This window comes from Phalacrocorax aristotelis, chromosome 5 (genome assembly GCF_949628215.1).
Source record: "Phalacrocorax aristotelis chromosome 5, bGulAri2.1, whole genome shotgun sequence".
NCBI classification, from domain to species: domain Eukaryota; kingdom Metazoa; phylum Chordata; class Aves; order Suliformes; family Phalacrocoracidae; genus Phalacrocorax; species Phalacrocorax aristotelis.
The window spans coordinates 31,214,819-31,324,185 of NC_134280.1; the positions used below are offsets into that span (position 1 = coordinate 31,214,819).

General features: G+C 38.6%; 4 protein-coding genes across 9 annotated transcripts; 2 read left to right on the plus strand and 2 right to left on the minus strand.

Moving 5' to 3' along the window:
- Positions 1-2,408: 2,408 nt before the first annotated feature.
- On the minus strand, positions 2,409-21,298 carry CFLAR (CASP8 and FADD like apoptosis regulator). 2 transcript variants are annotated; one of them, XM_075093808.1, is made up of 11 exons: positions 21,150-21,233; positions 18,161-18,306; positions 14,776-15,199; positions 13,831-13,936; positions 12,759-12,894; positions 12,503-12,600; positions 11,359-11,410; positions 10,558-10,607; positions 9,229-9,307; positions 5,502-6,015; positions 2,409-4,579 (listed from the first exon to the last, which is right to left on the minus strand). In XM_075093808.1, the coding sequence occupies exons 3-11, from the start codon at positions 15,069-15,071 to the stop codon at positions 4,441-4,443; spliced, it is 1,470 nt and encodes a 489-aa protein (XP_074949909.1). In that variant the 5' UTR covers positions 15,072-15,199; positions 18,161-18,306; positions 21,150-21,233; the 3' UTR covers positions 2,409-4,440. The 2 variants fall into 2 exon arrangements, with proteins under 2 accessions (XP_074949909.1, XP_074949908.1); XM_075093807.1 differs by lacking the exon at positions 18,161-18,306 and having other exon boundaries at positions 21,150-21,298.
- A 4,645-nt stretch (positions 21,299-25,943) lies between these two features.
- Positions 25,944-31,020, minus strand: NDUFB3 (NADH:ubiquinone oxidoreductase subunit B3). 2 transcript variants are annotated; one of them, XM_075093810.1, is made up of 3 exons: positions 30,935-31,020; positions 28,937-29,078; positions 25,944-26,210 (listed from the first exon to the last, which is right to left on the minus strand). In XM_075093810.1, exons 2-3 carry the CDS (start codon positions 29,074-29,076, stop codon positions 26,054-26,056), a joined length of 297 nt encoding a protein of 98 aa, XP_074949911.1. In that variant the 5' UTR covers positions 29,077-29,078; positions 30,935-31,020; the 3' UTR covers positions 25,944-26,053. The 2 variants fall into 2 exon arrangements, with proteins under 2 accessions (XP_074949911.1, XP_074949910.1); XM_075093809.1 differs by lacking the exon at positions 30,935-31,020 and adding an exon at positions 30,478-30,614.
- On the plus strand, positions 30,573-82,724 carry HYCC2 (hyccin PI4KA lipid kinase complex subunit 2). 4 transcript variants are annotated; one of them, XM_075093801.1, is made up of 15 exons: positions 30,870-30,926; positions 31,399-31,442; positions 45,952-46,058; positions 53,679-53,781; positions 56,008-56,086; positions 57,339-57,440; positions 63,266-63,445; positions 65,166-65,246; positions 65,895-66,010; positions 66,782-66,877; positions 68,642-68,758; positions 69,453-69,540; positions 75,130-75,289; positions 76,489-76,656; positions 81,517-82,724. In XM_075093801.1, the coding sequence occupies exons 5-15, from the start codon at positions 56,036-56,038 to the stop codon at positions 82,119-82,121; spliced, it is 1,764 nt and encodes a 587-aa protein (XP_074949902.1). In that variant the 5' UTR covers positions 30,870-30,926; positions 31,399-31,442; positions 45,952-46,058; positions 53,679-53,781; positions 56,008-56,035; the 3' UTR covers positions 82,122-82,724. The 4 variants fall into 4 exon arrangements, with proteins under 4 accessions (XP_074949901.1, XP_074949900.1, XP_074949903.1 ...); XM_075093800.1 differs by lacking the exons at positions 30,870-30,926; positions 45,952-46,058 and adding an exon at positions 30,573-30,689; XM_075093799.1 differs by lacking the exon at positions 45,952-46,058 and having other exon boundaries at positions 30,842-30,926.
- Positions 82,725-89,990: 7,266 nt separating this feature from the next.
- Positions 89,991-107,217, plus strand: ORC2 (origin recognition complex subunit 2). The gene is made up of 16 exons (XM_075093803.1): positions 89,991-90,274; positions 91,824-91,964; positions 92,254-92,340; positions 93,734-93,814; positions 94,568-94,599; positions 95,872-95,929; positions 96,819-97,003; positions 97,638-97,736; positions 99,319-99,428; positions 100,924-101,056; positions 101,469-101,565; positions 103,247-103,393; positions 103,990-104,161; positions 104,483-104,544; positions 105,306-105,424; positions 106,076-107,217. The coding sequence occupies exons 1-16, from the start codon at positions 90,184-90,186 to the stop codon at positions 106,160-106,162; spliced, it is 1,701 nt and encodes a 566-aa protein (XP_074949904.1). The 5' UTR covers positions 89,991-90,183; the 3' UTR covers positions 106,163-107,217.
- Positions 107,218-109,367: the final 2,150 nt, after the last annotated feature.

The following is a 109,367-nucleotide window of genomic DNA, read 5'->3' on the forward strand; positions in this document are numbered from 1 at the left end:
GGCTTTACAGTTCAGTCACGTCAATGTAGGTGGCTGAGAAAAATCATGCAACTTAAATCTGGTGCAAAACGCCACAGAGTCTCCTGCCTCATGGGTATACCTTCTGAGCCACTGAAAGGCATTATTTATATTCTGCCAATTCTCTTTTCCCTCTTCCATATATACAGCACATACAACAAGTGTCTATTTTAGTTATCAGAAAGCGGAACTGAAATTCAGTGCCACAGAGCAGTGACAGCCTCGTTCCAAGCACTGACGATGCAGGAGCAGAGGAGGAGTGGCTTGTTTTATCTTGTTTTACAGCAGGTTCTGAAAACTAGATATTTTGGCAGTCCCTGACCATGGAATTTCAGCAGCATGTCACTTTCTATGTTACTGTGCTAACACCCTAACCTCATGATGGATCCAGAATTAATTATTTTCCCCCTTTTCTTCTGGCTACTGAATGGAAGTTTGGTGTCATTCAACCACTCTATCTGCAATACATGTACAACTTGATGCAACCCAGGCCCTGCATTCAGACACTTTCCAGTCTCAAACTTCAGATGCATAGTACAGCAAGAATGGACAGTCCCTATCACGTGTACAGAGGGACACATAAAGCTATGGGAGAAGTGACAGATGACCTCTGGCATCACCAAATTCCTGCATGTTAATAAATGCTGACTTCAGTGCTACTTTTCACTATGCAGTGAGTGCAGGGAATCAACCTACCCACACACCGCTCTTGAAGTAGGTGTCAAAGCAATAAATACTGCTTAGATGAATGATTAAAGAATTAGTACTGCTACGGTTTAACAATCTACTGAGGGTCAAGACATCAGTGTAAAAAATCAGTATCTGACATCCATGAATGCGGCACAATACGTGACATGTCCCTGAAACTCTTTGGTCATTGGAGGGCTGTGATCACTTCCAACGCAAGGAGCCAGACACAAAGAGACTTCCTTCCTTTTTCAGTGTGAGGGCTATTTACAGGAGCCTCTACAGTTTTCAAAAGAATGTTTCTTTTTCATTTCTTAAGGAAGGGGACATGGACTTTACCTCCTGTGTCGTGCACTAAGGTAAAGAACATGTACACTTCATGACCCCCAAACGAAACCTATCAGAAACAGAATATATCCTATTGCCAATATTTAAGTAAATGGTTGTATTTAGCATCACTCAAAAAACCCCAAAACAACCAGCCAACAAAACCTCACCACATCATTAGATCCTGTAAGGATAGCCACTGTTGTTCTTACTTCCTTTCTCCCTTTTCTCTTGTTTTCTTCTTTCTCCTTTCAATACTGATGCAGTATTTCTCCTCCAAATCTTCTTTTCCCTACTTGTTCTTCTCTTGGTTCTCCCTACCATTCCCCTTCTTGAAACATCTGTATTTCTTTCCCTCAACTCTCTGCCTTCTCTTGGTTGCATTCTCCCTGCTTTTGGTTGTCTAAAAGGCAGAAGTGCTCATCACATTCAAAAGCTAGTAAGGGAAATGGGAAAAGTAAAGTTAATTTGTGAAAGAAATCACATTTATTAACATCACATACATTTATAAAACTAGGAATCACACCTTATTTCTACAGCCGCAGAAAACATATTTGTTTCACACCATTTGCTTCATTTACCAGCCACCACAGGAAGTAACTTCTAAGATTCCAAATCTGTCATTTTGTAATCTTTCCCTTACTCCATGAAACGTGAGCAAGGTAGATTTTCAAAATTACACCTGTGCTTTATTTTACTATAAGATAGTTATTAAATATTCAGTGTTAGAAATGAATGCTATTTTTATTACCTATCATATATAACATAGACCCTTCTGTTGATGCAGTGTGGTCAGTTCTCTACTTGAGTGAGTGGAATTCCTAAGAATGTAATTTTAAGACACAAAGTATTTTTAAAGCCAGAAGCAATATGACACTAGTTGAAGAAAAGGACCAGTTCAATAGGCCTTTTCTTAGAAAACAGCAAACTGAAAGGAAGACCTGCCCCCTCTCCCTGCCCCATGATGATGCATTTAATTCCACATCTATAACATCAGGAAACTGGATTTAGTATTTTTACTTTAATGCTCATAGAGAACAAGCTTTTAGAGAATGTCTGCACTTTACAAAAATACTATTTTCTATTTTTCCTCTTATCCTGTGCCTACATAAAATTAGAGTAACACAAATAACACATATATCCATAGTTTAACATGAAATTTTGGGTTGCATTTCCCAATTCAAAGCTATTAAAAAGTCTCCATACACTTTTATTAAAGAGGACACTATAGCTTATGAATTGGAAAGAGAAAAGTATGGAATGCATAAGCTTGCAATATAGGTGAACTATTTTCCTAAATTGTGCAAAATTTTCTTCTCATCACAAACATGTATGTAACTTCTAGAGTTATCATGCAAATAAAACATGATACAAAATTTTAAAAAAAGATGAGTGACAATTTAATCACAACGATACAAAATGTACTTTATATAGTATACAAAATGATACATTAATATAAATAAATATATATGTCAATCTTAACATTTTATATGGATATGGTAAAATTTGTTCAGTGGGTTCGTCCTCTTGGTATACTGTTAACAATCCTCATCAAGCAGCAGTTTAGGAACCTCTTAAGCCAGGAAGAGACTGGGTGTACATCACATAACAAGGAAGGACTCCTGAGCACCTTTTAGACTTTGATATCTGCTCTTTGCCAAATAAAAGTTATTTTTACTTTCAATTATAGAAGCTACTTGAAAACTCATTTGTTTTTTTCTGACTGAAATGTAAGAAGCCTGATTTAAAAAAAAAAAAAAGGTAGTAAAAATGATGTCAATCCAATACCTAAGAAGTAGAACATAATATCAAGGAATAAAAAAAAGTCACTGCTACCAGAGTAAGTTTACTGGCGAAGCCCTCCTAATTATTATCAATATACTAATGTATACTGATACTATCCAATGTATAGTATCAATAGGCTAGCTGCCTGTTAGACTTGGTCTACAATTAAAAGCATTGTTGGTGAAGTTACATATGTAAGCACACCTGCTTTTTGCTCAGATCAAATGCAGCTACGCTAATAAAATACCTTTTTGCAGTATATTTGCTCAAGGAACTAGCATACCCTGTTTTAGCAAAACCCCGTTTCCTTTCTGCTTACATGAAACACATGCCAGAAGGATGTATGGTGGTAACTACACCAGAAACCAAGCAAGGCATGCCAAGGCCTTGCATTTTTTTCCTGGATAGGAGACTGTATTAGGAGTATAAGAAGTTTGCAAGTGGCCTACTTTAGGAGGGAAGAGATTGCCATAAATTCAGTGTCAATAAATTTCAATACAACTCGTCCAGGTTATACTGGTACATAACAAGCAGGTTAACTGAACTCTTCCTGTTAGGCATCTGCTCCACTGGAGAAAAATTTCTGTATTTATGCCAATTTTTACTCATGTCTTTTTCAGAAGAGCAAGGGCAACTTGACAAAAAAAAATAATCAATTAATAAAGACATATCATTTTTCATAAACAAAAGTAGTGAGGGTGGGGTTTTTAATTTAATCCAGTCTTAAAAGCCAGTGGCTGCTACATGACATTTAGATTCAATATGATAAAGTGTACTTTTACAACTATGCCTGGTGCAACAAGCGTGAATCATGCTTCAGCTTCTGCAAAACATCTGCCAAAATCCCACATTTTTTTAACTGGGTGGTAGATTGCTGTAAAGTCTACTTGTAGATTCATTTTGCATCAGCGGAAAACAGTTAGCCCAAAACATGGCAGACTGTCTCATTTCTTAACATATAACCCTTGTGTGCTGTGGACAGTACTGACAACACAGGGCTCTGGGTGAATCACAGCCTCTGATGCAGCAGGCAGATGGAATCCAAATTATTTAAAATACCATCTCTCTCCTCCCTCTGTTTTGCTAGTCTGTGGAGGCACGCAAGCCAGAACTTGTTAATGAAGAACTGCCATTGCTGGGTAGGCATTCTTTCCTGACACATTTTCCATTATTAGGTGCTGGGTAAAGTACCCAGTGAATTTCAGTGTTTTGCACTGGCTCGTATTTGTTTTACAATCAACAGAAGAATCTAGATCAGTGGCTAATAGGTGTGCTAAAAACAACCAATTAAACAATAAAAACACAAAACCTTGGAAAACCCAACAGCTGTACAGTTTAGAGCTTTCCACCCTGTTTACCTGTTGTACTTGGTTGTAAGATCTGTTGCAGTGCTATACGACAGCTGCCATTCTCATCCAAGCTTTCAGAGCCTTCTATATTAAAATATAAAATCTAGTGCCTTAACACGCCAAATTCGTTCTAAATTCCTGGGTTTGGAAGCAATAGGCACCTTAGATATACATGCAATAACAATACATAAAGCAACACAGTATGTGTGAAACTCTGTAGATCATACTAAGTGTTTTTCATTAGTCACTTCAGCCATGTCCTTTCCAACAGGAGTTAAGTGGGGGAAAGAAAGAGTTTCTTCCTCAGTGTGTGCTGGAGCAGAAGTGAGTATTGTTGGCTTGGGTCAGTGGTCTTATTCCATTCATAGACTTTTCTGTTCAGTTCTGTATGGATATCTAATATAGAGAGTTTCCTGTAGCAACAAAAGTAAATGCTTTCCATTAGAGAATGAAGTAAGACACCATTTAAGAATCCACAAGACAGCAGACAACTTTAGACTCACCAAAGACAGGGTTTCAAATTTCAGTCTTTATTGCAGAGGTTACACCTCTAAAACCCATGGCTGACTACACATTTTGAAGACAAGCTGTTATAACCTAAATCACTGTTGTGGTATGGGTTATGCTGACATGACGATCTGTGATTTCATTACAAGGTTGTAGGGTTTATAAAAAGGTACTAAATGTTAAAACTGCAACTACCTTGAAAAACAGTTGCTAGCTTCCTGGTATATCAATTGTACAAAGAAAACCTTTCTTGGTAAGTTATATATCCAGACATATCTGATTTTTACTCAGATTCCTTTTAATAATCTCTTTGAAAGACTAAAGTTTTCTGATAGTTTAAATTCAAGATTCCAAATTGGCAGAGGGTTAATTAGATTTAAAGACCAAATCTTTCCCTCTCAACTGCCTTTTCCCCAAACTTAGGCACTGACTTTTTATATTTGCAAGCAGAGCCCTTCTCAAGGATAAAAGGCAATCCTCAATTTGACAGAAGCCTGGTGTGTGACTTGTTATCTTGGAGGGAGATGATTTCCAATCCTCTCTAAAGCACTGACATACATTACTCAGGACAGGTTCTCCCCTCTCACTCTGCAAGACCCAGTGCCACTACATATTTTAATTTTACTCTCCAGAATCAGAAATTTCACTCCTACTTTAGACTACTTTCCTGTGCCATTGTTCCAGGATCAGGTATACTTGTCTTTTAACCTATGACACAGCAGGAAGACACTTCAGGACCAGATGGGATGAAACTTAAGGTTTCTCTTTCTACAGGAAAGCATGCTGACATAGGAAAAGCATTGGTTTTTTAACCTTTTTTTTATTTACCTTTTATGAGGATTGCGGAGTAGCTCAGCCAGACAACGCAGATAATATGAGGATGAACTGGGAGATTTTTCTAGTGTAGACACATCCACCTTGCACTGACTCCAAAAGATGTCTGCTACTTGCGGGATAGTGACTTTCCAAGGGATTTTTGCATTAGTAATGATATTCTCATCATTCCCATCTACTTCCAACAGACTAGTACATGCTTGCTCATTTTCTGGCACAATGTAGCTCTGAATAAAAAAAAGCTTCGGTTTTCCTAGGAGTTCAGGACATGAGTCTGCTGTAAAGTATTTCCTTATTTGTTCCAAAGGGAATCCAGAAAAGGTATGGTCTGTACAGAAGATGCTCTGAGGACTTCCACGGCTGACCACTATGCAAATGAAGCTGTCACAATTTCTGTGCTTCTGCAGCCTTGCAACTTCAAGCAAAGTTTGATTCATTGTGTTCATATTTAAATATCTGTGACAATGAACGTCATAGCCTAAGCCTCTGAAGGTCTCTTCCAACACATCTGAAAAAAGCAAGATGTTATAAAAACACAGCACATCAAGGCCCAATCTCCTCTATCTTGAATTACAGTGTTTACAGTATTTTGCCTTCGGAAATAAGACATTTATTTCATCACAAAAATTAAAGAATCAGGAGTATTTGATGTTGATCACAGTACATTACATACTTATAGTGCTACATGCATGTTGTCTTTAATATGAGTTATGTACTTTATGACAGCAAAGACACTATTATTCAGCATGTGATCAGTTCCAAATTCCACAGACATTTACATGCTTTCATTTAGAGCCAGTATCCCAAGTTTCTAGGACTTAAAATATCAGGCAAGAGAAAAATATTAGAAAATGCTTTACACAGAACATTCTTGAAAAGGTAAGGAGTGATCTGGGTAGCATGGGAAGTCTCATTCACCTTTTAACTTGCCAAAATTACTCTGAATGGTTATTACAGATATACAGAACTGCATAGGAAACACAGAGACTCCCTTTTATCAGTTAAAAAGGAATGTACTGCAGTCATTTATGCTTCCTATTATACAAAAAGGACTTTAAGTGATGAGCTCCAGGTGGAGAACAAACACTGGATTCTCAACTGTGACAGAATGGCACTTTCAGGGTTAAAAAATGATGAAGAATGAACCTGTCAAAAGTGTTAGAAATTAAAACTGCAGATAGTAAAAAATCAAGATTTAACTGTATTGTATTTGTGTTAACCTGTGCTGCAGGAAAATGTGCTATGCTCTAAATAACTACTTTGGATGTTTATTAACATGGGACTGAAACCAGATACACAGTGGTTAAAACCACAGGTATTTTTTAAGTGTTCAGAGAACCACAAGCTACTACAACTCATACCTGTAAGCATTGTATCTTTAGTATAAACCGCATATACATTGTCCATGCACAGTTTCTGATGACAGGAAATATCAAGTGCCATGTTGATGTAAAATGCCTTACAGACACAGGAAGCTAGACAGTTCCTTGACTTCAGAAGTTTAACAATCCCTAATTAGCAGATGCTATTTCAGGGGTAACTGGCAGCAAAGTGGGACTTGTTGTCTGTTCTCCTCAAAAAGCCCATAGTGAAAACACAGAACAGAACTTGTAACTTTCCTCAGCAAAATACAGGGTAGATACAAACTCTATGCTATAGTGAGGTGATAAACAGGAACTACAGTTTCATTCCAGTTCTGTTGGCTTGATTAAATTTTGTAAAATAATTAAAAAACTTTCCAGACATTTGAAAATTGGGAAATAGAAAGGAAAAGCCCCTCTATTTTAAGCAATAAAACATGCTCTCAAAATTCAGTTAACAGATTCAGTAGTCATACACCTGATGAAGCACTTCACCCATAAGAGGGCAGTAGTACATACGCAAAACAAGTTACAGCAACATGGATGCTTTTCCTATAATTATCTCACTAGCATGTACACATATATACAAAGATACAAAACTTGGCATCACCTTAGACTATACACACATTCTTAAGTTCACAATTAAAAATAATTAAACCAAAGAAACTTAGAGCTGATACCTTAGTTTAACAATTAATCATAAATTATACGTGGTAAGCTTTGGATACAGCAATTTTACTTTAAGGCAAGACAAAACGCAGCATTAATTCTGCAACCTGAGATCAGAAAACATCCATTTCTTCAACAGTAATCATCTCCCAGCACACCTCCACTGACTTCTGAGCATTTCCAGTCTACATAAAAAAAATTACACTTTTCTCCCCTTGATTGTTTACAGCATAAGGGTAAAAATAGCTTCTAAAAGGAAAAGTCAAAAGCAGCTATTTACAGGACAGCAAGGTGCATTTCAGTTTGAATTTTATCAGCATCTGATGAATTCATACTGTTTACACTGGGCATTTTCAAGTGTTGTAATCCTTGATCCTACAGTATCTATTTTTGGTTCAGCTTCCGCAGATTAAATCTTGGGATAGCTACAGACTCTAATGTATGCCACAGATACAATTCCTAACATGCTCCCTGCCATCATCTTTATTTGTTAGTTTCAGTCTTCAGAAGTAGTGTGGCACAACAACTCTATAGAGCAGTGAAAGCCTTTCTAATGAACTCCTTTAAGCAACGCCATATGTCCTGCCTCTCCTGAATCCCACTAGCACAGTAATGTATTTCAGTGAAAGTCTTGCTTCCTATCACATTAAAATGCTGATGATGCACTGGTGACGTTAAACATCTGAGACATACACATGATTTAATTGCTTCTGCATCCAATGCAGACATGCATGGAGACTGAGGCACACCAAGACTTGCTTTGGACGGTTTTGGCACAACAGCAGCAGAGCCATGATTTGCACGTGTATCTGACATGCCAGATGCTAAACATGTAGCCCATTTTTGTCCTTTCCAGTCAGCAGACTTCATCTATCACATTTACACTTTCTGTTCTTGTACAAGTACTGAAATAACCGTATGAGCTCATGAAGAGCACATGCATTGATTTTTTTTTTAATTTTGTGCACATCTTTGTATTTAGTAGCAATTACTATGACAAAGGGGTTTGCACACTATATTGCTTATGCAAGAATCCAATTTTTGGATTCTACAAAGGCAATCAGGAAAAACCCACATTTTAACCATGGCACTGTCTACCTGAATTTTACATGCAAATTGGTTTTTGTTTTGTTTTTGTTTTTAACTAAACCAAAAGGGAAGGAAGAAAAATTCCTTTCCTTACAAAGCTATGGTGACAGTTTCAGTTAAATCGTGCAAGATGTAACAGAAGCCTAGGTACATTATTAATAAAGGACCACTTGCCTTTAGCTATTCCAAATCTGTGGTGTCCGATATGATTACGCTTCAAATCCGCAACAGCTTTGGTTTTGGTTTTGTTAACTGGTGGAAAACACTATCTTTACCATCTCTGCCAATAACCTGCTGTATGACTGTAGATTAACTACCCTTTTTCTCCCTCCCAAAATTCAGTCCATCCCCTTGTAAGTTTTTTTATTCAGAGATTCTATGCCAAAAACCAAACAAACATTGTTTGCAATAGTTAAGACAGTTGGCTTTAACCTCAGGTTGGGCCTTCCAACTCTCTGCTTTAGAAAACTTAGTAAAATTAATAGACTAGCTGACTAGGACAACATTACCCTAGTGTGGCTGGTAAATGCACATCATATCCTTTATACTAAATTTTTCTTATTATCCAAGATTAACAAGAACTTCAAATTCCAGAGACTTACCTGTGTCATTGCCAATACAGTCTATTATCAGGCATATTCCTAAAGGTTGACTTTGCATTCTGTACTGATCATCAAACACCTGAGGAATGTGAAGGACAAATACTAAGTTAATGTCACTCCCTCAACTTACAGACTTGATCCTTTTCTCAAATTTAACCCCCTCAGATCTATTCAGCTACATTCTGTTGTTTTTCCATAGAGTAGATAGCAGAAGTCTATCTACTGGGATGTAATATCTTATCTATAAAGCAAGAACAAAAAAAATCATGAGACATGGACTAATGATTTTTTCCCCCTTTTTCTAGTACACGCTTAATTTTTGCGTCCTTCCATTATGCCATCTTACTACCATAATGATCCTTAAACAAAAACTAAAACTGTACCAGAAATGAAAGAAGCAAGTGTTAAAATTTCAGACTGAACCTTAACTCCTGGACTGGTCTTCAAACGTACCTCCCCTCCCTGCAACAACAACAATACAACCTTCCCCACCAAAAAACCTCAACACCCCACCTCCCCAAACCTGTATGGGATGGAGGGGCTTTTTAAAGATCTGGACTACGACAGCAGTAATCCTTCTATTGTACTTCCAAATTAATTTCCTAAAGTGTAACTGCTATTGAGATGTTAGGAGCTATAAGCTTCATAATGCCAACACAATAAATGTAGAGGACTTTTGTGTTCTTCAGGTATGGAAGCAGGCACTGCTCATCAGAATAACATTTATTTCCTTATTTAGTGGAACAATCTCCTTGTTTCTAAATAATTTGTAATGACTCTATCACAATTCCTCTCCCTTTTAAAAAGATTACAGTCGATTTGCTATAGGTAACTCCTTGGTTCCTGGGCTACTAGGAAGCTTCTTAGGAGAAGCTCTTCACTAGGAGAGCTAGCAAAAATAGCAGTAGTCCATTCTTATCATTAATACCTAAAGCATGTCTGTCTTCTAGCTGGAGAGCAAGTGGCAGGGAGAGAATAAAGAACAAAATTTACTGCATGCAAAGAAGCCCTGCCATTTCTAATGCAGATGGCAAGAGGTCTGACTTCCAACAGGTTTTGACTTAGCCTCCACTAATCAATACACAAGTTCTGTGTGCACATCATGTGTACATGCATTTTGCACATTGCTGCTTCCATTTTATATTAAGAATATATTCTGGAAAAGGAATTCATAGAACCTGTATATGGCTGAGGAAGATGTGGATGTACACAACCTTCTGTTTACATGCAGTTAAAGGAAATATCCAAATGAAACACAAATTAAGCTAAGGTAAATATCGGCAGAGGTTTTTATTATATTTAGATGCATACATATGCACAAGCACATACCTTAGGTGACACTGGTCCTGACTCCTGAATGGACATGTGGACTGTTTCTGCTGCAGTTAAAACATACAGAAGTAATCCCAGTATGTAGGTATCAGTAACATTTTGACACCAAATCAGTTAAAGAGGAACATATCTAGTTCAGCCAACTTTTCACTCATTTGGACCTCTCAGTTTCTATGTATGCTACTGGAGTTAGAAAAAAACCCAAAAATTTTCACCTCTAAAATGTTATTTGGATTGCATTCTACATTGCTTGTGACTAGAATAAACAAACAAACAATCTCTCTTATACTGAGAGAATTCTGCCAACTACTCTTTTAAAAAACCACCATATTTGAGAGATATTTTGGGTTTCCAGAAAGAACGCAACACAGTGGTAAGAACCTGCTACTCACTGACAACTTCCTGGCTGGCCTGGTGCAGAGTCCACCACTGAGCAGAGACATAAATCTTCCTACTGAAGACTTAATGGACACAGCTGCACTACATGGGCCTCCAGAGCTAGCTAGTCAACCTTTTCCATTATTTTATTAATAAGCTACTTATTCTGTTACAAAGTTGTGTTAGTGGAAGTCCAAAACAATTCAATAAAGTTTTAAGATCTGGCAGCACAAGCAAAGGAAATACAAAGAGAAACAATATGGCAAGGCTCAGTTTTCAGAGGTACCAAATACTCTCTGCTCCTGGTGATATCAGCTGGATTAGCCATAAACACAACTATCAAACAACAGTCCTTCCGGTACAATGAAAGTTATCATTTGGCTCTTCTAGATTATCGAAACTCAGATAAAATACTCTTACCCAGAATAAGACTTTGACCATTTTGTGGTTTTTCTTTGTTCACATTCTGGATCTAAAACAAAGAAAAAGGTATATTTTCCCTCTCTCCTTCAAGAATTAATAATCATGTGTTCCAAAATATAACAGAATAGTATTTTTCTTCCTCAATAAAAGGATTACATATTTTAGATTCACATCTATCAGCTAATTAGAATTACAAAATAACAAGTAAAAAACCCTGTACCAAAACCACAGACAAACAAACAAAACAAAACCCTTCCTCCTCTGAAAATATTAGCAGTTTGCCATGAACAGCAAAGTAAAGCTTAATGCCTAAAATAGTAAAGCAAGCGAAAAAGCTCTGAAGATTTTAATTTTGTTTCCTATAGAGCAGCAGGGAGGAAATGTCATTGAATTAGAAAGCAAATTATAACAATATTATCACAGTGTGAAAAGTCAATGCAAACTCTTTCCCACCAGTAGGCTGGAAAACAAAGCTGCTGTGGCTTTGTTACTAAAGACAAACTGCATCACTGGTGTCTTGTATGGAAGCTATATATACATATTTACTGAATACATGACAGAAATAATCTCATAAAATTAATTTAGCAAGGCTAAAGACTTTAGTTAAGGTCATACTATTACAATATCAGACCTAACCCAAATATAAAGAATACTGCATGCAACAGGATTTGACAACTTGACATACTGAGATATCTTTGTTAAAATGGGACTAAAAAAAACCATACACACATGCAATATCTTAAAAGCTCTCCTTAAAAAGCTATAACCTTCAGCTTCCAAAGTTGAAAAGCTACTTTCACTGCAAAGTCCAGAAGTACAAGGAGAATAATACGTTTTGCAAAGAACAGTCAAAGCAAAACTTTTCACTCTCCAGAGTAGCAGAAAAACTTTCAAGATACAGATTCTATTTGCCCAACTAATAGGAAATAATTCACAGAAGCTATTTAAAGTGGATCTTTCTCAGTCAGAAGATTTACATCAGACCCTAAACCCAGCAAACAACATGAATAAGAGAAATAAGCCAAGTAATATTTTACTTAGTAGCAATCTCTCATTCCTTAGGCTCTGCAAAGATGAATCCCCTTTCAATGTCTGGCAATACTTAGAAATAAAGGATCTGTCTGATTTATTGTGTACTTACCCCTGAATTATAAGGGGGATCAATCAGAGTGAGATTAGGGAGAGATGCCTGAAGTGCATTTACATATAGTGGCCGAGAATGAACGGAGGATATTAAAGCTGAAAATTGAACAGAATCACACCATCATATTATCAACTGTTTTAAAAGCCTAAATCTGTGAAGCATGCAAATACTCTGGCTTGGAACTCATAATTTTATCTTCAGTAAGAGTGCATCTGATCCTTGCTATCACAAGTAACCAGTGCAAAAATCTTACCTTCGTGTTTGTACTTCTGAATCTTCCTAACCAGGTCTATCCTGTGAATATTTCGAAAACAATTTTCTATCAAATCCAGTTGATTAGGAGACACCAAGTTTAGTTTCTCCAGGTCAATCACAATAGCTAGAAAACTCTAGAATAGCAACAGAAAACCAAACTGTCATATCAGTAATTTATTCTCTATCAGCAAGTAACAAAACAACCTAGAAAACAACGTGGGGACCTCATAAAGGTTGTGTATTCAAGAACTAGGGACCTTACCTTCTGACACACTAAGAAAATTGTCTGGAAGATATAAGAATTCTAGATTCTATGATTATTCATAGGAGTAATGAAAACTATGAAGCGATATTCTTAAAAACAAATCAAAGTTTTGAGGAAACAGCTTTGCATTTACTTGTTGCTACAAAACCAGCCACTCGGAACGTCACCTCACATGCCACAAAGCAAGAGGTAAGAAGAGCTTTGGGGAATTTGCAGGGCCCCTCTCCTTCTTTGGTTGAAGAGAGAAAAAGAAAAAAAGCTCAAAGGAAGAAGACAGAAATCTTCAGTCTTCTATGCACAGTGTTCAAGTTTTCTGAACTCTTTCTACTGAATCTCTGCTTTCGCAGAGCATTTAAAACAAATACACTGAATACAAATTTACAGAGAAAGACATAGTTAAAATCTGTTCTTTTGTAAGTGAAGTAGAGCACAGACATAAAAAATGACCTTGTAATTCAAGATACATTTCATATGATTATTGGTTTGAGATCCTTCATATATGAACTTTCAGATCAGTAACACTGAAGAAAGATTTTTTTTCTTTTTATGCCTTCTGCCTGTGAGAGGTTCATGCTAATACCATTCACTACAGCAAGTCTTCACTGGTCCCTCTTACTGTTTCTCATGCTTCTTTCCTTGAATTACAGACCAAAAATAAAATAGAAGCCACTACTTGTTCTCCACTTCCTGACTTCAGTCTACTCCTGCCTCAGCAGTACTGTCTCCCCTCCATTTGCTGCCTAGCTACTTCCCTTTTTACTTTAATCTCTCATTGCTCCAGAGAAGACCAGCAGAAAGACATTACCTTATCTTTTGCCATTTTCATACGAGGTATGTAATCTCTGAGTAGAAAAACAAGAGAACTCAATTCTTCTTTTTCCAGATTCTCATTAATCTCCACCATTAGTACCCTGAAATAAAGTTGAGACATTTCTAAAGGATTAGCTTTCAGCAAGATCCCACCTTTCCCAACAACCCAACTTCTCCCATGTTCCAGTCTTAATGTACCATTCCCAATTAAACAACAGGAAAAAAGCCTACCCTGCTCCAAGATCCAATTACAGAAAACCTACTCTTGCTCATCAGCACCAGCATTACTCAGGCTGACTGTGTAATAGCCACTGCTAGGAAAACAGAAGTCTCCTTAACACCTCAATGGAGATGAAGTGAGAGAATGAGACAACAGAACACATCTTTAACTTTTTTACCTAGTAATTAGAGGGTATTTATTTCAGTGAGAAATTAACACATGTATGAGCACATGTATTTCTTTCGGAAGTCTCTCAAAGAAAATAATGGCAGATTCTTAATTTAAGTGTCTGAAGACTACAGAGTAAAAAGTAGTAGAGGCCGGTCCCCTGAGAAAAGCTATACCAGAAGGCTATGTTCCCAAAGCCAAATAGAAAATAAAGTATCTCCAACTAATGCTGTTCCTCTAAAGCATCATTTCTATTTGCTAATCTAGAACTGTACAAAGATCACTGGTTTTATTGATCAACATATACAAACTCCTTAAAGATAGATGCTTCTAATTCCTTGACACCTAAGAAGTAACTAAAGCTTATTTTAGGGACTAAAGTTGACATATTCTTTTCACTATAGATATGATGCCCTTTTCTTCTTTTCTTTTACCTTTAAGACAGATTTAAAAAAGAAACAAAAAACAAACTCACAAAAAACCCCTCAAAACCAACCCACACACATTTTGAACAAAACAGAATAGCCTTGAAATCTGAAATAGATATATTACCTGTAATCAGGGACAATTCTGAGATCCTTTGCAAGGTTAGCTTCCACTGTTCCTTTCTCAGTCTTCAAGATCCTCCTCAGCAAGTCAAACCTCTTAACTCTGTACAACAGCTCAGACAAGCCAAGAAAAGACAATTTCTCCCTCTCATTCAAAGCCACCAAGAGCTCTCTAAGGTTGGCAGTGGCCAAGTCAGGAGCAAGATCTCGGCATAGGAAAATCAACATCTCTTCTTCTTCTTTATCCAATTCTTGTTCAATCTGGTGAATAAGGACAGCTGGTACTTGGCACCTGGTCATCACTTTGTCGCTGTCCCTTTAAAATTACTGTTTTTTAAACAGGAAGCCACCATAACATGAAGCCCATGTCTACCACAGCACTTCTCTGGTGTTCTGTCTTAACTAGATGCATTTTTACATATGCAGTTCTGTGGGAGAGAATTAGAAGGTACTAAATCAGTGATCTGCTGCACAAGTTCACAGTTAACTCTCCTATCTGATGTACTTCCCTTACAACTAAAACACCAACTTAGTCTACACAGACCTCCTGTTCTCAAGGGGTTCTCCCAGCTGTTCATTACAGAACAAAAAAGTACTTGGTAGGTCATATTAATCAGAAAAAAATGGAAGTTCTTTAAAAAGTAAAAATACCTTAATACAAGTCTGTAAATTCCATAGGAAGTGAAACAGAAGTCATCAGCTTGCTAATGAGTGGTATTTCAAGTATTTTGGGAAATAAGGGTTAAGTTCCACAGCAATTTAAGGCTAAAGCTCTGATCTCTTCCCAGCAACCATCCAGCCCCCTGCTCACCACCACCTTTTCTCCCCTAAAAGTCTCATGGCATTTTTCATGAAGAGTTTTGGGAGCTAAGAGGTAGTGTAACCACACATTGTAGACACAAATAATGAAAACACCCCCCACATAAAAAACCACTGCTATCAGGCATGCACTTTGCCTTAAATGAAGTCAAAATAACAGAAATAGTCACAATTTAATATATAATAGTTTAAAACATTCATTATCTATAAATTTAGGAATGTGTGGATTTTCTGGCTTATTACTATAATTTAAAGCAATTCCAACCTGAACAAGTTACTGGGGCTTTAAGGATTCCCCACACACTCCCTCCACGCTCAAAAAGATAGAAGAACCACACAAAGAAAAGATTCTAACCTTAACTACGCAAACTGGTTAACTCTGAACGTACAGATAAGCCACAGACAGCCTATTTCTTCATGTGACATTCATGTTTCACCATACTGAAACCTGAAATAAAAATTCAAACCTAGAAAAAACCCCCACCCTTGTGATTAACAAAATGAGTAGGGTGCTATGCTCAATTTCCACTGCCACCAACTCTGGAAATTCTATCTAACCTTCTCTGATCCCCATTACCTACATGGAGAAAGGTGAAATTGGCAATCTGAAGACAAATCTTAGCCCTTACAAGGAGTTCAGTTCACTATACTGCATAGTTTTGTTTAAACCATTCTGAAAAGCAAAAGCCAATTCGACTTCAACGCCTAATACACTCAAATATTTTAGCACCTGGATAACTATTTCCCGCTTTTTGTTACACATTCTGGAAGTCACAATCAACAATGTCACATAAAGTGCCCATGCATTAAGAAGATGAGATGAACTCATCTACAAGCTTTTTTTTTTTTTTTTACTGCATTGCTGTTTAAATGAAAAATAGCTCTGTACATCCATCTGACTTTCCTCAGAAAAGGAGTAGGAGTTGGATTCGATCAAACCCATGGATTGGGTTCCACTGCCCACTAAAAGAGCATATAAAATTCAAGTTCCTAGGGCAAAGTCTCCCTTATCTACATCTATCCCAGTGAGCCGTATTTTCCATGGAGTCAAAGACTGAAGTGGCTTTCTCCTCCGACACTGTTGCTGACAGTCACAACAGCAAGTCATCAGTATTTTAAAAAAAAAACAACCAAAACAAACCCCACTGTTAATCTTGCTGACCGCATGTCTGAACCACTAGGGGAATATAACACAAGTAGCTGCTGTGACTACAACATCCCACCTTCAGAAGCAAAACAGAGGGAGGAGGTAAAGGGCAGCACAGGCAAGCTGTAAAATATCATAAACCCACCACATTGGAAGACCCAACTATTACTCAGCTTAAGTATTACTGCACTTCCATACCATAGTGTAAATGATATCTAATGTATATGCAAGAGTCCTCAAATGGCACTGAAGCCACTTTGGCTCATATTCAGAAGCACAGAGCACCCAGCTGCAGCTGACAGTTAAAAAGGCTGCAGATACCCTGTTTAGCCCATCACAGCCTCCTATGTGTGTTCTACACAGACTGTGCTAAATACCAAGAGAAAATGCACAATTATCATATTCCTGCTACAGCACACAACCAGAAAACTACAACACCTATCCGCTATGATACAGTTTTGTTCTTCAGAACCCAAAAGGGCCAGGCACAAACACAGTGTTTTCCCTCATCACATCACACCATTTAGGAACTTGGGAGAATTAAATGCACTGTTTGCTCTAAGAGCAACAACATTTAACCCTAATGTAAACAGTGCAAACAGCTAAAAACCTCACAAATAGAAATGAAATATCAGCAGAAGCTGCCCCTTTCAAATACCCAGGACCACAGTATTTTAAATATAGCAAGCTGAAAAGTTTTGTTTCCAACAAAACCAAACTGGGTAGACAAAATATTTGTACTTTTGAAACCTGTTCTATTTCACACATGGACCTGCAATGCTATCACTTGTACAGCTGGGATGGAAGGGCAGGGTGGGAAAATTTTCACACCTCTCATAAGCAGAGGAATCCCTCATGCACTGGAATGAGTTTTGCACAGTTTTCTATCAGAGGAAAAGCATATCTATTCCTAACTTCTTATTTTCAATCTAGCATCAAACATTTGTAAGAATTCCACAGAAAGACAAAGACTGTTTTCATTACATAATGCAGTCAAGAAGGGGGAGGCACAAAACACTCATATGAAAGTATATCCCAGGTTCATATAGCTGGGACTTTCAAAAGAGCTTGAGGAAGTCATAGTTATGACTCACTCTAAAGGGAGATGGGAATTTAACAACTTTGGCCATTTTCAGAAATCTCAAATAAACTTTTTATTGTTTAAAAAAATAGCCGATTTTTATCTTACCTGTTAAAACATTAAAAAAAAGAGGTGCATGTGTGTGTGGTGGGGAGGAACTTCCCACATAGTTAAAATTTAAGGCATGCAAAATTACTATTTATATGTTATCTTAAAAATAATCTACCTTTAAAAAATATGAATTATTTATTTTAGTGAACTTCCTTTATATAAGAGAAATTGCATGCTCATTATAAAAAAAACAAATGCTGACAGATACTTCCAGTGCCAAAACTCTCCTACCTGTATGCAAGCCTGTCCACAAGAACATTGGAAGACTGACATTTGACCATTGCCAAATCACTGATCCAGATCCAGCACACATTTGTTTCCATCCAGTATTTTCCAATGATGGCCCACAGACAAAGTTGATTACATCAGCTTGTTTTCTATTGGACAAATATCAATGCCACAAATTACTGTGGGGGACTACTTCCCAATTTTAGTGGGGAGAAAAACAAGGGAAAATGACCTAGGATCATGCATTCTTCTGCATGATTCCACTGGTACAGTGAACCAGGAATGATGCTTGAAATAGAAGGAAAAACAACTGTGTGCATATAGTGATTTATCAATAACATTCATTGCTCCAGGATTCTGAGCAGGGATTGAATAAGAGCAACATCAAGCGTTTAATATAAACTAAAACAGTTTGTTACTTTGCGTCCAAAAACCATGTCACCATATTCTGATAGCAGGAATGTCACGCTGCTGGAGCAAGTCCGATACATTCCATCTGGATACATCTGAGCCAGATCCACTTTGCCAGATCCATGAGAGGTGAAGGGCATTATGCTTCACCCTTCCATGTGATATGACCACTTTTGCAAACATCACAGCTACAGTTATTATAGCTGTGACAATTAAAGAAAAAGAGAAAAGTAATGACAATGTAGAACCCAGCAGGACTGGCTTTCCATTTAGACTAACTGGGCCCTGCAACGAGAAGAGTTATTGAATGCAAATTCTTTACAAAGAGGAGGGGAAAGCCAGCTTATCTTCTCAAGAGGAAAGAAAAAATTTCATAGTCATCAGAGATAAAGCTGCACTAATAGTTTGTGTGTTCATGTGCATGTGTAATTTGCCAATATTGCTGCAAGAAGACACTCAAGATTTTCCTCTTCAGTTCAATGTTTCAGGTATTGAGTAAAGATTTCAATGCAAACCTTATGGAGCAGGAGAATGGTTAAAAAAAGAAACCTAAAGTTTTACACATTCTCATTTACATTCCCAATTTGTAAGAAATCCAGAATCATTGCAGAGAGCTGAAGTCTAACACGACCACCACCACTGACAGATAAAAGGACACTGCAAGATCACATTAGTAACAGTGAGTGCAAGGGGCATGCCTACACACAGAGAAACAACAAAATCTCATTTCCTCCTGTATTCAAAGAACCAGAAAACCCCCTGGCACACTGAGGGAGAATGGGAGAGTTTTCTTTAAGTCTGGCTATTTCAGTTCACTATCACCCCGAATTTTCACAGAGGAAGGACTCTTCTGGGAAATGGTCTTGTGTCTCTGGAAAGAAAATCACTGTTTCTAGGGTGACTCATCTGTCCTCTTGTCCCCAGAAGAGATCTGGCAGAAAGCACACCTCAAGGAAATAGTACCATGGTGCAGTTAAATACAAGATTCTAGGTTTAGTTAACTTTCAAACTTTCCTGAACAAAGTGCGGCATTTTAAAGGTGATGAACTTCTCACATACTACACAGGAAACCGCCTCTGTCACAGGCGTATTTGTCTAAGACTGCACTGACTTGGACTCTGGGTACACTGTAAACAAGGCTCACAAGAAGAAATTTTTTATGGTAAACACCTGAGAATATTAGCAAGCATATCTACTCCTCAGACTACAAATCATTTCTATTCCACACTAAAAGAGACAGAAAAGCAGATGTATGCTCACTAGCTTCTATTAATCTAATGAAGTTAATGATACTCCTATTTTTTAACTATTCCACACTGCCCCCAGTCCATATATAATACGACCAAAATCAGAGACAGATTTTTTTTCCTTTTTTTCTTCCCCAAGGAGCAGGAAATAACAACATACTAAAAATTCACAAAGTTCTAGCAACTCCCTGCTGACGTTAACAAGTGGAGGCTGGTATGCATGTCAGGGGTCACACAATTTCACTCTGCTGTTTAATACCATGTATGAAATCCATTCCCATGATTGCAATGCAAATGCTGCACAATATACAAATACCAATGTGATCATCAAGACAAAGGTAAGTATCCTGCATTGACGATCAGAAGTCAATATATCAGGCCTCATGTTAAGAAGGAATGTCTTTCAATAGAAACAAGGAAACATTTCACACTGTAAACATGGTCTTCAATTAGAGCCTGTAATTTCTGACAGCATTTTGCTTCACAACCATCTCTACAGGAGCAAAAACAGGATATAACATCAGTGGGCGTAGTTCTGATTTGGAAAATGGTCTTTGATTCAGATGAGCTTATACGGAAGGCCCTACGCTAGAGGGGGAGAGTAGGAGGTTACTTTGCTACAGGAGGCACTAACTGCATTTTGTGCTTCCTCCACTCTGCTTTGTTTGAAGAGGTAGAGGTGGTAAAAACACACAAAGGTAACTGCATTTTGAGTCTGTATCATCTGGCATTTTTCAAAGTGTTGAATTCTTTGGAGCATGCTCCACAACTTTCACATTTCCTATTAAAAAAAAAAGAGGATTTGATACGAGATACTTAGGGAAAACAGGGAAATCCCGCACAAACGTTCTTATTTCTCATTACTGTATCAGGCTTAAATAGTTTGTTCTCGGTGTAAATTAGTAGTGGCCACGCTAATTTCCATTTAGAGATGCACTAGTTTAACGCTCCAGTCTTCCTAATCAAAACGCCAAACTAAAACTGGTTTTACCGTAGGGAGTTTATGCAGATTTCATGCAACTTTCTAACTACGTCATTTTAAATCACACTTCGAAATTGAAGCGAGCAGAAACTCCGCTCTGCAAAGTACAAAGTTGGAGGCGTATGGGCAGCGTCGCTTTCGTTTCTCCTCACAAGCAAGGCCGGGCTCAGGCCCCGCTTGCTCCCAGCGCTCCGGCCCTCCGCACCCGGCTCCGCCCGCCCCTCCTTAAGGACCCAGCCTAGACAGGGAGGAGGACCCGATCCCGAAGCACGGTGTGTTGGGGCGCCTATACTGAAGGCGCAGAGTGGGAAGAGAGATGTGAGGGAAAGGAAGAGGGAAAGGTATAACGCACCCAAACGCGCCAGGGAGGTCTCATCTACAGCGGCGGGGCCAGGTCCGGCACTAGGAGCACGGAGGAGGAGGGGGGAGCGGGCGGTACCGGCCTCACAACTGGCTCCCAGGCACCGGGCGTGGTTTCCAGTATCGCTTCTCTTTTCCACTAGCGAGGCACGCAGAGCGCTTGTCGTTTGTACGTCTTATGGCTATTGGAGAGACCTGAGCCGCCTCTGCACATAGCAACGCTGTTGAAGGCAGAGATCGACCCTCGCTGAGGGAACTGGCTTTAGCCGCCTTACCATCATTATACATCTATTGAGCCGCCTTCACTAACCCTTGAGATTTTATTGTGAGTCCGGCCGTTAAGTATTTTGGGGCGAGGCAAAGGTTATGCTTTTCGTTTTGCTTTATAGTCTACCTCAGGAGATGAAACTCGGAGCTGCGCAAACATACCCCCCCCGGTCTTTCAAGATGGCGGTGGAGTTGTGGCGGAAGGGATGCCTCGCCCCGCGCACATCTTCCCACCGGCGCCCTTGGGTGGCGGTTATGCACAAAATGGCTTCCGACGAGGTGGGGCGAGGGGGTGTTAGTAGCAGGATGGTCCCGAGTTCAGTACGTGTATAGCCATTTGTGGGCCTGTGCTTTTTGTACTGCTGTTGGTATCGGGACAGACAAAACAGCGTTGTATTGGCCCCAGTAGCCATTCAGGGGTAACAGACCGTTTTTCAGTGGGCAGCTACAGACGTGGGGTAAAGTGTGGGAATGTGTTGTGGTGGGAGTTAATACAGAAGCAAGCCCTTGGTTTATGGCTTGCTCTACCACTCTGAGTTCCTTTATAGGGAAGATAATGTTGTACAAGTGTGTGAGGGTCTTATGCTTCCCATTGTGGTATAATTTTCAGTAAATTCTAAGAAATGCCTTGTCCCTGTAAACTGGGTATTGTGATTCCCTGGGTATAAGCCAGCAACTTCCATGAAGCACCTTACTCTGAGGTGCTAGTATTGTAGCTGGAGCTGTTCTCTTAAAGGTCTAAAACATAAAATTCTAGACTATTTAATCAGCTGAACTAGGCAAAAGCCACCTCCATATGTGATGGAATTAGACACATTATGTATAACTTCCAGCTCAATGGATTTCAAAGCATTTACAAAACAGTAATTTTTTGTGCTGCTAAAAACATCGCAGTGGAAGCACGGTACTGTGGCATAGCACGCTGTTGTGCAGTCACACTGTCTTCGGAACTGCAAGGATAACAGGCAGAAAGTAATCACCCACAGTAGCATTTGTTCAGGTGCCAAGCAACTGCTCGGTGTTCTGAAAAAGTATGTGGATTCTTACTGAAATTTTATGGTCAAGCTCTCACTTTAATATCAGTCATTCAAGGGTATCACTGTATGCCTGCTACTAAGACGTAGCATTGGATGGGTGCTGATTCAGAAGGAAACCAGCTACCTGCTGTAAGTCAATACACACACTTTCTCCTTGGATCGATTCCATACAAACATGTGAAGATGTCTATAGGCTAATAGAAGAGGTTTAAGGAGATGGTATTGCTGTAAGCTTATGAAAGGAGATTGGTTTTTTGTTTGGTTTTCTTTTGTTTTTGGTCAAAAATGGTTGAGTGAATGATTTACCAATTTAACACAGCTATTACTTAAGCAACCAATGTACTCTTAATTACTCCACTTTTTCCTAAATTTACCTAATTTTTATATGCTTATTAAAGTTTTCACATTTTTATAGACAGCATTTATGAGTTGTATGCAAGGTTTTTTTTCATTCTGTCCCCATTTCTAAGTTGAAATACTACATTTTCTTAATTGATAAGTTCTCATGTAAACTGGAACTGTAAATAAGTATAAATGTAGAGCGTAGAGCGTACCAGTAGGATGAGATGTGATTGAGAAGAGATGGTCCTATATGTTTCAATTTAGAGGGCTTTGGATATAAATCTCTGGCTTGGACATACTTCTGTTGATTTGCTTTCATAATAGGTTTGATCTACTTCATTTTGTAGATTCTCCTAGTTATGCAAAACAAAAAAAATCTTTAAGAATTTGTGTGTCCTAAAATACTATGAACTTGCCTTTTATGCTATTTAAAAATCAGATTTGGTATGATCAGGGCAAGTGTATTACATTTGTCTATATAAATGGTGTCACTAGTTTCATTTGTTATGTGTTGGTGTTGCTTTTATTATCATTAAAGAAGGCTAAGTCACGAAGGGAAGAGATTATTTTCAGGGGTTTTTCTTCCCATTGGAACAATGGTAAAAGGATTATCTGACTTTCAGATTTCTATTATATGGCCTACAACTGAGGATAGAGAATGTATAGAGCATCTGTAAAATCAGTTCCCTGTCATACATGTGAACCAGTATGGATGAATCCCTGAATGTTTTGATACCCATGGTGAAATCAGTAAATTTAATTGGACGACAAGCATGGGTCCTGAGTATGTTCCTTGTAAAACCCCTTCAAGACACACTTTTAACTTAATTTAGCTGTATGTAGAAAATACACTTGCATTGATGTAAAAAGTCTATCTAATAAATGCTGATCTGGCAAAGATTTAGTTGCAGGATAGAAGCCCGTAGTTTAGAGAGCTCAACAAAGATTTTTCATAGGAAGGTCTTCAGGAGAGACTTTAAGGCAGGCTAACAACAGAAACACACAGCTGTAGTCTGCTATTTAAACTGCAACTGCCTTACATCATGGGAACAGTTATTCTGTTATGCTCTGAAATAGGAATTTCAGAGACATCAGATTTATACTACAATGTAGTCGATTCTCTGTAACGTACAGATTTGGAAGATTATGCTGAATGATGTAAATATCATAGGTAGCATTAGCAAAACCAATAGATAAATTGCAGATATATTTCCAGGTGAGTAAAAATAGCTCTTTGACTACTGATGGAGATGGGATTTCCACCTGCGTTTCAGAAAAGGGAGCATCATCAGTTCTATTTTGCAGAACTTAAGGTACAGAAAGAGCTTCCTCACTGTGGTATTACAATCATGTATGTTCCTCATCTGTAGGTGCTGCTGCTGTTTGTGACCCTGTTCTTTGCACTGTAAAATATCTGTGCTGGTAGAAAGGCTGTTTTAATATTAGGACAGCCGTTGCTGTGGTTACAGTGAAGACACGTTTGGTACTGTTATTTTAATACACAGGAAATACTTCATCCCCAGGCAGGATTAGTATTGTAACACAGATGAAAGAAAAATTTTGAGCATTTTATGTATAATAATGATGAGACATTTTAATATTCAACAATGTTGGCAAAATACGTTCATCATAATTTAAGGCAGTGGTTCAGGGCACTGGTTGCCATCTGGCTATTAAACCACTGAAAGATACCATCTAAGTGCAAGATTCATCAATACTGCATGTAATGCTAGCTGTGTTAATTGTTTTTCTGAACAGCCATCGAAAATTCAGTTATCCTAAAAAGTTTACGCTTAGACCGAGATTAAAAAAAAAACAAGTGAATACCAGCCTTTGAAAATGTGCATTCTGGGTGGGACACTCTAAGGGACAACGAGGAAATATTTTGTGCAATGGACCTTACACAGTAGATTCTTGATTTCTTTTTCAGTGAATGATGCAACTGGCTGGGGATGCTTGAGAAAGAATTAGGCAAGAAAAGTTTAGTAAAACAAATGTTTGCCCTATGAACAGTGCCTTGAGCAATGTCATAGATGACAAACTCCACTGAATGGAAGAGCTGTACTCCCACAATAACAGATGTTTACTGGCTTTAAAAATAAAGCTCTGTTATAATCTCATTCAGGTTGTGTGTGAATATATATATTTAAAAAAATATATTTTAGCCATGTTTTGGTAGGACCTTCAAGTTTTTTGTAAGCCTGCAACTTGTGACGTGATTAAACTTTCCAGTTTCTTCACCACGGAGATACACTATGTAATTGCCTAGTGGCATTTAAAGTTTCTCACTTGTTTGTCTAATTTTGCTTTTCTGTTTAGTAACACAGATATTCTCCTGTTTAGTTTGAAAAATTAGATGGTATACCCTCCCTAGCTTATGTTACTAATGGCATAACAAAATTTACAGTAGGATATTCAGCTGATTCTAATTCCGAGCACTGCAGAGGACGTATATAAATTTACAACTTAATATACCAGGACAAAGAAAAAAAAGCAATTGTTATTTCTCTTTTCTCAGATTACACTCAAGTACATTAGAAGTCATATTGAGATAAGGTACAGTTATTTCTGAGTGAAACATTCTACTTCACTTAGTAAATGTGGTGGCAATATAACTTTTAATTTCTGGATATTACACAGCAGATTATTCTGGTGCATAGTGTCTGCCAAATTAATTAACTCTTCAATAGGATTAAGCATAAGCTTTGGTATTTTCATATACTTTAAGGCAGTTTTGAGGTACTTTTCAAGCTTTAAGGTAATAGCTCCTTTTATTTAGAGACATAAGTGTGTCTACTCTTTGTTAAGAGTAACAAATTATGCATTTAGTAAATGAGAAGTCATTCATTACCACTTACCAGCAAATAACTGTTATTCAATCCGTACTTTATTAAGTACAATTTTTCTCTTAAAAGCAACATACTTCTTCAATTTCATTAATAGAATGTTGGCAGAGCTTGGAAGAGCTGGGCTGATAGTTTCCTCTGTTCTTAAAAGAATGGTGCAGCAAACTCAAGAGCATCTTTATGTCTTGGGCTTCCCCCCCCCCCCCCCCCCCAAGAGTGAAGTCAGGTAAATCGCTCTACCTATGTTTTTTTTTGATCATTCCACTAAAGTATAATAAATTCAAAGAATCATGGTTTTGCCTGTGATAGACTTTACTATGCATATTATAAGTACAGAGTGAGCAGCAGGCTTACGTACGTTTCAGCTTAGTAATGAATAAGTATTAAGTTGTCATATTTGATCTTCAATGGTGGCCTCCATTCTTCTTTGGAGGAAACAGTGTATATTCAATGCCAAGAGCTATGACAAAAGCTGCAAATCCCCACTTGAATCCCTTAGTAAAGACTTCTGTTAAGGTGACAGGTTTTGCAAAGCCACCCATATATCTCCAGGCTTCATTACTAGAAGAAAAACCAAAAGAATAAAACAAGATTAATGGAGCCACTGTGATAAACATTAACAGGAAGATCTTTGTTCAGAGAAAAAGATGAAGGCATTTTAACTGGAGACATACATTGAGACTGTAACATTTTTATCATTTAAGTATCATTTACCTGGATAGTTATTTACTAACTACTTAACAGGAGCTGCCACAAGTAAAGTTAATGACTTCAACTCTAACCCTTTATGCATATAATTTGAGATACAAGTAACACCAGCAAACAACATAATTCTAGTAACAGAATCACTTCTCCAAACTCGTTAAGTAATTGTTGGAATAATATGGAATGGTTTTACTCTGGAACAAAATCAGAACCCACTAGCACAGGCACAGTATGGAGTAACTACAAAGGCTAGTCGCTTTGTTAGACTGTATCTTAGCATAGTTAAATCTTGAAAGGGAAAGTGTTTCCAGCCATAGAAAACTAATCCCAGTGTGGAGACAGTTTCTGTTTTACAATACGTTTCACTATATTAGGGTCAGAAAAGCCTACTAACACTGATTAAAAATAAAAAGCTGAAAAGGTTGTGTTCAGCTAAAAAGCTACACAATATTTAAAAACCTTATGCATGCTGTCTTGCCTTACTGTTTCCAGCTGACAGTGCTACTGAGACAGTGCTACTGAGACAGTGCTACTGAGACAGTGCTACTGAGACAGTGCTACTGAGACAGTGCTACTGAGACAGTGCTACTGAGACAGTGCTACTGAGACAGCTATAGCTAACTGCAAGTATCTATGTGCAGCACAGCCAGTCTAATCTATAGAAGAGACAAACTGTGTCCATCTCTAAGGTCTCAAAAGTCTTTAAAAAATTTTGCACAGAAAGTAGCAATAAAATCACAACTGTTGCTTCAGGAGAAGATACAGGGTGTTTAAACAAGGGGGTTAAATATTTATATTCATAGATAATCCCTTTGTACAGGTTTTTTCTGTGACTTGGTATGAAGGCATATTGACATGGAGGGGTATCTTCTAGATGACAGTATAGGATACTAATTGATAAAGAGGTTTCCAAATATGACATCTTTCACACAGCTTATTCTGTACTGAATACTTAGATTAATGTGCATTTGCTATGAAGGTGGAAAGCTAATTCCCCTTTAAAAGGAACTTAATATACAACAGAATGGAGCCCTAGATAAGGTTACTTTTTCAAGACTTCTAGTGCAAGATATTAATAATGCAATGTTCTTCCAGATTATTGAAGCATATAACTTGATACTTTCATTTCTCCTTTGTTAAGGAAGATTGGCATGATACTTGTACTTGTCCTATGGAACTGAAATATTACCTTACATAAAATTTGAAAATTTCAGGAGGAATCATCTCATGCTTTAAGAGTTTGACCTTGTTCCTTATTTCAACTCCTCACATAATTGGCTCAATCCCCTTTTACCATAGAAACATTTTATTTTTTTAATCTAGGAGGGGCAAGAAATATTACACAAGCTCTTTTCCAGTTTGCTGTTTTGCAGCACTTCCTGAACAGCGTACTTGGAAGTGTATGCACTAGAAGTTAGGTTAATTTACACTAAGTTTATGATATTAAACTGTGTCTTTTTTTTTTTTTTTTTATGGGAATGAGCCTATTGCTTGCTAAAACCAATTTTGTCTGAAGCAAAGTAAAAAAAGAAAAAGCTAACGCTGCTTGCACTCCAGAGAAAGAAGCAACATAAACGTGACGCTGCCTGGAAAGTTCATAGATAGCCAGTAATCCTAACGACGTGTAGCTCAAATGATTTTTTCCATCATCAAAACTGTGTTTTACTCTATGCTTACAGCCTTAAACTGTTTCAAAGGCTGGAAAAAAGTCCTGTCAGTCCCAAACCCCTTCAGAGGTTATAGCACGTAACAACTTTTTAACATATTACCTGTTTGCTCTTACATTTTTCTTTTAGGGATTTAAATTAAAGGCTTTTCTGTGAAGGCTCCTGGAATAGTTTGGTCATGCAGCTTTTCCCTTACGGAAGAACCAGACTACACAGCACAAGACATTTAGCTTTTTATTCCCCAAGATTAAAGAGTACTTAAGGAAAGTACTACATAATTCATGTTGTGGGAGAAATATGTTAAGCTCTGTTTTAACAACTGCCTAAATGATCCAGAATTGCTCTAGCTAAAAAAGAGGAGGTATTCATTGTAGAGTGGGACAGCTTAAGAGGTAAAAATCTGATCTTCCATGGTGTCATTCACTGCTTAGCAAAATGAAATGCACAGCTGAATCACATTCCATACTGTACACTAGTATATTTCTTCTTTTCAAATAAATGCCTCCTGTTGTATATGAGGAATGCTATTCCTCCTCCGAATGTCCATGTAAGTTCCATCAGCTTCAGCAAGATCTTAGCGCACAGTCTCTTGTGAAAAGGGATAGGTCTACTCACATGTGCAAGACCTGATATTACTTAAGTGTTTTGGTGGATAAGGTATTGGTCATTGTGCCTGATCTGTATCATCATGAAACATCACAAAACACAAGGGCGCCTTGCAAAATGTGGAGACTAGTCAAGGTGATGCAAGGTGTAACCTCCATGCAAAAAAAGTAAATAAAGACTTAATTGAAATTCTGACTTGTATATTCTAGATGCATTTTCACTATTGTTACTAAAGAAGAATCTGCAATGGCAAGGTCCAGTTGATGCTACAAGATGACATATGATTATTTTTGAGGCTCTTGCACTTACCGAGCCCACGGATCCCTAAGACCCCGTTTCGCTAGCCTTTCCTGGACCTTCTCTAGTGGAGTACCCTCTATCTTCCATTGCCTGTAGTCGGGGAGTTCCATTTTGCTATGGCCATGGCCATGTTCGTTTCCATGCCCCATACCTACAAGAAAAGATATGAGCTTTTTGTTTCTCAGTATCATCTTATTTTCACACATTTGCAAAGAACAAAAGAACAATACCCTGTACAGGAAAAACAGGGAGGTTTCAAGAAGTATTCTAAAGCATGTAACATTGCACATGAAGCATCTTCTGCATTGTACACAGTGCACCATAGAACAAAGAGCTAAAAGACTTAATGCTACACTTCAGAAGTTGGCGATTAATTACAATAAGGCAAACTCTGCAGAGTTAAATGTTATTGCATTGTTTAGTCACCACCACCACTGCATTCATGAAGCAGCTATGTAAATTTTCTGTGCCAGAAAACTGTGTCAGAAAACCAATGGTTTCCAATGTCTGTAAGTGCACTTCAGTGACACCAGGGCCCGCCAACTTGCAGGCTTTCTGAGGTACATCAAAAAGCTCAGACTTCCATTTGGAAATTTCTAATTTAGGTACAGCAGAGCTATTATCATCAAGCTCTGGAGAAAAACATGACTTGGCTCCTCAGCTCCTTTTCAGTTGCCTCCAATTCAGTCAAACATAACAGGTACAGGAGAGATGAATGGACTAGGCAATGCACCTTACTAGTCATCTCACAAGGCTGGGAAATATATGCTTTATTTAGATACAACTTTGAGAGGACTACAAAAATAGTAAGGTTCTCATTAAAAACAGCGATCAAGGCAGATGGGAGAGTGAACATTTCCAGTGAAATCATGAAGGACTGAAAGAAAATAACAGTGGCTTTGAAGTCTCTATTTTCACAAAGCAGCCGAGACCTATTTGAGCCAGGATTTCCCACTTTAACACGTATCTGGTAGCAAAGAACAGATGTAATGTCCTCAATTTTTAGGAGAACTGACCAGAATGCAGTGGTGCCAAGAACACAGCTCCGAAGGCTGTAAATCCTGCAGACCCCAAGCCACAGAGGCAAGCAAACAAGCCTCTCTTGCAGAAGGAAATCTGAAGGGTTCTAATGCTGTCATTACCCAAAAAGCTCCTCTAAAATTAAACCCCAGTCTACACCCTTGCCATAGAAACCCAAGACCTCTCTTCTTCTACCAGTATTCACCTTTTTACTAGGAGAAGTTTAAGCGCACAGGCACACCAGCAACCCCCCGCCGCGGCCAGCGGGCTGCGGCGCAGCACCAGCCAGCAAAAGCAGGGCCGAGGGGCGTCCGGAGACGGGGATGGGACGGCGCTCCGGGGAAGGCCACGGCGGCTGCGCGAGGCCGCTCCGCCTCGGGGGCACGACCCGCAACGGCAGGCGTCTGAGGCAGGTGCCTCCGCCACCCCATCCCCTCCCAAGCCCACGCGCAGGTACTCCCCGAGAAAACAAGCGACGCGGCCAGGTCCCAGAGGCTCCCCCTCCGCTCCCGCCGCCAGTCCCTCGGTACCTGCCCGCTCCGCCACTCTCCTTCAGGACACAGCCGCCACCCGGAAGCGGAAGCTGGGAACAGGACCGGCCGCTACAGGAAGCGCAGCCCGCCCAGGGGTTCCGGGCAGCTTCCGTTCCGGTTCCTCCTACTGTCTTGGCCAAAGCGCGAAGGCAGCAAAACCACCGCCCAACCCTCTGCTGCTTGCAGCGCTCCCGTCGCGGTTTAATGAGGCAGGTCCTGCACACGGAGCAGCGGCGCCGCCGACTCTGGCGGAGGAGCGGGGGGGGAGGGGTGCGCGGGGTGGGAGACACGAGAGAGAAAGCGGCCAATCAGTGCGGCGCTTGTTGGGGGTGGGAGCAGCCCAATGGGTGGGTGCGTTGTTGAGCTGCGGGGTCGGTAGTGGCTGGAGGTGGTAGCGGAGGAGAGGAGACGAGGGGGCGGCGGCGGCGGCGGCGGCGGCAATAGCGGTTGGTACCGGGGCTGTCAAGTAGCGGCGGGTGGGACGCAAGGCTCTCTTTCCCTCCGCCGGTTGGCGGTTGCCCGCCGGTCGTTGCTGGGTGCGCGAGCCGTTGTTCCCCCCCCCTCCCCGCCCCTCCTGCTCCCGCCGTCGCCGGCACTGTGTGGGGCGCGGGGCGCTGCGCTCAGTCCCTTTGCCCCCCCCGCCCTCCCCCCCCAGGCGGCACCTCCCCCAGACGGCAGGGAGCATCCGCGCACCCGGCGGTTGTGTAAGCCCCGGGCCCGCCTGGCCCTGGCCGTGGAGAGCGGCGGCGGCGGGGCCCGGGGCCGTGCCCTCCCACGGCCCGCCCTCGGGGTTCGCCTCCTGAGGGGAAGGGTCTGTGGGGGAAACTGGAGGTGCTCAAAGCCCGCCGGGCGCCGGGAGCAGACTTGTAGTTTTCAATGGCTATATCTTAAAAGAGCATCGCTGTTTTGTTTCCGTAGGAGAAGTGGGGAGACCTCCTGAAATCCTGGAACTGTGCTGAAAGGTAAGCAAAAGTTAAGAATTCTCTTGACAGCTGCTTCTTGAGTGAGGTGATTGCTTGGTTCCATTGAGTACCTGTCTCTGGGGAGCTCAGAGTTTTGCATGTTGTGGCTATGTAATTGTGAAGTGTTGATTGCGTTAGTATCTGGATAGCTAAATTATTTTTTATATTCCTCAAGGCTAAGTGCGTAGTCCCCTTCATCCAAAAAGAAAATGGTAAAAGTTAACTGCTCAGTCAGTGATTTACAAAGGCTTAAATCATTCCTTAATTGTAGATGATAAAATAATGCTGTTTCTTTATAGCAGAATATGAACTCTGTTATATTAATTTCTGATGCTTTTATAAGAGTGAGAATAAATACTGGCTTACAGTGTCATGCTGGCAGAATTTTAGGACAGACTGTAGTGCTTTTTTTCTTTTAATATCCTGATGTAAGGCTGCTTCTGGGTTCCAAGGTATTTTTTAATACAGGTATTGGGAGTGCATGAGAAGAGTTACAGAAGGAATGTCATTATCATGTTATTAACAGTGAAACTGTTCTAAATAGAGTGCCATCTGTTTAATCCAGACTGCCTCTGTCTGGTTTGAGCATTGAGTGTTTTTCACTGTGAGGTAAAGTGTGCAAGATTCAGAGCAGTCTTTTCTGCTCTGCAGATGCAGTGTCAGAGTGAAAGGAGACATTTGTTTTTCTGTAGTGTATGTGGGGTGGAATTGCAGAAGGGCCCTGTATTTGGTTGGTACCTATATCTCTGCCTTATACAGGTATCTGATGGAACTTCCTTCTCTAAAGGATTTCTTGTTTCTTATTGTGGCTGAAAGTTAATGGGTATGTGTTTGAAGTCTGGCATGGCTGAGGAATGTCGATGTTTTCCTCAGAAAAAACTTTTCAGTGACCCATAGCATGTTAGATACCAGACACCTTGCTTTTACTTTTTGAAGAAAAAATACAAAGACCCGTTTTTATTTATGGGGTTTTCTTGTTTATTTTGTTTTGTTTTCTTCATGGTGCTTGGAAGCATGACTTGATTATTTATACATGAAGCCATACTTGTATTGCTGAGTCTGCCAACATGATTATTCAGTTCTGATTACAGAATATGGACTTTGTGTGACCTATTGTAGTCAAACAGAACTGTAACAGAGTGCACTTGGCAAGATTTGTCTTCAAATACACTATTGCTTTCAAGGTTTAACAAGGTTTTGGGTAGCTGTTTCCCCCCACCCAAGTACATAAAAACTTATGATAGGAAAAATTGGCTGCAGCTGACAGATTTGCCCTACCATGAGGTTGCTTAATGTTTTCCTTCCTAAATTTCCTTTTCTTTCAGCATCGACCATACTCTTTCTTTTAAAAATAAGACTGCAAATATGAGGGATATGATGCTTTGGGAATAAAGGAAGCTTTTTGAAGCTGTGTCTTCACCACAAAAGTGAGTCTTCAAGGGGGCTTACGGTCTTGCTACAACCTGTTTTTGAGAAGGAAACTTCACCATAATTACAGTGTCAGTCTGAAAAAATGAATAGTATGCAGAAGGAACTAACATGAAGAAAAGAAATGTTCATCTTGTACAAAAAATGCTGGATGCCCTTTAGGAAGGGAAGGTCATTGGGCCTCCATGTACAAATAAGGAGTACTTCTTGTGGTTTATTCAGTTGATTTTTTTTTTTTTAAGTACTATTCATGGTGGTGATAATTACTGAAAAGATTAAGCGTTCTAGGATACGGTTATGACAGCATGTGTCCAACCATGCTGGTTATGATTTGCTGGGATTCCTGCATATGTTGCTGGGTTAGAGGAAGGTGGTAGGGTTTTCTTGCATAGCTTTCAAAAGCCTGTGTTTCCAGAAATTTGTGTTGATATGTGTTCTGGATTAACAGATTGTGAGATATGTTTTGACTACTGGTCTCCTCTGCTTGTGCATAAAATATTCTCTCTAGCACTGAACTGTGTTTAGTGGTATGCTCTTCATGATTGTTTTTTGGAGTAGAGTGCTGCGTGACTGACAGTGACTTAAAGTATTCTCAGTTTTGAGATGAGCAAAAAGGGTTGTGGGGTTGTTTTGGGGATTTTTTTTCTCAATATTTTAATACCTATTTGAACTACTGAAAACTAAATACTGCATCTTTTTTTTCGTGAAATTACATGTTACTTTCTCTGTCTTTGTATTACTAGTCATTTATAAGTCATTGGAAGCCTTTTGTCATTTGAGTAAAATCATCAATCCTGCTTTAGTTACAGTAATGATAGAAAAGATTTTTCTTTAGTCCACCTTGGTTTCTTTGGATGTTTTTTAAAAAAAGCTATGAAATGTGGCGAAGCAAATTATCTTCTCAGGCAGCATTAGAGAGCTAAATATTTTATAGATAGTATTACAGTCTCAAACCACTGTTTCGCTGTTTTTCTTCTGGAGAAGTGATGTGCTGGAGCAAAAGTCTTAGTTTCTTTCTGGGTTTTGGTTTCTATTTTTTGGCAACCTAAAGACCATTCTTCACCGCAACATCTATACTGGGCTAATCTGTTAGTCCCTCTTGAAGCCCGAAGCTCTGGGATCCTGGTATGTGACAGGACCATTGTTTCAAGTCCTGCTTGTTTCCCACAGCTAAGCTGTATTTGACAGCAGGTGCTTTATTCTTACACTCTTCTAGGCAAGCATATAGGGTTATTCCTTAGGTCAGCTCTCCCAGTCTCTCAGTGGGGATGATGTTTTGTATGGGTTTTTATTCCAAGGATATACTGAGTTTTTAAAAACTTTTGAGCCCATGTATGGTTTTTCCATCTACCATGTCTTCTGGCAATAAGCACCATTATTCACGTGTTGTGTGAATAAGTCATTCCCCTGTTCTGTTTTGAACCTGTTATCTGAGAACTTCATGTGATACCCTGTTCTCTGTACAAGGAGGGGCAGAACTGTTTGACTCTTTCCCAAGCAGGTTGATATGAGTTTAGAATCTTGAAAGATCAGGGAAATATGTTCACTCAAACACTTGTATGGGCAGGAAAATAATTCTGGATTCCATTAATTTTCTTCATGGTTGTTCCCTTAGATTAAGGTATGAACTAGTATGAGGTAGTGAAGCTGGCGGCTTCCCCAGCTGATTCCTGGTGAAGGACAGTCTCTGTCATAGGAATGATCATTTAAGAAGCCCTGTGACTCTTCTCTAGAGAAACTGTTCTGAGCAGTGACAGTTATAAGTAGTTCTGTTTGATTTGGTACTTTGGTCAGTTATTTTAATTTCCAAACAGAATAGTTATGAGAAGTAATTAATTCTTGACTTAATGCTGTTTTCCACAGTGTTTCCTTTGCTTGTAGTAGATAAAATTTCATGCAGAGTTGTGTTCAAAGAAACATTAGCTACTGAGTTGTGTAAATTGTTCAGACATTTCATGTAGGTTATAAAGGTAACTACAAAATAGAGATGATGACTTTAAGAAAGATTGGCAGTTGTCAGCTATTATCTGAATGTTCTGTTGGTTTTTCTCCTGAACCTTTCTTGTGTCGTTGTCTTTGGCAGACGTAGAGATTCTCAAAAAATGGAATTGCAGGGTGTTTGAGGTTGAAAGGGACCTCTGGTGATCATGTAGTTCAACCCCTTTGCTCAAAGCAGGGGCAACTACGGCAGGTTCCTCAGGACATTGTCCAGTTGGATTTTGAGTATCTCCAAAGGCGAAGACTCCACAACCTTTCTGGGTAACTTGTTCCAGTGTTTAAACACCATCATGCTAAAGAAGTTTGTTCTTATGTTTAAGTGGAATTTCTTATATTTTAAGATGTGTCCAGATAGGTGCAAAGTTTTTTTGAGGGTAAGATAGTATTCCGCGTTTGTGCTGCTATCGCTAACTGTGGATAAAATAGCAAGTTGGTTGAATTTTTATCTCTGTACCTTTACTTGGATAATTCATGCTTCTGATAACAAGACAAATAATTTAAAATGTCTTTTTTTTACTTTAGTCATAGAACAGATTTATGAGTGTGACTTGGTCTCCTTTTTCATATAGAATTCTGACTTCAGTTTCTAATCTCGAAATATAAGGTCAAGAGGTAGAGGGGCACTTCTGATGAAATAAAATATAGTTATGTAGTAAAACCCTACTGTAAAACAAAATCCTCTATTGCCAGCACTGCCAAAGAGAAAAAAACGTGTAAACCTTGATCAGGGGCTGGGTCAAATAATATACAGTTTGCAAACTGTTCCAACACATGCTGCAGGTTATCAATGATAGTAAAAGTTCTGTTTTGCAAGGAAAATTGCTGGGTGGCCATTAGTCATTCTTCTGGTAGTGTTTAATTTTTCTTTCAAATATAATGAATTTGGGTGGAGGGGTTTTTATATTCTGTTTTCATCAGAGCCAAAGAAGGTTGAAATGGTGTGCTACAGATGTTTACTGTGTGACATTTATGTTCATATTAATAATTTATGTAGTGTTTTATGTGGTCGTGGAACATATTTGTCTAACAAACCATGTAGCTGCTTTTAAACTAATCTGCATCTTTTAATTTAATGCTGCTATAGAGTAAATTTGGATCTCATGTACCCTGATGAAGGATTAGGCTGAATGCCGCAGCCATGGTACTCTATCACCATGAGATACCCTTTTCTTCTGAAATCCTGTTTTTCTCATAGTATGGATTCTATTTGAAAATGTTCATGGGAATAAAAAACACTTATCGCTATCTACTTCAGTAGATATTCTATTAGTAATCACAAGTCAGGCAATTTGTAAAAGACAAGCTATCATTGGCAAGTCACCTTTTCGGTCTTTCCTTGATGGCGTTCTGTTCTGCAGGCAGTCCAGCTTACCACCGCTGCGCACTGCCTATGTCAGATCTGCCACCTTGACCTCCTGGTGTGATTCTGTAGAGCAATATGGATTTTATGGTTCAAATTTTTTAACTTCCTTTTGCATGCCAGAGACATTTGGAAGGAGATCCCGCTAGGGTAGTGAAAGAAAAATCTCAGGTACATAACTATTGCAAAGTGGTAAACTATTTATTTGTTTAGTTATTTATTTTTCTCTCAGTACTGAATATCATCACTTGGAAAATGCCAAGTTCCCTGGCTCGATAATACTGTTCAGCACAGGACCTGATGGAGGTGTTTGGAGCAGTTTAAACCTGTTAAAACACTCTTCCAGGAATTCACTCTTTCTGCATATTCTGTTGTGGGGTTTTTTTTTGTTTGTTTGTTTGTTTTTCTTATGGGATAGAGTATTTAACAACACCTAATTTTATTTTGTATAAGTTATACATGTGTTTGACTAACAGTGAATTTTGCAGTCCAGAAATGCTAAGTCTATGTCCTTGTGTGTAATCTCCATAACTCAGCTAATCTTACTATGTTTTTATTTTACTTACTGTGATTCTTCAGAAAACTGAACTGGTTAGGTCTTCTGTATTGGCGTCTGCATTATGTATGGTTCACGAGTTCTTTAAATAGTTCTATATTACTGTTCCTCTGAATTATATTGAAGTGAAATGGGTGACACGGACATTTGTGCTGGCTTGCATGACTGTAGTTTGCTGATTCATACAGGACAATGTTGATACTTCCGGGATTTTTATTCTATTTCCATTCCTTATGTTTAGTAGTTTATGAACTTTAAAATGTAATTATATTTAGGGTCTTCCTCCCTTCTTCTGCCCTGCCTTGACCCATATTTGTCCTGGGGGAATTATTCTACATCTGCCTGGAAAGACATTAAGAAGGTTTAAAAGAATGGTCTTATTTTTCATGGCCATTCATCTGGGAAGATACTGGGTTGAAAGATAATGAGGTGAAATATGTGTAAAATTTGCTTGGTGGTTGGGTTTTTTGTTTGTTTTTGTTTTGTGCTGGCTTAATTTATTTCCTTTTTATTCAGATAGGTTGGTTATTTCCGAGAGTTCTGGTGTCTGTTTCTTCTTCCCATCTCCTCGTCTTATTTTCTGCTTTGTCCATTCTGTCTCCTTTAGGTTTGAGAATACCTTGAATTTAGGAGAGGCTGGAGAGCAGCCCCTCTGCATGCCTGCGCCTCTGGTCTTATTTGAAATAGGGCTACAAGGCAGAAAACTTGGTTTAGAAAGAAATCTGAAGAAGCTTATAGTAGTAATTCAAGCAACTTTCCTAAATATCCTATGCACAAGATTTTGGAGACACGTGGGCATGAGTGTAGCAGATTGTGTTAGAAATAGCTTAAGTTAACTTGTGTCTGTAAATTCAGATCTGATATTTCCTGCATGTGAAAACAAGTTAGCTAGAAATTATGATTTTTTAAATTTATTTTTGTTTTAAAACATGAACTTTGTGAAGATCTGACATCTTATGACCAGTGTGCCCCACTACCAGTGTAGGCTACGCTGGTAATTCTGCCATCTGCTTTAGACAATGTGATAGCAACATCATGGTGGCTGAACATAGGAGGGTCAATAACCTTCTAGCTGAGATGTTTCAGAAAGTAGAAGGCTTTTATGTAAACTTAAGTTATGGAGGGGCTGGAGTGAGCAATTTATCAAGCATCCTAGTGCATGCCATCAGAGTAGGGCAGAGAAGAAAAATCTAAATGCTCAACTTTGAGTTTTGATATGTCTATTACTGCAGGTTAGGGGTATACTTTTTAAAAAGTATTTTATGTTTCTGCATATGACTGCTGTCTCTCATGCTTTATGATTGGAAATGCACATGCTGTTGAAAATAGTATTTAAAAAAAGCTCTCTGCTTACAATGGTGGTTGTACTTGTCTTTAGTATCTGCACATAACTTAATGAATGATGTCAGATCACTTGGTAGGTGCGGATGCCTGCTCTCCAGGTTTTGCAGGTGAAAACTCTTCATGCTTCTGGCACAGTTGAAGTCAATGCTAAGATTTATATTCTGCAAAATTAAAGTTAGAGTGTGAATTTCCAGGCTTCTATTGAACTTCAGTAAACAAAGCTAGCACATGTTTATAGTTAGAAGTTAGTCTTGATAGTACAAGTCTTTCTTGGTACAACTGTGATAGTATAAGAGTAAGCGGGGGTGTTAATATCTTTCCAAACTCTTAATGTTTTAATAACAGCAGTGGGATAGACAGATGATTGGTTGAAGTCCATTTACTGTAGTGAAATTGCACAAGAAGTGACTGAGGAGTTTGTTAAGTAATAATAATGTGTCCTTTTACATAGAAATGTAAGGCATGCTGATGAACCATTTATCCTAGCAAAAGCTCATATTTCTCTGTGTGTAACGGTGGAGAACTTTCCATTGCGCTTTTTTTTTTTCCAAAGATGTTCAGTTGAGCTGGAACAGCATAGAGCCATGAGCTAAATATGGACACAGAGGAGAGCGAAGGGGGTTTAGATGTGGAACGGAAAAATGACTAGTACCTTATGTGCATGGATTTTTTTTTAAGCTGCTTGTTTCTTGTTCTTAGCATAGAACAGGCCTCAGACAAAATTCCTGAGCTTCCAAAGCTGCTTCTAGAATAATTGTTTGTCTGTTCTATTTGATGATTATGTAAATGACAAACCATTATACCTGATGATCTGTCTTCAGTGTTGCGTCTGTGCAGTAGTTTCAAATAGTAACATCCTTAAGTTTCTGGAAGTTATTAAACCATATTTGTGGTAATTTCCTGGGAAGATTGCAGAATGAGGTGATGTTTTTGTCAGACTTCATGTGAGCCATTCCAATAGCTTAATTCATGTTAATGAACTGCAGCAGATTGCAGCGCAAATCTTGCCATGTCAGAGTAGTGAGGGCTTCATGAAAATCTCTTAAACAGTTAAGTGTTACCTATGGAAATACAAAAAGAGATGGGAATCCTGGGCTGGAGGCTAAGTTGAATGAAAGTAGAAAAGATACCTAAAACATGGAACTAATTTAAGGATTCATAAGCTGTATTTCTGTGCTGTTTATTTTCCTAGACGTTCTGTGATAGCAGCCCTTCATTTAAATCATAACTGTCGTGTGCATTTAATGATTCTCCAGTGAACAGGATGGCTAGTAGCAGGACTACCTTTTCTGTTTATTTAGGTCTGTGTGCCTGCCAAGGCTTGTTTCATGTGCTGTGACTCTTCAACTTTGTCTTCACCCTGGTTACTGTAAACACCAGGTGAGTTTGAGAAGCCTCTGTTTATCTGTTGAATAAGAGAACTTCCTAGCTTTCTTTTTGTGTGTTTGGGGGAGAAGGAGAGAACAAGATTTTCTTTCTCCTCACTGTAATCAGTGTTATAACTTGAGACACCAAAATAAAATTTCAAAATAATTTGCCCTGGATATTTGCCTATTCTGTCCAGCTGATTGCTGGAATGTCAACAGTTTAGGCATGGCTTGTTGTCAGTGAGTTTCCAAAGAACCAATTGCAAAAATGACTGAGATGCCCTTTTGCTTGTGCAGATGTTGAATGGATTTGGAATATGCATTGTAGTCCTTTAAGATGCATAGTGAGAATCAGTGGTGAAAATATGTATGCGGTAATTCTTTGTATATACAGAAATGAAACTTTGTTGGATTGTTACAAGCACTTCAGTCACAAAAAAGAGAAAACGTTTTTGAGGCATCTGGGTGTTTAAATTACTCAAATGGCAGTCGTGTTACACACACACCTCTCATGTTCCAGGAATCACTGTACTAAACTCTTTGAGAGGGTGCATGCTTTGCTTTTTTGCTCTCTTTATAGGTTAAATGCTTTCAGTTAGCTACAGGTATACTGTGGTTTTAGCAGTTAATTTTTACAGTTTACATGACAAAACTAAAACTACTGCACTTATTTTACTTCTTAACTGAAATGAAAATGTTAGCATTTTATGTCTAGTTGTTACCTTTCCAAGTTATCTCAAACTTAAACTCTGGAATTTTTAGGAAAATAGTTGGAGATGCTTTAATAAACTCCATAATAATGCTTATACATTAACTTTGTAATCTCCCCCCCCCCCCCTTTTTTTTCCCTAGCTACTTGAATAATTAAATTGAGTAAAACTCATGATACTAAGGCAGAAAAATAAATGTGCAACTCCGGGATTTCGCATTTGTTGTGCGCAAAGTCCTAATCAGGTTAAGGATTCCAGACTGAGTTGGGGTCAGTGCCCTATACTAATTGGCATTGATGCTGCCAATGGCGATGTATAGTTAACCAAATGTTCAAAGGTGGTTTATTTCATCTGTGCCCTTTTTCTCAGACTTACAGATATTGGTCTGTGCTAAAGACAGAACACTAGGCTTAATGTAAGAAAAGTAGAAGGAAGTTCAAAAAAACTTAAGTAAAGAGGAGGGTGCCTCTAGATGTTAATTTCCTCTAATAAATTAAGATTTTATGTATGCTGCAGAAAGCTTTAAAATGATCTGTTGGTCAGTTGGGAAACAGAGGTGCTATGCCTTCCTTCCCCGCTGCCCAGGAAGGACCTTCTTCAGCATGGCTGCTTGTCATTTTACGGAAACGTTTTGTAGGAACTTGACCATATTTGGCTGGTGGAGATGTGTGTGGGTGTGACAGTCAACGGCTCTTCTCTACTGATGAAACTCCTGTGATAGTAACCTACCAGAGACTGTATTTGATAGCTTATTTTGATAAAGAATTTTTGGTCTTGTGAGAGACAAGAGAATATAGATCTTAAATGGGCATTATTGTGTTAATTAGGAAATCTTAATCACCTTTTAAAGAGTTTTCAGCTTTATGAAGTTGGAGGTATTTAAAATTCATATTCCAATGGGTAGATTTTTATAGACAGGATTTTTTCTGCATGTGCTGCCTTTATGCAAAAATCCAGTAATTGTTATTTTATTGCTATTTCTATGAATTGTCAGGACATTCTGCTTTCATAGTGTGTGTTGACTTTCAATAGATTATGATGATTATCTTTTTATCTCTGAATGCAGACCTTATAGCAACATTATGCATTTCAGAAAGCTATAACGAAATTCTGCATATTTATACATATGCTCACATCTATGGAAAATAAATAAGGTTTTTATTAGTATTTACTTTTATTGCAGGGGAATGTTTGAGGTTGCAATCTTATTTCTTTGTTTTAATTATTCAGATGCAACAGAACCAATTAGGAAACAAAATTGTTAAAATACCATTACAAAAAAAGCTTTTCAATGTGCTAATTGGATAGCTGGCAGATAAGGCAAAAAGCATTAGGATTCCCACCCCCCCGCCCAAGTATGAAGCTTCTGCTGCTCATTGATAAGAAATAATTATTGCATAGTCATCTTAATCTGCATGTAATTGCAAGTACTAGGGTGTTAGGTCTGCATTTGTATTTTGTTCAGAACAGCTTTCTCGTGTACTGAAAGTCATGTGTGGACTGAGTAGTCTTGTTTTGTTTTTTTGTTGTTGTGGTCGTTTTGGGTTGTTTGTTTGTTTGTTTTGGTTTTATACCTGATCAACCCTCTTTTTTGAGATGTTACTCAACACTTGATGCAGGTCCTCTGTATGCCATTAACCTCAGTATTCCTAAAGCTTCTGAGATGCTCTTGAAAGACTGCATGTGTTTTGTGAAGCATGCTGTATGAAGGGTGTTAGATGAGTATATTCCTTACACCAAATATGTATAATTTAACAATTTCAGGTACGTGGTCCTAGAACTTTGGTAAATGTTGCTAATTTCTATCAGGACAATTGCACAGGGAAATGGAAGAGTGACACTTTTAACAGGCTGTTTAATTAAAAAGTTGGGCTTTGATTAAAATTTTTTGATGATGTGTTTGATGAGAATAAACTGAATTTGCTGTATTGCCAATGTAATTAATAAAAAAGGTGTAAGATCATAAACATTACCTACATGGGCATTGTGACTTACCTGTAAAAGAATAAGGAAACTATTTATGTTTAGTGTAGTTCATGTGGATGTATTTCTATTTCAAGTAGATGTAATATATAGAATATGCTGAAGAAGATAATGTTGCAAAAAGCAGTAGTATACCTCTTTAACATGCTTGCATGTAAGTCCATCTCTGGTCTTTTTCCAAAGGTAAATTTACTTGGGAGGCTTGAGGGAAGGAAAAACACTGTTCTACCAACTGCTGTTGAAGTTTGTTTTTAGCAGAAAAGCTATTTAGTATTACAAACAAAACCCCAGAGTTTCTCTGTATATAAACTCACCCATGCAAAAATGGCTGAAGTTTAGAATATTGAGTCCTCTGTGAGAATTTCTGCTGGTCTTCTGAGTGCAAGAAAATATATTTGAAAATCTAGAACACTGTAAATTGGATCGTGTATAAATAAATTCCATTCCTCCTTCCACACCAAACAAACTTGAGGAGGGTACTCATGAAGTTAGCTCAATGGATTTTCAAGGCTGCCTGTTAAATCTATAATTTTTAAAAAAATACTTATTTATAGCTTAGATAAATGAATAAATGAAAACCATTGTGGAAAGTCTAGCCTAACAGGATGCATAAAAGATCTGGCTGATTTAAGTTATTCGTGCTGGGTTTGCATTACATTCCTAAAGAGACTGTATGCAAAGTTTTACTGCAGAAAAAGAGACTTTAATTTTCAGGTAGGAAAAAAACCCCAAAAAGCAAAAAAGAACCAAATACCCACCCCCCCACCCACCCCCCAAAACACCCTGACATGTGTTAGTAGTAACTTTGTGCACCTTACTATTTAAAAAAAAAACATAACAAATTAACCACTTCACACTATTTTATTAACTAGTCTGTCCTTATGACTGGTTGGTCTCTGTTCTGTTCTAATATTAGTTTAACAGTAGAAGAATAACGACTGTGTAAACAATATTCATTGTGTTTAACTATTCAACAGTGAAAATTAATTATTAAACTCATGCCAAGACAAAAGGGGAAACTGGTGTAGTTGTTGCACTAGTCTTACATTTACTGATGTTTTAATTCTCATACAGTTATTTCACAGAGTAGTAGTATATTCTTCCGTGTGATAGGCCACAGAATGCCAATTACAGTAAGCTGAGTTTCATAATTTCATGAGAGCTTCTAATAAGGTGATTAAAAAGCGTTGTGCTTTCTTTAGAGGCAATGTTTCTTTGCCTGCTTTCTGTGAAGGAGAGAGTCCAACAAAGGCAGTGTAGTTTCTTGCTCTGGAATTAGTAGGGTTGGTCATGTCTGACTTGTTTGTCTGCTGTCTAATATCAATATAAAGTAACTGGGTTTTGTCTCATTTTGTGAGATAGTTCTTTGCAGTTCTTAAAACCCCCTCTCTAACTTTCAGAAAAGAAGTTTGAAAATGATTGATGATGAAATAATGCTGTGATACATGACATGGAAGAAGACAATTTGTTTCCTGTAATGTAACAATTGAAGATAGTGAAGGCAGCTACGGTCTGAGCAGTGTTGACTCTGAAAGTTGAAGCAGATTTTATGTTTCTGGATTCTTGATGCTGCTCTGCTTTACCTGTGAATAGCAAGCAGCCTCTGTGTGTGCCTTAAGTCCTGTTTATGGTTTCTGTGCAGAGTTTGACTGCCTCATATATTCTGTTAGGTCAATAGAAGTTATGTTGTCTTGATGAGTAGTGGTGAGATCAGTGATGTTTCACATAACTACATTCAGTGTTCAGTTTGCTTTTTTAAAGCCTGGGAGCTTGTATTGGAAAAGCAAGACCAGAATATCAATCAGAATTAATTTTATCCTTGAAAACCATACATCTTAAATGTGAATGATGCATCTGAGTCACATGTACAAAATTTATGGCATCCTGCAATGAAGAAATGTATCCTAATGCTCATGGATCTTTAACTCTGGCATTTTGAAAGTTTATGTTGGAACTTTGTGTTCTTATTTTATTGTTTAAAAAATTGGTAATACGACATATTTTTAGCTATAATTGAAGTAAATGAGTGGAATCTTCACATTTATTTGAATTTAAGACTTTGTGTATGTGTAAGTGTATGGATGGAGGAGGGGGAATCTGTCACCTCAGCTTCATTTACTTACATTGTACTTCTGGGAGCTGAAGGCTTTACCATCTGGAAGCTGGAAAGATTAGAATGAGGGATTTCATTACTTTCAGCAGAGGATCCTTTAGGCTAGGTCTCTTTGGGAATACTTAGGGTAGAAGAAAGGAGGTTATGTAAATTAATTAATGAATATGTAACCTAAATTCCAGTTCGTTTGAATTACAGTTGGTAGCAGATACTGCAGCGAGAAATACATATTGATATTTTATTGGTCTGGAACTGATAGAGGACTTAATTTTTATGGCTATTTTCATAATAAAACACACATTTCTATCAGTCGAGGATGTTACAGCTCAAAAATGGGAAGCTGCTTAGAATCTACAGTTCCTGTTTCTAGGATTGTTTCTGCATGCATTTCTTTCCTTGCAGGCAAGATAGCGATCTTTCTCAGCATAATGTTTGCAGTCCTATTCCAAAGTGTGTGTTGAGGGTTTTTTGGTGGTGTGGGTTTTTTGTTGGTTTTTTTTTGTTTGTTTGTTTGGTTTGGTTTTTGTTCCCACAGAAATTCTGTTTCAAGATTTCTCCTAACGCATGCCTGTTCATTTTAAGTACTTAGCACCGAGTGTCCCTTAACTGTGGTTTTGCAAGTGCTAGTTTGCTGTTAGATTTTTTTTTTAAAGTCTCCATTTTTACTCTGCATTTACTATCTTTAGTTAATTCTTTCTAGATTTAATTTACTTCATGAACCAAAATTGTGAACCAAGAAGGTGTTTGGGAGAGGTAGGGTTACATGGAAAGTAATTTGCATGGAAATGTTTTCATAAGTAAAGAAATCAATGAGTTGCAGACAAAGTAGCATAGGAAGAATTATTGAATATGAACTGATGCAAAGTATTGTTTAGCGTAGGATGGGTTATTACACAGGTTCCTGACAAGAGAATGTTTTAGGTTTAGTGTAGGATGACTACATGAAGTTGTTTCTAAGGAAACTGGTGCTGAGAGAATAAGGTAACATTTCTGTGGCTAACCTACGTGCGTGCATGTGTGTGTATATATATATTTTTAGGTGCGTCAAGTCTTTATAATAGAATAATTAACATATGTTTTGCTATATTTAAGGCTGCAGGATAATATCTTTATATTATTGTTTCCCAAATCCTGTAAGTAAAGTAGTGAAGTACTTTCATAATATACAGAAGATAAATGTCGCCTTCCACTTTCTTGGTCATCTTACTTCTTTTCTGCTTCATTCATTGCACGAAATCCTAAGAGGGGGCTTTAGCTACAAGTGTACAGTTGTTTTATTCAGGTTGTTAGACTCTGTGAGGCAAACGGGACTTAAATTTTTCTCTAGTCACCTGACTTCTGTAGCTTTCTACAACTTCTCTGTGCAATACAATAAAAACATCAGCTTTAAAATAATTTTTTAAACTCTGTTATAAAGTGTCTGTTTGCAGTGTTGTATTTTCATTCACGCTGCCCTAATTGTTTGTCTTCAGCACTTTTGTATCTGTAAAGCACAGTTTCACTGTAGTAATTGTAGAAAGATAGAAATCTTGGCAGCTGAGCTTTCTTGTGCTTGAAAAAGCACAGAAGATAATTTAGGGCTTAAAATTACTTAGAGGATGCTTTTTGGAACAGATGGGCTATGTCTTTTCTTTACCCCTTTTTTGGCAGTAGCTGAAATTGATGTGACCTTTTTGATAAGAAATGGAGCTCACTGTTCAAGTATGGTACCATGAAAATTTACAGGAGCATTGTCAATCATCTTTGACTTCACTGTGGTAAGGCTTTCTCCCATCATTTTTACATAACTGTCTTTGTTGCTGGTATCCAAAAAGGAAGTTTTTTAGCCTGGTTATTACTCGTGAGTCAGAGTGGGCAGGGAAGAAATGTCTTATCCAAGTTGTTTTGCATGACTAAGGCTTGTCTAATAAGGCTGGCAACCTAAATCCTACATATAGAATATGTCAGGATTTATATTTTAAAGTTGGAATGCATGCCTGTCTGCTTAAGCTTGCAGCTAAATTACCTAAAAACTGGAGTTGGAAGAGGGCATTCTATTAAACAGAATGCTTGAGCTCATGATTTAAATTAATAACTGTCCAGAGCATGTTTTGTTTCTTTCTGCCTTTGTCAGTTTTGTACCTTGTAGAAGTTTCTGTTTCTCTGTGCAGGTGAATGGCCAAGAGAGTTCTGGCAGAATGCTTTTACCTGTTTCTAATACCAAGTTATGGTTTTAGTCCTGATTTGTTTGGGATGGCAGTTTTTAAAATTATTTTTTATGTCCTTACCAAAATGGCAGCTTATATAAGTATTTGTTTCTTATGGTTGTGATAGAATAATATATTTATGTAGATCGATAGGAGGGAATCACAATGGTATTTGTGATATATTTATTATAAGAAACATGTATTATATAACATGTACTTTTAAATAAGGACTAGAAGTAATCTACCAAAATTGAATATTCCAAGGCTGGTCTTATTTTCTCTTGGGGTCAGATTAGCCGAAGAGTCAATCCGTTTTCCAGTGTGGAAATCAGTCCATACCATGGCTGTTGAATATAGTCTACTATGTACCTTGACAGTAGCTGGACAAAGCTGTATACGCCTGTATACTGAGCAATTAAGAAAGGAGGTGCTCCTAGAAGTTTTTTTGTAAAGCATATCAATTAAGTTTTCTCCTTTATTTTTCTTGTTCTACAAAAAATTATGTAAAGCAGGTGTTATAATATTTATCTAACATCTCTTCTTATTGCCCTCATGATGTTATGATAATGATCCTGCTCTTAGAGTATGAGAAACAGTATATTGTTAGCAGTCTAACATTTCTACCTTGTTACATTTTAATGTTTTATTTTGTATTACTGTGTTACAAAAAAAGCCCTTCTACCTTCCCTACTGCTTAATTCAATGTTTCTAAGACACTAAATTATTTTTTTAATTTTTAAAATTATTCCAATATCTAGGTTAGAAATTATTTTTCACAATCCTTGTCATTAACTGCCTCTTAACCACTTTTCTGCCTTATACATACTTCTTTGAAGGTTGCTTGAATGAAATGTAGGACAGTATCTCAAATAAGAGCATATTACCGATTTTTGTATCCTCTACTTACATGTTTTCAGATTTCCTTTGTACCATTTCTGTGTGGTCAAACATCTTGATTTATTTTCCTGAGCAGATGTTTTCATTAAGTTGTTGAATATATTACCTGGTCTTTTTTCATTTGGTCTTTTAAACCTCTGCATTCAGGAATAAGTCATGGTGAGAAGTTCAAATTCTTTTTTTGTTACCTGCGTTTGTCAGCATGTTGCCTGGTTTCCTTTCACCAGAGCTCACCAGTGTTGTTAAAGAGCGTGCATGGTGGGAAAGCTTGTTTCCTGTGTAGTTCTGACCACCTTATCTCATGTTGTCTTTTATGTATTCTGCTTCCCAGAGTGTTAATTGTATTAAACGAAGGTGCTTTTGTTATGGAGCTATGAACATTCTGGATCAGAGGAATTGAACGTAGATTTAGTTCAGAGTAAGGATGCATTCTTGATGCTTTCTGTTCTACTTTTTTACAGAAGTAGCATGGAAAAATCTATCTTTAAATACACTTCTTTCCATGTTCAGTAATGAATTACAGATGTGAGAGGAGTGTATATGTAGCTTGGAAGAACAAGCTATATTGATAATTGAGTTTTCTGTTCTTTTAGACCTACTGTCAGCCAGTAATGTTCTCTTGGATGAGTGGCACTGGAAAGAGATCATGCAGCTTGAAGCTTTGTTCTTTTTGTTGAGACATTCCAGGTTTTAATTGCAAAATATTCTTGCCATAGTCTTTGAGGTAAAAATATATATTATTCATCATTAGCTAGGACTTGATTACATTATATACATTGTGATACCTAGTATATAATGGCAAAAAAAAAAAAAAGGACTCATTCTTGAAGTGGATGTCCCGTTTATGTAACCTTCCCCAGGTATTTTGAAGCCAGTATAAAATCCTGGCTTCTTAAAACCAAACAAACAAAAACTGTAAATAAATTACAAACACCAACAAAAAAAAACACTCTGCATACTTGAATAGTGATATCTTCTTAAATGCCAACATTTACTAATATCTAATTGATAGCACTTTCTTTTTAATCCTCTGTATATCTGTATAGTGAGTGCTGTCGGCTCTGATTATTTGGGTAATCATTTTGCTGATGCAAATTGCTCTTGCTTAGTGGTTTAGGTGCAGACTGGTAAATAATAATGTATTTAGTATGTTTTTACCCTAAATGTAAGTGAAAAATGTGCTCTCTGAGAGATGTTGATTAATCCCTTTTTTCATGTCTATTACTGTAGAAGACAAGAGTTCTTGGGCAGTTATCCAGGTTTTACATTTTAGAGTTTCAATAGTATATTACTGTAATAAGTTTTATTTCAGACTTCAATATTTTCAGAGACTATAATATAGACAATGGTGAATTATAGGAAAAGTATCTTTAAAATGGGAGTCTAATTCTAAGTAAGCAGATAAAGGATTGTAATTTAAACATAACCTCATGGTATTTCAGTCTGTTGGTAACTTAATTTTCATTGTCTCTTGGTTTATACATATTTTATAACTAGTCTAATCCTCCCCAAACTGTCATCATAAGTGTATCTGGAAAGTGAAAGCTGTGGAGTGGTATCTCATATATCCCAATGAAAATTAAGTTCTTAAATGTCTAGGCAGCTCACATGTTAACATCAGGAGCTAACCCATGGTTTTGTACTTGTGTGCATAGCATGAGCTAGGAGAGTGCCTTTGCTTGGTAAAATTCTGTTTAGATCTCAACTGTAATTGGCAGATGTACAAGACACTGACTTTGAGAACAGAATATTGCAGCTTTAATATTAAGCATAAAGATTCCAGATCTAATGATTTAACAGCCTTATGTCTCATATTCTGCCACTTTATGCCGAATGAATAAGTTTAGGAGAAAACTCTTTAATTATTATTTTAAGTGCTTTTTTGGGGGAAGCTTTTCAGTAGATTTTTATATTCTATTTGAACACAGAGTAACTGTGTTCCCAAGTGTAATTTTTCTGTTCCATGCTTTAGTGTGAATTTAAATTTGCTTGGTTGCTTGGTATTTAAGGAATCGTAACAGTCAGTCCACATGTAAAAATATTTTAGTATGTTTAATTATTACTCTTACTAGTAACTAAATTTTTGCATAGTTATCCTTGCTGCATATTATAAGAACCTTTGAGCCATAACAGGGAAAAAAAATCTAGTCTTTTTAAAATAAACATGAGAAATCTTTTAAATTCGCTGTATTTTGTTTGCTTTGTGAGAGACATGAACACTCTGGAAATGAAATTCAATACTATTCATTCAGGCTACTTCAACTTTGAATAAATATGCACAGGATTTAATGCAGTTGAGCCAGTTTTATTTTAGAGACACACCCACATGGTACTTGATATATTCTTCCTCCCCACCCCGCCCGCAAGGTACAGCAAATCAGGGAGTGAATGTAAGCATGAGGTGTGCTTTGCAGATGCTCATGTGAAAATCCCAGATTATTGTCTTTTTGTCAGGTTGAGACAGTCACACAGCTGTTGTGCTGTGTTCCTGTCTAGGAAAAGTGGCAAAGTCCATCAGGTGCAGCCTGGCTGGTGCAGTGCAGAATGGGGCAGCACTCTCTGCTGTGACAGGGTGGCTTGAAGTGTGGGCACAGTGGGGATGCACAGCCACTGGGAACTGAGCTAAGATGCTCACTGTGCTTTTGTTAAGTTTTATTGTATGGAGTCAGTGCAGAGTTAGTGTACTGTAAATCCATGACCTGACTACCTTGCCTGTTTGTACTAGTCCTTAAAAATGTTTTTATTATCCAGGCAGATAATTTGAAAGGGAGAGATGATTTGTCCTAAAACCGAACTAGTAGAGTAATTCTAACTGGAATAGGTGTGGGCTACTTCTGTATTGTTACAGCAGAGCTATATGTCTGCATCCTTTTTTAGCCACATGGGCAAACCAAGCTTTAACATCTGAAAAAGTCTTCCATGAAGGATGCAAATGTAGCATTGGAGAAATTACTAGTTTGTGTTTATATTTTTCTATAAATGGGGTGCAACACTTACAAATAGATAAGGTACTTTTCCTCCTGGGATATAGTTCACATTATTGATCTTTAATGTACACCCTGTCAAAGTTCTGAACGCATCAGAACAATGAGCTGTATTTATATAAGCAACCACACAAAGCTGCCTGTGGAACTTGCACTGAGTGAAAATGGTTAGATTGTACAGAAGAGGTGGCCCAAAAAGATCTATTGTGTAAAGCTCTCTTTTCCCCATCCTCCTAACAAATACACAAAAAGCACTATACAGTGTCCTTTTCTTCAGGGATGAATAAGCACAAGATTCCTGTGGTAGATGCCCCATATTCTAATCCTTTGCATGCTTTGGAGATTATGACAAAAAAAGCCTAACAAATTCTTCTGCTTTTTCAAAGTAGAACTCTTAAAATCTTACTGTACCACATGTAAGAAAACACTATGCACTGGATTTTGTTTCTGTCACTGTTCTTAAAGGGCACAGCATAAGCTCTGTGCTTCAGCAGTTGTTCTCAAGATGGATGTGTTCCTTGCAGGCATGGCTTTTGTTCTGAAGCTGACTTACACTGGAAGAAGTCCTTAAACAGGGTTTGCTTGAAGGTCAATGCACAGCACAAACACTGGAACAGAAATATGTGGGATACTGGAGGGGAAGGTCAAATTTTCCTCTTTCACTAGATGGGTTTATCTAAAATATCAAACTGCACCTAAATTTTGACATGAGCATAGGTTCAGTGTTTAACTTCATGTGAGTTAACTTGTTTGACAAAAAGCTATATGTGAACTTCCTGTAAGACTCCACAGACTTCTGTAAGAGGACTTAATTTCTTAGCTAGGTTAGGTGTTAGACGTCATTATGATACTTGACATTTACTGCAGTAGGAACATGGGGACCTCTATAGCATTCATAGTTAAGGCATTTGAATGATTCTTGCAGCTCTTGGTGGTTTTGTAATTTCTTTATATATGCCAGGCTGAATCCTGACTTGGGAGAATTGCTTATTCTTAATTCACTGAGTTTGTTTATTGGTTGTATTCTTCCCTTACTCCAACTACGTTTTTACTGGCCTGATGCATGTGTTTCTTGATAGCCTTGTGTGTTTACTTATTTCTGCAACAGATAGATTGCTTAGTGCTCCTCAGTCTTGCTCTGAACTGTAGTGCTATAGGGCAAAGAATGCTTGTTGCTACTTAAAAAATACACCATAGTATTTAGTGATCAGTGTAGCTTTATTGCATACAAGTTTTGCTTTCCTATTGGAGCTGTGCTGTAGTTTCATGGATATTGCTGTTCACTGGAGTGTAGAGAAGGGGGATTTGTGTTTTGGCACAGGGTTCTTATTGTTTTTTGTTTGTTTCATTAGTTTATTTTTAAGCATAATCTTAATTCCCCCTTGCAAGGTTTCTTCAAGGAAATAGTCAACTTTGTGCAGAGTTGATGTAATCTCTTGGAGTTGAGACAGTGCTGGAGGAGAGCAGCTACTTGCCTCCAGGTTTTAACAGGATCTTCCAAGCTGAAGTAATCATTCTGGGGGAAGGGCAATTTTTGCCCATGAGTTACAGATGATGTTTGCCTCTGATTTAAGGACAGTTAGGTACCGTTTTGTGTGTGTAAAAGTTTGAACCCCCAGACCCCATTTGTGATGCTATGTAAATTTTTTTTTTGTCTTCTACTTAAACTTAATTCTAGAAAACCTGCAGATTTGGTTTGTAAGCAAACAAAAAATTTTGAACTGTTACAGCCTGATTCTCCAGCCAGGTCTGTGCACATCTGCTTGTCCTTAGTCCTTCTGTGGGGAGAACTGTACAGAAATAGAAGTTCCCATGTCTGATTTGCTGGTATATAACTGTGGTTCTTGCTTTGGGGGTAAAGCAACTTAAGTTCCTAACCAGGAAAAAAAATATGTCTGACTTAATGCTGCTCTGGAAAGGCCCACTTGGTGACCTTCCAGGATCAGTGTCTTTGGGTTTGACACTAGGGATAGCAGGTTAGGTACAATCGAACCTCTAGGTAGCAAGTGTAATAACTTAGAGCTAGTTGGGACCCCATGACAGTTGTAGAGAGTAGTGTGTATCAGATATCATGTCTGAATGTAAAGCTTGATTCTAGGATGTTTTAAAACTTAGGAAGCTTCTAGAAGTCCAAGTCAATGGTCACAGACCTGATATTCTGTCTTGAAGATGTGTACCTGATAATTAAAAGAAGCAATTGATAAGTTAAATACATGAATATATTTGTCTTTCAGGTCTCCTGTGCATGTTTGAAAATCTGTATGTAATCAGCTACAGTGTGTCTGTACAGTGCTTTTGAAAAAAATTTTTTATTTTTTTCAAAAGCCTTATAAATATTGTCAGGGAAAGAAAAGGATTTGAATTTCATTAATTCAGAAGAGTATTATTATTTATGATTTCTGCAAGGAATTGTATTTTAAAAACGAGTTTATTTTAGAAAATTCATAGAGAACATTGGTTTTTGTATACCATCTTGCGCTAAAAGCTTTCACTTGCGGCGTAGCATGAAAACGATGGTATCTCCTGCTAGCCTGTTTCTAATTAGCATGGAGGAGGAAGAAAAAAAAAGGGCTTGTTAGTAATTCAATAATTTGGCATAGTAATTGAATAAGCAGTATGGAATGGAATACACCTGTTGTTCGTATACTTCAGTTTCCTATTAGAGGTCTCCAGATACTGAAATCCCCTAATTTACTTAGAGTGGGCTCATTTGTGTGTTGTTACCTCATGCTCAGCATGAAGGGATCATGCAGTGAAAGGTGAATTTTAGTGTAATACATGACTTTTGCAATGTCATTGAAATTTTGGCTCTGTAAGGAATATGTATTAAGAACAATAATAGTAAGGAAGAGTCTTTAATGCATTCCATTTAAGAGGTGTATGTTCTACAAAGTTAGGGTATTGAGTCAGTTTACATTTTATGAAAGAATTACTCTTTTCTTTCATCTTGCATCTTCCTTGAACTGTGCTTCATAAGAAATAGTGCTTCAGTTTTCCTTTCTAACGTGCTTGTAGTACTGTGCACCATTAATACATAAGGGTTTTCCACATAGGTGAGAGAGCCTTTTCTGTGGATGAAGGGAATCCCTCCCTTCTTCCCCCTGCTAAACTGCTGAGCCTTTATTTATTTATTTATTTATTTATTTAAATATTATGTCAAATTGCTTTGTTATAGTAGGACCTAGATATACTTTAGTGGATTTGATAAACTTCAATTTGTGAGGTCAAAAAATATATACGTTGCTGTTTGCTTTACTTCACTATATTTCTCCTTACTTTGTGATCATCAGAGTTTCTTTTCACCATTCAGAAAACGGGACAGTACTTGAAGGCTTGACAAATGCATCCCAGGTTGAAAAACTGCTGCATTCCTCCTCCTCTTCCTCCTTTAGAAAATTGACTTCTTCAAAGAGGTAAAGTTGAATATTGCACTTTCTGTAGATATTTCCATTATTTTCCCCTTCCTCCCCCCACCCCAACAAAATGAACTAAATCTCAACTTCTTCTGTAGCGTGTCCTGTGGTGGTTTAAATTAACTTACATCCATGTTTCATTCTGATGACTGATATCTGTTCCCCTATCTATTGAAAAGGATGTTTTTGGAAACCTTTGTTTGCAGAGATCTATTTAGTTGTGTTTTATTTTATAGAATTATTTGTCAGTGCTTCTGCTGAAGTAAGTCACCCGAGTGTTACTTGCATTTAAATTAATCTAATGTTATCTCTGAATCTGATATTTAAACATATATCAGAAATCTGAGGCAGTTCCTTACCCACAGGAGTTTGTATTCTCTGAATGACTTCCTGCCGAGGGCCATTCTAAATGCTATACGTAGCCCTGTTCTTAAAAGTTGCTAACATTCAACTTGCAGCTTCCCAACACAATTTTTATATCTTACTTCACTTCATCTTCTGTTTAACAAATACAAATCTTCTTTCAGAAATCAAAACAATATGTTCTGAGACCAGAATAGGTGATTCCAGTCATCTAGTCTGGCTGTTTAAAGGCCATTTATTATAGGACTTCTGTGATGTAACTTGTATATCAAACCCATAACTTTTGGTTGACTCTAAATAATTTTCAAAACACATCTGAAAGAAAATGGTAAGTAAATAATTCACTTCATGTTTACCTGCTTTTTTCTTACAGATTTTACAATAAGTTCTGCAAAGAACAGCACTTAATATTTTCTTGACATTACTGGTATGAAGTTGATCAGTATAAGTGGTTTTGGGATTAAAGATGATTGTAGCAGTCTTCATCTCATTATCGTCTGGTTGTGGAAGTGTTTCTCTCTTCCCTTCCCCCATTCCAAGCTAAAAGTGCTTCAGAAAAAGTTGACTGTATAGAAGGAAAAAATATTAATTAAAGAAAAAAGGGCTTTGAAGCTGATGTGTATTTGTAGCTTTTAGGAAAAATGTGGTAAAGATATATGACAGTCTGTGACAGCTTTGTTGCATGTAATTGTTATATAGCAATACCAACTTCTTTAACAACAACAACAAAAACCAAACAAAAAAAACCCAAACAAAACAAAACCCACAACAACCAAAAAGGCCCCCCAAACAAAAACCAAACAAGTGACCAAAATATCTCTTAAAATAGTGTCCCCTGACAGATTTTCTGTTTCTTTTTTCTGTTCAGGCACCTGTTAATCTGCAGGTCCTGTCAAAAATACACTTTTGATGAAACTTCAACTAAGCACCGCTGTCTTCATCTGCTTCAAACAGCTCTTGTATTTTACTGTCTCTTCAGTTTACCCCTTTTCAAGACATTATTCTTAGGCTTTCATTTCTAGTCTTAGGCTACAGCTTCGTTACACTTCATCAGATTAAAATTTGCTGGGAGCTTAATGACTTCCAGGTATTGCCAACCTGTACTGAGATCACACAGAAAGACAAAATGACCCTTGTTGCTTAGACCTATTTAAACATCAAACAAAGGTGTCTAATGATGCCTTGTGTTTTAAACATTCTTGCTATTGCTTGGAGAATTAAATGTATGAAAAATAAAAAGACGTTAGAATATGTCTGTTGTACATAAAATGAAAATTAGTAACAATAGCTGTCCTTGAAAGTTTTCTTTTTTATTCATTTCTGAGAATTCCAACATACTTTTAGAAGAGCTAAATCTTCCCATTTGATAGAAAAGCCTCAAAATTCTTTAAGAATACCCCTTAAAGCTCAAAGTTCTGCTATTAGGATTTCTAATAACTGGTTTTATGAAACTGCTTTACTTTGAGCTGTTTCTCTAACTGTCATTACAATGTATCTCATGATTTGTTCCATGGTGCTCTTTACTTTGCTCCACTTGTCTTTTCTTTGTACTATATTTGGTAAGGGAGCAAGAATGGGATGATGTGTTTGTCTTAAACGTACATTTTGGCCCGAAGCACTGAATCCTTCTTTTTCTTCCTCCCCATTAATGTGCAGTACTTTTACTCAAAAGTCTGAAGAGAGCAGTTTAGTCATTGTTAGAAAATGGGACCAGTTGTCCAAAACGCAACTTCTCCTATTGCTTGATATTACGTAATTTTATTGGAAATATGTTAACAGCTTTTTCATTGGGGTAGGATTTTACAAAACTACGTTCTGCCAGAACTCTTATTTTAATTCCTCTTTTTCCCTTACCCACTAAAGGTGAGAGAGAAGCAAAAGTAGTAAGAAAATGCTGGGATCAGAACGAGGTGTCGTGGAAGAATGGCTGTCAGAATTCAAGGTAAGCTGAGATGATGAATGATAGCTATGCCATTTGGCTTTATGCCACGGAAGACTGATTTTCTTTTTTAAATAACCAATAATTAACATTTTACATATCTGTTACTTGATCTTTCAACTTCTTATAATGCATAAAGCATGCAAAGGTCTATGTAAATGAGTCAGTGCATAATATGCAATGCATAGCTCTAATAGTTTATTTTTATTGTTTATTATTGTAGACCAGAACACTGCTATAGCAATATGTTTTTTTTAAAACATATATTTCTCTGTAGATCAAGCTGATAGAATTTAACAGCTGGATGATGCTGCCCAAATTTCTAATTGAGCAACTTTTCTGCTAATCTTTTAAAAACAAAAATTTTTGGAGTTTAAAAAAATATTACAGAAAAATATTTGGCTGTTTTTTCCTATGGTCTGCATAAAATGAACTGTTTTGTCATGAAAAATCTGAAGTATTTTCAAGCTATTTTGCATGTTGATAATTATACTGAGTGAAATACAATATTCTTGTTTATACATTATCATCGCAGAATCATAGAATCGTTAAGGTTGGGAAAGACCTCTAGGATCATCAAGTCCAACTGTCAACCCAACACCACCATGTCTCCTAAACCATGCCCTGAGGTGCCACATCTACATGTCTTTTCAATACCTCCAGGGATAGTGACTCTACCACCTCTCTGGGCAGCCTGTTCCAATCCAATGGATTTCATGACTGATATGAAATTACTCTCTTAGTTAAATTAAGAATTAGCAATTCCTCACATCATTGATGATACACAATAAGTCATTATGTGCTGTTTTTGGAAATCTGTTGAGGAGCCAAGGATGCAAAATCCACAGGTGTGGTTGCTTGGTGGGACTCAACGCTGTCTATGCTCATTCTAGATTATCCACACGTCTTAAATAATTCAAGTTTGGTTTGATAAAGACTTTGAAAAGTGCTTGTTAAATACAGAACATCAAGAAAGACAGCCCTTATATCAGGCTGGAGCAAATGATTTTATGAAAGATAAATCTGAAACTGCTTTTGGATTTAACCCAAAAGTTGGTATATGCCCCCAAATGCTATTCATATGGAGAACTGATACTGAATGAACTAGTTTAAAAGTCTGAAAATTTACTCAACTTTAGGAATGTTTCTTAATGTTGGGATGACACTGAATCGTTTGGTGGAGAACTTTAATACTTTGTAGCATTGATATATCAGGACAACACTTTTTAAAATCTTCTCCTCCCCCCCTCTTTAGGCATTACCTGAAACACAGATTTCCAGCTATGCAGCTACATTGCACCGAAAAAAACCACTGGTACCAGCTCTTTATAAGGTCATTCAAGATCCAAATAATGAGGTAGGAGATTAAAAAAAAAAATGTTTGTTCACATTCTTGATATCTTCCACCTCTACAACTAAAACTAGAGTAACTGAGAAGTAGAGATGGAGAGGAAGATTCTTCAATTCTCCTTTCTAATGTAGTCTAACATGGGTATCATCCCTCTTTTTACTCTCTTGTTTTTTGACAGTTACTTTAATGCCTTTCTGGTAAGACACAACCTCATCTGCTCCCGAAAATACAGTTTATGCTCTTTGCTAGATTTTACTTGCCACAGCTGACTGTTACACTTGATTTGGCATGAGGTCCTCCCCCACCTCAAAACCACCTTTCAGTCATAACAGCAACAAAGTAGGTCTTACAGTCAAGCTTAGTAAGACCAGTGTGCTTCTCACCTGGTGGCTTTTTATAGTGGAAGATGGAATCAGTTTATTAAATCCTATTAAAATAACCAGATCTTCTTCAGCTTATAGTAGTATTATGTTTGTGTAATTTGGTTTACATTGCTGTAAACAAGAGCAGAATCAGGGCCCCAAAATATAAATACACACAATGGAAAACTTAGCTTACCTTTGTACATAATTAATTTTGCAGAAGACGTTAAACGGAGCTTCCTATTCCATTGGCTTCTGCTATGAGCATTTCTGGGAAAGCGTGTGAAATATAACTTCTAAATAAATTGTGCAAGCATACCAGTCTGTGCTGTGTAAACTACTTTAGATAAAATGCTTCAAAATGCTTGATTTATCATCTGTGATCTCTTGTATATTTAAAAATTAAATGGCAGGTGCACACAGCAAGGAAGTTCTTTATTTTCCTAAGCACAGCTGAATGCTTGATTGAGCTTTGGGAGATTGCATAATGCTCATGCAATAAAAGAAAAGCTTCATAGCTATCAGCTTCATTTCAGTGTTAAAAATAACTTACATAGTGACCTTTTTCTTTGTAGTGAAGCTACTGTTACTGTCTCCAACCTGAACCCACCATTGCTGCTGTTGTCTTTTAGTATATATGTATTTGTGCGTGTGTATACTTATGATAACGTAAAAGCTTTCCCTTGCTTTGAGAATAAGCATTCGATTTATTTTTCTTAATGATGCAGAGAACCAGATTTGCAGAAGGAGTATCCTCTTAAAGGTGTGACAGTAATCTTATGTTATTGCACACTGATGCTTGTCAAATATTACTCTGTGGAACTGCTGTTGCTGTTTGGGTCTGATTCTGATATCAGATATAACACAAGTAATCCCAAACTCAAAGATGACTAACTTCAGGTTCTGCTTGTTAAGGCAGGATGTATTTCCTTGTTGCATTTCTTCCAAAATTATTTGCGTGTGAGGAGTATAACTGAAGTAAATTCATTGCTTTGCATAATTCTGTGTTAATCTTTGGCTCTAAGTGATGGTTTTCTAAATTATGCTTTATAGGGCATTATTTGTTAGAAGGATAACTGATTGCTTATGAAGATAAACTTATGTGGTAGACTATTATAAAAACATACTTCCTGGATTCTTAAACCTGATGGACAAGTAATTTTTTTAGTACAACTTAATAATAAAGTTGACCTATTTTTAAAACTTCCTGAAAGGGGCATACCATTTAGGGCAAACATGAATTTTCCTAGAATCACATAATTCTATCTTGGTAAGACTAGGATTATTAATTTAACATGGAATCAGCATGTTTAGGAACCAAACCAAACAACCAAGGTGTTTCTCTTTTTTGACAGCTGTCTACCAGTTTGAGAGCTATCAAATGAAGGCAAGCATACTGTTAAGTTAAATACAACTGTTACTGTTTACCTTTTAGGAAATTCCATGACTTCTTAATATGGAGAAGATAATGACTGGAACAGAAAGTTACATGAAGAGTGGAGAGTGCTCATAAACAGTTTATTTAACTGACTAAAATATTGATTTTTGCATAATTGAATTCCAAAGTAAAATGCTTTTGAAGTACTTTTTAAAAGATATTTTTCTAATTTTTGGAACTGTAGTTGTAGACATAAATGCTGTATGGATTTTAAGTTAGTGCAGTACTGAAATTTAAACATTGAATATTCATGTGGGACTATTTAGGCTTAACTTGGAAAGCCCAGCCTTGAAACAAAATGAAATCACCTTTGCAATGCCAAGCAATTCCCAGACCCAATACTCGTGAAATAATAACTAATTCCACTCATTATGTTAGTTAAGCCGAAAATGAGCACATTATTTTCTATCACAATTGAATTCTTCAAAAAGGCAAGCATTTCTAGTCTTTGTCATGCATTTTATAATACATGATATTTAACTTCAAGGTATGGCTCATAAGATTTGGCAAACTTGTAAAATAAGCCAAACTAAAGCTGTTCATCAGCTTACTTAAAGCATGATTAGTCTTCATCTCTGTGAGGTGTATGTAAATGAAGCCTGCAAATTATATAATTGTCACTGTATTTAAGCCAGTAAAAATGTCATTTGTTTGTTATGCTAATTGCTGTTTATGCTAATAGGCAAGCTCTTTTATATTTAAGATTTTAGTTTGTCAGAAAAGACATATGGTTTTAAGAGACTTTTTACTTTGGAATTTTTGGCTACTCACTTTCCTTTGACTTTGGACTGAAAGATCTTTGGAATTGAAACTATGTGTGCCAGTTCACATTTACACCCACTACTGGTGACAAAAGCTCAGTTTTCTCTGTTTATCCAGTGTCGTCTTAATATTTATATTCAGAGAACTAATTGGCAGAGGCTGGTTCTTTGGAAAGCCAGATAACTAGGATGCAAGAAAAATATTTGCTCTTTCTTACAGTGTTAAGTTTCATGTTTCCAGGTTGGAGATGATCATACTATACTGTGATAGGAAACACTTGGGTGTTTGTGCCTTTGAAAATATTTGTGTTGTAGCATCTTTGGCAGCATTTTCTTGTGGACTTAAAGCTCTGAACACACCAAAAGCGCTATAGTAGTTGCTACAAACAACTTCCAGGTTTTCACCTAAGTAATTAGCAGTTGTTAAACCTTTTGCACAACTAATATGACAACTACTGGAAATAAGGAGTATTTACATGGCTTGTAGCATCAGTGAGTGGATATTGCTTGTACCTTCCTAAGGAGCATGACTTCACTTAAAAGACTCATTTTATAAAATTTTCATTTGAAAGAAAGTAGAATAAACTCAGGAACTTCTCTGGTTGAGTCTCATCTAACTTTAGCTAATGTAAACTGTTCTTTTCCACTGTTTTTAAGAGGACTTGGATTAGACTGGTTAATTTCAAATAGGAAACAGCTTTGGGCTGCTGTAACCTTTAATCTAACAGAAGTACTATTTATAGCAATGCTGCTGTATATACCTAGTTTCTCATAATACTTGTTTAGCTTTTCTTGTACCTGTTATCTCCTTGCAGGTATGTTTGTATTTATGGTTTCCAGAGATTTCTTTTTTTTTCTTCTCCATGTTAGCTTCTTGCTCATGGGTTTTATTTAAAAGAAAACCTGCAGATTTATTCAATGATCTCTGAATTATTTATTAACCAATTTTTTTTATTTGAGCATCTGAAATGTGCTAGACCTTTCATAAAACAAGGATACGGTTCTGCCTCTGAGGATTTGAACTTTTACTGTAACAGTTTTAATAAGTAGTGTCACTTTTAGATAGGAGTTTCTAATGAGTAAATATTAATTAAGAAAGAAGGCACTTACAAATCTTTTGAACATAAAGTGCTATATATGTATGAAATACTGGAATAAATACACTAGTTAAAAATAATATATGCTCAACTTGATAGAGAAGGCCCTAGCATAGTTTTATTAAAATGATTGCAGTAGAAGATTTTTGGGCTTCAAATTTAATTTAGATCCCAAAACAAAAATTAAGTGTTGAGGTATTTTACACATATGGCTTGTAAAATCTGTGTGCTCCAAATCACTGGACTTCTCTCATTCTCTATGAACTTTGTCAGTGTCAGCTTTCTTCCCTCCCTCTCTTGTGGAGTCTGTCTTTGCTTCTGTTGTAAAAACAGGCTTTTATCTTAGAGTAACTAGGCTGTCAATCAGAAGCTTTGTTACACAAGGTTCTTATACCACAGCCTTGTATAAGAAGAGATTTGTCTGATAACATGACATCTATGTAAAATAAAACTTTGCTATGGTTTATGTAATCACTTGTCTAAAAATTGTATGCTTCATTGACTGGAATACTGTGTGTTAGAAAAGAAACTAATGTGTTCACCCTTTCTTGGGTGATTTCTTAAGGCAGTTATCTTAATAGAAAATTCTGTCAAATTTATGTTTTGTGTTTGTGATATACTAGAGAAAAATATCTAAGTCTAAATATGTATATGTGAAGTTGTACAGTCATACAGATTTATGGCATTGCATATTTATCAAACATTCAGACTAAGCACTTGTAGAAATGTCTGTCCCTGTGCTGATAGCGAAGGACTTAAGTTTTTGAAGAGGGTGGATGATGCACAACAAACTACAGAAGTACATCTTCATGCAGCATAGCAAAAGAGTGACAGTGAATTCCACAGGAAATCCTGGGTACTAAGATATTGATGAATAGACAAATTAAGAGAGAGAGTGAGAGTGTGTACTGGAGGAGTCATATATGCCTTCTCTGATCTTCTGCTCTGTGCTAGGTATTTCCTATTTATGCCTTTTTGTCTCACCAGTGCAACCTGCTACTGTGTTGGTCAAATGTAGGGTTATTTTTGCCCTAAAAAATGATATGTATAATTTAATGTTTAATATTATCATGTACGTATATGAGAGCTGTATAAAGTATGTACGTTTAGGAAGAAGACTTATTTGAGATTCTGGCCTCTATTCTCTGACTCTGTAATTCTTCTACATGAATATAGATGCTTTAGGTTACATGGATGCCTCTGTTTTTTTGGACGTTGAATCCCATGAGTATTTTCCTTAGGTCGGATCATCCCATTTCTTAGAATGTAATACTAGATACTGGTCACAGACCTTATCAAAATTCCTCTCTAAATATTTTGTTTGTTTGTTTTTGGTTAGTTTTGGTTTGGTTTTGGGTTTTTTTGTGTGTGTGTAGTTTTTGACTTTGGTATTAAAACTTGATTAGTGATGGGAAAGGGGGATACAGTTTGATGTGTTGTTTTTCGGTTTTGTGTCGTGTCCCCCCCATTTCATTAACAGTTCTGTGGATGCATTTTAACCATTGGTTTGGCATTGTAAACTTTTAAAATAGCAGGGTTTTTGTTGTGCTTACATCACACTGACTTGATAAAGGCCTATTTTGATTCTTGTACTGAAACCCAAAGGGCAGCTCAAGATAAAGATGGAAAATTCGGTTTGTGTTGTAATGGACAAATGTATGCTTGTTAGGTTTGAGGCTAAAAAGCTGTAGGTAAGAAATTAATTCATATTTCTGTCAATAGATGTGTCATTAGCAGCTGTCATCAGCAGCTCTCATTAGCAGCTAATCTTTAACCTTTGTACTTTTATAAACCTTACAACTGCACTGTTAAAGTTTTATTGTGCTCATAGTTCAAGCCACGTGTCTGTCACATGCCTTAAATTAGTACCTGTATGCAAAACAAATCTCATACTGACAGCTCTAGAGAATAATGATCTCAAAGCACAAGATGGTAGTGGCTGTAGTAAGGTCACCTTTCCCAGTATTGCATACCAGTGCCCCCCAGGTTTGTCCTTATAGATCTCCTTAAAAGGAATGCAGATACCATTGTAGTTCATTCACTTACTTGCCATCAAGGGATGTCATTTTTACTGGCTACAGTGGCTATATGATATAGCCCCTATTTTGCTATTTAATTCTCCCTTATTAGAGAAGCCTAACTGTAATTCATTAGCCTTTTTGCCTTTCCACAGCTCCTGGAGCCTGTTTGCCACCAGCTTTTTGAACTTTATCGTAGTTCTGAAGTTCGGCTCAAGAGATTCACGCTGCAGTTTTTGCCAGAGTTGATCTGGGTGTATCTGCGTCTTACTGCCAGCAGGGATAGGCAGAGTAATGGTTGCATTGAAGCATTGCTGCTTGGCATTTACAACTTGGTAAGTGAGATGAGTGGGAATGGCTTGAGGAGAGCTTTGATCTGAGGTTTTGCATCACTGACCACTAGGAATAAAGTAAATCATTGGAAAAACATATTTTAAATTATAATACGCTTACATGAAAGCATATTTAATCTGGAGAAAGCATAATGTAATGAAACTTTAGTAAGAATATGTTTTCAAAAATATTTTTCATTTTTTATAGTAATCTTTTTGGAACAAACGTTTTCACTAAAAAGGTTGATGCCATGAGCTTTCTTGAACTGTTATATACTTGTGTTTGTGAGGAAATTAAGTAGCCCTTCTCAGTGTTGAAAAATACAGCTTTCTATGGAGATGATTGTCAGGCCAGTGCGCTTGGTCAATCTTCATGTGTCACTCCCCCCCCAACCCCCTCGCTTACTCTGAATATGTCTTTTTAAGGGCAATTTGAAGCTGAAACCACTCTGCTGGCTAGCGCTTAGATAAATGTGTCTGTACATTTGAGGCAGATAGTTGTCTTGAGTGGAACTGTGATTTTTAAAAGTAAAGGTAATTGTAGATGAAGAAGTTTGGCTGTAGGATATAGCAGTAGGTTTCTATATGCTTACCTTAGCCTGGAAATGTTTACTCTTGTAATGTTATGAGGCTGTGTGATAAATTTAGCAACACTGCCCAGATAGGCATTCTTTAATGGGAATTCTGCGTTATAGGACTTTAAAACATGTTACACTGATACATTGCCCTGCTCTCTACAATTGTAAACCCATCCTTTAAATTGTGTAATGTGTTTCTACAGATGATGAGACCAGAACAGACAAATTGTGGTTCTTTTTTCTTTGGTTAAGTTGTTGATATTTTTCTGCATGTATACTTAGACTGAAAGAGTGAAGTTATTTTCTCAATTCTTAGGAAACGAAAGACAAGGATAAATCTTGCATTCTGCTAAATTCTAGCAGCTGTCCTCCCATTGTGATCCTTAAAGCCTACTACAAATACTGTGCTACCTTGGACTAAGTTTTCACATAAACTGGAATGACTAGAGCTCACTGTTTTTGGAAATTTGCTGTACAAAGTGAAAATGCAGGATTTTAGACCCCCTTTTTGGTATATTCTTATGTAATTGCTCTTGGTATATTTGCTTTAAAAACTGCTGGGTTTTGCTTATGTAGTAGCCTAGCAACTATAAAATCTGACTAGTTTGAAAGCCTTTTGAGAAGACATTCTGTGTATTTCTTACTGATAGAATGCCTGAAGAAACTTTGCCAGTCTCCTTGATTTCACCTTTTCTCTGTGGCGCATTTATTACGATCTACTGCCCACTGTCAGCAAGTGACTCATCAGCCCTCATGTGTCTGTATCTTTTGGGCTTAAAGTTTAGCCTTGTTCCACTATGCAATTCTATTATTAATAAATGTTGTAATGTAAAGGTGGGCTAGAAAAGCTTTTTGTTCTTTTTTCTGTTTTTGATGAAGTAACACTGGTCAAGGAGCCAACACTCTCTTTTTTTTTTAAAGTATTGCAGACTGATTCTGCAAAGCAGTCTGTGATAGAGGTCTTTCCCACTTTTTAAATATGTATGTAAATTTTCTGATATTCTGCAAATGCACAGAGACCTTACGGTCTTGTCAGATCAAGACATCTAGCTGCTTATTTGGTAAATGCCTTCTAAGATTTGAAGACTATTCCAAGGCCTCTCTCCTTACTTCTGTTTGGGTTTTGTTTTTTTTTTTTAATGCAGGAAATTGCTGACAAAGATGGAAACAACAAAGTTTTATCTTTCACCATCCCTTCATTATCTAAACCCTCAATATATCATGAGGTAAGAGAGCTGCTGTGGTAAATTAGAATTGAATCTATTAGAGGAATGAAAACTAGATCCATTTGATGCAACAGGCCATTTTAGATCCATCTTGTTGCAGTAAGTTTTCTATGTCAGTAGCTTGCAATTAGTGTAATCAAATTCAGTAGCATTAGTAGAAGAAAAGGAATGTACATGTTGAAAAAATCTTTGTGACAGTGTCCATTTTGAACAAAGTTTAGCTGTATTGTAGTTGCAGCTGCGGTTTTTTGTCTCTTACATGTTAGTATAAAAGTAGTTTTCCTTCTTTTAACTCCTCCTTAATACAGTTTGAACTTGGAATCATGTTTTTCTTTCTCTACTGTCACTGTACAAAAGGTCTATGCAATTAGGATAGGCTTACTACATAAATGGATATGTAAGAATTAAAGTTGAATATTTGCTCTCACCTGCTCTGTTGCTTGTAAGTGTGGAAACTGCTTATTAATAATGGATTTGGGTAATATTTTTAGATTTACTGTATTCTGGAAGTGTCTTCATTTTTACAGATCACAGGGCAAGTGTGTCTTTTGGCTTGGACGGTTAGGAATTTTAATGCTTTCGGGGACTTTTTACGTATGGCTTGATTTCTCACCATTCCTTCCTTCCTCCTCCCACCACCTATCCTAGCCCTCTACCATTGGATCCATGGCTTTAACTGAAGGAGCTCTATGTCAGCATGATCTCATCAGGGTAGTTTACAGTGACCTTCATCCTCAGAGAGAAACCTTCACAGCACAGAACCGGTAGGTGGATATATTCTAAGATCAAAGGTGCTTCACTAGGCAGACGACAAGTCCTTAAGCATTAAGACCAAATACATTATGTGTTCCGTCCTTTCTCAACTTTAAATGCTTGAAAATAGATCTAGAGAACAGTCTTGGTAATCTTGAGGTATAGTATTTTTGTTGCTTGTTCCAACTTTGTATGTTGTTCTACTAGTTTATTTAGAAGAGAGTAACTTCTCTGACATTTCTGTGTCTGTCAGGAATATCTTTGGGTATACGTCAACTCAATTTTTCCTGGAAGTGGAACAAAATTCAGCTTTGGCTCTGAGGCTGTGACTACTTTTTCCACAGGAAAAGAGGAACGGAGCTGAGTGGACAGATAGAACTAGGGATGGGAGAAATTGTCCTGCTGTTACAGTGACTGCCAGCTTTACCTGTGTATAAAGCCAGCTCTGGGAAAACTGATAAAATAATTTTGAATACATCGCAGACTGGTCCAGTTCTATAACTTTGTCCAAATGTTATGCCATATGCCATTTCCTCCACGGTTCCTGCATATGCTAATGATTTTCAGTAATAATAATTTTAAGTGTTTAATACAGAGCCTTTAATAACCTGTTTCAAGTTAGTGAATTATAATGAAAGAGGATTTCAGGATTTGTGTGTTTACTTCTGACGCTTTGTCCTGTGGGGTACCTTTTGAGACAGAGTTGTAGATTTCTTGTGTTACATTCTGATGAAATATTAAGAAGTTAAACCATGCAAGGTTTTGCTCTTGTCTTTTTTCAGGTTTGAGGTGCTGAGCTTTCTTATGCTGTGCTACAATTCTGCTATTGTCTATATGCCTGACTCTTCTTACCAATCACTTTGTAGGATGGGTTCCAGGTGAGACACTTGCCTTTGAAATAGTCTTGCAGGGTGCATCTAGGCTTCTAAATATTCATCCAGCAAAAAAAGAATGAATTTACTTGTTGTGTTTAATAACTTCAAATATGTAACTCTTGGTCAGTCCTACAAATTGGAAATTTGAAGCTGTGATTGCATACAGATAAAACACATGGATTATCTTATTACTGCATGGGCTTTCATTCTAGTTATGTAACTTTCTGTTATTTGGAAAGAAACAAGGTAATTTGCAGAGGAAATTAGTTGAAGCTACTCAGACTGATTTGCATTTTTTTGGATTTACATATCTTTCAGGCATTTTTCAGTATGGTCAGCTTAAAAATCCTGTGAGGAATACCACCGCTTTCCTCTACTTACAAATATTAATGTCTTGCTTCTGAGTATGGTTTATATGAAGTGCTTGCAATGTTCTGGGTTTCAGTGGTTTATTTGGATTTTTCTTTGGTTTGTGTGTGTGGTTTTTTGTCTTTTTTTTCTTTCCTTTCTTTTTTCCCTGATAATAGCATCCCAGTTCCTGGAGAATTCACTGCTGTGGTTTCTCAAACTCTTACACATGCCCTTTATATAACCTTATATGTGAATAGACTTAGAAGTATCTGGTTGGCAAAGGTCCCTGCTTTTTGTTCTGAAAAATATCAAGTATATCCTATATTCCCGTATGCCTTTTTTTATCAGATTTTTGTCTAAAATGAGATAAATTCTCTCTCTCCTGCTACCCCCAAACAGAGGAATCTCTAAATGTTTTTTGATTTAGCTTGTTTGCTCAGCGAATACTCCCATGAAAGAAAAGCATTAAATGCAATTCAGTTATGTAGCAAAGAAGGATCAGACTAGCTTCCAACAACATATATTCTGTAGTAACACACACATGCAGTTAAGATTATAGCCTAGTTTTGTTTTTTCCTGTGATTTCTGATGGGAATGGGATAATTCTTGGTATGCTTCCATCATCTTCACTTGAGTTGTGGCTATGCTAATTTTTCCAAATATGTTCAAATTTTCTGTATTTGAAAATTAGATCCATTCTTTGGGTAGAGAAGAGAGACCATATTTTATAGGTTAGGGATTTTTTTGTTGTTGTTTTTTGAAACAGTGCCGCAGTTGTTATGTATTAGTGGCCATGTGTTGCTTCCTTGATGAAATTAAGATATTAAAGTTATGAATAAATTATTCTGTTTTTTTACGGAGACTCAATGCTATGCAGTGCATGGGAAGGCAGGCCCTTCTTCAAGGGCCAGAAGTTGTGGGGTTGTGTTTTTTTTTTTAGAAGGCAGCTGAGAGCAATTTTCAGGAATACAGTATCTGTTATTCAACTTTAGGTGACAGGCGATTACATGATGTCGTCATACATTAGATGGGAGATGACATATTTCTCTTCTATGCTACTGAAATGTTTTCTTTTAAAGACAGTTGGTTCTGGTTACTGAATTTTGGGGAGAGTCTCTTAACTTCGTGGCTGGCTGTAGAGGTCATTTTGCCACCCTCATTTTTTAGAAGCTGGTTATGATTTGAAGAAAACAGATGGAGTTAATGGCTAAACGGGAATAACACTGGATTATCAGCAAGCAACATCTTAAGGCACTGTTATAAAACTACGGTTGGGAGAGCAACATAAGAATGTTCTTTGTTGTGTACTTATTTCCAAAATTTATTTTTCAAAAAATAAACTAAAATCTGTGTGATGTAAAGGCATTCATAGTCCTTGTGGGGTTAACATTTTGTTACAATGGTGTCTTTTTTCAGGCTGTGTGTGAGTGGATTTCCACGGCAGCATGAGAAACGCTGGAAAGAACACTGTGGTAGAGTGGTGTTAGACCCTGACTTCATGGTGCAGCTGCTCACAGGTGTCTATTACGCCATGTAAGTGGATGGATTTTTGTATAAAGGGAAACATCTGGTTTTGCATGAATTAAAATATAAATGCTAGTTTTTCTATGATTGAAAAATAGTTGAACTCATAACACAGGTTTATAACTCGATTAGTGTTTTTCTCGTTACTTGCCCATTCAGCTGTAATAATTTGAAAATATCTTTGTCAGCATTGAATTAGGTGATGAAGGGCCAGCAGTAGGTGCTGAGGAGAGTTAGGCTTCTGGCTTCATCTTTTCCCAAGTTTCCACTGCCACCAGATATGCTTATGAACAGAAGGTAATGAGCTTGGATGCCAAGATAACCTGATGAAATGCAGATCTATTGAGTACCAGTAGCTTCTGAGGTAGCAAAAATCTATTTCTGATGGAAATTCAGTTCTGCTAAGTAGCGTTAACCTTTACATCTTGACCCCATTTTTTAATTGTTTAAGTTTGTCCTGATTGTGGCATCAACTTTGTCTTGCTTGGAGGTGACAGGGAGCAGCTTTTTTGTTATACCAACAAGATTGATAATAAAATGCTTTGTCTATACTTACAAAAAGAAGAGAAGGGGCTTGGGTGTACATGCAGTTGATGAACTTTCTACATAAACAAGGAATTGAAGAGCTGGATATGGGCAGAAAAAAACTCAAACAATTGAGTTTGTAAGATATGAAAGATAAATATATTTCTCTACTTTTTAGATATAATGGTCAGTGGGATCTTGGCCAGGAGGTATTGGAAGACATAATTTACAGAGCACAGCTTGAACTCTACTCACAGCCTCTGCTGGTAAGAAACAATCCATTGCAATTTATGGACTTGGTTAAGAGGTTATAAAGTATGAGAGATGTTTCTGAAGTGGACTGGTAATGAAAGCATTTGTAGCCTTTTACAGCACTCCCAAACGCGAGCGGCTGTTAACAGCTGGTGTTTTCAACATAGCTACTTATACAATGCTTTTCTGCTTGAATATTAGGCTAGGGTGTTGGGATCTCCTAGGACTTACTGGTGCTGAAAGATAGGATTTTCTAATATATTGCAGTTGGATCAAAACTTTATGTTGTTTTGGAATAAGCTACCAATAAGTGATTCAAAGAAGCTGAATTAAATGGTTATTTGGCATAAGACATTGGTTGTAAAAAAAGTGTGTTGTTTGCTTCTAGACCTTCAGCGCATCTTAGAATATGCTGTGTGGTTTAACTGATAACACAGGAGAAAAAGCAACAACAGGATAGAGCTGAAAGTGAAAAGGAACTTAATCTCCAGAGTCAGTGTCAGATTTTGATTGATCAAAGTCACGCACATCTTAATCTTTACCTTCTTTAGAAGAGCAGCAATAGAATAGAGTTGTTCTGATTGTTTGGCTTTTTCATTTTCCACTATATTTGCTGTTCTGATCATAAACAGAGAGAAATGAAATGGGGAAAGTGATGAAACTGGGCTGGATGCAGGTGGATGTGATTGGGGACGATGAGGAGGTTGGCAGAGAGAGAGGAGGAATGGAAGGATTTTATTTTTTGTCAGATGAAGGAATGAGGACCAAAATAAGAGGGAAAATTAAGGGAAATTAAATAGACTATTGTCTCAGTTTCTACATCAGAATTATGGCTAGAAGCCTTTAGTGTGCTTCTCTGAACTAACAGCAGTAGAATTTCACTGCTTTTTACATAACCAAGAAAGGAGTGGATTGGGAAAAATCTTCTTATGTGGCAATCTGAGATCCGTCGCTTTTGCAATAAATTACGTAAAGTTATTCTCTTGATGAATTAATATTGGCTGTAAAATTTATCTACTGGCTTTCTGACATGGCTGTATTTTAAATGCTTTGAATTATTATAATAGTTGGTTCCTTTTGGAAATGACTCATCACTCCATTAGATTGAACGTTTTAAATTAAATATTGAACCTGATGAATTGGGCCACCCTATCAACCTACTACATTTAAAAGCTGAGTAGGAGGATCTGGAACTTAATTCAATTGATGATAGACAATTTTCAGTCCTGATTGTTCATTTTTAATCAGTTTGGCGTTAGAGATTACTTCAAATTGTAAGAATCTTCTAGAATGTCTGGGTTTTTTTTCCAAAGCTACTTTTGCCTCTCCATCCCATTGCCTCATGTCGGTGACATCATGACATCAGCAATTTTTCCCCGTTCCCCAGTTGTCAGGTTTTTCATGCATATGCATGCAGGCATATCTGTGGGATTGTCTTCATAATAATATTCTGGTTGTTGCTTTGCTTCCTATCTTGTTTTACTGCAATTTTTAAAAAGCAGCTTTAAGAAATTGTCAGTTTTGTAAAAATATGACCTGCATGTCCTTGGCCTCATGCTATATAGTCAAGCGATTTGACTTTTTCTAAGGTTGGTGTTGTTTCACCTTGTTGCATTGTCCAGGAGATATGTATAATTTAGCAGCATTATAAAATGTTGTATTTTTAACTTCTGTATTTGTATCTGCTACCAAGTAAAATATTGTCTCTGCAGCATCCCAGGTAAGTTTCAAGTTCAGCCTCTGCCCAGGATTTCTTTGAAATCCATTTAATATTTAGGCAGACCCTCACATTAGGATTATTTTTAGATATCTGTGCTCAAGCTATTTGTATAATTATGGGAATATCATCAGTCATCATTACAGTGAAAACCTCACGGTCCCTGTGTTTAGGATTTTCTGTCTTGCAGAAATATTTTTGACAATATGGTAGATCCATGATCTTATTTCAATAGATTTATCTTCCCTGTGGACTTTAAAAAAAAAAAAAAAAAAAAAAAAGAAATAGCAGCATCAGAAAGCTATGAAAAATCCGTAATGTAGAAGTTGTCGTCTTTCACTGTATCCCGAGACTGCACTAGAAAGGGCAGGAAGTAATGCAAGGGAAAGGCTTTTTCTGGGAAAAGAAAAGTCTCTCTTAACAAACACTGTGTATTGATTTCATAGTCATGAAAACTGGGAATTTCTACAGAGGGAAACTAATCACCAAGGCTCGGTATCACTACCAAGCTACCCTAGACCTGGGGACTAGCTCAGTTCCAGTCAGTCTCTTCCTCTGAACACAAGACTTTTGTGCTTGTTTCAGATGGAAATCCCTGTCTTTAGTGCAGAGATGCACAGGCTTTCTTAGCCTAATACACAAGAAGCATGGAACAGCAAGTCCCTATTGTGACATCACCTTTATCCACTGTATTTTATTGATGTATTTACAGCTTTTGTTGGATGTTCTTTTTGTTAGAGCTCCTTTCTGATAGGCAAGAGTGGATGTCTGTAAGTGGAAGCCAGCCCTCCTTTGTCATCGATAGCTGCAGACTTGGCTTGCTAAGTCTGAATTGTGCTGTTTGTTTTCCTGCCTTTCGGTGCTGGATTAGACATAGTGAGCAAGTTTATTTTGCAATCCTGAAGGACGCAGTTTTGGTGGTGTTTGGTTTTGGGTTTGGTTTTTTTTCCTGTCAGAGAAGGGCTGTGACTCCTTCAAACTGGTTGTTTAGATTGTTTTAAAGTTTTAGTGTAGCACTGATTTTTATCTCCACATGCTTCTCCTCAGTCACAAGATGTACAATTTGTGCTGTTAGAAAGGGCCAGCTGTTAAAAGGTTCAACAAGCAGAAGTGCTCTTGTCACTTTTCTGGTCCTGTTGCAGAGGCTTTCTGTGACTAATTTTTAGATTTCAATCCTGTGTAGAGAAGGGTACTTATTCAAAAGAGAGTGCACCTCTAGTGAGTAGAAGATGGGAAGGCAAATCATTGTATACTGTTGAACTTGATCTGCTTTGGTTTAGTACAGCAGAAATGAGTTTCTGAAGTCTTTAATGTGATAAAGGGTGAATGCAGTTTGCACCGTGTTGAGAGGATGACATGGGAAAAGGCATCTGTGTGAATAGGAGAGCAGTTCACAAACAAGTGTAGAGGCTGAGAGAATTGGCTAGCAAAGGGCAAATAAGTGTTGGACAAGTGGAAGGCAGAATGGTAGGGAGCATTTCTGTGATGATGCCAATAATCTTTTGTGCTGGTTAGAAGTCAGACAGGAAGGTGGTGAAGATCTTTAATGGGGAGTTATAGGATCACAACAGCCACTAGAGGTCAGGATCAGCTGTATGGCAGCCAGTCCAGCCCCTCAGGGAGTGAAAAGTCTTTGATTTACTTAATATCCTGTGATCTGTGGCTTTACTGTTTGAAACAGTTTCATTTCTTCTCATGGTTGCTGAATGGTTTGCCTGTTATAACTTGTAGGAAAGTCACTCTTACTTTATTATAATGCAAATAAAATCGTTTAATTCATGGAGCTTTTATGGCATGCCATATGCATTGACAGAGTCTTTTTATCAAACATTACCAGAGATCTTCACAAGACAGATAATACAAAGTCCTGCCGATAGGGTCCGTTCCAGTGCTTTAGTAGATTTCTTGAAGTTTTTGTTTTTGTGAATGCTAACAAAAGACTACTTAATTAGTTAAGCAGATTTGGTATATGTGGGCTTTGGGAGTTCAAGGAATTTGTTGGATGTCTCTTACATTTCCAAGGCCTCTGGCAACGTCAAAATATCAAGACAACATTGATGAGGTTTAAAAATGCCTTAATTCTGACACAAGGTTGAGCGGAACATATGAGTGTGTTGCTTACCACATAAAACTAGGAAATGCTGATTGTAGTCATGTGCTAAGCAGTTGATACTACTCCATCAGCTAGCCACAAGTCTTTATACAATAAAAAAAATGCCTGTTCTTAGAAAAAGAACATGGCCTAAAAGGAAGAATAATATATGTATGCATTGTCAGAAAAGTAGAGTATCTTGCAAAGATGCATAGTCTAAAGCAGATCTGTATTTCATTTGAATGGACAGAACAGTCAACCTTTTAGATTTATCTGTCTTAAAACAGGATTTACATGCCTTTGTCTTGAGCTAACAAGTAGACTACATGTATTTAAGACATGCAGACCATATGTATTTAAATGTGTTTCTCTTGCCATATAGTGAACTGTGTTCTCTCAAGTTGCAAAAGCCAATTTTTTTGTGATTCAAGAGAAAAATCCATTAGGAAGCAACATAAAGTTGCTTTTCATAATGCTTCTTGTAAACTCTAGTGGAGAGAATAGCCTGCCCAAATTATGGTGGGAACTGTTGCTAGGTAGGATTTTATAGAGATTAGCAAGTTACTTTTTCCATAGCTGTTTTATTTTAAGTCAAGATGTCTATGACCCTCTTATTTTATCTACCTTCATTAGAGGTGGGGTGAAAAGCATGCAGGAGGTCAGATGTCTGTGAAACAAGAGATCTATGAATGAAGCTGTGATAAGTTTAAAATGCGTCTAATATTTTTATTGCTAGTAGGTTGTATAAAGTCAGTAAGATTTTGGAAATTCAAAGTGAGCGCTTTGAATTTTTTTTTTTTAAGTTTTAAATCACATTTTGTGTGCAGCAACTTTGTTATTGTTTAACACTGCACGTGCTGTAGACACCCATCTTCTTTTTCAAGACCTGGTGCATAAGTTCACTTTTTGAACAATTTACTTATAAACTAGGAAACATGAACTGAAAGTTGTTGGTTTGGTTTTTTCTTTCTTTTCTTTTTTAAAGTAAACCTCTAATCTCACAAAGACATTTTATGGGAAATTTAGAGAAGCAATTAAAACTTCAAAGCCAAAAGAGGTCACTTGTTCTCCTCAAAGCTGCAAACCAAAACTTCTGACTTATAATAGGCTATTACAATAAAAAATTAGATCTAATAAAGATGAAAGCATTTTAATAATTTGATGCTCATTGCATAGATTGCAATCTTTTTTTTTAAATCTTGCAAGTACCTGCAGTCTTATCCCTTTGGTTAGGTTGTTAGTGTTTTGGAGCTTTTGGTTTTGTGGTGGTTTTTGGTTTTGGTTGGAGTTGGGTTTTTTTGTTTGTTTGTTTTTTTTTTTTTTCTTTTGGTTGGGGGTGGGTGTTGTATGGGGGCGTGGAAAGTGTCCCTGTCTCCCCTATGCACAAGGCTATATGCTGTTTGCATTGGCTTCGCTTGTGACTGGCTTTTACCACATTCTTGTCATAAAACACAAATGGTATTTTCCTTGTCATTTTGCAGTCTCTTTTGGATGGAGACCTTTCCATGCAGATTATTACCTCTGTAAGTGCAGGTGGCAAACGTGGAACAAAATAAATTCCCTCCAAAAAATTGAGAAAATTAAGCTATATTTTGGGAATAAGTTTGTGATGAGCTTTCCAATGTAGTTATCGCTTGTGAATCTTGGGGATGGGTCCATCCATCCAGATGGGATCTGGCATAATTCACGATTCTTGATTGTTTACCTTTCTATATCCAGCAAGAGATCTAATATTGCCATTAGTGCAATCAAGGACAGTAGTAGTAGTAGTACAGCATTTCACTTTTATCTTAGGTTGCAAATGCCATGAAGAACTCGCTGCCCTTTGATGCTCCTGATGCATCGCAAGAAGGCCAGAAGGTACTGAAAGTAGAAGTAACTCCGACAGTGCCGAGGATTTCTCGGACCGCTATTACAACAGCTTCTATTCGTCGTCATCGCTGGAGGAGAGAAGGTGAGCTTTCTCTGCCAAAAGCAAATACTATAGTGTACTGTATTCATCATCATCATCACTGTAATGTGGCTTCTGAGTTTGAATGTTTGCAGAACGGTTGGGGATTTTTTGTTTGTTTGTTTGTTTTTGAAAAGTGATACTCCATAACAATGTGTAGCACTTTACATCTTTGGAGCACTGCATGAACATGAACATTTGGGCTGTTTGTTCTGTTTTTGATTTAGTGATAACCCTTGAGGCAGGTGAGAAAATAGAGAAGTTGGAAAATGTTCAGTAAGACTTCTTTTTTTCTCCATGTAACACAGCATAAAGTTTTAGGGATAGAGTTTGGCTTAGAATTTGAGTTCTTTCTTTAATCCACACTGAAACTCAGCTGCCTCCCATCATAAATAGCTCAGGGAATGAATGGTATTATTGAGACCTTGATAGGACTCCAGCTACCTAAAGCTGCTGAAGGCAGTGGGAGAGGGGAAAACTGAACATCACACTCCTACCATCATATGGCCCAATTTAGAGAGGGGCCGTATCATAAAATAGTTTTGGATATCTTAGAATTAGTCTTCATTTTTCCTCAATGAGTACTCCTGTCGTATGGAAATGTGCTTGACTGTATGAAGAAAAAAAAAGTAGTAATATTTACCTTGATAGAATGACATCTTCAGCGTAGGTGTAGCAAACAGCTACACCTACAAATACAAAGTGATTTCAAATCACTTTCTCATAAAGCTTTGTTGCTGCATGTATAAAACATGGACTAAAAAAAGCTGCATAAGTGGCTGAAGGTAAAAAGAGTAACCGAAAAATAAACTGAGGGTAGGAGTCTGAAAACAAGGACTACGTATTTTTCCTGTGGTGGTACTTTCCCTGCCTTCACCCCATGTCATGTGCAAAAGGATTTGATGACCTCTGGTCTTCAGCTGAATCAGGATGTCCAGGACAACAAGTAGCTGTCTCCTGTTTTCAGGACTCTGGGTCATGTTTTGTCTTCACTGTAGTTGCCATTATATTCATTTGCTAGTCTCTGGTCTACAGTATAGCCCACCTGTCCCTCTCTGTGGATGTTCTCACAACTTTTAACTAAACATGGGTAGTGTTTTGTGTTTGTTCCATGTCCGTATAAATCTTCTATTTTCCCTGCCTGGGTTGGAATGCCAAGAAAGGAATAGAAAAGCACTAAAATGTTATATGTTGAATCCCAGATGGCTTTGACTTCTCAAACGAGGCTGACTCAAGCATACCTGGCTCACCGATCCAACACGGCTCAACAGACCTAGGGATCAAACGTGAGCAAGAGGGGGAGGTGCTGATGCGCAGGACCCCTGAGCATGGCTTCCCGGAGCCCACCTTGGCAGCAGCCACAACAGAGGGTAGGACAGAGATGAGGAGGCAGAAGTCAGTGAGGCAGTTGCTGGAGGAGGATCCTGGCTCCCTATCCCCAAGCAGAACTTCCTTCCATTCTAGTGTGTGTTTCCGCTATCCCAGGGTGTATTAGCTTCTCTTTGCAATACACACATCCCCTGTATACCTAACATCAGGTCAGGTACTACCTTTTGTTATCACGTGGGATAGCCTGGGGCTTGCATCTGTGTGGTGAAAGACTGCTTAGCATGGCAAAAAAATAAAAAGACAGGGTGATAGCCAAGAGCTTTGGGATTGCTTGGAAACTTTCTATTACTGAGCATGTTTAATCTACTTTTCAGAAGGAAAAAATGCACCAGATGAACATGAATCTAGTCCTGAAAAGCAGGCAGTATAGAGTGTAAATGGATTTGGCTACAGCTTAGTTACAATAGTGTCTTGTTAGTCTGCAGTTTTAAAATTTCCAAGAGCAAAGTTTCCTGTTTCCATTAAAAGTCAAGCCTATCTAAGACAGATGCACAACTGCTAATGTTTTTATTTGCCACTCGTCCTTTAATTGAAAATTCATACATCTACAACTCGTTTACATGAATGAGCTGGCTGCTCTAAAGGCAAGTACCAAAGAAGCACTTGTTTTCAAGAAGAAATCAGGTTGTCATGTTTTTAAAAACTTTAGAAACAATTACTGCTTCCTTTCTCAGTCATGCTGTCCACAAAAATGCTGTAGGACTTCATATGTCTGCTCTGCATCCAAGAATAGCAGATAGAGTAGCTGGTAGAAATGTGTTTTGCTGAAGTTCATCTATTAATTTTTTCAATTTTTACTCAGTGTTGAGTACTGAATTTGAATCATGATTTCTCCTCAGAGATGAGAATTAATTTCTTGTAAATTTAGCTAAACGTATTTTCAAGTGTTCACCTATCTTAAGTCTTCTATCTGACCATTCCTTTGGTATTTCCAGCCTCTAAAGCATATCAGTTGATCATAAATGAGATTTATTTGCACATTTGGATATGAGCTACATAGGTTTCAGATTTGTTCTTCTGGAAACAATAATCTGGAGAATTTGGAGATTTAATGTAGTGTTATTACAGAATCCTTACCCTTAATCAGAGTTGCCATCAAGCAACAATTAAGACATTATGCTTCTGTAGAAGATAGTCATATAAAAATGTTTAGTGTGGGTTTATAAGCTGCTCCTTGGTGCATAGTGAATTTGAGCATGCTCAGTAAACAAGTCCTGTTTTCTCCTAAATTCACTTTTTCAGTTGGTCTCTACTCCATTTTACTAAGCTTTGCATGTGCATGACCTCTGAAGACTATGGAGAAGTCCTCAGCTGCAGAGAACCTTCTGGGAGAGACAGAAAGTGGGAAAGAAGTTAATAAAGATGTGGCCTTCCAGTCTTAATTTGCTTTAAGACATCTATATAATTTAGCATGTTCTTGGATAAGGCATCATTCCACATGCTTTACTTCAATAGAAGTGGGTTGAATACTCTTTACTTCCGTAATATTAGCAATATATAATTACACGCTTGAGCAAACGGAGTTCTGCCAGTTGATAGCATCTGGGAGAAGGCCATTGAATGGAGTTTGGCTTAACTATCAGTATAGAATTGTGTGTGTATATATAGTGGTCTGTTATTTTACTGATGCTAATTTCACAGAAGAATTCAGCTAGCAAATTTCCTCTCATAAACCTAATTTTGATATCAAACAATATAATGACAGACTGATCATTTCTAGTCACTTTTCAGCCTTCAGGTTAGGATAAACTTCAGGAAAGTTATCCTTCAGGGAAGGATAAACAGAATAAAAGCCACTTTAAAAAGCTGTATAAAACCCCTTTTCAGATCAGTGTTTTGACCCAGAAAGTGGAAGAAGGCAGAAGATTTCAAGAACGACTCAGTTATGCCTTACAAGGCACCCCACTTCCAGGTGGTAGCAGCCGTAGCTATGTGTACTATTTTGGGTCAGTGGAGAATGCTGTATCTACATGTACAGGATTAATTATGCACAGGCATAAATAACAAATTCTTTGGGACAGACTTATTCTGATAAAGAACAGTGAGAGTCCTGAATACACGTTGTAATGCAATTGCTATGATTTCTGTGAGGTTGCACTGTCTCTTTCTCTTCTGGCCTTACAGTAGAAGAGAGCTTGGGAGGAGTAGGTTTTTAGTTTGTTTTCTTTTTTAATTGTCTTATGGGTCTGTTGGGGGAGAAGGGAGAAAACTTTATTACTTCATCCTGCTTTTCCCCCCAAACAGAGCATGTAAGGACTCAAACATTTTTGATTGTTTCTAAGGGCAGTTTTTAGAGGAAAAATAACATGTATTGGGAAGAGAATATGTGGCTGAATTACTTCAATCCCACTGACAACTTCTGTAGGTATATGGATCTGACTAGACAGAAATTCTCTTGCATGTTGTCTTCTCTATCTTCTTCATTTCTGAGCACTGCTGAGCTGCTTGGGCCTCTGTATAGTTGCAGCATCCAAAAGCTTGCAACAACCCCTCTCAGTCTTGTCTTTAAATTCTGTGGATAAAATGCCACTTCTCAGTGTGACTCTTCTGCTTCGCTATCCCTGAATAGGAATGTCTGTTTTAAAATCCTGTTACTCAGCAATGTTTTGACATAAACTTTGAAGATGACTAATGTTTCTGTAATAACACAAAGCTTAGCAGTACTGTCTGGAGATACCCCCTTGCAAGTTACACATCTTTTGTTTGAATAAGAAGGGCTTGAGAGGGGACTTCAGCTGCTGCTGTTGCTGCTTGTAACCAAACACGCTTTCATCTAGCTTTGCATGGTTATATAAAGAAACATAAATGTTGGTTTACTGAAGAAGAGCTCTTGCTTTCAGGATGTTCCAGTTATGTCATATTTTTATTAGCATCTTTGATTATGTGGGGGAAGGTTAGGTGGGGGAGGTGGATTGTAAATAAAATATATTACTGTCTAATGTAAGAAAATACACTTAAGTCTCAATGAGAAGATGAAGGCTTAATTCGACCAAATGGGGTGGGCAGGAGGGCTGATAGCCATATTTAAAATACATATACTAGAGGAAGTTAAAGCAAGTAACACACCCTTCATTTTAATAATAGCCTTTGAAACCTAAGAAGCTTCTTTTTCTAAGGCTAAAGGCTTTACCAAGGAAGGAAGACAGCAGTAACATGATGTATTATTACCTTTCTTCTGGGAGGCTAATGAGTCAAATGGAACTATATAAAACTACACAATAATCACAGATTGCATTGTTCAGAGAGAGGCCTGAGAATGGTCTGATTTGGAGATGGCTAAATATCTTTTGTAAGCTGATACACAGTAATGGTAATTCCAAGGCAAAGTTTCCTGAAAAGAAGTTTAAAACAGAATAATAAAACCTCCCTGTAAAGTTCTCTTTTTGTGTTACGCTTCAGAAATATGAAGTTGGATCAGCCTATATTCCTGCTACGCAGAGGCAGCAACAACACTGAAAGCTTTGTATCTGTTCTGCTTGCCATGATGTAAAATATTCTTTAGTGCTTATTAACAATCTGCATGAAAAGATGAGCTTCCACTCAAATGTTAGAATCTCTTAGATCCTTGCCACCACTTTTTCCCCATTCCACAAAAGAGATTTAAATATGATTGCTTGGTGGCAAGCTGAGTTGAAGAAACTGCCAGTACAGCAGTACAGTGGCTTCACCTGGGAGAGATCCATGGGCTTTGCAGATTTCTCACAAATAATCAGGCTCCACAGCTTTTGTAAAGGAAGGCAAAATTTGTGTAGCATAAATGTCTCCTTTTTTGCTAACATAGTTTAACTTTATGGCTTTTTCCCACTGAAATAAGGTAAATGGAACAAAAACCCAAGCTCCATTTTCAGTTTTGAAATTTGAATGCTGTGCAGTTTTCTACTGAAACAATAACTCTTCTTTTGAGTTCTTGGAGCTTAGGAAAAGGACTGGAATAAGATTTAAAAAGAAAAAAAAGTCTTTGTGTGCATCCCTAATCATATTATAGGCCTGAAAACAAGGATTTAAGAAAGTAGTTTGTCAGGCTTTTTTTCCTCTTTGAGATTCCAGTCAAAAGCACAGTGCCTCTTCTACAACATGAAGTGTTTCAGAGGTTAAATTTCTCATAATACAAGGGTTGGGTTTTTTTATCTGAAAAATCTAGATGCTGAGATAAAAGCAAATATGGTAGAAACACCAGATAGGATTGCTGGAAATGCAGGGAGGATTGAGCACTGGCGGAGAGAGAACTAGGAATTAGGGTAATCTCCAACAGAAAGTATAGTCACATTGTTAGAAGTGCCAGCTAAACACAACAGAAGCCTTCTACCTCTGTTGGTGCATTGTGATTGCTGGCCTAGGAAGTAGCCTAATTTTGAAGCTTACCGAGCATTTGCCAGAACTTACTTGGACTGGAAGAGATCCTGAACACGCTTAGATCTTGCCTCAAAATAGGATAAAAATAGTCTGAAAGGTGCTGCTTTTTTTTTTTTCTAAACCACATGTAGGAGGGGAATGAGTACTGGTAACTGCAGACAGAACTAAACCAAATTAGCGAAATGGGGCCTAATTTTTCTTGTTTATAGACAAAGGTCAGGAGATATTCTGACTGATAAAAGTGATGTAGAGGAAAGGCAAATCAAGATCAGGGAGTATGTATTGTTAGATTCCGCTATTCTGCTAAATATGACAGGAAGATTATTGGCTGAGAATCAGAAATTTTAAAGCAAGTGGAAATCAGGTGGATTAGCAAATGAGGTTTGTTTTGAAGTTCTGTGTGCATCTCTGTCTTCATGTAACTTGAATGCTTACTGGGTGTTCTGATGGGTTTGGGTTTTTTTTCGTTGTTTCTTTTTTCTTAATAGATGCTGAAGGTGTAAATGGAAGAGAGGAATCTGTGAACCTTAATGATGCTGATGAAGGATTTTCATCAGGAGCTTCCCTTAGCAGCCAGCCAGTTGGGACCAAACCTCTATCATCTGTATCCCAGAAGGGCAGCTTAAGGAAAACAGCAAGTGGGCGTTCTGCTAAGGATAAAGAAACGTCTTCTGCAGCAAAATCCAATGAGAGTCCTCGAGATTCAGTAGCTCGGAAGCAGTACATGCACCAATCCACTGACCTTGGTGCAGATATAATTGAGATGACACCTACTAAGAAACACCTCAGCCTGCCTGCTGGGCAGGTGGTCCCAAAAGCTAACAGTCTGAGCCTGATCAGGACCGCCAGTGCTTCCTCCAGTAAATCATTTGACTATGTGAATGGTAGTCAAGCAGGCTCCAGTGCTGGAGCTGGTACAGAGGGTGTTACCAATCTAGCAGCTGGCAACAGTAATCGGTTTTCAACTATCAGCCTACAGGAGGACCGACTAGGCCAAGCTGGGGAAGGTAAAGATCTCCTTCCCCCAGGAGCTCCCCTAACCAAGCAGTCTCGATCTCCAAGTTTCAATATGCAGCTGATATCCCAGGTGTAACTTTTGACTCCCTTCCGTAAGACTCCCTCTTCCCCCTTAATCCCTAGGCAAGTTCATCCTTAGGCAAAACATGAACCATCATCCCGCAGTGTGACAATACTGACTGTTGTGATCTTGTTTGATTTGGTTTAGCTATCATACTATATTACTGAAACAGCAATAATTCTTCCCTCACCTTCATCCTTCTCCCGCCCTTGTAAACATGGTTGTGAAGCAGTATATAATGTACTGTATGCCTTTTTCCATGCCTTCCTTTCTCCTTGGGTGATGTGCAATCCATCGTAGGCTGATCAGTCCCATTTCAACACTGTGAGACTGGAGACACCGGCGGAAATGGTGAATGTGATCCCTATGAGATGATGCTTTGGCTTTGTTAAGAAATAGAAACGGGTTTGTTTTCTCAGTCTACAGTACTGCAAAGACTACTGGATCATGACTTTTCTTTCTCAGAACCAGGAGTGCCTCAGAGATTCTAGTGTGACTTTGGACCTCTCTGAGTCTGTGCAATCAATTCTGGGGAGGGGATTGTCATTGCTGCTCCTGGCTGCCTACAGCACTTTTTTCATTAAAATGAGGGTAGTTTTTTCTTGCCTGCCCCCAGTCTATCATCCCAGAAGCTTTTGATGTTCAGCAACTGAGACATGCATATTAACAAGTTGTTTTCCCTCAGAGAGAGGATTCTAAATAGATAATGTAGGTTACAATGCACTTCTAATGGCATTGTTGCCATATGTAATGTTACATGTCTTCCCCTCCAGGAGACAGGGTCATTCCTGCATATAGACTAAAATTTAGACAACACCATGCTGTTAAAGCAATTTGGTTTGTAAGTGGGAGGGAAATGCTACTTTCCCAGGAACTAATGGCTAGCTCTGCTCCATTTTGTATTTGTTGTTGGTGGTGTTGTTCTTGTGAGGTGCTGATCACTGAATTGAAAGGTGTATTCGGGTAAAGAGAATTTCTCAGGCTGCTTTCTATGGTATCATGGCTGTTGGACACCCCCTCCCCTCTCAGCTGCTTTCTCAGTGTCCCTGAATTCAATCATGGAGTCATTTGGAGAATCCTGCAGTCCAGACAGACCATACTCTTAACGGGCTAAGAGTCAGGGATAGAGACAATAGTTTGCTAGAAACACTGAAGCTTCAATGTGAAATGCTTTCTAGAAACACAGATTGTGCAAAGGGGTACTGACAGTCCTTTTTTTTTTTTCAGAAGGATCACACTTATTTGCCTTGGTATTTATAATCCGTTTTGTTTTTTAACTCTTATTTTAGTGGATTGGCCCTACTCTGGAAAATGGGGAGCGTGTGCCATTGAGCCAAGCCTTGAATGTACATGACCAGTGTATGGGCACTGGCTGGTACTTATGCTAGAGAACATTGCTTAGAAGCACATTTCTGGTTACATGGGAGAATGTTTGTCATTCTCTTTCCATCTCTTTCTATCTCTTTGTGGATTGCTAGAGAGAAAAGGGGAAATTTCATCCTCTATGCTTAAGTCACGTATGATATCCTGGAAGTTTACAAATTGTAAACATGCAGGAAAGAGTTACGATCTTTATGTGGGCACTTTGGTTTCACTGTTACTGTGAAGGATAAACATAAGCAGTTATTGCAGGCTATCTCTGAATTATAGTCTTTAAGAAAATCAGGACAATGACATGGTGTTGCATTGCTGGTAGTTGGTTTTTTGTGTTTTTTTTCTTTTTCTTTTGAATCTCTTTATTTCAAATAGAACTTTTTTCAAATTTACATTAAAATTAATTTAAATATTTGAAGGGTTTTTTGTGGTTTGACTAGTCACTTTGGTAGTCTAGTCTTCATATCGTACATTCATAAAGTGAATTAAAAGGCATCCAGACTGATGCAGAAATTCAGTTGAAGAGTAAGCAGAATAATCAGAAAGGAAACCTTACAGTTTCTAAATTGAAGTTAATCTTTAAGGACCACCAGTCACACAGATATGGAACTAAGGCAAAGTTGAGATTAAGCTATGAGGCATTTTCTGTAAAAATGTCAAAAGCTGTATATCGTTAAATTCTTCTTTATTTTATGAAGTTTTGCTAGTGGAGACAACTGGTAAGTCATGGCTGAAAGTACAAAATTTATCTTTTGTAGAGACCATCAGAAAGGAAATTCTATTAAAGAGCCATCACTGTAAATTGAAAAGGACCAAATAATTTGCTTAAATCTTTGGGAAAGAAAAGAGCGTTAGCTAATTTTGTAAGGAATTACTTTATTTTAGTAGTTTTAAAAGTAGAGTTGTTCATTAGCAAGGTTCTCTACTTTCTACATTTGCCATTATAAGCATTCCTCCAGAAGTTTTAGGACACTTAAATTGGCATTGGGCCAAATTTTACAAACTTTTTTTTTTTCTTCCAAATATTCTTGTATGGGGTCCCACACTATTAAACTGTTTGAGGAAAGTGAGACAGTTCAGTGACTTCAGATACGGAAATTAAATGTATGTGCATAAATTGAAATTGATTAAAACTTCAGTCAAACTACCTTTTAAGATATTTTTACAGTTCTTATGTTGATGATGTGCCTTTTGTTATCGTTTCATCCATTGTATTTTGGTTTGTTCTTGTGTGTATATATACCTACCCGATCTAAAGGTTTTTGAAGAGTTCAAATTTATTGCTGTTTAAATTTTTTTTAAAAATATGCTAATGTGGTACATCTATAACTTCTCAAAATTACCCTTTTAGTGCAATGTTTCAGTTGTGGGAGCTTGTCTTGTCGTTTTTCAGACAAGTACTGTTCAACATCTATCTTGCAAAATGAGTCATCACTGATACCTACAAACCAGCTGTAATAACAGGCTTTGCCAGTGCTGTGTATCATGTTTATCATTAATGCTTCTAGATGTGTCTCAAACTATGCCAAGGTGCATTAAGATCATAGTGAAACTTTATACACTGAAGTTCAGTACATTTCAAAGTACTGTGGCAGAATTAAAATTAGAAGTGTCTGCACTATGGGTTGAGGGACTGATCTGGTGGCTTTCTGATTATATATGCCAAGTACTAAACAAAGTACAAAACATACTTAAATTTTCTGACACCTGTGACAAATATTTAGGCTTAAATGTCTTTATCCTGAATTCACTCTGCTCTGTCTTGTTTTAGAACATTCGGTACTTGACATGAGACACTAGATTCAGATTTCTGCAGTATTTCAATGCAAATGTAGCATTATAAAAGAAGGTCAAAAAGCAGAACACTAAACAGTACTGTTTTTCCCTGTGTATGTCCATATGCATGGACATACATGTAATTCTTAGGTGAGGAAGTGTGGGTACTGTATTTTGATGTGTATGTATACATGTAAGTAGGGATAAATGAATTACTCCTTGATACAATTTTTACCGCATCACAATATGCTGCCATTTTGCAACTCATTTGTGTTGGGCTTTACAATTTTAAGAAAATATAAAGTGTTGGGATTGCTAACTCCACCCTGATTATCCTTTTCAGGGGTTCATTGTGAGCAGCTTTTTGGTTGAATGATGAGCATTTTTTCATCCTGCAGGCAGCAAAGTGATGTAGTAAAAATACCTATTAAAATGAATGTTGCAAGATGACAGTTTAAATTGCTGTAGTTTCATTTGCTGTAGTTTCAGTTGCTTTAGTTTTCATTTGGAGACTTTGTATGTCACTGTCCATTTTAAGTGCAGATTTCTTTGAACGCCCTTTCTGATGGGAATTTGGAAAAGTTTTTTAACAGCATACTTCATTCTGTAATGCTGAACATCATGTTGCAGCCAGTAAGCATTAGATCTAGTATATGTAGTTTGCAAGTGTGTTGGTCTTAAGTACATTTCCAACATACTCCTGCTAGCTTTAACATAATTAAAATTATCTGTTTTAACATCAAAATAGTGAGAAAAAAAATGTTTTCTGACAAAGCATTTATTTGCACTAATGAATACTGGAGTTTACTGGGACAGGGTTTTTTCTCACCATGTGAGGTTTAATTGTGTGTGGGTAGGTACATACATTTGTCATGTGTTGACAATCAATTGCCTCAACTGTGTGTATACTGTATGTAAATATGAACATATTTTTCAAGATGAAGGGGGAAGCCTGCATCTTAATGGTGGTAAAGCTACTCTGTAGTAAGGTGACCCCACCTCTAACCCCTTTTTGTCTCCAGATACTATGTGGTTTGTTTTACTCCTTTAATGAAGATTATTAGTGTTCTTGGAAAATTTTAGCTCCAGAAAAATTTTCCTCAATATTTAATGTATAACATGTTCAGAGAATTATATTTTGAAAAATTAATTTTGGAATAGATAATTCTATGCTATGGCTGTACTTTAACCTACCTAAGAGTTTAAACGTCCTATTTTATCATGAACTAATGGCTATCTCTTTTAAGTGTTCAGCATTTTAACTTCGGTCACAAACCAGAAATTTTTGTTTATCTTGGCTTACAAATGTAAATTAATTTGAAGACTAAGTGAGAACCAAGAATGATTTTTTGAATAAAATCATGAAATCATAAAAATCAAGCAGTACAGACTAAGTACTGTAATCACAATCCTGGAGGAGGTGTGGAAAATACAATGGAACATGTTTGAAATGTATGTACTGCACACAAAACAAAGATGTTTCTGATGTTAGTAAATCTAATAATATCATCCTTAAATTCTGCAGTTCTCTCATTGCCAAAGAAACTGCTGCCTTGGCATGTTTAATATAGCATTAAAGCCATTAGTTAGGTCTCATTTGTAACAAACGTTTACATCATAGGAATAGTTTGCATCAGTATTTAAATTTCTTGTCTAGGATAATTGCAGGACTAAAGTTGCAAAATATCACTCTTTTCTAAGCATGGTAAGCAAAGAAGCCAGATCCTCTGTACTTGCATTTTATTCTTGGTTTATATCAAATTGTTCAATATTTTATATTTTCTTCAGTATTTTAAATGCTGTTTATTTCTAGCATATGGGCCTTAATCTCTCCTGATTATTTTTTGATTTGTTTTCCCACCGGCACTCAGAGATAAACTTTGCTATGGAAGGCTTTTCTGTGGGCGATTCTGCATAACAGATCATGACATGGGTGTTGTGTTAGTGAATACGTGTATCAGTCTGTCAAACAGCTGAAGAGCCAAAGTACTCACCTGCCTCTTACACAGTGGTGGAGGACAATGGAGAGCTGTGAGCAACTTGGTTTGTCAGCAGTTCCTGAAAACAAGCAGTAAGTGGGTTTTGCAAGACTGATGTTTAAGAGGATTTCCAAAAAGTCATTATGAAATTTTATTTAAAATAAAACATATCTTGGAACAAGGTTTGAAACCATAACAGCTAGCTACTTCAGATAAACTTGCCTAGTAAGTTTAGCAAGTGTCAACGCCTGTGACATTAGAAGTTCAGAAGCAAGCTGTAGAAGTATAAGGGTACCTTACAGCTTCCAGAAATGGTTTCAGTAAAAATCTGTCCCATGTTATTTGTCTGTATTCAGGATGTAGTGGAAAAAAAAAAAAATTTTTTTTTGCTTCCATTCTTTTATTTATTTTTCTCTAGGCTACCCTCCCAATTTCTTTTTTTTCTTTTTTTTTTTTTAACTCTGTTCATCGGATTTTACCCAAGGTAGTATCTGAGTGACCAAATTAATTTAAAATGGGTCCATAAATTATCCCTCCTATCATAAAGGATTACTAAGCTATTCCTGTGAGGAGCTGTTGACGGGAACAGATGTATAGTAAAACTTTGTGTCTGTACAGTAAAACCTTGCCCTATGTTTTAGCTTGTGCGTGATGAACAAAGTGATGAGATCAAGTTTTATTAACCAATTACTTGGTTGTGAGCTCCCAGTGTTTTACCGTTGGTGAAACGTAAGCAATTTAGAGTGGAGTATCTTTACATTCTGATAGAACTCTTTAAAGCAATTTAAATTTTGACTCTTGAAAAGATGATTAATCACTCATTAAAATGTGGTATAGAATTCACACCATTTTTTGGTTTGAGAGGGTAAAATGATCAGGGGAGACTTCTGTTTAGGAGTATCTCCTAGTAAAGTGACGCTATGGTGCCTCATCATGGAAACTTCCTTACAAATCGGTTGTGGATCTTGCATCTTTGAGTCCTCATCCTCCCCAGAACTGATTACAAACAGAAAAAATGGTATGAATGAAGCAAACTTTTGCCTTTTATTCTAAAATAAGGAGGACTCGGAAGTGACAGAAATCCCAGCTACTGACACTGTTCTTTCTTGTCCAGGCAGTTATTATTGTTGTGCTAGACTTCCATGTTATTAGTTTATGAAAAATGCAAGTAGTAAAAACTTTGTGGCTTCAAGTATAGAGTAGATGTGAGTTAACAATCACTCAGGATAAATGAACTTGTTCAAAGTATTAATAGATTCCTAGTCCTGGGGTGTGTGTCTGTGGTTTTGTGTGCCAGTGCTCAATGATTACTTCAAAACAAGATTTCTTACTGTTTTCTTGCAGATAGTGAATACTTTTGGGATGGGTATTAATTACTAGATGGTTACTTATGGAAAAATACCATATGGTTAAATAAAATTGAGTCATTTAACATTTTTTTCCATATCAAAGATTCCAGGAAAAAGCTAATAAAGATTTTTAATAATTAAATCAGATACTAAGTTTTAGATTTACTATGGTAGCTTTTATTTGCTATAAAAAACCCCAACAACTAAATTGAGGTACCCATGCTGCATTTTTTAAATTTGTAATTCCTGTACTTTACAGTTAATCTTTTGATCTGTTTCGTCCTTGTAAGAATACAGGATATGCTGTCAATTTTACTAGCAAAAAGAAATGTTCTGCAAGAGTTAAAGGATTATTTTCTTACTTTTTTCTGTCATACCAGGTTTGTTTCTCTGAACTAAGGTTTCTGAGGATTTTTACTACTTTAGCATTATGTAATCTTATCTCTGTCACAGAAGGAGCATAAGCAGCACGTACCCCCTGTTTTCTTGTGGACAAACAGGCTAGGCAGAAGGACATGGATGGGTGGTGGGAGCCTCTCTTCACCAGGCCAGCCCTGTGTGCTGGTACGGAATTTGCAACGCTTGGGGTTCATACTGGTGAAGGACTAAACCAAATGGGTTTTTAAGAACCGCAGCCTCTGCTGTATGATGTCCTTCAACCTAGGACCAGGGAAAAATCTTCATTCTTAGACCTGAAGATGGCACGTATTGAAGATCATGTTATTGGTGCATGTAAGCCATTATCTTAACTGTCTTACTGAGCTGGTTAATGCTGTTGACTGTTGTTGAAATGTGAAATGTAGTTACTGTTGACTTTGTAAATACCTGCCAGAGATGAAATATAATTATTTTAAATCACTGTAAATAGAGATGTATAAAACTCGACACAATCTGCAATGCAGAAAAAAATTATATATATATAAATATATAAAGATGTTAAATAAATATCGTGTTGTTTCTGAACAGAAATGTATACTTTGTGAATTTTTTCTTTACCGTTGATTTCCGTTGCTGGGGGTGTGTGATGCAGGGTACACCTGCAGGGTGTCACGGCTCAGACACCCACAGGCACGCCAGCGCGTGGCGGGGAAGCGGGAAGCACCCACCGGCGGCTGCGCGTCACGGACCTTCGCCTCAGGACGCTCACCGTAGTTGCTGTCGTCACGGTGTTCCTTTGGAGGGGCGGGGGCGGGCAGTTCCAGGGCGGCGCTCATGGCGGCTTCGCGTCGTCACGGCAACGCCGGGCGCCCGCAAAGCGGCGGCGCGCTTGGCTGGCAGCGGAAGTCCCGCCCTCAAACTGATCCCGGCGCGGGAGGCGGGACAGGAAAGAAGGTCGTGGATTGGCCAAGGCGCACAGGTCAGTCAAGGCGCGTCGGCGCCGTTAGGTGCCCGCCCCGCTACCCCTCAGGGAGGGCGGCGGAGCCGTCCGTTGGGCCGCACGTGGGTCTGGTGCCGCGGGGGGCGGCTGGGAGCCCCGCGGCCCGAGCCTCGGTCCCGGGCCCTTGGAGGGCGGCGTGGTGAGGCGGAGGACAGTTCTGACAGGGCTGGCCGGGCCCGACGCGGCTGGCCTGGGGGTGCCGGCAGGGCAGGGTGCCCACTATGAGCCCGCCGGAGGGGAGGGGCAGCGGCGCCCTACGGGTGAAGTTCGTGCCCGACGAGGAGGTCCTGAAGCACATCGCTGACGACGCAGGTACAAGCCGGCCCGGGGCAGCGCCCGGCCCGGCACTGCCCAGGGCGCCGGGAGGGGGGTGCGGGCAGCCGCGGCGCCCCCCCGGGAGGGAGCCCTCCGCCGGCACCTGGAGCGGCTGAGCGCTGCGGGTAGGACGGGGCCTTCGGCGTCGCCCTCCTCTTCCGCAGTGTGTTTCTGTCCCCGCCCCGGCACGTGGGAAGCGGCGACTGCGGCACCACGGCGGGAGCCGCCTCCGCGGAAGGTGGTGCGGTGCTAGCTCGGCGGCTTCCCGAACCGCGCCGCCTGCGTAACGGCCGGGGAGAGGCGGCACAGAGTGGCCAGCTCCCCATCCCTGACGTGGTTAAACATACGCAGAACCAACTCGGAATGAGGTTCGACGTGGTTGCGAGAGGGGTCTTTTGCTGCAGTTTTGGCGACTCTTAATGTTCGGAACTTCTGTGGAGATGCTTAAAACTTGCCTGTACAGGGCACAGAGCACTCTGGTCTGACTTCGCTGTTGGTCCTGTTTTGAGCAGAAGGTCAGACAGACGGACTCCAGAGGTCTCGCAGCCTATGTTCTCCCTTGAGTGTATTGACAGCCTGTAGGCCAGGTCTCTTCCACTTGCTCCCCTTTGTTAGGGAAGATAGGGGGTGCCAAACACCATCCCCTTTGCATGCAGTTTGATACTTCTCTGTAAATAGCTGTCTTTTCTCCCAAACTGGAAGCTGATATGTGCTGAGATGGGGATCTTGTCCTCGTGGGCTGCAGGGGCCGGCTTTTGTGGTAAAGGACTAATGGCTGTAGGGTCAGCTGACCAGCTGTTCTTTTAGCGGGACATCTCAGTGTTGTATTTTAGTGATTTGTCTCTACTTGGTCTCTAGGTGGGGTAGCTGTCTTATCCCAAAAAGCAGGTTCATTTGCCTGGTGTGCAAAACACCAAACTACACACAGAGCGGAGGTATTTTATTCAATTCATTTTTGCACAGAGATGGGTGCTAGGTGGTAACCCACAAAGCTAGCACACTGCACCAAGAAACTGCAAAGTATTTATACAATTAAATGTGCCAATAACATCAAATAATCACATCCCCCAGCTAATAATTGGTTAATTTCTTTCTCATTTCAACTTAAAGGTCCAGCTCCCTTTAAATTTACCATGCATGTTCAGAGAGTGAGTGGCTTATTTGAGTAGGGGGTTTTCTGTGCTATGATTTTTAGTATTATAATGAGGATAGTTCACCTAAAGGACACTTAGTTTTAGTTCTTATCAACATCCCAATTAATTGTTTTCTTTGACTCTACGCTTTATCACCCAGTTCTCAGTGACTTCTGATGTGGGATGTTCCCTTCTGTCAGTCTCTCAGCTCTCTTCAAGGATATAGTCGTAAAACAAATGCTTCCATATCTCTTAGCTCTTCTTTCTGGCCACCAAATTCTGTTTTGCAAGGGTCACATGGTTCATTGCTATTACTTAGAGGAAAATTCTGTTTTCTTCAGGATGTCAGCTGCATACTACTGCAATAGAAATAATGAAAGAGCAGGAGGTTAAAGCTTTTATTGCAATCCTAGGTATTAAAGTACGGAAGGGCAAGACTCAGCTGACAGTCAATGTGAAGAGATTTGTGAAGAAGCTTGAGAATATTTCAGATGATGAAGCTCAGGAGATCCTGGAAGAGAACTATGTTGCTGCTCTTGGAATATGTGCTCAAGGTATTAGCAGGGGAGAACCTAACACAGCTGTGACTTCAGGAGATTCTTGCAGTGTCAAGATTGTACAATGTTAATGAAATTGCCTTTGAGGGCTGTCCAGGTCTGGCTGTGCTTCTGATAACAGGTAGAGGAGAGGATAATGATTCTAGGGTTTTATTATGATATTTCATAACAGCTGTAATATAAAGAGTCATTTGAGCCAAATAGTAAAATGTTGCATTCCATCTTCCTTGGGTTGGGACTATAACAGTGCTTTTTGAATAGCTACAAATAACATTTATTTTCACAGATCCAGTAGAAAATGGCTCAAGTGTAAGCGGTAGTGAAGTTTACTCATTCCAGACTCCCAAATGCTCCAGCAAAATGGCAGAGCTGGGTATGTTTTCCTCTTTCTTCCTTGATTCTTGCTCTGCCTATGGTTGTCTTTTGAGTACTCTGTTAATGTGATTTGTCACTTCTGTTTATTCACAAGATATGTTTGCAGTATTTCAATAACTTTTATCTGGCTCTGAATCAGTCTTCCTCAGAAACAAATGCATAGGGCTAGAACAAAGCAAAGGCATTATGGGGGTAAGAAATACAGATAATAAACATGTAAGAAAAAGTAGAAGTTTCTTAATGCTGGGAGAAAGTCTGCGTGTAAGTGCCAAAGGATGGCAGGGGTTTTATTTGTGAAACTCAGAAGGATGTGAGAATAACTCATTATGTAGCAAAGAGTCAAAAAACGCAGTATTAGCTTTGTGTGTCAGGGGATTTCTTCTACTCAAAGTGTCTTGAGCATGCTTGCTAGGCTAACTGTGGACTTAGAAGAGCAAGCAGAAAGTGGCAGTTCTGTAGAGGCTGGGCTCTTCTGGTTCAAATAAGATGCTTGAGCCCTGCTACCACTATGTTTCTTCTCACTTGAAGAGTCTTTGTGTGCCCAGCGCCATCTGAACTTCATTAGTGTTTAGCCGTCACAGGTACGGGTATATCCTACAAAGGATGATCCAAGGGAGAGGGGTCATTCTTCTGTATCACTATACAGAAACTAAGTTTCTGTACCTCTTCTCTGGGCTTCTGCTGTGTTTTAGGAAGTTGTGCGTTTCTTACACCGTCTTCTGCAGCAGGGTAGGTTTCACTGGTGCTCCTTCCTGGAGCTATGACTTAGTTTGAAAACTGATGCAAGTCACACAGTGGAAGGCTGGTTTTCTTGAGGGACTGTTAGCAGGATATGGGAGCCTTCCATATTCAGGTCAGTGATTCAACTTCAGCTTGTGCTGATAAGTAGTAGAAAGAAGTAAACACAATACAAGAACCCACCTCCTGGGGAACTGACGTGTTTGCTATACCTGATGCTCTACTATGCCCAGCTGAGCAGTTCTAAAGTAAGCATGACTCAACATTGTTCTGATTTGAAGACACGTGGTCTCCCAGGGAGCAAAGCGTGCTCTGCCATGGCCTCAGCTACACTTGTAAAATGAATTAACTGAGGAGTTCAGTCTTTGAAAATCTTTGTTAAGGATTACGTTCACTATTAGGGTTAGGAAAAAAATGGAAGTATCTGGTGCATCTTCCTGAAATAGCTAGGAAGTTAATACTCAGGGTGTTTCAGGTGTATGGCTCCATGGCTGACTAGCCAGAGCTGGGAGTTTTGTACTTGACATATGAAACTTCTTCCCTTCCCCCTATTTCCTACAGTTTCAGGTGTATGGCTCCATGGCTGACTAGCCAGAGCTGGGAGTTTTGTACTTGACATATGAAACTTCTTCCCTTCCCCCTATTTCCTACAGCCTCTGAATTAGCCCAGACACCAGGACGGAGCGTTGCACCTGAGTGCCCTGAGAAGACAGCCAAAACCCCTCAAAGCAGCAGTAAGTGCTGTGATGCTTTGGGGAACTGAAGCTGAGTGAATGGGGGTTATGTTTCTATGTGAGTTGTGGAGTGGGTGCTTGAGTGCCAGCTTCTGCCATGCTTGAGTATTCTAGTCAGCTTAACATTGTAGACTGAACTGCTTGGTATGTATGGCCTCTGGTTCACCTGGGTGTCAGATCTTTTATTCTGCCCTGCTGATGTAGAGAAAACATGAACTTCTCTCTCATCTCTTGCTGTGACACTTAATGATTCCCTCTGTGTTCAACAGAAAAGCTTGCTCTTGAGAGAGTTACAAGCTGGACTGATGTGTTGAGCACTAAATGGGGAGGATTGTGTCAGTGTTCATGTGTAAACTCACACTTTATTCTGTACTATTCAAGCACCCAATGCTGTAGGGAGAAATACAGGTGGGAGAAGTCAGTGCAGGTCAATACTGGTGAGAGTATGTTACTTTGTGCTCAGGGAGAGGACATTAGCTCATTTTTCAGCCTCTTCCCTCCTGCTGATGGCCTCCCAAAGCTGTGACCAGAATTAAAAGCTGATTTCTGTGGTAATAATGTTGACTGTCTTTGTTTTCTCCTTGCCTGCCTGTGAGGAACTAGAGGCTTCCCTCATGGGATTAACCACCCAGTGAGCTAATATTCTGGTGCAGCGTACCTTTGAATAGTGAATGCCTGTTTTTCTAATGGATCATCTTGTGCCACTGTTGAAAATATGCAGTACTCTGAACAATGCTTGTTCTTGCTTTGCAGAACATTCAAGTTCAAACAAAGTGCAGCAGAGGGTGAGTGATGACTCTACCTTGCTTGGGTTTTTTTGGGTGTGTTTTTTCACTTTTAGAACTGCCAAGTTACTGCAGTTGTGGAAAGGCAGGACCTTGAAAAGCCTGATTTACAGCACAGATGTCTCTCCTAATCCAACCAGGCAGGAATAACTCAACTGAGAACTAGAGCTACCGTTAATCGGGACTATGGGATTTAGAGTCAGTGAGCAAATAGTGCGGTTTGGGGTTTTTTATTTTGTTTTGTTTTTTAATAGTTATTATAGCAAGGGTGAAGACTATTTCCTTGCATCACACAAATGAGGTTAGACACAGACGTTAGACACAGACGTTAGACTCATAACTTTCCAGTTTCTCATCAAAGGAAGAAACAGCCTTAATTGTAAGGAGTGCTGCTAGAACAGGAATCCAAGAACTGCAGTGCTGTTCAGTTTCTTACTTTAGCATTCGTTTACAAAAAATACATTGTGATAATGGGGGGGTTGTAAGCTGATGTTGTCTTCTGTGGTGCAATGGCAGAACTGCCAGTTGTGATGGTTATAAAGAGAGTGCTGTGAAACAGTTGGCTTTCTAAAATGGTGCAGCATCATACTAGAAATGCGTGCACAGCTTTTCCAGAATAAGGTTCCAGGATGAGATATGCCTGTAAGAGATGCTGTTTTGGGATGTCATGTTCACTCCTTGATAATTTCATATCCACTTTGACAGGATTAACAGAAGTGTTTCCTAAGTATTGCAGACTTGATCTGCTGTCCAAGTCATGCATGTGCTTTACATATACGTGAAGAAGATGTGCCGCTACAGCTTGATGAGCCCAGGCAGCTTAGGTTCCCTTTGGTGTACTTATTATGGGCTTAGTGTTCTGAGTGGTCTTGTGTCATTCTGGTAGTGGATTTCCAAATGATTTTGAGTAGACAGTGTGATGTGGAAGAGGACTGCTCTGGGAGTCAGAGCATTTCCAGTTTGCCTTTGCTTTGATTTCATTCTTCCTGAGGGGCCAAGATTGGCATCTTGGTTGGAGATTTCACTGTTTTCTACCCTCCATCTTGGGACATTAGTTGAAAAAATTAAGCCCCTTTTGGAATCTGATCCTGTCCCCCTCTAGCTCTGAATAGCAAAACAAGAACTCTCCATATTTACTGCCTTTGCTTGCCCAGTTTCTTGTGGGCTGAAATAGCTTGGAAATGTAACCTGATTCTACTCTTTGTTTGTCAGAGGGCTGTTTTGAGGAGGTATATGTTTCTTCTAATGCGTATTTTTTCTTTGCTGTTACAGAGTAAAAAGAAAGAATTTGTGTCTACCACACCTTACAGACTCCGAAAGAGGCTAGCAGGTAAGGAACAACCATTGCAGTCAGCTCCCACATTTAGTGAGGCACTACGTTCAGAGGAGAGTGTTTCTTCCGGTGGGCTTCTGCCTGTAGTAGTGATCTGAGTGAAGGAATCTGATTCATCCTGCAGAGGGTGTAGAAATGTCCTTAAAGAAGTCTATGTAGACCTTTTTCTCACAACAGATTGCTACTTAGGTAAGGGGTGGAAGGGTTAGAAGCACCAAGTTGCTGAGCCTGGGTAACATGATTAAAAGAGACAAAACTCTCAATCATCTAATCTATGCTGACACTTAAGCCTGGCACAATTGCTTGAGCCAAGTCATAAAACTTTTTGATGATGGCTGGGACATTCATGGTAAAGTATTTCCAATAACTGGTTGGCTATATGTGCTCAGAATGAATGCAGAGGAGAGTTTCGTGCGTGGCATTTCATGTTCTATTTCTTCTTTTGTGTTGAGGGACCAAGGCTGAGCCAGATTCCATCTGTGCTCTTCAAGTCAGCATTGCTAACAGAGGTCTTTTACAGAACCTTTTTATAGAGTGTCACCCAGAAGATACTCAGCTTGCATTACTGGCATTTGGGGAAACTGGCATAGAGATGAACAGGGAATTCCTTTGTCCATTTTCAGTCACTTTTTATGGTAGGATTATGTTTCTCAGTTGGTATCAAGAGTAAGCTTTCCTAAACAATTTGTGAGCCTAGAACTGGGAAATAAATGGCTGTGTGTGTTTGCAGTCCTCTTAAGCACTGATTTTACTTTTCTGTGAAATACATTTAAGAATCGTATGCTTGAAAAACACATAGAGCATGTATGTGAGAGAGCAAGATGGTGCAAAGTGTGCTCTGTGTAAGAAGTTGTTGCTAGCGTTTAACCTTAAATTTATGCTTTAGCTCCAGACCCCTATTTAGAAAGTGAGAGTGAATATTCTGCTTCCTGCTCAGAGGAGGAGGATGAGGAAGACCAGAGAGAAGACAGCACTGTTTTATCAGGTCAAAAGACCCCAGCAAAAACTAAGGCTGCATCTATGCCTCCTCCCAGAAGCACCCTACCCAAAAAAGTTAAGGAGGACAAGATGGTGAGTGTGCGGAAAATATGCCCCTGAGCTAGCAAGCATGAAGGGATGTTTTGTGACAATAAGCTGTCAGTGACCACACGTAACTACGGGGAAGAACTGCTAGACTCATTTCAAATCAAACCAGCTGGGTTGGGTTTTGCTGTATTTCTGAGCAGTCCCAGTTGGACAGGCATCATGTGGGCCTGTGGGCTAATCCAGCCTGTATCCTCAGCAGCTTCAGAAGGAGAAGTTCTAAGATGTCCATGAAGCAGAAGACCTTGTACTGAGAAATGTTGAAGAAATTGACTCCTATAGCACCAAAAGAAGCACACATTACCTTCTGGCTTGGTGTTTAGCTTTGTTGTCTGATTTCCTTCCAGCACCAGGGATCCCCATACCTACCCTTAGAATTATTGCTAAGTTCTTCTCTCTCGGAATCTCTTTTCTGTCTCTGTCTTCAGGAAAGAAATATCTAACTAGGTTAGCTTTGGTAAAATGCTACTGTAGAAGCCATTTTTGCAAATATCTTCTGGCTTTTTATTCATCCTTGCTCTGTGTCTCATACTGGCCATATTCAGACATGTTTGTGGGTGCAATGGGAGAGGTGTAACTTGATAGCAGGAGGACAATGGCTGATCTTTCTGTCCCTTTTTAGAGCAACCTGGTGGAGGAATACTTTGAAGCTCACAGTAGTTCCAAAGTGCTCACTTCAGACCGAACGCTGCAGAAGTTGCGGAAAAGAAGATTGAGTCAGGTACGCTTCATAGTTAATCACACAACTCCTGAAGTTTTTAATTTCTTTGAAGATTTCCCTCATCAAAACTTCCTGATGTTGCTATTTTCACTGTATTTCTGCTGATTACATTCTCGGTGGTTAATGCTGATTTAGGTAGCATTTTAAGCATTATGTCTCCTGCTGCTCTAAGCAGGGACAGGGCCCCGTTGCTTGAACCTCAGACAGTAGGGAAAACACAGGGAGAAGACATCAGGTGAGCAGCCAGTTGAAAGCTGCAGTTACCAGAACAGATTAAAGTTTGCGTTTGGGGGAGAAAAAGAGGGAGAAGCAGAGTTGTGGAGACCTGCCTTAAAAATTACCACCAAAACAGCATTTTGTCAATGAAATGCTCAGGGGAATTACAAGCTATCTTGACTATTTTTGTGTAGAGGAAGTTGAGAGCCCTTTTAATCTGAGCATTGCTGGGTCAAGCCACATGCAGGACTGGGACAGCTCTAAATGCGGTCACCTAGTTTGTGAAATGCACTTTGTCCCCTTCCAGTTCCTAGAAGACAGGAATGGTGTAATTGTGGTGACTGAATTACTGTATTTCTTTTTCCACATGCCACTTCTACAAGACAGTACAGAGCAATCAGTCGCACCCTACAGAGACAGGTACACAAAGACAGGTGCCAGGGAAGCATGTAAAATACTTGGAGCTGTCATGTCTATGACTGCTTTTTGCACGCATCTGTGTTTTAAAAGATGGCATATATGCAGATTGCCTGATGCTTGCTGTTGTCTGGAATTGCTACCCAGAGAAACAGCTGTATTCTTAACAAATTCTTTCATAACAGCTCTGGAAGGAAATCAAGGCTTTCAGTATTAAATCTACTGCTGGCTCCAAAAAAAATTGAAGGCTTAGCGGTCTCTCAATGCTTTATGTTTGTTTGATACATTGCAGCTGTCTTTGTGTTCTTTCCAGAGTAAACTGTCTGCTACTGCAAGGGAGGAGAAAGCAAAGCTGTTAAAACTGAAGAGAAAGGGAGACCATTGTAGGTTTGATGCCATTAGTCATGCTACTGTGCTGTTTAAACATCAACATCCCAGCATATCTTTAAAGCTGAATTAATCCTTTGATTCTTGATGCTTTTGAAATAATACTTTTTCTATATTTAGCTGTCAGCTGCAAATGATTTCCTTTCTGCTGTATTTCTTTTTTTAAGATCATGTTTGTGAGCATTCTCTTGTGGTGATGAACACCTGAAACATTTCTAAGCATGTTGATTGGAGCCCTTGCTCCTGTGCGCAGGGTTGCGATGTTGGTATCTTCCTGGTACAGTGCTTGGTGCTGTGTAAGCTCTGAGTCTGTGCATTATTTCAGTGGCAGTTTTCCCATATTCAGCAGGAAGAGGAAAAACACAGTGCAATATTGCTTCTAGTCCTAGTCTGGCTGTCATTTCCCATAATAAGGTTACTTAATTTCTGCTTTGTTTCTCCAGTAGAAAAACTGCTTACAGGAGTCTTCATGGGAAAAAAAAAAAAACCACAAACTGAGTGCACAGTCAGTGAAAATTATTCTGCTCAGCTTTTAATGACTGTCATCTCTTTCTCAACACAGCGAACACTGCATGACCTTTTGAAAAAAGCTCCCCTTGCCTATGCTGCTGAAATTAAAGAGCTAAACCAGCAACACGAATCCCTGTTTTCCAAGTGGATGCTGCAATTACAGTGAGTATCCAGTGAGAATTGCTGAAGAAGCCTAGTAAATGGACACTGCCAGTAAACTTACCCTCATGTCAAAAACATCCTGTGGATGAGTTGAGGAGCAAGGTTTTTTTCTTTGATTGCTTAAATTTAAAAAATTAGGTGACATTAATTTAGTACAATGTTTCCTCCAGACCAAATAATATGTAAGTTTTCGAACTGAATGCCTGAAGTGAAATAAGGTTGCATTCTGCCTGGCTGGTTTGTCTGTGCCTCTGTAAACCAAGCTAGAGGGCGTTCACAAACAGGGAACATGAATGATGAGAGAAGTGTCCTCTGTGAACAGTTTTGCTTGCAGCAGCGTAGCTGGTAGCGAGTAGCCCACCACCAATTTCTTCAGTATGTGGCTATCCCCAGTGGTGTAGCAGTTAGCTTTGAATGCCTGTGATACCTAATGATCTAGGCATGAAGAAACCTTAATGCTGTTGAAACGTTAGCAGTATAAACTTTGTCTGGGTTTGCATGTATCTTTATGGGAAGGAGAAAAGAGTAAGCATCCAGGAAAGCAAATGGGGAACTATGGAGACCTGTGAAATTCTGAAGCACCTTGGAGAAGGCAGGCTACCAGCTCTGAAGTTAAGTGCTGAGGCAGGAGCAGGTGTTGGTGAGGAGAAAGCCCCTTAGAAGCTTTGCAAGGGAGTAGAATATAAATAAATTTGTGATTCATGGGGAGTGACAGAGCATATTAAAAAGATGTTATCTTTGAAAGTTGGGAGCGTTGCAAGAGGAGTTCTCTGTGACTTGGTGATCTGGGCAGATGGTTAGAGATTTGCGTGGCAGGGTAGAAGGAACAAATCCATAGATGATACTGAAGTCAATGACAGTTGTTGAACGCCTTCCTTTTGCCCAGTGCTATTTGGGTGACCTGATACTCTTCTTTCTGGTCAAGGTGTTGCTTTTCCTACTCCTCAAAAATAAAGATTTGTGATTCCCTACCATGTTCTCTTTATGCTTTCCTGCCTCTTTCTCTGTGGAACAAATAGGATAAGAAATAGATATGAGAATAGTTTAATTCTGCTTTGAAATTGTGCGTGCAGATCAGAGTAGAAAACTTGAAGGCTTGCTTTTTTTTCTTCATAATTGCTGTGAACCATGGTAAACATTTAATATAATCACTGATGAGGGGGTGAATGTGAATGCTGGTTACTCTTCATTATCTGAAGTTGCAGATCTAGTCTCATATTCTTGGACAATACCATTTTCTTCCGTAGAAGTTTTGCTAAATTTGTGTGCCCCCAGGGTGCTAAACCGCTTCTTTTACTAGGATGCACGTGCCACATTACAGATTCCTGGCAGCTAACCTTATTTGTCAGCTGTGAGCTGAAGGTAAGCCTAGAGTTGATGAAACATGACATTTTTAGAGGCAAGATTGCAATGGATCATTTTGCTTAATGAATGTATGAACCTAGAAGGGGACTTGTACTTTTTTGATTCAGTGTATTTGCTCACTTTTCTGCAGCTTGGGTTTCAATATCGTGCTTTATGGACTGGGCTCAAAGCGTGATTTGTTAGAGAAGTTTCGTACCTCTGTGCTCCAGGATACTGTTCACCTTGTGGTAAATGGATACTTCCCCAGCATGACTGCGAGATCTGTAAGTGTGGAAAAAGCTTATGGGTTTATGTAATCATCCTGTGTTACAGATACCTCTAAAGTCTTTCAGTGTAAAATGTTAAGGAAACCTGCTGCATCCTATAGCAGCAGACTGTTGAATGAAGAGCAGTTCCTATCTCTCTTTGAAGAGTTTAAAGAAAATAACCCATGCATTTTCTAAGGAATTGTAGTAATTCCTGTCATTAATAGATCCTCATCAGTCTAAAGCCTTATTTTATGTCACTGTTTTGAAAAGGGGTAGAAATGTTTTGTTTTTATTGACCGTTTGGGGGATTTGATGGTGAAAATCACATTACCTCCTGTGTGACAGTCAAGGGCTCAGTTTTTGATTTTCTGGACTAGGTCCTTCAGTGCCAGAGCCCTTCAGAAGGGGCTGCTTTTTTCTTTTTCAGATTCTCAACTCCATCACAGAGGAGGTACTGGACCATATAGGGACTTTCCGCAGCCCCCTTGACCAGCTTGAATTCATCATTAAAAGGTTTAAAGAAGGTAAAATGACTAACTTTAGAGTCCACTTACTGCAGGAGAGCCTAGACATTTTCTTGCCTCATAGTTTTCATATGTGCATTTAGTTTCTTAGTTTATTGTAGCTAGTATACTTTCCTTTGCCCAGTGCTGTTTGAGTGATCCGATACTCCTCTTTCTGGTCAAGGCAATGCTTGTATATGTAATTTGTGCCATATACATGAAAACGTACATGCACCAGGAATATATGTGTACATGATCCCAAGCTGTTACCTCAGCCAGTGTTTCGCACACTTATTTCTCTAGAAAGGGAAGGAGGAAGGCACAAGTGTTCTAACAGGAATAGGCAAACTGAAATGCTCATCTATCTTGCATTTAGCACAGTGCCTTTGTGCTTTATTCACACAGTGTTTCTGTAGCCATGTTTCCTGGTGGAAGACAGGATAGGTAAACTCCAGCTACATGAGGGAAGGTGGTTCTTAGTGGCTGCTTGAGGACCTGATATAAACCTCACTGAAATCAACAGAATGAAGAAGTTACAAACAATTTGGAATGACAGTTTCTGACAGACATAAGCCCTTTGAGATCCTATGGAAAATCACGGCCTGAGGGTCTTTCCATAAATTTCAGTATAGGCTGGATTATGGCTTAAATGTACATGGTTTAGTGGTATGGTCATTTAAATTTAATATATGCAAATACTGACATTAAGATGAAATAAAGGACAGCAGTGCCAAACAAGCAGGTTAGAACTGGGTTCAAAAGCAAAATTTAACAGGTATTACCACACAGAATGCTTGCTGAAATCTTTTTGAATGTCCATTTTACTGCTTGTGTATACATACACAAATTGCAATGGAATCTTAATTGTGTATGGCATTGGTGTTTATGTGTTTACATTCTGTTTTCCATCATTACCTTATCAGTATTTCTGGTGGGACTAAGTGAAAAAGACTGATTAATGGCAGTACCCACCTGAATCTACATAAATCAGTCTTGTGCAGTACACTGTAGCTGATCTGACTGGAAGTCTAAGGAACCTTTCGTTTCCATTGGCAGCCAAGTATGCATCTATTTGCACAAACACTGGCTACTGTTCCAGAATTGTTTCTGGACTTAGGAAACAGCTGTTCCCAGGGATAAGTACAGCACCAACAAGCTAGTTGGAAATTTTAACATCTACCATTTGCATTATCCGAGCTAAGTCTTTGAGGACTCGGTGAGAAAGGTTTCCAATGAAGTTAGTATGTTTTGGATCCAACCCTCAATAAAAAATGCATTTTCATTGTGTGACGAGGAGCTTAAGGATTCTAGTCATGTAACTCAAAAGCAGCTGAACAAACTGTGTTTAGACTTCCATCCTAAAATACAGTTGAATGACCTTGAATCACGGGACTAAAAGTCATAGCTAAACGGGCAATTCCTGGGAAAGCCATGAGCAAGTGGAAAGTGAATTGTAAGAGAAAAGCTTAAACTGCAAAAAGAACTGTAGCTGTGATGAGAACTGTGATACAGTGAATGGGTCCTCAGAAACCCTAAGCATGGGATAGAGATCAAAATAAGCTGTACAAGGAAAGTGATTTGGTATTAGTGATGAATATGGAGCCTGATGGAATCACCCTGTCCTAGGCTGTGCTGGGAATGGGAAACCGCTTTGCGTGCAGTTTCTTTCATTGGTTCTCTGCTGTTTTTTCTGACCTTGCAGATTCATCTTTAGAGCTTTATGTCCTCATTCATAACCTGGACAGCCAGATGTTGAGAGGAGAAAGAAGTCAGCAGATCCTTGCACAGTTATCCTCTCTGCCTAGCATTTACCTCATTGCCTCTATCGATCACATCAATGCTCCTCTCAGTGAGTTTCCTTGGACCTCATGTAGCAGAGAGAGAAGAATCTGCATTCTACTTTGGGGCTGCTGAGCATGTTTCATAAGCTCACGTATTACTGATGATGTGCAAAATAGATCTGGTGATGTATGTACAGTGGGAGCAGCTAGAAGCCCTGACTGGGACTGTGGCTGTGTTGAACCAAAACTGTATGAAGATACTGAGCACTACCAGTCACTGATCATAGTATACAGGTAGACTCCAAGCTTCTGGCACCCTTTGATTTAGGGACTTACTGAAATGGAGACTGGATGTTGTCTGTCATTGCATCCAAACAATTTCGTTTATCAGCCAGAAATTCTTTGGACACTGCTGACTCTGGAAAAATTTACAGTATATCTATGATGCTGGCATGAAAAAGGGATGTGTACAAATGTTTTGTTGCGGAGAATTTGTCTTGCTTGAACTGCAAGTATCTGGGTGTAGGTACTGTGAATTTCACAAGCATACATTGTTTCCTCAAATCCTACAGTAGAACTAAGTTCATTTTAATATTTCTTATTTAACACCGTAGAAAAGCTAAATCTCCCAATTCTGTCTGCTCTTTCTTTTCTCTCTGTCTAGTGTGGGATCAGGCGAAGCTAAGCCTTTACAACTGGCTTTGGTATGAAACAACCACATTTAGTCCTTATGTGGAAGAAACGTCTTATGAGAACTCGCTTTTAGTACAACAATCTGGATCTTTGGCTTTGAGCTCCCTAACGCATGTCCTGCGCAGTCTCACTCTCAATGCCAGGTAAGACACTGTTATACTTCATTGTAGCACTTGCTGAGGATCCAGTTCTTACTAGGTTACTCTCGTCTACCCCTAGCAGGACGCAGTCCCTGTTGTCTGACAACAATGTTCAAGGTGAAGATGGTAGGGCCTGGGTTCTAACTGATTGGTTACTTTAAATGAACAGTGTTTGGACAGCAAGCCTTGTCCAGTGAAGAGATTCACGCACAAAGTCCTGCTCATGAAGGAAAAATCAGTTAATATTTTCTGATGGTGGGGCTTTTTGAGTTGTGGGGGTTTTTTTCCCCCCTTTTGATTTTCCCCTCTCATCTTTTCACTTAGGGGGATATTCAGACTGCTTGCTCAGTACCAGCTGGAGAACAAGGACAACCCATCTTATCCAGGTATGTACCTACCTTTTCTCATCTGTTTCAGGTGTTGCTATTGCCAGCTCAGTCACAGTGGCACTGGCTTTTGGGATGCAGGTTACATCACCAGCAACAGAAGTGCTGTAACTCTTGGCTCAGTGGGACTCAGTGGCATCGACTGTCTTTCTAGTGGTACTGTGTCTGACTTTGACAGGAAATCAATAGACTGGCTGGTTCTGAAGGACCTCCTCTGAACTGTTGTCTGCTCTGATGTTTAGACATGCGTGCGACCATTCATGGGGGACTGTGGAGTTAAAAAAATAAAGGGAGAATATGATTTTGCATAACTAGCGCTTAAAGGACCAGGGAAAGCCAGGAGATTCTGTTCCCATGCTGCTCCTATGTAAGTGACTTCTGATGCATCCCTGCTTTCTAGGATACATGTGGAATATTCTGTCACGGTCTCTAACAGGTGCTGCAGGGGATATGAATAACACGTTAGTGGTAAAGAAAGTTAGAAATTAAGAGAGATTAACCATGCTGGGAAGTGCAGTTAAAGTGCTATTAAAATTCCATCAGGCAGACAGGGCGACTGGATTGTTAATTCAGCTGTTTTACGTTAATTACTGAAATGTTAGCTTGACTGTACACTTGAAAAAAGTGATGATGTTACTGTAGCCACTGTGGTCTAAGCCAAAGCAAGATTTGGAGGTGAGGATAATATGTGGTGTTAGACCTGGAACAATCTGACGATCTTACCACTTCATTTTCTTGTTCTCGCCTTTTTCGGTCTCCAGGACTGCCTTTCCAAGACTTCTACCAGCAGTGTCGGGAGGCTTTCCTTGTGAACAGTGACCTGACTCTCAGGGCACAGCTGACAGAATTCAGGGACCACAAGCTCATCCGGACCAAGCGGGTTAGTTGGGGGAAGAAGATAATTCTGGGTATTCAGCCACCTTAAAAGAAAAAAGATGCTTACTTGCTACTAAGTGTCCCTAAGACACCTCTCTGCAGCTCACAGTGAGGCTGTACTGCTTGAAGCACCTAGGAACTAGCAAAGGGCTGAAATTCTGTAATTGCAGCTTTTTCCATGCCTCTGATTTGTCAACACCCTTTACATGGGTAGGGTGTTGTAAAAATGCAGGGTGCTTTGCTTACCCAGCAACCTACAGGTCTCCTCTTCCTGAAGACCTTGAGAAGTAACAGACTGTGGAGGCTGCTAGTCTACTTCCAGTAATTACTTGTATTTGCACAAAGGAAGAATGCAGGTTAGTCCTAATGAAGGCAGTACAGCAGTACTAGATATGGGAACACAGTGCTGAGATGTGTAGTGTCAGACTAGCATAGCCCACCAGAGGATTTCTCATATATTGACTTTTTGCTGTATTTGTGCATTTCCAGTGTTGCTCTAGTGAAACACTCCTGTTTTTTAGCAATGTGGTTCTTCTGAATGCTGGCCAGCTCTCATCTGGACCACAAATAAACATTAGCATTGCAGTGTTGTCTAGTGGCTTGCATTGCACTGTGCACTGGTGTTAACAGAATGTGTATGCATGTCTCTTCTCAGGGAGCTGATGGTGTGGAATACTTACTAATTCCTGTAGATGACAGTACCTTGACCGACTTCTTAGAGAAAGAGGATGAAGATGTGTAACGTCTCTCTGTTCTCAAAGCATCTATGGCAATTGCTCTCAAGGGTTGCTGGAGAGGGGCCTATACTCAGATCTTTCTCCCTCCGACCCCAAGGCTGCTGGACTACTTACTGAAATGTAATAATTGGCATGAACGATGCTCATCATTGAACTACTTCGGGTGGTTTGGAACGATGACTTCTATAAGCAAGGCATCTCTTGCTGTGTAGTTAGATTTGTCTGCTTTGTCTCTTAGCTCAGATGATGCCTTCTTCATATCTATGCAGCCAACCTTACAGCCAGAAAAACCAGCTTGGCAAGATTGTGCCTTCTGTGCTCTACCTCACCAGACAGGAGGGTTTGGAGCTGTTTACTTGGGAAGTGCAAATCACTGGATGATCAGAGCTTTAGTCTATACTAGTGGTGCAACCTTTCTCAGCTGAGTGCTTTCCAGCACTCCTTTACCAGTTGGACAAGACTAGCTTCCAGTGTATGAAGAAGTCAAGATTTAGAATGCTAAGAGGCCTGCCTGGACTGCATGCGGAAAGGAGCATACTAGTGGATTTGGGACACTAACTTATTAAATTCTAGCAATAGAACTGAAGGACTTGCCCCAAACCCAAATCCTTTTATAAGATCTAGGTAATCAAAATTGTGATGGACTTAGTCATTGCCTGTTGGTGAGGGTGAGAGGATCCAGCTTCTTTCATCTACTTTCCCAGTTGCAGTCCAGCAATATGAAGAGGCTGTGAAGTTTTTTTGTTTATTTTTTTAGAAGCTTAATTTGTATATATGTATTTTTTACATCAGGAGTGTCGACCGATCCTGGAGGAGGCCTTAAATGCCACTTATAAGTTCTCCCTTTTTTTAAGCCCTTAGAGGTTGGGAGACTGCTGAAATTTGACAGCTTTTCTTCACTTTTTTTCTCAGGTATGTGGGAGTAAGCCCTATGGTTCCATCAGCTGTAGTCTGCCAGACAGACTTCAGGGACTCTGTATGTCTAATACTTGGTAGCTGTGTTACAGCTCGATGTTGTAGTTCAAATCAATCAAATAAAGTACTTTATTAATTTTCATTAGCTTTTCTTGTCTTCAACAAGCCTTTTATGTTAAAGAGATCCTTCTGGCAGTTGTGAAAGCCTCATTTTCATTATATCTGTGCAAATCCTCATGCAGCATGCAGAAGACTTCAAACTAATTAGTAAAAACATTTTATATTGTTTCTTATAAGGTGTCAAAATTAAAAATAGTTTGCCTGCCTTTTAATACCAGTATATAGCTTTTGAAGAGAACCAAAACATCCCATGGAATAATATTGTTACCTGGTCCACCCCTCACTGACAGAAGCAACAGGCAGAGGTTTGCAACCTGACTTGTTTGTATGGAAAACATGGGGTATCTACTTACCGCACTGACAATTTGACTCTTGAAGTATAGGACTTAATTAGCTTTGCTGGAGAGTCTGATGGGGAAAACTAGTACATACCAGCAGTACTTTCCAGCTTCTTCCCCAAGAACATTTTCCAACTAAAATCCTCTTTTGGTGGCACTTGCCATGTGTGTTTTACTGGCTGCAATTCCAAAACTTTCCAAACTGCATCAGATCCTGCCTATCACTACTTAGGCTACCGTCAGAATCACTAAAACTGGGGTGAAGGCGTTGTCTTATCCAAGTTCTGTAAGTTAGGCATGGAATTCAAAAACAAAAACAAGAACTTTGCCACTTGAAAGGTGTTCTTGGAAAAACAGCCACATCCTGTTTTGCAGTCCTTTGACTCCCTCCGCAGTTCCTATGAAACCCAAGACTTAAATTATATTCCGAGTACATATGGAAGATGCCATCTAATGTGTTTGCAGATAGTGATACCGTGGTGCATTTTCAGTGCAATTGCATGTGGTTTTCTAGATGTGAAATGTACTTCAGTGAAGTGCTATATTCATCCTGAGTTCAGAGTTACTGGCTAACTGTGTTGGTAGACTACCAGAAGCCTGCACAGGCCAAGAGGAGGGCTGCAGCAGATACCACATATCTGCTAAGAGAAGGTTAAGTCCAAATCAGTTTTTGGCTGCAGCTGATTCTGTGATGTAAGCATGCAAGCTAAAGAAAATTCCTGTGAATTAATTCCTGTGGGTTTTGTGTTAAACATATTTTATCCTGATTTCATGCTGTTTCTGGACAATTACGCCATCTATGCATTAATTTTCTGTCTCTTGAATTCTGCGTACATACTAAGGTAGTAGCATTTTAACATCTATAGGAATACAGAACTGTTGGATTTGGAGGGATCACTTCTACAGTCCGTTCCTTTACTTGGGAAAGAAGACATTTCTTCCCACTTCCTGTTCCTCAGCTTACCGAGTGGTCTTCAAATAGCCTCAGTAGCTTCACAAATACTGGAGTCATTTCTTTCCACTTAAATGTAAGTGGAACAAGACATGCAATTATCCAGTAAAGACACTGCTTGATGAGTCAGCTTTATTAACTTAAAAGGATGGTGTCAAGATCTTTACAAATTTGCAATGGAAGTATTTTCATTTTGTTTAAATATCTTCTGGTGTACTCTCATGGCTTTAGCTGGGATAGAGAGTTAATTGACAAGCACTGCGGCCACTCAAACCCCCACGACAGACACTGCAGCTACTCCAACCCCAGTGACAAGCACTGCGGCCGCCCAACCCTCCACGACAGATACTGCAGCTACTCCAACCCCAGTGACAAGCACTGTGGCCGCCCAACCCTCCACAACAGATACTGCAGCTACTCCAACCCCAGTGACAAGCACTGCAGCCACCCAAACCCCCACGACAGACACTGCAGCTACTCAAACCCCAGTGCCAAGCGTTGCAGCTAAACCAGCGGACCAACCTGTGCCAGTATCCGTCGCCCCTATACGCAAGAAGAAATCTTGGAAGAGAAGGTCAACTTGTTTAGAAAGAGATTATGAGGAACCAGGGCCATCACAAGAAGAGGAGGAGGAAGAGGAAGAATGTGTACAAGAAACGGAAACTACCCGATCCCTATCCTTGAGTGAGTTGCGGGATATACGGAAAGATTTCGGGTGTCATTCAGGTGAGCATGTTATCACCTTGCTGCTCCGCTGCTGGGATAATGGGGCCAGTAGTCTGGAATTAGAGGGGAAGGAAGCCAAAAAACTGGGATCCCTCTGTAGGGAAGGGGGAGCATTGATAAAGCAATTGGAAAAGGAACACAAGCCCTCAGCCTCTGGAG

Bases quoted from the DNA above. Each gene is read 5' to 3' on its own strand.
- CFLAR (XM_075093807.1), bottom strand. From the start codon at position 15,071: ATGACCAGGTGCCAAGTACCAGCTGTCCTTATTCACCAGATTGAACAA. The intron at 12,895-13,830 runs GTAATGTCTTTC...TTGCTATTCTAG, and splicing joins TGAAAATGGCAAAAGATAAG to AGTTTTCTAGCTATTGTGAT. The intron at 9,308-10,557 runs GTATGTGCTTGT...CACATTCCTCAG, and splicing joins CAGGACCAGTGTCACCTAAG to GTGTTTGATGATCAGTACAG.
- NDUFB3 (XM_075093810.1), bottom strand. From the start codon at position 29,076: ATGGGGCATGGAAACGAACATGGCCATGGCCATAGCAAAATGGAACTC. The intron at 26,211-28,936 runs GTAAGTGCAAGA...TTTTTCTTCTAG, and splicing joins CTTAGGGATCCGTGGGCTCG to TAATGAAGCCTGGAGATATA.
- HYCC2 (XM_075093800.1), top strand. From the start codon at position 56,036: ATGCTGGGATCAGAACGAGGTGTCGTGGAAGAATGGCTGTCAGAATTC. The intron at 66,878-68,641 runs GTGAGACACTTG...GTCTTTTTTCAG, and splicing joins CTTTGTAGGATGGGTTCCAG to GCTGTGTGTGAGTGGATTTC. The intron at 76,657-81,516 runs GTAGGACAGAGA...TTTTCTTAATAG, and splicing joins GGCAGCAGCCACAACAGAGG to ATGCTGAAGGTGTAAATGGA.
- ORC2 (XM_075093803.1), top strand. From the start codon at position 90,184: ATGAGCCCGCCGGAGGGGAGGGGCAGCGGCGCCCTACGGGTGAAGTTC. The intron at 90,275-91,823 runs GTACAAGCCGGC...TTGCAATCCTAG, and splicing joins GCACATCGCTGACGACGCAG to GTATTAAAGTACGGAAGGGC. The intron at 105,425-106,075 runs GTTAGTTGGGGG...GTCTCTTCTCAG, and splicing joins AGCTCATCCGGACCAAGCGG to GGAGCTGATGGTGTGGAATA.